Genomic DNA, 121896 nt, shown 5'->3' with positions numbered 1-121896 from the left:
ATTGACACCCACAATGGAATATATCCTCAAAATAGCAAATCCATGTTTATTAAAGGCCAAAAACGACATTCTAACAATAACTTTGACAAAATTACCAAATAATACACATTTTATTTAGAATTTTTATTTTCACCTTTTGTTATACTGTATTAGGTTATAGTTAACACAATATTTCTAAAGCCTAAATGTCAAACTCAGATGACTTATTGAATGAAAAAGAATGCTGCTGATGACGTACACATCTACTTCAGCCTGTGCTAATAGCCTAATAAGGATAAAGGACATTATTACAATTAAATAATCATACACATTGTTATTGTATGTGTTATGTTTGTTCCTTATATAATGACAAACTGGGGCGTAGGTTTAACTACTACTAATGAACATATACTTCATCTAGAAAACTCCATGTTTACCCATGCAAGGCATTCCTTTACCATCCACCTCCCACGTAGCCTGCTGGGTAACGTAGTCTAAATGTTATTAACGCATAAAAACACATCTTCTTTCTTTTAAAAGAAAACTACTTTTCTATGTAACTACACATCACATTTGTTTACTCAACCTTCATAACATGCAATATTCAATAACACACATTTCTTTCCCAAAATGTTTTTCCTTAAAAGAAATTATATATTTTTTCAACTAAATATAGTCTGTCCAACAATACTCTATTGTGGCCCTATTTCTTTTCACATAAACCAAACATTCAGTCCCGGTGCCCCTTTTTTCAATTTTTAGCAATTCTCAATAAGCTCTGACAGTCCTTTTTGGTCGTTCTGCTGAAGTGCTTCCTGAAACAGTTGGACAGCGTTCATTGTCAGGGTGTTCTGACTGAATTGTCCATTTCTAAAAGCATTTGACGCTTCAGCAGTATCCTCCTGATGATCCTCAGTCCCTTGAGTGAATGGCTGCAGCCTTAGATCCACTCTGTTTCGTCTCAGTTGTGATCCATGCTCTGTTTGGATCTCAAAGGATCATGGTGCAACTTCTCTCTGCACACACCCTTGCTGCATCCAGGTTCCTGTAGTGATGTCTCGGAGTCGTACATGATCTCCAGGTTTCAGTTCAGGTAAGTGTCTTGCACTTTTGTCGTGTCGCTCTTTTTGTTTGTCTTTCTGTTTTTCCTTTGCGAGTTTGACTTTCTGAGCACCTCTGGGTGTTAGCAAGTCCTCATGAATGGGTGGGTTGGTTCTGAAGTGACGTCCCATCAACATTTGTGCAGGTGAAAGTCCGTTCTGCAGCGGTGCGCTGCGGTAGATCATCAGATTTTTTAGGAAATCCTCCTTTCCATCGTGTGCCTTTTTCATCAGACCTTTGACAATTTTGACTGAACTCTGCTAAGCCGTTGGACCCTGGGTAGTTGGGGCTGGAGGTGTTGTGTCGAAATCCCCAGTAGTCAGCGAACGATCGGAATTCGGAACTTGAAAACTGCGGGCCATTGTCCGAGTACAGTTCAGACACAACCCCATGTCTTGCAAAGACTGATTTCAGGTAGGTGATTACAGCTTTGCTGGAAGTAGTTGGCAGTGTTGCTACTTCAGGGTAATTTGAGTAGTAGTCGGTAACAACAATGTGACTTTTGCCATTGCAGTCAAAAAGGTCAACTTCCGTCATTGTTTGGTCAGCTGCGGTCTCTCTTTTGATCTGTCCATTCTCTCAGAAGACACAGGAAGTGATGCTACGATCGTGTCGACGTAGGCCTAAATCTGTGTTTTTCTGTGTGTCGACTGCTCGAGAGAGTGTCGGTGGCGAACATGAACTTTCCTGGGGTATAGATCATCTTCACATCATACTTTTGCAGTCTGATCAACATTCTCTGGATTCTCATTGGACAATCATTCAGTGGCTTAGACATGATTGACACCAATGGTTTGTGGTCGGTTTCTACTTCGAAGTCTCGCCCGTAGACGTATTGGTGAAACCTTTCACAAGCATATGTGCTTGCCAGTAGTTTTTTCTCTATTTGTGCATACCTTGTCTCTGTGCCTGTCAAGGCTCTGGACGCATAAGCGACGGGTTGCCATGTGTCATGCTGTTGCAGAAGAACTGCTCCCAGGCCAAACTGTGACGCGTCTGCAGAAATCCTTGTGCTTTTCTCTGGATCATAGAACCTGAGCACTGGCTCTTCTGTGATTGACTTCTTCAGGTTTTTGAAGCAGTTTTCCTTTTCATGGGACCATTCCCATTCATTTTTCTGTTCCAGAAGACATCTGAGTGGAGCGAACTGTGCTGACAGTTGAGGTATGAACTTTGCAAGGTAGGTGATCATGCCCATGAAGCGTCTCACATCGTCCTTGTTTTTCGGGCGCTCCATGTTGTTGATGGCTCATGTTGTTGATAGATGATGTTGTCCTCTGGTCTGGTTTGACTCCGTCCTCTGAAAGTACGTCTCCCACAAAGGTAAGTGTTTTCACACCAAACTCGCATTTGTCCTTGTTTAGTTTTAGGTTAACTTTCCGTGTCCGATCCAGCACTTGTCTCACTCTCGCATCGTGTTCTTCTTTTCTGGATCCCCAAACGATGATGTCATCCATCATAGTCTCCACTCCAGGAATGTGCTCGAAGATCATGTGGATTGTCTTGTGGTAGACCTCTGGCGCTGAGAGAATCCCATATGGTAGACGAAGAAATCTGTACCTGCCCTCAGGTGTGTTGACTGTGCATAGCCTTGAGCTTGCATCATCTAGCTTCATTTGCCAGAATCCTGATGAGGCATCAAGCTTACTGAACCACTTTGCTCCAGCAAACTGCGACATTATCTCTTCTCTGGTTGGCAACTTGAAATGATCTCTCTTGATTGCTTTGTTGAGATCTCTCGGGTCTAGACATATCCTGACATCGCCGTTATTTTTCACCACAATAACCAGTGAGCTTACCCAGTCTGTAGGTTCATCCATTTTTGTGATGACGTCCATCTTTTCCATGCGTCCGGGTTCATCTTTGAGCTTTTTCCTCAGTGCAAATGGAACTTTTCTGCATGCATGCACAACTGGAGTAATTTTGTCAACAGTACATTTTGTGTTCTCCTGGTAAACATCCAAGACCCTCAAACACATCCTCATACTCAGCCAGTATTGATTCTTGGTCATTTTCAGTCTGTGATGTCACTACATACACTCTTTTTAACAAATTGAGCTTTTCACATGCATTGATTCCTAGAATAGGCTGTACACTCTTTTCTACAATCAGCAGCTGTGCTCTGAACTGTTTTCCTTTGTGCTGTAAAGTTACTATGCAGCTACCTTTGACTGGTACGTTCTCCCCAGTATAACCAGTAACCTTCATTTTCACCGGGTGTATTTTGCTCTTCACCTTCAGCATTTTGTAGTCATCCAGCGACAACAGGTTTACCTGTGCTCCAGTATCAAGCTTGAATTTTATTATAGTTTCATTCACAGTCAATGGCACAATCCATTCAGCATTTACTGCATTGCATATTTCCACATAATCAACAAAGAATTCTTCAATCTCCTCCTTGACTGTGTGAACCTTTTTCTTTGTAGCCTCAGCTTTGCAGCATTTCGAGAAATTATTATTTTTCCCCACAGTTGTTGCATGATTTGCCATATGCAGGGCATTTTTTTTGGCTTGTGGATACATCCACATTTAACACATGTAGTGTTTTGATTTCTCTCTTTTGCTTGTTTTTGTTTTTTAAGGCGGTGTATATTGCTCCTCTCTTTTTATTGCATGGACTGACGTCTCATCCCTGCACAGCTCTTTAGCTTGTGCTCTGGTGGTTTCAGCTGCTCGACACATTCACTGCTTTATCCAAAGTTAAATCTTGCTCACGCAGCAATCTCCCCTTGAGTCCATTATCAAGTATGCCACAGACTATTCGGTCTTTCACTAGTGAGTCTTTCAGATTTTCAAATTCACACGTTTTGCTCAGTATGTGTTCAGCTCAGCCAAATATTGGTCAAAACGGACTCCCAGAGAAAAACTTGTATCTCTCAAACGTGACGTTCTGGCTTGTTACAAAGTACTCCTCAAATTTAGCCATTAGCACAGTCAAATGTCAAGTTTGCCTCGTATGGCTGAAAGCTATTGTAAATGTCCAATGCATCCTCTCCAATAACATGCAGAAAAACGGAAGCTTTCAATTTATCATCTCCCCCTGCACCACTGGCTGCTAGGTAGATATTGAATCTCTGCTTGAAACGTTTCCAATTGTCAGCTAAATTGCCTGTTAACTGCATAGGAGTAGGAGGACTAAGCCTTTCCATGACGGAGAACAGGAACAGTCAATTTCTCTTACTTCAGCATGTTGCTCATCAACTTGCTCGTCAACAGATTCCAATGCAGCCTCGCTCTCGCTGCTGCGGCTCGTTGTCCTCGCTCTTGCAAGCTAGCATCTTCGACTACTCACGTCACTTGACTTGTGGTAGAATGTTCCATTTTCGTCGCGGAAATGTGTAGAGTTACTCCTTTTATCTCTGTCTCTTCATAGCGACTACCAATCTGACACCATGTTATGTTTGTTCCTTATATAATGACAAACTGGGGCGTAGGTTTAACTACTTTTAAATTAATGAACATATACTTTAGATAGAACATTCCGTGTTTAGCCATGCAAGGCATTCCTTAACCATCTGCCTAGCCCACATAGCCTGCTGGGTAACGTAGTCTAAATGTTATTAACACATAACACCGTATGTTTAATATATAGCCTATGCCTACTCTTACGTCAATTATTTAAACATTTCAAATCAAGTGTTAATTCACATGCGCCGAATACAACAGGTATTGCAGTGAAATGCTTACTTACACACCCATAACCAACAATGCAGTTTTAATAAAAGTGTCAAAAAAATAAAGGGAACACTTAAACAACACAATGTAATTCCAAGTCAATCACACTTCTGTGAAATCAAACTGTCCACTTAGGAAGCAACACTGATTGACAAATTTCACATGCTGTTGTGCAAATGGAATAGACAACAGGTGGAAATTATAGGCAATTAGCAAGACACCCCCAATAAAGGTGTGGTTCTGCAGGTGGTGACCACAGACCACTTCTCAGTTCCTATGCTTCCTAGCTGATGTTTTGGTCACTTTTGAATGCTGGCGGTGCTTTCACTCTAGTGGTAGCATGAGACGGAGTCTACAACCCACACAAGTGGCTCAGGTAGTGCAGCTCATCCAGGATGGCACATCAATGCGAGCTGTGGCTACAACGTTTGCTGTGTCTGTCAGCGTAGTGTCCAGAGCATGGAGGCGCTACCAGGAGACAGGCCAGTACATCAGGAGACGTGGAGGAGGCCGTAGGAGGGCAACAACCCAGCAGCAGGACCGCTACCTCCACCTTTGTGCAAGGAGGAGCAGGAGGAACACTGCCAGAGCCCTGCAAAATGACCTCCAGCAGGCCACAAATGTGCATGTGTCTGCTCAAACGGTCAGAAACAGACTCCATGAGGGTGGTATGACGGCCCGACGTCCACAGATGGGGGTTGTGCTTACAGCCCAAATGTTTGGCATTTGCCAGAGAACACCAAGATTGGCAAATTCGCCACTGGCACCCCGTGCTCTTCACAGATGAAAGCAGGTTCACACTGAGCACGTGACAGACGTGACAGAGTCTGGAGACGCCGTGGAGAACGTTCTGCTGCCTGCAACATCCTCCAGCATGACCGGTTTGGCGGTGGGTCAGTCATGGTGTGGGGTGGCATTTCTTTGGGGGGGGGGGGGTGGGGGGGTCGCACAGCCCTCCATGTGCTCGCCAGAGGTAGCCTGACTGCCATTAGGTACCGAGATGAGATCCTCAGACCCCTTGTGAGACCATATGCTGGTGCGGTTGGCCCTGAGTTCCTCCTAATGCAAGACAATGCTAGACCTCATGTGGCTGGAGTGTGTCAGAAGTTCCTGCAAGAGGAAGGCATTGATGCTATGGACTGGCCCGCCCGTTCCCCAGACCTGAATCCAATTGAGCACATCTGGGACCTCATGTCTCGCTCCATCCACCAACGCCACGTTGCACCACAGACTGTCCAGGAGTTGGCGGATGCTTTAGTCCAGGTCTGGGAGGAGATCCCTCAGGAGACCATCCTCATCAGGAGCATGCCCAGGCGTTGTAGGGAGGTCACACAGGCACGTGGAGGCCACACACACTACTGAGCCTCATTTTGACTTGTTTTAAGGACATTACATCAAAGTTGGATCAGCCTGTAGTGTGGTTTTCCACTTTAATTTTGAGTGTGACTCCATGGGTTGATAAATTTGATTTCCATTGATAATTTGTGTGATTTTGTTGTCAGCACATTCAACTATGTAAAGAAAAAAGTATTTAATAAGAATATTTAATTCATTCAAATCTAGGATGTGTTATTTTAGTGTTCCCTTTATGTTTTTGAGCAGTGTGTGTTGACATGAGTACCCTGATATCGGGGAATTTGTGCCATTCTGAAAAAATTGTCTCCAGTTGGTCAGTGTGGTCTGGGTCGTTTGTAAATCCAGCACCTTATAAGATTGTGACCCAAGCGACCTGACAGCTTGGGTGCTTGTCTGCGGTTAACTGGTTAAAGTTGGCTAGCTTGCAAGTTACTTCTAGACACAAATGAGAGAACACCTCAGTCTGATAATTGTACTCGACCTGGCAGAGCTGGTTAGGCTGTTTTCATGTCATCTAGAGCATTAGTACTGTAACTGTGCTTCTGGCAACAATTTCATTAATAATAAAAAAGGAATAAAGAGCATAATTAAATTGTTGCCAGCAGCAGTTAGTCACCAATGCTCTGGATAACATTAAAACAGTCTAACCAGCTCTGCTAGGTCTAGTAAAATGGTCAGAGTGGGGTGTTCTCTCATTGTGTCTGGATGTAGCTTGCCAACGTTAGCCAGTTAGCTTGGGTGCTTGACTGACGTTGTGAAGTCACAATGCTCAGAATTTACGAATGTTTAGCGCGCACTCTTGCAATCCAGAGTGAATTTACGATGGGCTTCTAAAATATGTTTCACGCCACGCCAATCACGTTCTACTAGAAGTAGCGTTTAACCAATCAGGGATGCAGTAGCTTTTAAATGACTGGAAGTCCATGTCTTGTTATTATGGCGTGGTGGTGGCGTTTCTATTCGGTTTCTAGCGATACAGATGTTCGCTAGCAAAATACAACGAAGCACATTACATTGCAAAACTTTTAGTTGTGGGAGTGTTGACATGGCAAAAGGTAGCCAAAGGAAAATAAACCAGAAATGAATGGGGTAACTTATTAAATGGGTTGGAAATTGGTTATCAATACTTTTCAGTTAGCGAAGTTATTCAAGTGGGTGTTGTACTCCCGAGTGGCGCAGTGGTCTAACGCACTGCTTCTCAGTGCTAGAGGAGTCACTACTGGTTCGATTCCAGGCAGTATCACAACTCTTATAGGGCTGCGCACAATTGGCCCAGCATTGCTAGAGTTTGGCGGCCATTGAAAATAAGTATTTGTTCTTCAGGATCCGCCCCTCTTCAATTTTCGCCTAAAATGACACCCAATATATTACCAGTAGCTTTGGCCCTGAAGGAAGGATATGCATATTCTTGGTACCATTCGAAAAGAAACACTTTGAAGTTTGTGGAAATGTGACAGGAATGTAGGAGAATAAAACAATAGACCTGGTACAAGATAATGAAAAGAGAAAAAACAACCACAGTTTTGTATTTTTTTGTACCATCTTTGAAATGTATGAATTATTCTAGCCCAGGTGCAATTCAGATTTTGCCCACTAGATGGCAGAGTATGTGCAAAGTTTTAGACTTAAGTTTTGTATCAAGACTGCCCAAATGTGCAATATTTGTTTACCTGTTAAATTGTGCACTCTCCTCAAACAATAGCATGGTATTTCAGTATAATAGCTACTGTAAATTGGACAGTGTAGTTAAATTGACATGAATTTAAGCTTTCTGGCAATTTCAGATATGTCTGTCCTGGGAAATGTTCTTATTACTTTCAACCTCTTGCTCAATCCCAAATAAGTTTTAATTAACTGACTTGTCTAGTTAAATAAAGGTGAAAAATAAATACAAAAAAATCAATTTAACAAAAAAAAAAAATCTGCAGGATGCATATAATGGTCAGCCACAAGTGCATGTCGCATATGTTACTGTTGCAGGATGCAGGTAATTGTCAGCCTACTATACAAAGTCTTCAGAGTCCCAGCATACCCAGATCTTCTCTGTGTGACTACTCAAGTTCTGTCATCCAAGAGGAAAATGTGCCTGGGAAATGTACTCTTCAAACTGAGCCATCAAAGAAAGGGAAAGGTAACCCACCATTTGTCCTTCGAACCACCACCAATAGTGACAATTCAACTACCTGCTCTTTTTCATCATACGATATTGGTCTGAATAAGACCATGGCGATGCTTGCACTCCATATCACACTATCACTAGTGTATAATACTATCACTATCACTAGAGTGAAAGCACCGCCAGCATTCAAAAGTGACCAAAACATCAGCCAGGAAGCATAGGAACTGAGAAGTGGTCTGTGGTCACCACCTGCAGAACCACTCCTTTATTGGGGGTGTCTTGCTAATTGCCTATAATTTCCACCTGTTGTCTATTCCATTTGCACAACAGCATGTGAAATTTGTCAAACAGTGTTGCTTCCTAAGTGGACAGTTTGATTTCACAGAAGTGTGATTGACTTGGAGTTACATTGTGTTGTTTAAGTGTTCCCTTTTTTTTTGAGCAGTGTATATATTTTGAACCTCTAATTCCTTTGAGTCAGATCGGAGTTAAGTGGCCCCCCCAGAATAATCTCCTGTGAGTGGCAGTAATGTCCACTGACCAATGTCTTATGACACCGCTAATTGTTTGTTTATTTAGGCATCCATAGCATTCCTCTCCTGAAGCCATATGTTTTGCTTATACAACAAAGTCTGATGTACACTGCTTCTCTCCCCACTATATTCAGGGAGACTGGTACCCAGAGAGACAACTACCCTGCATGTCCAGGAGGAGGATCTAAAATCACACCCCAACCCAACTGCACTAGATGGCAATATCACCAAGCTCAAAACTGAGAAGGGGGCTAGTCAAAGTAAAAAAAGTAAGTCATGTTGACAAACATGTCAGTAAAATATTTGTTCAAATTAAGCACAGTATTTGATCAAGCCAGCACTGCATCACCAGATCATCTGGCCATGGAATACTGTGTTCTCTTTTCATCCAGAGCAGAAAGCAATGCTGCCCAAAACAGGAAGGTCACAGATTATTATCCTATTAGACAAGAGTTCCAGAAAAAGCAAAGCTGAATTGAAGGTCAGTTTATAATACCAGAGTGAGTTGTGCTTTAAGATCAACAGTGCCATGCAAGAACAAGTAAAAAAACATGTTCTTGCTCAGAATTTAATGTAATCAATGACACCTTGATTACATGATAAAAATTGAGTTGAAGGACTACAGGTTAGTTTAGAAATTAAAGTAACATTGTACTGAAATGGATAATTTAACCTGTAATTTGATTTGACCTGTACTTGAACCCCAATAGGCCAAACATATAGAGGGGAAGGGAAGAGGAGTATTTGCTGTCAGATATTTCAAGAAGGGAAAGTTTGTAATTGAGTATCATGGAGACTTGATGCATCTGGCTGATGCCAAGGAGAGAGGCGCTCTGTATGCCCAAGACCCTGGGACTGGCTGCTACATGTACTATTTCAGCAAAACATACTGTTAAGGTATCTACTCAAACTTTATTTAAAATTTGTATTAATTAACTATGACTTATACATTGCCACAATGTTGTTATCAGCTTGCTCATTGATGTTTTCAAACATTTAATTAGATTTTTAAAGGTGTGGATGCTACATAAGAATCAACTCGCCTGGGAAGGCTGCTAAACCACAGTAAAACTGGCAACTGCCAGACCAAACTCCATGACATAGATGGAATAACACATCTCATACTGGTGGCTTCCAGGGAGACTGAGTCAGAGGAAGAGCTGCTTTATGACTATGGTGACCGCAGCAAGGAATCCATCTCGGCTTACACTTTGCTCAAATACTGATGTGCTGTTTTTACACCAACAGAGTATTCAAGAGAATTACGAAGTGCATTTGATTAAAGCTTTTTTTTCTTATTCTTGGCCCTGAATATTCCCTTGGCACTAAACTGCCAACTTGGCATTCCAGGTCAGACAAATTAAGTGGCCGTTTTGTTTATTTTTAATCTGCCCTTTCAAGCAATGTATTTGGGCAAAACTGTGGCAGTATGAACAATATTGAAGACAACCTTCAAGATGACACATGGATCAATTTGTTAAAACTGTATATCAATATATTGCTGGATTTGGGGGTAGTTTTTATACATATTTAGGCCTGTGCTTCCAAGAAGATATGAATAATATTTGTAACATTAGCTATTTTTTTTATGCCGTTTTTATATTTGTTCTAATTTATAATGCTAGGTATGGTTCTAGTTGAAGCAACAATTTTCATATGATCGTCAATGCTCTCCAGGCTTCTGGGACACCAGCTTATTCTTGATTTTAAATGTAGATATTTTGCAATGGGTGAAATCCTAATACATTAACAATTTACAAAGTAAGTTGCTCTTTGAGAGTAAATTAAATGTACATAGACAAATCTGTTCAGATATCTGGCTAGCATGGAAGCTCCTTTTGCAATGAATAGAAAAGCTAGCTTGGCCTTTTGACAATGTACCACTTAATATTCACAGACATGTAACAGTCCAACATCCTCCCTGTAGGTCAGTGTATTACAAAATGTGTAACAAATGAAGTGATTTGTAACTTTATCATTCTAAACAGCTTTCTTTTACAGCTGCTCTATTATTTGAAAGGTAAAATGGACTTTAAAAGCCCTTGTGTGAACTAGTGTAAAATAGTTATGCTCAGTCACTCCGAGCCTACAATGTACATTTTTATGCAATTTCTGGACAAGGAACAATTTTGGTAACACTTTTATATTTGCTACAAGAGCTTATATATTTATCTAATCGACAAATCATTTTGGGAAGGATTCATTACCATGATCTGTGCTACTCAACCCCAAGGTAGAGGCAGATTATGCTGATGGGATTCAGGTGTATGAGTTAGGTATAGTGAATCTGGGGCAGTATAGTGGTCATGGGCTCGATTCCATCAGTATCGCTGAAGTTCAGAATTAAAAAGCCATTTCAAATTGAACTGACATGCAGCGTTTGCCTTAATGTTGATTGCATCTCTTTAGCACTGTAGATAGAATCAAGCCCTTGGAGGTCCTGTCTTTGTCTCTACTAGGGCTACTGTTGCAACCAGTCTTGAATGTTGGTCTTTGAACAGTTCCATCGTCACAATGTTCAACCACGTGTCCAAAGGAACTGTTACAGTTCCTTTGTTTGAGGACACAGGTGTGAGTCTGTACCAATGATGTATATAAACCCTGGATCGCTAATGCTATATTTTGACCATTGAGAGGTTTTGAAGACATCAGCATTTCAATTAAAATGTTAAGGAAAAACATTTAAGTCATCTCAATAGTTTATTTTTGTTTTGCTCATAATTTAAAAGTTTACATTGGTGTTTAATAGAATAAATGTGGCAAACTAACCTGGACAAACGCATTTCTATAGAGTACCACAGTATGAGTCATAATACCCATTAAGCCTAATGGTCAAACCAGGAAATGGTTCCAATTGATTTTCCACCATTCATTTTTCTCATGGGGGATTTTAGAAGAGCTGTGTGTCATGAAGGCTTACCCTGGCGTGACATTTTGATAACCATGTGAATCTCTCATTAGACAAGATGATTTATCAAAATATTTACCCCCAACAAATGAAACGCTAATTAGTTGCTAATCAGTAAGAACTACAAATGCCATGAGATGGATGAGTGACAAATTATAGTAAAAATCTCTGGATTAACCATTAGCTAAATGTAATAATAAATAAAATTGGTAATTCTGTGAATGGTCTGGAGTTAAAAATGTACACTACCTGTTAGCAAAGGCGTTAACTAGAGTTGACGTGCAGGGATTTGTAGTCTTGCATGATGTCTACTTTGATGCTAATTAGCATTTGAGTCAGTAAATAGCACAAAATATATTTCAGTCACCTTGCCTGAAAGCAATTTAGATGGTTAACAAAAATGTCACGCCAGGGTAAGCCTTCATGACACACCCTTCAACTGTTTCTATAATCCCCTATGAGAAAAATGAATGGTGGAAAAACAATTGGAACCATTTCCCCGTTTGACCGCTAGACTTTATGGGTATTATGACACCACTGTGGGGCAATTAATTTTTTGTTTTTACAATTGTGTAGGATTGCCAAAATGGGCACGCGGTGGCTTCTACACCCCCCGGAAAGATGAATGGAGCTAAGTACAGAGATCCTTGATAAAACCCTGCTCCAGAACACTCAGGGCCTCAGACTGGGGTGAAGGTTCACCTTCCAACAGGACAATGACCCTAAGCACACAGCCAAGACAACACAGAAGTGGCTTAGGGATGTGTCTCTGAATATCTTTGAGTGGCCCAGCCAGAGCCCAGACTTGAACATCTCTGAAGAGACCTCAAAATAGCTGTGCAGCAACACTCCCCATCCAACCTAACAGCTTGAGAGGATCTGCAGAGAAGAATGGGAGAAACTCCCCAAATACAGGTGTGCCAAGCTTGTAGCATCATACCCAGGGAGACTCGAGGCTGCAATCCCTGCCAAAGGTGCTTCAACAAAGTACTGAGTAACGAGTCTCTAAATACTTATGTAAATTATATCCCATTTGAATACATTTGAAAACATTTCTAAAAATCCACTTTGTCATTATGGGGTATTGTGTGTAGATTGGAGAGACAATTTAATCAATTTTAGAATAAGGCTGTAAGGGGTCTGAATACTTTCTGAATGCACTGGATAAATCATTGGTCTGTACCATGTTATATGACCTTAATGAGCATAGTTATTTTCCCATACTTGTATTAATGACTAACAGTTAAATCTATAAAAAGACAACTGGGTTAGTTTCAAAAGCAAAATTATTCCAGTTAAAAACATTTCCATTCATTACTGAAAACTGATCTAATACAATGCATTGATAGAAATGTGCATAAAAATGTTTGGTTTATCATTAGTAATGTCTTAGGTCCTTGTTCTCATAGGTTGTCCTTATTTCCGTCTGAATGAAAACCTACAAAAAGAAATAAGAATTAGTTTATTTTAGAGAACTTGCTCTGCAAATAGTTTGACAACACAATGTACATGCCTGGACGTTACTAGTCTTAGAGGAGGCGACGGGGGATTGAGTGAATTTGCAGTGTCAGCCGAGGCTTGACTGAGTCACGTAAGTCCGACAATAACAATACTGACAACTGCAGCGGAGCTGGCTTGGTGAAGTGGTATCAGCTCTCGCTTTCCCCCTCTTCAGTCAGATTCTCCCAATCACACAGCATCAGCACAAACACAGCCAGCTGGTCACAAGCAGGTCATTACGAGGGCAGAGACAGACCGTGAGAACAAACCACCTGGTTGTCTCCTGTGTGATACTATGGTTGTCTCTGAAATACTTGTTTTCAGGGTGTAAATAAACCATGTCATACTGCATGCTCTTCTTGCAATTCACTATGATTATGCAAAGTTGAGTGGTGAAAAAAAGCTAATTGCTCACAGCTTTCTGATGGTGGTCATTCCTTCGTTAGGTTCCTCTTCTTTAGACTCATCTGTTGTGTCAGGAACAGGTTTTGAAGGGGATGGAGATACTAAGTCAACCTCTACCATGGCTTGCTCACCCGGTGGCAGCATCCCACTGCAAGTACAAAGCACTACATTACATTTTTGTGTGGGTTGGGGTGAGGTGGTGCGGTTTGCATGGGAAATTAACTGGTCAAGTCTGGTTGTGTATTCTACCTCTTGTAGAGTTGCAACTCTTCTTGCGCCACCAGTAGCTGGGCCTTGAGCTGGTTCCTCTCCTGAAGCACCTCCTTCAGCTCCTGCATTGTGAAGCGTGGTCTATTGGGATCTTTCAGGTCCACCACCAGTTTGTTTGGTCCTAGTGTTTGCTGAGAACATATTGATTAAAGGGCTAAACGTAGAACAAAAAGGAGTCCACAACTGTATGTTGCACAGTAGTGTATAGCAACCCTGTGAAACGTTACAATATTCTTGAACATACCCTGATAGACGTTAGTTAGTTTCCCGGTTTGAAAAGATCAAACTTACCGCTTCCTGCCCGGCAGAACTTTCTCTCACGATTCTATCCAGTTCACTCTTCAAGTTGTCTCGTTCCATTTTCAGCTCCTCCAATGACAGGTTATACTTATTCACTAACGTTTCAAACATCTCCAAAACCCGGACAATTTTGAATTGCAAATCGGAGACTTCCTCACCTGTAGTACTTATTTTCAGCAAATCTCTGCCAATCACGTATGAAATGTCATAAACATCTTCCACCGTCAGCTCAAATGCTTCCTTCTCGAACGCCAAAGCGGGTGAAGACTCGCTCAATTCTTCCATTGCTCGTACTCCAAAGACGCACTGAATTCAACAAAAGTTTGTTTTCTCAAACGGTGGGACCGATTTCTCAAATCGAGCGTTGTGACATTTAACATACAAAATACTTGTGAACTTTAAGTTTAGTTCCATGCATGCTACAGTAGCCACTTCAAGTTACCGGTAGTAGGCTAACTGAATAAACCCTCCTCTTTCTAAATTTGAATGGTTGACTTGCTGTATCCAGTCTATAAGTGGCATACATATAAACCAATAGCAATGGCCTGTTCCCCGCCGCTTGTAACAAGATGAAAGTTTCCCTGGCGACAGGTGAAGCCATGCGCATTATCCAGTAGGGACACACTAATCAGGTGAAACAGCACGTGATATTTCCCCGGTATTTTCAACACTATACTATCAATTTCGAAGTTTGATTGACATTCCGTCAACCCGGGGGCTTTGGGGGTCTCAAAGTTTGCAGAGGCACCTGAAAAATCAGGGATAAAACTATCAAATTGAACAAGGCCAAAATATCTCACATTTTAATGCAAGAACTGACAGGCATTAAAACATGTGTAACTCTGTGTTGTTGTCTGTTCACACTGCTATGCTTGATCTTGGCCAGGTCGCAGTTGTAAATGAGAACTTGTTCTCAACTAGCCTACCTGGTTAAATAAAGGTGAAAAAAAAAAAAAACAATTGTGCCATTTCATATTTTTAGGTGTCTACAATTAATATTGAGCATACATTGAAAACGGGTGAACATATTCACATCACAGATAGTCAACAATATGCCAGCGTTTTATTCAGACACTAGGAAACTCAAGTGCAGCATAGTCAAAATAAAATCTTCACATAAATACAATTTAAATATGGCGGATAGTTATATCACGTCAAAATGCCTTCAATATATTTTCTCTTACTTGGGGCCTCAGACTTGGTATAAGTTTGCTTTAATAGTTAAAATAAACATGTGAGCAATCTCTGAAGTTACACTAATACTTATTGCTAGTATAAAGCACCATAGTCTGCACAACTAAAAATGAATTCAAAAGGCACAGGATCTCTCTCAGATTGCACATTATTCTCTCCTGAATCCATCTCTCCATTGTCCCCACAAGACAACTTTGTCCTGACAATCCCTCTTGGCATGAAGCTCTTCATGTTTTTACTTGGAGACCACCAGCATGGTACATTATACACTCAGTGTATAAAACATTAGGAACACCTTCCTAATATTGAGTTGTACCCCCTTATTGCCCTCTGAATAACTTCAATGGACTGCAGGGTGTCAAGCATTCACAGGGATTTTGCCCATGTTGACTCCAGTGCTTCCCACAGTTGTAAAGTTGTCTGGATGTTCTTTGGGGCAGTGGACCATTCTTGATACACACAGGAAACTGTTGAGCATGGTAAAACCCAGCAGCGTTGCAGTTCTTGACACACTCAAACTGATGCACCTGACACCAACTACCCTACCCCGTTCAAAAGGCAAATAAATATTTTGTCTTGTCAATTCACCCTCTGAATGGCACACATACACAATTCATGTCTCAATTGTCTCAAGGCTTAAAAATCCTTCTTTAATGTGTCTCCTCCCCTTCATCTACACTGATTGAAGTGGATTTAACAGGTGACATCAATAAGGGATTATAGATTTCAATTGGATTCACCTGGTCAGTCTGTCATGAAAGAGCAGGTGTTCCTAATGTTTTGTGCATTCAGTGTAGGTCCCTGGTTATGGATGCTTCCGTGCCTCCTGAGCCTGCTCTGCGTGCAAATAACAAATCACTTCCTCTGGTCGCCTCTTTTCTCCAGAGAAGATGCTAAACCTGGATAGGTACAATGAGAGAAATTAAGAATTTAGGTTACACCATGCAAAAAAAAAGAAAAAAAAGCCATGACAATGCTACTACTAAAATACATCAATAAAATACATTGGTTACACTTCAGATTATTCATGAAGAGTGAGTGAGAACATTGAGTTCTCAGAATGAGGACAAAAGCAGAATGAGAGCATGCATGAGGAAAACTGCTAAACAAAAGGTTGGGGAAGTGCATAAGGTTTGCCCTGTCAGAGGGTAACATAGTTAGTCACTCCACTTTATTCAACAAATGAAGAGCTGTCAACCGTGAATATCCATGCTATGAAAAAATCCTAACTCAGACAACATGCATATGTGGATTTGTACATGTAATAGTGAGTTGCTGGATTAGTATATTGGCAAAAGAGGTGACCATTTTTAATGATTGTGGCATCTTCTATGATGAGCTGGTTCAAGGTCTACACATGATCAGCCAATAAGAATACTCCCACATCATGCACACATGATCACAAGGAAGTATTGCATTTGAGATGACAGGCGTGGAGGGGCTTTGGCACAGTGACGGTGCTTGGCTCACCAACAATGACATCACAAAAAGAGATGAAATAAATGTAAAAGTTCATACACAGGACATAAGTCGTCTGATCGGCTGTAACGTTGGATCGTCTGCAATCAACCCTGCTGCTACCATCGGCATTACTGCAGTGAATATCCTGTCCAAAGAAGTACAGATGAAGAGACATAAGCGGGAAAAAAAGTAGTCCGAGTTTTGGTGCAAAGTGACTTCTTCGCAGCACCCAGATTGGCAAAGGAGGCAAGCCACATCTAGACGAAGTAAGCTACTTAAATAATTAATAATAAACAATTTATTTATGGAGTGGTCATTTTTCTTCTCTTCACAATTATTTGTAAATTACCTTAAATACATTATTATGGTAGTTGGAAAAAGTCACAGAATGGTGCGGAAACTTTATCCGTTCAACCTGGTCCTTCTACAAATATAACATTCCCAAACAAGCATTGTGGAAATTAATTTGTCATTATTTGTTTTAGTGCTCACGCAAGCATATTGGTCAGAGACATACATATATAAAGTTAGGTTTCCATCCAATTGTCATGCGAATATTCTAAAATCCGCATAAAAACAATTTTCCCACCAGACATGTATTTCCATCAAATGTACTTGTTGGTGAAAAAAGTATTTACGTGACGATGTAGTGCACATAAATACCTTTTGCGTTTAAATTCCCATGTACCGAATAAAAAATAAAAGTTAAATGGGTTTCCATCGCATTTTCAACTGTACTGATGGTTTCTCAAACAAAATGTGTTATTTAGCGAGTCTGTGTGTACTCTGGTATTGGCACGTGCGCTCTAGCCAACAGCTCGCAGATAGTGCTCGTATTTCCTACATGAGGAGATTATCATGGACAAAAGACCAAGATTTGACAAAAGGCAGCCAAGCATCGATGATCATGTCACCAGAGTAAGACCCTCAATATTTATTGTAAAGGAGCATCAAGCTCATCACCTTGCACTTTCACTACCCTGTGAAGTTCATAATAATTTAATAACTCATCTGTATCCTAATAAACGGACTGCTCATAGTGGGAGGACCACACGTCATCGCTTGACTCCAAGTTTACTTTGATATGATAGTTATTATACCAATATTGGCGCATAAAAGCGTTTACCGACACAAAAAGATCCCACCTTGTCTATTGTATTTTGTTTTGTCGAGATTTTGGAAGTTTACAGACAATTTGTGACCATCAGGCCTGTCATAAACATTTTCTATCCAACATGTACTTCACTTACATTAAAAAGGTTGGATCAAAACCTGGTTAATAGCTAGGTTTCCACCCAATTAGAAATATTTTTATGTGAATATTCTAGAGTCCGCATGAAGATAATATGCACATTTTCCCAACAGTGGTGTTACCACCAAACTAACTTGAGGATAAAATGTACCGAATACAAATCTAAAGTTCAATATGTTTCCATTGCAATTTTCAACTCTACCGATAGTTTTGTCACAAAAACTGTTGTGTTAAATTGCAAATGTTCCTACTCTGGTCTTGGCACGTGCATTCTAGCCAACAGCTCACAGATATAGTGCAGGTAGGCTTGTCTACATGATGAGATTATTATGGATAAGAGCAAGAATATTCTTATGAACCGTTTTTCTGGGTGATTTGTGTTGTTTTATTTGTGCTTACCATGACTGTGTGTTTGTATTCTAATGTGTGTGTATATATTTACACAATATATACAAAAGTATTTTGACACTAGAGGTCGACCATTCTGATTTTAACGCAGATACCGATACCGATTATTGGAGGACAAAAAGGCAGATTTTTAAAAATGTATTTGTAATAATGACAATTACAATAATAAGTGAACACCTATTTCTACTTAATATAATACATCAATAAAAATCAATTTAGCCTCAAATAATGAAACATGTTCTATTTGGTTTAAATAATTCAAAAACACAGTGTTGGAGAAGAAAGTAAAAGTGCAATATGTGCCATGTAAAAAAGCTAACGTTTAAGTTCCTTGCTCAGAACATATGAAAGCTGGTGGTTCCTTTTAACATGAGTCTTCAATATTCCCAGGTAAGAAGTTTTAGGTTGTAGTTATTATAGGAATTATAGGACTTTTTCTCTCTATACCATTTGTATTCCATATACCTTTGACTATTGGATGTTCGTATAGGCACTTTAGTATTGCCAGTGTGACAGTATAGCTTCCGTCCCTCTCCTCACTCCTACCTGGGCTCGAACCAGGAACACATCGACAACAGCCACCCTCGAAGCAGTGTTACCCATGCAGAGCAAGGGGAACAACTACTCCAAGTCTCAGAGCAAGTGGCGTTTGAAACGCTATTAGCGCGCACCCCGCTAACAAGCTAACCATTTCACATCAGTTACACCAGCCTAATTTTGGGAGATGATAGGCTTGAAGTCATAAACAGCTCAATGCTTGAAGCATTGCGAAGAGCTGCTGGCAAAACGCACAAAGGTGCTGTTTGAATGAATGCTTACGAGCCGGCTGCTGCCTATCATCGCTCAGTCAGACTGCTCTATCAAATATCAAATCATAGACTTAATTATAACATAATAACACACAGAAATACGAGCCTTTGGTCATTAACCTCTCTGAACCACCCATCCCGGATCCGGTATAATTGTCATCATAAAAATAGTGCCCCCTAGCTTCAAGAGGTTTTAATATGGTCGAATCCGGAAACTACAGTTTCGAAAACAAAACGTTTATTATTATCGCATATACCCACCCTGACACTGCGTGCAATGAATGCAAGAGAAGTGACACAATTTCACCTGGTTAATATTGCCTGCTAACCTGGATTTATTTTAGCTAAATACGCAGGTTTAAAAATATATACTTCTGTGTTTTGATTTTAAGAAAGGCATTGATGTTTATGGTTAGGTACACGTTGGTGCAACGACAGTCCTTTTTCCGCGAATGCGCACCGCATCAATTATATGCAACGCAGGACATGCTAGATAAACTAGTAATATCATCAACCATGTGTAGTTAACTAGTGATTATGATTGATTGTTTTTTATAAGATAAGTTTAATGCTAGCTAACAACTTACCTTGGCTTCTTACTGCATTCGCGTAACAGGTAAACTCCTCGTGGAGTGCAATGAGAGGCAGGTGGTTAGAGTGTTGGACTAACGTTAGTTAACTGTAAGGTTGTAAGATTGAATCCCTGAGCTGACAAGGTAAAAATCTGTTGTTTTGTCCCTGAACAAGGCAGTTAACACACTGTTCCTGGGCAGTCATTGAAAATAAGAATGTGTTCTTAACTGACTTGCCAAGTTAAAAAAAAAGAAAAATCGTCCAAATCGGTGTCCAAAAATACAGATTTCCAATTGTTATGAAAACTTGAAATCGGCCCTAATTAATCGGCCATTACGATTAATCGGTCGACCTCTAATTGACACCCCTTCAAATGAGTGAATTCGGCCATTTCAGCCACACCCATTGCTGACAGGTGTGTAAAATCGAGCACACAGCCATGCAAACGTATGTAGACAAACGTTGGCAGTTGAATGGCCCGTACTAAAGAGCTCAGTGACTTTCAACGAGGCACCGTCATAAGATGCCACCTTTCCAACAAGTCAGTTCGTCAAATTTCTGCTAGAGCGTTCCGTCAACTGTAAGTGTTGTTATTGTCAAGTGGAAATGTCTCGGAGCAACAAAGGCTCAGCCGCAAAGTGGTTAAACCACACAAGTGAAGCCCGTAGCATGAGAAAATAATCTGTCCTCGGTTGCAACACTCACTACAGAGTTCCAAACTGCCTCTGGAAGCAACATCAGCAAAATAATTGAGTCGGGAGCTTCCTGAAATGGGTTTCCATGACCGAGCAGCCGGACACAAGTCTAAGAACACCATGCGCAATGCCAAGTGTCGGCTGGAGTGGTGTAAAGCTTGACACCATTGAACTATGGAGCAGTGGAAACGCATTCTCAGGAGTGATGAATCACGGTTCACGATGAGAGGAGAACACTACCTGCCCCAATGCATAGTGCCAACTGTACATTTTTGTGCTTTTGGTCATGTAGTGTGTATATTTTGTGTTTAATGTGTATTTTATATTGTATTATACAGGGTACATTTGGAAAATAGACCTAGGTCTCAATATGTCTTCCCTGTCAAAATAAAGGTTAAATAAAAATACCAAAAAATTGTCAAAAACGGTAGTCAAGCATCAATCATGTCACCAGAATAAGAACCTTTGATATTTACTGGAAAGGAGCATCAAGATCACCTTGCACTTTCACCACCCTGTGAAGTTAATTTATTTAATCTGCCTGGTTTCTCGAGTTGTAGTGGGAGAACCAAAGGCATTTCCAACGCCATTTCTTGCATAATTAATTTTACAGACACAAAAAGATCCCACCATTTCGAAAGAAACAAATTATTTGTCTACATTACCATTATTTATTATGACCGAAAAGTCCTGTTTCAATCACAGCTGTCATGATGACTTTACTTGCATAAAAACTAGATGGAAACGTGGTTAGTGACAACCTTGTTTGAAAATGTCAGAGATTGTGGGAATGATAGGCTGTGCACCTATATGTGTGTGGCCTGAGCACATACCATCAAGAGAGATGGAGTGGGGTAGCTGAGGAGTTTTGGCGTAGGTCTAGTGGGCCTCAGTACTTACAGACGTTTGATTCCTGAGTCAGGCTGTTCAGTGGCTGCAGGCTGTGACTGAAGTGATGGATCCAAGTTGATACCGTATATCTCATTCTCCAACTCCTCACTGAGGCAGGGAGAAGGGATTCATTTAAAGAATGTGGACTTGTATTATGAGCAAATGCAAAAAATGAAAAGGATAAAGTGGGATGCAACATCATTAGTAAATATACAGTTGAAGTCAAGAGTTTACATACTCCTTAGCCAAATACATTTAAACTACAATTCCTGACATTTAATCCTTGTAAAGATTCCCTGTCTTAGGTCAGTTAGGATCACCACTTTATTTTAAGAATGTGAAATGTCAGAATAATAGTAGAGAGAATGATTTATTTCAGTTTTTATTTCTTTCATCACATTCCCAATGGGTCAGAAGTTTACATACACTCAATTAGTATTTGGTAGCATTGCCTTTAAATTGTTTAACTTGGGTCAAATGTTTCAGGTAGCCTTCCACAAGCTTCCCACAATAAGTTGGGTGAGTTTTGGCCCATTCCTCCTGACAGAGCTGGTGTAACTGAGTCAGGTTTGTAGGCCTCCTTGCTCGCAAACGCTTTTTCAGTTCTGCCCACAAATTTTCTATGGGATTGAGGTCAGGGCTTTGTGATGGCCACTCCAGTACCGTGACTTTGTTGTTCTTAAGCCATTTTGCCACAACTTTGGAAGTATGCCTGGGGTCATTGTCCATTTGCAAGACCCATTTGCGACCAAGCTTTAACTTCCTGACTAACGTCTTGAGATGTTGCTTCAATATATCCACTTAATTTTCTGTCCTCATGATGCCATCTATTTTGTAAAGTGCACCCGTCCCTCCTGCAGCAAAGCACCACCACAACATGATGCTGCCACCCCTGTGCTTCACGGTTGGGATGGTGTTCTTCGGCTTGCAAGCCTCCCCCTTTTTCCTCCAAACATAACAATGGTCATTATGGCCAAACATTTCTATATTTGTTTCATCAGACCAGAGAACATTTCTCCAAAAAGTACGATCTTTGTCCCCATATGCAGTGGCAAACCAGAGTCTGGCCTTTTTATGGTGGTTTTGGAGCAGCGGCTTCTTCCTTGCTGAGCGGCCTTTCAGGTTATGTCGATATAGGACTTGTTTTACAGTGGATATAGATACTTTTGTAACTGTTTCCTCCAGCATCTTCACACGGTCCTTTGCTGTTGTTCTGGGATTGATTTGCACTTTTCGCACCAAAGTACGTTCATCTCTAGGAGACAGAACGCGTCTCCTTCCTGAGCGGTATGACGGCTGTGTGGTCCCATGGTGTTTATACTTGCGTACTATTGTCTGTACAGATGAACGTGGTACCTTCAGGTATTTGGAAATTGCTCCCATGGATGAACCAGACTTGTGGAGGTCTACAATTTTTTTGCTGAGATCTTGGCTGATTTCTTTAGATTTTCCCATGATGTCAAGCAAAGAGGCACTGAGTTTGAAGGTTGGCCTTGAAATACATCCACAGGTACACCTCCAATTGAGTCATATGATGTCAATTAGCCTATCAGAAGCTTCTAAAGCCATGACATCATTTTCTGTCATTTTCCAAGCTGTTTAAAGGCAGAGTCAACTTAGTGTATGTGAACTTCAGACCCACTGGAATTGTGATACAGTGAATTATAAGTGAAATAGTCTGTCTGTAAACAATTGTTGAAAAAATGACTTGTGTCATGCACAAAGTAGATGTCCTAACCGACTTTCCAAAACTATAGTTTGTTAACAAGAAATTTGTGGAGAGGTTGAAACTTCCGACTTCAACTGTACATGTGCACTGAACAAAAATATAAATGCGAAAAATATATATTGAACAAAAATATGAATGCAACATGTAAAGTGTTGTTACCATGTTTTATGAGCTGAAATAAAAGATCCCAGAAATGTTCCATATGCACAATAAGCTTTTTTCTCAAATTTTGTGCACAAATGTGTTTTTTTCCGGTTAGTGAGCATTTATCCTTTGTTAAGATAATCCATCCACCTGACAGGTGTGGCATATCAAGAAGCTGATTAAACAGAATAACCATTACACAGGTGCACCACTGCACCTTGTGCTGGGGACAATAAAAGGCCACTTTAAATTGTGCAGTTTTGTCACATAACACAATGCCACAGATGTCTCAAGTTCAGGGATTGTGCAATTGGCATGCTGACTCTAGGAATGTTGCCAGAGAATTCAATGTTAATTTCTCTACCATAAGCCAACTCCAACGTCATTTTAAAGAATTTGGCAGTACGTCCAACCAGCCTCACAACCGCAGATCACATGTATGGTATCGTGTTGGCGAGCAGATTGCCGATGTCAAAGTTGTGAACAGAGTGCTCCATGGTGGCGGGGGGGTTATGGTTTGGGCAGGCATAAACGTTGGACAATGAACACAATTGCATTTAATCGATTGCCAATTTCAATCAACAGAGATACCGTGACGAGATACTGAGGCCCATTGTCGTACCATTCATCTACTGCCATCACCTCATGTTTCAGCATGATAGTGCATGGCCCCGTGTTGCAAGGACTTGTACACAATTCCTGGAAGCTGAAAATGATCCAGTTCTTCCATGGCCTGCATACTCAGACTGTCACCCGTTGAGCGTTTTTGGGATGCTCTGGATCGACATGTATGACAGCATGTTCCAGGTCCGGCCAATATCCAGCAACTTCGCACAGCCATTGAAGAGGAGTGGGACAACAGTCCACAATCAACAGCCTGCTCAAATCAATGCGAAGGAGATCACACTGCATGAGGCAAATGGCAGTCACACCAGATAGTGACTGGTTTTCTGATCCACGCCCCTACCTTTTTTTAAGGTATCTGTGACCAACAGATGCATATCTCTATTCCCAGTCATGTGAAATCCATAGATTAGGGTCTAATTCATTTATTTCAATTGACTGATTTCCTTATATGAACCGTAACTCAGTAAAATCTTTTAAATTATTGCATGTTGCGCTTATATTTTTGTTCAGTATAGTAATAACATAAGATTCAGTTGAAGGGGTATTAAAAAGTGATGATAAATCCCTAGTCCCTCAACTCCAGGTTATTATTTTTTTTAAATGTTTTTATTCACTTTGTTTTTTCACATAGCAGATTTCATATCATGTAACCTTTTGTAATAGATGAGCTCCTCTCTCAGCATGAACACTTGAGCTTTGAGTTCGTTCCTCTCCTTCAGGACGTCCCGTAGCTCCTCGAGGGTGAAGTGGGGCCTGTCGGACTCCTTCTGGTCCAGGACATCAGGTTCCTCCTCCTGGTCCTTGTCACACAGCGAGAGGACAGGAGGGCTCTCTTCTGACTCAAAGCACTGTGCCAGGAATTCATGGTCACTTCTGCATTCCGCCCAAAAAGAATTGTGTACGATGGAGGCTGCTGATGCTAGTACCAAGGACTGGATTTGGGAAATAGCACGGTCACTTACAGTGCTATGACAGGCTTTGTGAGCAGTGGCAATGATACTCAATGGCTAATCTACAAGGTTGACTGACCCTCCTTGGGTGGATGTCATGTTATTGTGTTCTTGTCAATAGGGAACTTAAAACCCTGTCATTTGGGTATAATCTTAACTCTATAAGGTGAAGCGTACAGATATGTAATGGTGTCTTAAAGAGAAATGTAATGGACTTGATCAGGTAGGGGGTTGTAGCTGTGGTTACCTTGGCCGATACTGGTGTAAGCACTGTCATCACAGACTTTGAGGGGGATGGTTCCTCCTCGGCTGACCTCTTCATGTCCAGCTCCCACTCTTTGCGCTCCTCCTTCAGCCTTGCCACCTCCCGACGCAGGGCCCCGAGCTCCTGCTGGCGCGCTTGGGACATAGCCTCCAGCTCAGCCTTCTGTTGGATCACTGCCTTGCCCTGTGCCTCTACCACACTGATCCTGTGTCGCAGGTCCAGGTTGATCTTCATCAGATGGTGCTGCTGCAGCTGAAGCTATAAGGGGAGGAAGGAGTCCGTTTAATCCTACCCATTTATCTGTAATGAACTGATGGAAACAGTGTCCAGATTGTTGGTGGAAGTGGTTGTCCTCCTCAGGCAAGACGAGACATCTATGTGCTGAAGCATTAGGCTACAGACAGTAGGAAGCCTAGGAGGGATGTGTTATGTAGTTCAGGGAGTGTGGAATGCTACTAGATGAAAAGAGACAAGCCTCACCGCCTCCAGGTCCTCGTTCTTGAGGTTCAGCTCATGGTCCTTATCCCGGATCTCATCCCTCTGTTTGTCTACCACCTCCTTTAGCTTCTTCATCACCTGACACTCTCTCTCTGACACATCTGTCCAAGATATACACACATACAGCCCACACAGGCATTAATACATAAACATACACTACCGTTCAGAAGTTTGGGGTCACTTTGAAATGTCCTTGTTTATGAAAGAAAAGCACATTTTTGTCCAATAAAATAACATCAAATTGATCAGAAATACAGTGTAGACATGGTTAATGAAAATGTGAAATTACCATTGTAGCTGGAAACTGCTGATTTTTAATAGAATATCTACATGGGGTACAGAGACCCATTATCAGCAACCATCACTTCTGTGTTCCAATGGCACGTTGTGTTAGCTAATCCAAGTTTATCATTTTAAAAGGCATATTGATCATTAGAAAACCCTTTTGCAGTTATGTTAGCACAGCTGACAACTGTTGTTCTAATTAAAGAAGCAATACAACTGGCCTTCTTTAGACTAGTTGAGCATCAGCATTTGTGGGTTCGATTACAGGCTCAAAATGGCCAGAAACAAATAACTTTCTTCTGAAACTCATCAGTCTGTTCCTGTTCTGAGAAATGAAGGCTATTCCATGCGAAACTGAAGATCTTGTACAACGCTGGGTACTACTCCCTTCACAGAACATAGCAAACGGGCTGTAACTAGAATAGAAAGAGGATTGGGAGGCCCCGGTGCACAACTGAGCAAGGGGACAAGTACATTAGTGTCTAGTTTGAGAAAGAGACGCCTCAAGTCCTCAACTGGCAGCTTCATTAAATAGTACCAGCAAAACACAGTTCTCAACAGTGAAGAGGTGACTCCGGGATGCTGACCTTCTAGGCAGAGATCCTCTGTCCAGTGTCTGTGTTCTTTTGCCCATCTTAATCTTTTATTTTTATTGACCAGTCTGAGAAATGGCTTTTTCTTTGCAACTCTGCCTAGAAGGTCAGCATCCCGGGGTTGCTTCTTCACTATTGACTGTCACGTCTGCTCCTCCCCTCCGACGTACGACGTCGCTAGAGTACTAAATCAAATCAAATTCAAGTTACATTTATTTGTCACATACACATGGTTAGCAGATGTTAACCTCTTAGAGCTCTAGGGGCGCTATTTCATTTTTGGATAAAAAACGTTCCCGTTTTAAGCGCGATATTTTGTCACGAAAAGATGCTCGACTATGCATATTCTTGACAGTTTTGGAAAGAAAACACTCTGAAGTTTCAGAATCTGCAAAGATTTTGTCTGTAAGTGCCCCAGAACTCATTCTACAGGCGAAACCAAGATGATGCATCACCCAGGAATTAGCAGAATTTCTGAAGCTCTGTTTTCCATTCTCTCCTTATATGGCTGTGATTGCGCAACGAATGAGCCTACACTTTCTGTCGTTCGCCCAAGGTCTTAGCAGCATTGTGACGTATTTGTAGGCATATCATTGGAAGATTGGCCATAAGAGACTACATTTTCCAGAGGTCCGCCCGGTGTCCTTTGTCTAAATTTGTGCGTAATCTTCAGGTGCAGGCATTTTCTCCTGGGATTCAGGAGAGAAAGCATGTTTCCAAGAACGATGTATCAATGAAGAGATATGTGAAAAACACCTTGAGGATTGATTCTAAACAACGTTTGCCATGTTTTCAGTCGATATTATGGAGTTAATTTGGAAAAAAGTTTGCGTTTTGAGGACTGAATTTATGGATTTTTTTTGGTAGCCAAATGTGATGTATAAAACGGAGCTATTTCTAATACACAAGGAATCTTTTTGGAAAAACTGAGCATCTGCTATCTAACTGAGAGTATCCTCATTGAAAACATCAGAAGTTCTTCAAAGGTAAATGATTTTATTTGAAGGCTTTTATGTTTTTGTTAATGTTGCGTGCTGGATGCTAACGCTAATGCTAACGCTAAATGCTAACGCGAAATGCTAACTCTAGCTAGCTACTTTTACACAAATGATTGTTTTCCTATGGTTGAGAAGCATATTTTGAAAATCTGAGATGACAGTGTTGTTTACAAAAGGCTAAGCTTGAGAGATGGCATATTTATTTCATTTCATTTGCGATTTTCATAAATAGTTAACGTTGTGTTATGCTAATGAGCTTGCTGATAGATTTACACAATCCTGGATACAGGGGTTTTTTCATAGCTAAACGTGACGCAGAAAACGGAGCGATTTGTCCTAAACAAATAATCTTTCAGGAAAAACTGAACATTTGCTATCTGAGAGTCTCCTCAATGAAAACATCTGAAGTTCTTCAAAGGTAAATGATTTTTTTGAATGCTTTTCTGTTTTTTTGTGTAAATGTTGCCAGCTGAATGCTAATGCTAAATGCTACGTTAGCCATCAATACTGTTACACAAATGATTGTTTTGCAATGGTTGAGAAGCATATTTTGAAAATCTGAGATGACAGTGTTGTTAACAAAAGGCTAAGCTTGAGAGCTAGCATATTTATTTCATTTCATTTGCGATTTTCATGAATAGTTAACGTTGCGTTATGGTAATGAGCTTGAGTCTGTATTCACGAACCCGGATCCGGGATGGGGAGATCAGAAAGGTTAATGCAAGTGTAGCGAAATGCTTGTGCTTCTAGTTCCGACAATGCAGTAATAACCAACGAGTAATCTAACCTAACAATTCCAAAACTACTACCTTATACACACAAGTGTAAAGGGATAAAGAATATGTACATAAAGATATATGAATGAGTGATGGTACAGAACGGCATAGGCAAGATGCAGTAGATGGTATCGAGTACAGTATATACATATGAGATGAGTAATGTAGGGTATGTAAACAAAGTGCCATAGTTTAAAGTGGCTAGTGATACATGTATTACATAAAGATGCAGTAGATGATATAGAGTACAGTATATACATATACATATGAGATGAGTAATGTAGGGTATGTAAACATTATATTAAGTATCATTGCAGAAGTGGCTAGTGATATATTTTACATCAATTTCCATCAATTCCCATTATTAAAGTGGCTGGAGTTCTGATGGCCTTGAGATAGAAGCTGTTTTTCAGTCTCTCGGTCCCTGCTTTGATGCACCTGTACTGACCTCGCCTTTTGGATGATAGCGGGGTGAACAGGCAGTGGCTCGGGTGGTTGTTGTCCTTGATGATCTTTATGGCCTTCCTGTGACATCGGGTGGTGTAGGTGTCCTGGAGGGCAGGTAGTTTGCCCCCGGTGATGCGTTGTGCAGACCTCACTACCCTCTGGAGAGCCTTACGGTTGTGGGCGGAGCAGCTTTCCTGAAGTCCATAATCATCTCCTTAGTTTTGTTGACGTTGAGTGTGAGGTTATTTTCCTGACACCACACTCCGAGGGCCCTCACCTCCTCCCTGTAGGCCGTCTCATCGTTGTTGGTAATCAAGCCTACCACTGTAGTGTCGTCCGCAAACTTTATGATTGAGTTGGAGGCGTGTATGGCCACGCAGTGGTGGGTGAACAGGGAGTACAGGAGAGGGCTCAGAACGCACCCTTGTGGGGCCCCAGTGTTGAGGGTCAGCGGGGTGAAGATGTTGCTACCTACCCTCACCACCTGGGGGCGGCCCGTCAGGAAGTCCAGTACCCAGTTGCACAGGGCGGGGTCGAGACCCAGGGTCTCGAGCTTGATGACGAGTTTGGAGGGTACTATGGTGTTAAATGCTGAGCTGTAGTCGATGAACAGCATTCTCACATAGGTATTCCTCTTGTCCAGATGGATTAGGGCAATGTGCAGTGTGGTTGAGATTGCATCGTCTGTGGACCTATTTGGGCGGTAAGCAAATTGGAGTGGGTCTAGGGTGTCAGGTAGGGTGGAGGTGATATGGTGCTTGACTAGTCTCTCAAAGCACTTCATGATGACGGAAGTGAGTGCTACGGGGCGGTAGTCGTTTAGCTCAGTTACCTTAGCTTTCTTGGGAACAGGGACAATGGTGGCCCTCTTGAAGCATGTGGGAACAGCAGACTGGGATAAAGATTGATTGAATATGTCCGTAAACACACCAGCCAGCTGGTCTGCGCCTGGTCTGCGCATGCTCTGAGGACGCGGCTGGGGATGCCGTCTGGGCCTGCAGCCTTGCGAGGGTTAACATGTTTAAATGTTTTACTCACGTTGACTGCAGTGAAGGAGAGTCCGCATGTTTTGGTTGCGGGCCGTGTCAGTGGCACTGTATTGTCCTCAAAGCGGGCAAAAAAGTTATTTAGTCTGCCTGGGAGCAAGACATCCTGGTCCGTGACGGGGCTGGTTTTCTTTTTGTAATCCGTGATTGACTGTAGACCCTGCCACATACCTCGTGTCTGAGCCGTTGAATTGCGACTCTACTTTGTCTCTATACTGACGCTTAGCTTGTTTGATTGCCTTGCGGAGGGAATAGCTACACTGTTTGTATTCGGTCATGTTTCCGGTCACCTTGCCCTGGTTAAAAGCAGTGGTTCGCGCTTTCAGTTTCACGCTTGGGAATGTTTTAATCGTTGCTATGGGAACGACATCTTCAATGCACTTTCTAATGAACTCGCTCACCGAATCAGCGTATTCGTCAATGTTGTTGTTGGACGCAGTGCGGAACATATCCCAGTCCACGTGATGGAAGCAGTCTTGAAGTGTGGAATCAGATTGGTCGGACCAGCGTTGAACAGACCTGAGCGCGGGAGCTTCTTGTTTTAGCTTCTGTCTGTAGGCAGGGAGCAACAAAATGGAGTCGTGGTCAGCTTTTCTGAAAGGAGGGCGGGGGAGGGCCTTATATGCGTCGCTGAAGTTAGAATAGCAATGATCCAAGGTTTTACCAGCCCTGGTTGTGCAATCGATATGCTGATACAATTTAGGGAGTCTTGTTTTCAGATTAGCCTTGTTAAAATCCCCAGCTACAATGAATGCAGCCTCAGGATATGTGGTTTCCAGTTTGCAAAGAGTCAAATAAAGTTCGTTCAGAGCCATCGATGTGTCTGCTTGGGGGGGAATATATACGGCTGTGATTATAATCGAAGAGAATTCCCTTGGTAGATAATGTGGTCGACATTTGATTGTGAGGAATTCTAAATCAGGTGAACAGAAGGACTTGAGTTCCTGTATGTTGTTGTGACCACACCACGTCTCGTTAACCATAAGGCATACGCCCCCGCCCTTCTTACCAGAAAGATGTTTGTTTCTGTCGGCGCGATGCGTGAAGAAACCAGCTGGCTGCACCGATTCCATTAGCGTCTCTCGAGTGAGCCATGTTTCCGTGAAGCAAAGAACGTTACAGTCTCTGATGTCCCTCTGGAATGCTACCCTTGCTCTGATTTCATCAACCTTGTTGTCAAGAGACTGGACATTGGCGAGAAGTATGCTAGGGAGTGGTGCGCGATGTGCCCGTCTCCGGAGCCTGACCAGAAGACCGCTTCATTTCCCTCTTTTACGACATCTTTGTTTTGGGTCACAGGCTGGGATCCATTCCGTTGTCCTGGGTGAAAGGCAGAACACAGGATCCGCTTCGGGAAAGTCATATTCCTGGTCGTACTGATGGTGAGTTGACGTTGCTCTTATATTCAGTAGTTCTTCCCGACTGTATGTAATGAAACCTACGATTACCTGGGGTACCAATGTAAGAAATAACACGTAATAAAAAAATCTCTGTCGGTGCCGGAAGTAACTAACCCCCGGTCCTGGGATTCATCATTACGCACACCTGCCACTCATCACTACGCACACCTGTGATTCATTATGATTCAAACCTGGACTCCATTACCTATATAATTTCCTCCTCTTTATATGTCACTCTCCCAGGTTCACTCACCAGTTGGTATTGTTATTGCGTTTTGGTCTCCTGCCCAACATCCCGGAGGAATATCAGGATCTAAGGGAGGTATTCTCCAAGACCCTCACCACCTGTTGCCTTCCTCATCGCCCCTGGGACTATGCCATTGACCTGTTTTCCGGTGATACACCTCCGCAGACGCATCTACCCTCTCTCAGAGGCTGAGACCCAGGCCATGGAGGACTACATTCAAGAGGTGCTCCAGCAGGGTTTCATCCGCAGGTCCACATCCCCTGCATCAGCTGGTTTCTTCTTCGTGGCCAAGAAAGAGGGTGGATTACGCCCTTGTATCGATTACCAATCGTGGTGATGTCATTGGACTCAATGACATCACCACGAAGTATCGTTACCCTCTTCCGCTGGTGCCGTCAGCCATCGAGCAGCTCCGCGTGGCCCTGTTCTTCACCAAACTGGACCTGCGGAGTGCCTATAATCTCATTCGCATCCAGGAGGGGATGAGTGGTAGACTGCGTTCAGCACGATGTCTGGTCACTACAATTACTTGGTTATGCCCTTTGGCTTAGCCAACGCTCTGTCAGTGTTCCAGGAATTTGTCAACGAGGTGTTCAGGGACATGCTCGGACGTCAGGTGTTTGTACATCGATGACATCCTGATCTTCTTGACCAACCTGGAGGATCACATCACTCACGTTCGAGCAGTCCTGGAATGCCTCTTGGCTAACCACCTGTTCGTCAAGGCAGAGAAGTACCAATTCCACCAGAGGGCTGTCTCCTTCTTGGGCTACCAAATCAGCCTGCAGGGAGTGAGGATGGAGGACAAGAAGGTAGATGTGGTAAGGTCATGGCCAGTCCCAACCACTATCAAGAGGTTACAACGGTTTTTGGGGTTTGCCAACTTTTACCGCTGCTTCATCAGGAACTTTAGTGTTGTCGCCGCCCCTCTCTCCTCAAGGGTGGGCCTCATAGGTTGGTTTGGTCTCCAGCAGCCGACAAGGCCTTTTGTCTCCTCAAGGGGCGTTTCACCTTCGCCCCCTTGCTAAAACACCCAGATACCTTTTGTGGTTGAGGTAGATGCATCGGATGTGGGTGTGGGGGCAGTTTTGTCACAAAGACAGGGGGACCCACTAAAATTGTATCCTTGTGCTTCCTAATCCAATTAACTGTCCCCCGCAGAGAGGAATTACGACGTCGGCGATCGGGAGCTCGTGGCGGTGAAGTTGGCATTAGGAGTGGAGACACTGGCTGGAGGGTGCCAAGGAACCATTCGTCATCCTCACCAACCATCGGAACCTTGAGTACATACGCGCCAAACCAGGTGGGGCCCTCTTCTTCACCAGATTCGACTTCATGCTGACCTATCGCCCAGGTTTTAAGAACATCAAGGCCGATGCCCTGTCCCGTATCTAAAATTCGGGAGAGACTCCTGGCCAGAAGGCACCCATAATCCCCTCCTCCAGAGTCGTGGGTCCAGTGGTTTGGGATGTTGATGTGGACATCTGCCAGGCTCTAGAGAGGGAGCCCGCATCCCGGAATTGTCCTCCCGCACGCATCTACGTTCCCACAGGGATAAGGGATCGGCTGCTGACCTGGGCACACACAGCTGTCGTTGCTGGACATCCAAATAGTTTTGCACCATCCATTCCATCACCGAGAAATACTGGTGGCCCACCTTGGTGCAGGATGTTAGGCGGTATATCAACTCCTGTTCCGAGTGTGCTCAAACTAAGTTCCCCCGGAATGCTTCAACAGAGAAGCTCCTGCCACTTCCCGTGCCTCTGCGACCTTGGTCCCATCTATCCATTGACTTTGTTACTGATCTTCCCCTTCTGATGGTTTCACCACTATTCTGGTGGTAGTGGATAGATTCTCCAAGTCATGTCATTTAATATTTCTTCCCGGTCTTCCCACTGCTCTCCAGGTTGCTGAGGTACACGCATCTTCCAGAGGCACCTGGTAGCATGTAGGTCAAATGACACTTCAATGTATAAATCAGTCCCAATTATGGTGCATCACCTGACCACGTCTTCCTACTGGATTTAGATGCAGCTGGAAATTCAGGTGTTCTTGCCACTGACATGGTGATCAGAGACCCTGTGTTGCCAGCAATGCTATACTTTCTGTAGTGTATGTTCTTCGGCTCTGTCTGTTACACACCAATAACACACCTCAGATCTTCTGCACTCAAAACATATACCTTGTTATGAGGCATTTGAGTTTAATTGTAGGAGTGCACAATTAAATCACCCTAAATGACATTGACTTGTCAAGTTGCTAATCACTATGACTACTGTTAAAATATCATAAGTGGTCCTCTGTGGATCAGTAGAGCCACTATCCGAGTGGCTACTCCTGGCTAACATCTCTGTCCCAAAGCAAGAAACAGTTAGCCTAGAGCTAGCCTCGAGCTAGGCCCATCTCTCGGCTAGCCGAAGAGGTCCTTAGGCCAATTCTTGGGCTACAATACCGATTTTGCCAATTGGCCTGGACCCTTTTACTGCCGACACGGAGCCCCGCCGATCCATCACAACTGGTATACAGAGGAATCAACAAGCGAACATGTTAGGATGTCGCCGAAGAACCATCTACTTGCCCCGGCCCACTAGCTTTTCTGAACGCTGTGTCCCCTGCTCGCCTAGCGTAGTAGTGACTACCAAACGCCACCCTGACTCACCTATTGCTGCTCTTTTGACCCTATGATCACTCAGCTACACAGCTGACGCCCCCTGGACTGTTTCAATAACACAGTACATTTTGTTTACCCGTCAGCCCCAGCCTCAAACTCAGGTCCTGTATGTACCTAACTAACCCGCTCTGCCCATTCATCGACATTTACCCGTTGTTGGCTTAGCTCTCCTGATCAACCTGTGTTTGCTTTATGCCTCTCTCTAATGCCAATATGCCTTGTCTACTGCTGTCTTGGCTAGATCTTACTGTTTTATTTCACTGTAGAGCCCTCAGGCCCGCTCAAAATGCCTTAGATAGCTCTTTTGTCCCACCCCACACACATGCGGATACCTCACCTGGCTTAACTGGTGCCTCCAGAGACAAAACTGCTCTCATTGTCACTCAACGCCAAGGTTTACCTCCACTGTACTCACATCCTACCATACCCTTGTCTGTACGTTATGCCCTGAATCTATTCAACCATGCCCAGAAATCTGCTCCTTTTATTCTCTGTCCCCAACGCACTAGACGACCAGTTCTTAAAGCCTTTAGCTGTACCCTTTTCCCCACTCCTCCTCTGTTCCTCTGGTGATGTAGAGGTTAACCCAGGCCCTGTAGCCCCCAGTTCCACACCTATTCCCCAGGCGCTATCTTTTGTTGACTTCTGTAACCGTAAAATAATTGCTTTCATGCATGTTAACATCAGAAGCCGCCTCCCTAAGTTTGATTTGTTGTGCCCTGGACACCATATGTGAATTAATTGCCCCCCATTTATCTTCAGAATTTGTACTGTTAGGTGACCTAAACTGTGATATGCTTAACACCCCAGCCATCCTACAATCTAAGCTAGATGCCCTCAATCTCACACAAATTATCAAGGAACCTACCAGATACAACCCTAAATGTGTAAACACGGGAGACCTCATAGATATCATCCTGATCAACTTGCCCTCTGAATACACCTCTGCGGTCTTCATTGCCTGTGTCCGTAATGGGTCCGCGGTCAAACGACCACCCCTCATTACTGTCAAACGCTCCCTAAAACACTTCAGCGAGCAGGCCTTTCTAAATCGACCTGGCCCGGGTACCCTGGAAGGATTTTTACCTCATTCCGTCTGTAGAGGATGCCTGGTTATTCTCTAAAAGTGCTTCCTCACCATCTTAAATAAGCATGCCCCATTCAAACAATGTAAAAATAAGAACAAATATAGCCCTTGATTCACTCCACACTTGCCTGCCCATGACCAGCACAAAAACATCCTGTGGGGCATTCTGCATTAGCATCGAATAGCCCCCACAATATGCAACTTTTCAGGGAAGTTAGGAACCATTGTACACAAGCAGTTAGGAAAGCAAAGGCTAGCTTTTTCAAACAGAAATTTGCATCCTGTAGCACAAACTCCAAAAGGTTCTGGGAACTGTAAAGTCCATGGAGAATAACAGCACCTCCTCCCAGCTGCCCACTGCACTGAAGCTAGGAAACACTGTCACCACCGATAAATCTACGATAATCAAGAATGTCAATAATCATTTTTCTACGGCTGGCCATGCTTTCCACCTGGCTACCCCTACCCCGGTCAACAGCTCTGCACCCCCCACAGCAACTTGCCCAAGCCTCCCCATTTCTCCTTCACCCAAAACCAGATAGCTGATGTTCTGAAAGAGTTGCAAAATCTGGACCCCTACAAATCAGCTGGGCAAGACTAGTCCATCTCTTTCTAAAATGATCCGCCACAATTGTTGCAACCCCTATTACTAGCCTGTTCAACCTCTGTTTCGTATCGTCTGAGATCCCTAAAGATTGAAAAGCGGCCGCGGTCATCCCCCTCTTCAAAGGGGGAGACACTCTAGATCCAAACTGTTAGACCTATATCCATACTGCCCTGCCTTTCTAAAGTCTTAGAATGCCAAATTAACAAAACAGATCACCGACCATTTCGAATCCCACCGTACCTTCTCCACTATGCAATCTGGTTTCTGAGCTGGTCATGGGTTCACCTAAGCCACGCTCAAGGTCCTAAACGACATCATAACCGCCATAGATAAAAGACAGTACTGTGCACCCGTCTTCATCGATCTGGACAAAGCTTTCGACTCTGTCAATCAACGCAATCTTATAGGCAGACTCAATAGCCTTAGTTTATCTAATGACTGCCTCGCCTGGTTCACCAACTACTTCTCAGAGTTCAGTGTGTCAAATTGGAGTGTCAAACTGTGTCAAACTGTTATCTGGACCTCTGGCAGTCTCTATGGGGGTGCCACAAGGTTCAATTCTCAGGCCTACTCTTTTCTCTGTATACATCAATGATGTCGCTCTTTCTGCTGGTGATTCTCTGATCCACCTATATGCAGACGACACCATTCTGTATACTTCTGGCCCTTCTTTGGACATTGTGTTAACAAACTTCCAGATGAGCTTCAATGCCATACAACACTCCTTCCATGGCCTCCAACTGCTCTTAAATGCAAGTAAAACTAAATGCATGCTCTTCAACCGATCGCTGCTCGCACCCGTCTGCCCGTCTAGCATCACTACTCTGGACGGATCTGATTTTGAATATGTGGACAACTACAAATATCTAGGTGTCTGGTTAGACTGTAAACTCTCCTTCCAGACTCACATTAAGCATCTTCAATCCAAAATTAAATCTAGAATCGGCTCCTATTCTGCAACAAAGCATCCTTCACTCATGCTGCCAAGCATACCCTGGTAAAACTGACTATCCTACCGATCCTTGACTTCGGTGATGTCATTTACAAAGTAGCCTCCAACACTCTACTCAGCAAATTGGATGTAGTCTATCACAGTGGCATCTGTTTTGTCACCAAAGCCCCATATACTACCCACCACTGCGACCTGTATGCTCTCGTTGGCTGGCCCTCACTTCATATTCATCCCCAAACCCACTGGCTCCAGGTCATCTATAAGTCTTTGCTAGGTAAAGCCCTGCCCTTTGTCAGCTCACTGGTCACCATAGCAGCACCCACCCGTAGCACGTGCTCCAGCAGGTATATCTCACTGGTCATCCCCAAAGCCAACTCGTCCTTTGGCCGCCTTTCCTTCCAGTTCTCTGCTGCCAATGACTGGAACGAATTGCAAAAATCCCTGAAGCTGGAGACTTACATCTCCCTCACTAACTATCATTAGTGGTCAGAGCAGCTTACCGATCATTGCACCTGTACACAGCCCATCTGTAAATAGCCCACCCAACTACCTCATCCCCATATTGTTTTTTTTTTTTTTTTGCTCCTTTGCACCCCAGTATCTCAACTTGCACATTCATCTCCTGCACATCTATCACTATATTGTTTAATTGCTAAATTGTAATTATTTTGCCACTATGGCCTATTTAATCTTAATCTTATTACATTTGCACACACTGAATATAGATTTTTCTATTGTGTTATTGACTGTACATTTGTTTATTCCATGTGTAACTCTGTGTTGTTGTTTGTGTCACACTGATTTGCTTTATCTTGGCCAGGTCGCAATTGTAAATGAGAACTTGTTCTCAACTGGCCAACCTGATTAAATAAAGGTGAAAAAATAAAAAAATTAAATGGATGATCGAGAAATGTGACATATCATACTAAATTCTGCCCCTGAGCAAGGCAGTTAACCTACTGTTCCCCGGGCGCCTAAGACGTGGATGTCGATTAAGGCAGCCCCCAGCACCTCTCTGATTCAGAGGGTTAAATGCGGAAGACACATTTCAGTTGAATGCATTCAGTTGTACAACTGACTAGGAGTCTCAGATTTACTTAAAGAATAATACGAAATGCTCTGAGACCACGTTGCTGCTAAATACCACTCTGTGCTGCACATACCCTCCTGTCTCTGTAGGTCCTCAGTCACAGGTGAGTCTTTTAGGGACAGGCTCTTCCGAAGGCTCTTATTCTCCACCTGCAGTTGTGTGATCTGAGACAGCAGGTCTTGGGCCTCCCCTCTCCACACGTCTTCCACCAGCTCCAACTCCTGGGGGATGCGTCAACCGCACGCACGCACACACACACAGACACAGTTGAAGTTGGAAGTTTACATAAACCTTAGCCAAATACATTTAAACTCAGTTATTCACAATTCCTGACATTTAATCCTAGTAAAAATTCCCCGTCTTAGTTAGGATCACTACTTTATTTTAAGAAATGTCAGAATAATAGTAGAGAGTGATTTATTTCAGATTTGATTTCTTTCATCACATTCCCAGTGGGTCAGAGGTTTACATACACTCAATTAGTATTTGGTAGCATTGCCTTTAAAATTTTTAACTTGGGTCAACGTGTCGGGTAGCCTTCCACAAGCTTCCCACAATAAATTGGGTGAATTTTGGCCCATTCCTCCTGACAGAGCTGGTCTACCTGAGTGTACCTGGGGTCATTGTCCATTTGGAAGACCCATTTGCGACCAAGCTTTAACTTCCTGATTGATGTCTTGAGATGCTGCTTCAATATATCCACATCATTTTCCATCATGATGCCATCTATTTTGTGAAGTGCACCAGTCCCTCCTGCAGCAAAGCACCCCCACAACATGATGCTGCCACCCCCGTGCTTCACGGTTGGGATGGGTGTTCTTCGGGTTGCAAGCCTCCCCCTTTTTCCTCCAAACATAACGATGGCCATTATGGCCAAACAGTTCTATTTTTGTTTCATCAGACCAGAGAACATTTCTCCAAAAAGTACGATCTTTGTCCCCATGTGCAGTTGCAAACGAGTCTGGCTTTTTTTATGGCGGTTTTGGTGTAGTGGCTTCTTCCTTGCTGAGCGGCCTTTCAGGTTATGTCGATATAGGACTCGTTTTACTGTGGATATAGATACTTTTGTACCTGTTTCCTCCAGCATCTTCACACGGTCCTTTGCTGTTGTTCTGGGATTGATTTGCACTTTTCGCACCTAAGTTTGTTTGTCTCTAGGAGACAGAACGAGTCTCCTTCCTTAGCGGTCCCATGGTGTTTATACTTGCGTACTATTGTTTGTACAGATGAAAGTGGTACCTTCAGGCATTTGGAAATTGCTCCCAAGGATGAACTAGACATGTGGAGGTCTACAATTATTTTCTGAGGTCTTGCCTATTTCTTTTGATTTTCCCATGATGTCAAGCAAAGAGGCACTGAGTTTGAAGGTAGGCCTTGAAATACATCCACAGGTACACCTCCAATTGACTCAAATGATGTCAATTAGCTTATGAGAAGCTTTTAAAGCCATGACATAATTTTCTGGAATTTTCCAAGCTGTTTAAAGGCACAGTCAACTTAGTGTATGTAAAATTCTGACCCACTGGAATTGTGATACAGTGAATTATAAGTGAAATAATCTGTCTGTAAACAATAGTTGGAAAAATGACGTGTGTCATGCACAAAGTAGATGTCCTAACCGACTTGCCAAAACTATAGTTTGTTAACAAGAAATTTGTGGAGTGGTTGAAAAACGAGTTTTAATGACTCCAAGCTAAGTGTATATAAACTTCTGACTTCAACTGTCCATACATAAATGCATACACAAAGGTATAGCATCTTTAACTTTTTAATTCTGCATAATTGCACATAAAACAAAGGTGTCGTTGATTAAATGCCAAGCTAAAAAGACTGGTTGAAAAAGATGGCGGACAAATGAAGAGGTCTTACTCAGGCCGTTTACCATTGAAAAAAATTGTTAACAGTTGTGGTCAACTTAAGTGGTGGCTCTCCCATAGACGCCAATGCGTCTCTTCGTGCAAGGAAACGATGCATCACCAAACAAGAGCATGGATTCATGGCCAGGCTAAATCAAATGGCGGACTACAACATGGTGGCTTATATGAATGAAAGGCTGATGACACAAGTAGCTCAACTATCCAACAGCAGCAGCTACAACAGAGTGCTTCAACGCCTGCACTGGAACGAGCGATGGGCGTTATCCAGCAAGACAGAATGAGCTATCCGTAAATTGTATGGAAGTTATCTTAGCATTCTCATATATGTTACATGAAATAGGTGTGAATATCATGCATAAACTTAATTTAATGTTTTTTCTTTGTCATGGCTCAGGAAGTCTGCACAACGCCTGTGTACTGGGTCTCCTGATCAGTCAGCTGAGATTAAGGTGCATAGATGAAGAGTGGAGCAGATTTTGAAGGTGAGTAGTCTCATAAAGACATAGATGGACTGACTGTAACATAATTCTACATCTTACAATTTTCTCAAGGATTTTGATGCATATAACCATTGCTAATACACCACTCTCCTTCCGCCTCTCCTTCCAGTTCTCTGCTGCCAATGACTGGAACGAACTACAAATATCTCTGAAACTGGAAACACTTATCTTCCTCACTAGCTTTAAGCACCAGCTGTCAGAGCAGCTCACAGATTACTGCACCTGTACATAGCCCATCTATAATTTAGCCCAAACAACTACCTCTTTCCCTACTGTATTTATTTTGCTCCTATTCACCCTATTATTTTTATTTCTACTTTGCATTCTTCCACTGAAAATCTACCATTCCTGTGTTTTACTTGCTATATTGTATTTACTTTGCCACCATGGCCTTTTTTTTTTGCCTTTACCTCCCTTATCTCACCTTATTTGCTCACATCGTATATAGACTTGTTTCTACTGTATTATTGACTGTATGTTTGTTTTACTCCATGTGTAACTCTGTGTTGTTGTATGTGTTCAACTGCTTTGCTTTATCTTGGCCATGTCGCAATTGTAAATGAGAACTTGTTCTCAACTTGCCTACCTGGTTAATTAAAGGTGAAATATATATATATTTTTAAACACTGACTCCTCAGATGCAAGTTGAGACTGGTTCCACAGCTTTTAGTGATTGCTTCTTCAGCTTTTTGCTGTTGTTGAGATTCCAGGGTTCAAGACTGTTTCTTTATTGAGTAGAATAACTTATTGTCTTCTGTAATTTCATAGGCTCTGGCCAGTCGGTCAAAAGAACTCTCTGCTAAAGAGGAGCAGCGATTTGTGGGGGCAGCTGAAGACATGATGTCTGATGTGGAGACAGACCCAGATCTTTTCAAACTTCTCCACCCTGACACTACCCTGAGTTTGAGGACCTGATTGCATCAGCAGACCAGAGAAGGGCCAAGCGTGCTTATGGGGACAAAAAATCTCCATCAGAATGAAAACCGGAGCAACAGTCCACGTCCACCGCAGCCCTACCCAAAACATCTGATTGTACAATAAACCGTAATCAACTGCAAATCAAATTCTATTTGCCACATGCGCTGAATACAACAGGTATTGCATCATCACCTTACAGTGAAATGCTTACTTACAAATCCTTAACTAACAATGCTTTAAATATGATTTTAGGGCCTTCCTCTGACACTGCCTGGTATAGAGGTCCTGGATGGCAGGAAGCTTGGCCCCAGTGATGTACTGGTCCGTACATACTACCTACCCTCTGTAGTGCACCTCGGCCCCCTCAGGAGGCTGAAAAGATTTGTCTCTGGCCCTCAGTTCTACAGCTGCACCGTTGAGAGCATTTTGACTGGCTGCATCACCGCTTGACAGGCAACTACAAGGCACCCGACCACAAGGCGCTACAAAGGGTGGCGAGTATGGCCCAGTACTTTACTGGAGCCGAGCTCCATGCCATCCAGGACCTCTATACCAGGCGGTGTTAGAGGAAAGCCCCAAAATAATTCTGACTGCAGCCACCCAAGCCATAGACTGTACTCTCTGCTACTGCACATAAAGTGGTACCAGTGCACCAAGACTAGAACCAACAGGACCCTGAACAGCTTCTAGCCCCAAGCCTTAAGTCTACTAAACAAGGCTGCTAAATAGCTAATCAAATGGCTACGCGGACTACCTGCAACTCTCTTGTTCTGACTCCATGCACACACACACACTTAACACGCACACACATGCATATGTAACAGTACAAATTTAGACCGTCCCTCGCCCATACCCGGGCGCGAACCAGGGACCTTCTGCACACATCAACAGTCACCCTCGAAGCATCGTTACCCATCGCTCCACAAAAGCCGCGGCCCTTGCAGAGCAAGGGGAACTACTACTTCAAGGTCTCAGAGCAAGTGACGTCACTGATTGAAACGCTATTTAGCGCCCACGCTAACTAAGCTAGCCGTTTCACATCCGTTACACATACTGACGCCACTCACACGCACAAGCTTTCAATTACCACATATACTGCTGCTGTTAATCTATCCTTTTGCATTGTCACGTCACCCCTACTACATGTACATACTAGCTACCTCAATTACCTCGTACCCCTGCATCGACTTGATACTGGTACTCCCTGTATATAGCCATGTTATTTCTACTCATTATTGTTATTCGTGTCACTATTTCTTTTTTTAACTCTGCATTTTTGGTAAAGGACCAGTAAGCATTTAACTGTTAGTCTACACCAGTTGTTTACGAAGTATGTGACAAATCAAACTTATTTTATTTGACCAGACTTTAAGAACTCTTTACACCTGTTTCTCAAAACTTTTTGCACCGACCCACCGTTACATAAACACACACGGAACATTACCCCCTTATCCTTTCTTCCCTTTATATCGTTTATGGTGATACATGTATTGATATTGTGTATTTGTTTTTTATAAAATGTGTATTGCACTGTTAGTGCTTGCAATTTATTCGGTGTATATTTTCTTTTTTACTTTTGTCTTATGTTGTACACTTTATGTATGGAGTCTGACAAGAGGGTGGGGGCTGTAACAACCTTACCCAACTGTCGGTGGAGAAAAAAGCTTTTGAGTGTTCAGATTAAACATCTACATTCTCCCGACTGGCATGGAAGTGGTTAGTCTTTAGAGTAGTAAGGATAATTAAGAGTCTGAAACCAGGGTATTTGGTGCAGTGTGGCTCCAGCATGTGTAAAACATTTATTACGTAACTTTTGTCAACATGCTCTTGCGCAATGTGACACCGAGTGTCAGATAGCAGAGGAATGTCATGAAAAGACCATACTTGGTGTAGTAGGCTACTCTTCGTGTTGCACACGTGAGCTAAATATTTCGGTAAACACACCTTTTGATGTAGCTGCTCTTTCTTCAATCTGTCATTCCGTTCCATTCGCAACCTGTCCAGCTCACGCCGTAGCTCCTCCGTCTCTGGGTTGATATTGTTTCGGGTGACCAGCACCTCTAGAACTTCCAGAATCCGGACCACTTTGGGCATTAGCCGCAGTGAAGCCTCGCACCCAAACTGATCGATAATGCGTTCAAACTCTTGTCCCACAACCGCGGCAATGTCATAGACGTCCATAACGGTTAACTCCGTAGCGTTTTTGTCCAGGGGTGTTCCGAAGTCTTCCATGTCTGTTTCTCCCCTCCGAAATCAACAAGGACAGTTATTGTGTAACGTTTGTAGTACGATCTAGGCCTACTTCTTATAGCTATTCTTTCCGATATTTTTACAACTCTTTGAATGTAGGCCTAATTCTCAACTTCCAGATTCCCCAGAGTGCAATCCAATACCTATCACGAACTACGAACGTTCTGTGTAGCCCACTGCGCATGTCAAGTTATTCTTGGTTCTCCTGCTGAAGTGTACTTGTGTGACTGGCACTTTCAGGTCATTAAGTTGTTCTTCTTTCTATCCTCTCTGAATTAATCGTTCTTGTCCAATGTTAATATGAAAAAAATATAAACGCAACATGCAACAATTTCAAAGATTTTATTGAGTTACAGTTCATATAAGGAAATTAGTCAATTGAAATAAATGCATTAGGCCCTTATCTATGAATTTTACATGACTGGGAATACAGATATGCATCTGTTGGTGACAGATACCTTTTAAAAAAAGGTAGGGCGTGGATCAGAAAACCAGTCAGTATCTGGTGTAACCACCTTTTGCCTCATGCAGGACAACACATCTCTTTCGCATAGTTGATCAGACTGTTGATTGGGGCCTGTGGAATGTTGTCACGCTCCTCTTCAATGGCTGTGCAAAGTTGCTGGATATTAGCAGGAACTGGAACAAGTTGTCATATGTCGATCCAGAGCATCCCAAACATGCTCAACGGGTGACATTTATGGTGAGTATGCAGGCCTTGGAAGAACTGATACATTTTCAGCTTCCAGGAATTGTGTATAGATCCTTGCGACACGGGGCCGTGCATTATCATGCTGAAATATGAAGGTGTGGCGGTGGATGAACGGCACAACAATGTGCCTCAGGATCTCGTCACAGTATCTCTGTGCATTCAAATGCAATTGTGTTCGTTGTCCATAGCTTATATCTGCCCATACCATAACCCCACCACGACCATGGGGCACTCGGTTCACAACGTTGACATCAATAAACTGCTCGACCTTATGACACCTTGCACGCTACACTGTCTGCCATCTGCCCGGTACAGTTGAAACCGGGATTCATCCGTGAAGAGCGCTCTTCTCCAGCGTGCCAGTGGCCATCGAAGGTGAGCATTTGGCAACTGAAGTCGGTCACGACTTTGAACTGCAGTCAGATCAAGACCCTGGTGAGGACGACAAGCACGCAGATGAGCTTCCCTGAGATGGCAAACCCAGTTTTATCAGCTGTCCGGATGGTTGGTCTCAGACAATCCTGCAGGTGAAGAAGCTGGATGTGGAGGTCCTGGGCTGGCGTGGTCTGCGGTTGTGTAGCTGGTCAAACATACTGGCAAATTCTCTAAAATGACATTGGAGGCAGCAGATGGTAGAGAAATACAATTGGTGAACATTTCTGCAGTCAGCATGTCAATTTCAAACTCTCAAAACTAGAGAGGTCTGTGGCATTGGGTTGTATAACAAAACTGCAAATTTTAGAGTTGCCTTTTCTTGTCCCCAGCACATGGTGCACCTGTGTAATGATCATGTCATTTAATCAGCTTCTTGATATACCACACTTGTCAGGTGAATAAATGCTCACTAACAGGGATGTAAACAAATGTATGCATACAATGAGAGATAAGCTTTGTGCTTATGGAACATTTCTGGGATCTTTTATTTCAGCTAATGAAACATAGGACCAAGACTTTACATGTTGCATTCATATTTTTGTTCAATATATATTTTTTCTGTTTACCATTTTCAAACATCCTCAAAGGCTGTGTCAGTGTTTTAGACTATATGATGCCCCCCCCCCCCCCCCCCCGCCCCCCTCCCCCTCCCCCTCCCTATATATGCCTAGTCCCAGTAAACAATTCCAGGGTCAATAACAGCCATAATCCAGATATTTAGTTGTTTTAAAAACCTGCTGACAACTACCATTTTACCTTCCAAAATACAGAAGAACAAACAGATGACCATAAACATTTATTGCTCATTTGACATACACTTATTACATGGAGGAACCACAGTAATCTTTACTAAAATATATTAATAGATTTGAATGTATAAATGTGTTTATTACAAATGAAAGCACAGAAGTAATCATAAGAAAAGCTCCCAGAAGCAAAAGAAGAGTTCCACATACTGTATACTGTACAGCCCCCTGTCCATTTTCAGCTTTGGAAAGTAGCCTTCCTCTAAAAATTCAAGGTGATAATTATTTGTCAAGTACAGAGATTCCGTTTGTGTACCAGCATCTTCACCAACATCCTTTGACTGCATAGCCAGTTTTATATAACCAGTGAGAGAGACATTCAGTGGCTAGGGAGCACGTAGAAGAGATGCAAAGAATAATTTGTGATGTGCAGATTGCTAATCCCCATTGAGTGAATTTTAAATTGTACATAGATATATTTTTTTAAATGCATAATTATACTTCCTTATGACCATGTGTATAGCTAAACTAGTGCATGCTTTAATGATGGGAGCTGTTCCTGTACCAGGGGTTAAATTGATCAAATCTAGAATCAAACACTAACCTAAACAGGGTTGCCTGAAAATTCTCACCCCCTGGTCTTACTGATGATCATTTGGTGATATGAAAAGAGTTGAGCACAGGACCACAGTCCCACTTAGAAATAAATCAAGCTATAGAAGGAATGACAACCTGGAACTAATACAGAGACATTGAGCAGGACTTAATGTGTGGAAATATGTTCTTATCCGCATAATCTGTGTGCCAATGTCTCCTTCCTTTCTTACACACCAACCAACATAGAAAATTACAGCAACATGAGGCTGTCCCAGATATGGGCTAGTTCAATATGTTGCTGTCATTTTGTGATGTTGCAGTGATCCTGTCCATACTAATACAATTAGTATTTTTAATATACAGTAGGCTATAAGTAAAAAGTTCAGACAAAATGGCATTGCTGCAATAACAAAAAGTTTTGCATGATTTCCTCATATTTTCCCTTTCAGTTTTTAATACCATTATGTCCACGAAAACAAAGAATCCCACCTTGGTGGCATATGATGTTTAATCTATAAAAGAAGAATAGAGCATGTCTCCTTCAGAGGCAGAAAGCACTGAGGGATCAAATCAGGCTGAAGAAGAGAGGAGCACAAGTTCCAGTTTGGCAAAAGAAAAGAGGGACAGAGGTACGGTTGGGGTTGGGAAAGTGGATTGTCTGGTTGGAGGCAGCTTAAAAGGACCCTGTGTTCACTTCATATGATGGCAGTTTGTCTCAGATCAACCCGACCATCCAGCATGGAGATGTCCTTCTTTAGCCTGCATCAATCTACCTGAACTGCAATGATAAGACAGACAACACACATATTTGAAATAGCATAAGAGTATTTTGTATTTGGTGAAGCATAAGAGTTAGTTGAGATTTTTTTAAATGTGTCATTATGTGGCAGTTTCTTTAGCAAGTACTACCCTAAACATGAACACAAATCCAGCCATTTTGGCTCTTACCATATTTTTAGGTGGTAAGTTGGGTTTCTGAGCCAAGGCAGGTTTCCTCATGATGCTAGGCTTGGAGGGTTTGGGTGAGGAGGGCTCAGAGGCAGATGAAGGGGCCAGGCCATTGCCCTCTGAGAGGCCTGCTGCTGGAACACCTGCTATATCATAGTGCTTCTTCCTGAGCTCTCCCAGACGCAGACGCTCATTACCCAGCTGATTCTCTAGCTCCAACACCTTCACCTGAGACAAACATACAGTTGAGAAAGGTTATTTTCACATAGAACACACACATGGCATGCAGACAGGCTCAAAAAGACACACACAGGCCTGGTGACTCACCTGCGACTCCATTTCCTCCATTTTTAACTTGATGAGGGACATTCCAGAGAAGTCCATGGTATCTGCAGAAAAAAGGGAAACGCATCAAACAGCCATTTGACTCATAAGGCCTGAGAAGATTCACATCTGTTTGTTAAGACACACAACCAACCACACTAACCCTTGTCCTCTAGGTTCTCCTGGCCTGTCTTGGTGGAGGCCACCACGTTGGCCGCCATCTCGTTCACACGGCGAGATGCCTGCTGGAGAGCTGTCAGTTTCGTACTGTTGCGGTCTGCCTTTACCTAAATGCAGAAGGAGAGAGGGAGAATGAAGAAAACAGTGATAGGGACACACTTTGAATATGAGGAAAATAGAATAAACAGATATTGGCAAGGGAACAGAGTTAAAAAGGTTGTGTGTTTGTTTCTCACCTTGGAGGAAGCAACCAGCTGTGCTGTACTAGCAGCGATCTCGTGTGAACAGACGATGAGCTCCTCATATTTACCAGTGTGCAGCACCACTTTATCAGCAGACTCACTGTGGGAGAAACCAGACAAACATCACACCATCATCCCGTCCTATAACATGAGGGATCTCTAGGTCACACACACAAATAACCACACTCGGATAAAAAGTTAAGGCGACCCCCTATAATGCACTTACACCATCTGTGTGGCTCCCCATCCCACAGCTTTGGAGGCAGAGATGAGTCCCTCAGTCCAACGGGAGTTCCTGGCGTAGAATTCCTTAATAGTGGCTGCACCCTAGAAAGAGAAGACCAAGTCTAGCAGTGATCAGGACACTACTTTAATTTTTTTTTAAATAAAGTAGTAATGCGCCAAATTCAACAGCTAAAAATGCTTACTTAACCAACAATGCAGTTAAAAATATGTATATTTTTAAATATATTTTTTTAAAGAGTTAAAGAAAATATTTACTAAACAAAAAATAAAGGAACATAAAAACATATACAGGGGGTACCGGTACAGAGTCAATGTGCGGGGCTACAGGTTAGTCCAGGTAATATATACAGTACCAGTCAAAAGTTTGGACACACATACTCATTCAAGGGTTTTTCTTTATTTTATAATTTTCTAAATTGTAAAATAATAGTGAAGACATCAAAACTATGAAATAACACATGGAATCATGTAGTAACCAAAAAAAAAAGTGTTATTTTATGTTTGAGATTCTTCAAAGTAGGCACCCTTTGTCTTGAAGACAGCTTCGCACACTCAACCAGCTTCATGAGGTTGTCACCTGAAATACATTTCAATTAACAGGTGTGCCTTGTTAAAAGTTAATTTGTGGAATTTCTTTCCTTCTTATTAATGCGTTTGAGCCAATCAGTTGTGATGTGACAAGGTAGGGGGGTATATAGAAGATAACCCTTATTGGTAAAAGACAAAGTCCATATTATGGCAAGAACGACTCAATTTAGCAAAGAGAAACAACAGTCCATCATTACTTTAACCCTTGTGTTAGTCTTAACATTCTGTACACCCCCTTGTCCTAAGGGTCAAAAATGACTTGCCTTCACAAAACCCTTAAATTAAGCAGCTTAATTGAATTTTAAACCCCAACTCTATTTTGCATGAAGAAACAACCTGTCATTCATCAAACTTTGTGAATATCTGGGTTTTCCCTCTTCACAATGCAGTAAGACTGCATTTAAATCAGTGGACACCACTCGTTTTTATTACCACACACCTGTCATAATTGTTTTCTTTACTAATGTAGAGGATTATTATTATTATTGCTAAAGGTACTGCATAGGTGAACACTTTTTTTTAGAAAGAGATAGGCTATATAAGTGCTAAGAAAGTAGCAGAAACGTGCAGAAAGTAGTTTTGAATGCATTTTATTGAAAGGAAAAAATATGTCTTGAACCTTTTTGGCAACATAGTGATATATTCTTATATACTCTACAATGAGGAATTCAACTACAAAATACTATACTTCTCCCATTTTTTAACAATTGCCCACACCCACAAGGTGTATAAAACAACAATAAATAAAATAAGATAGATTCAAAACAAAAACATAAAGAACATAAATCAACTCTAATTAGCACATGTATGACAGTTTGCAAGTGTCTGTGCATGGACTTTGCAGATTTAATTCTCACATGTCCAGCACATAGTATTTGTTTTACAGTCCTTTGGGGGGCAGATTTGGAATATCCTCCTCTTGCCTGCCCCAGCTGGATCTGGATGAGATTCAGCCCCCTGAACAGCTTTCACAAGCGCTGCAAAGGCTGCTGTGCGGGGGAGGTGCTCCCTTCTTTGAATGTGTGGGGTTACAAGTGCCTTTCCCAACTGCTCCAGGAACACCCTCCTCTTGTTCTGCTTATCAGGCATCCACGTAGGGTTGATCTTGTTCCATATCACAAAGGCATTGTATGAGGACATATCAATTATGTTACAGAAGATGGCCAGTGGGCAGCTGTAAGTTCCAATCACCTTGTCATCCACACCTCCTTTGTGGTTGTAGGAGGACCACATTCTTGTTCCTCTTTGGGAGTCAAGAAAATAGAGTGGTGGTGGGGGTGAAGGCAAACTTTGATGAGAGGGCCTCTCTCCCCCTTGTTGCAAGCAGTGCAGGGGGAAGCTCAGGCTTGTTCTTTCTAACTGTGCCAACCATGGTGATCTTCTTCAGGAGCTGCCACTAGCTGTTAGCCAGCCTGCCAGCATAGTGGAGTCTGCCACTAGCACAGTCAGTGTAGTCAGCTCAGCTATCCCCATTGAGACCGTGTCTGTGCCTCGACCTAGGTTGGACAAAACTAAACATGGCGGTGTTCGCCTTAGCAATCTCACTAGGATAAAGACCTCCTCCATTCCTGTCATTATTGAAAGAGATCATGATACCTCACATCTCAAAATAGGGCTACTTAATGTTAGATCCCTTACTTCAAAGGCAATTATAGTCAATTAACTAATCACTGATCATAATCTTGATGTGATTGGCCTGACTGAAACATGGCTTAAGCCTGATGAATTTACTGTGTTAAATGAGGCCTCACCTCCTGGCTACACTAGTGACCATATCCCTCATGCATCCCGCAAAGGCGGAGGTGTTGCTAACATTTACGATAGCAAATTTCAATTTACAAAAAAAAGAAAAAAAAGAAGAAAAAATACATTTGTCTTTTGAGCTTCTAGTCATGAAATCTATGCAGCCTACTCAATCACTTTTTATAGCTACTGTTTACAGGCCTCCTGGGCCATATACAGCGTTCCTCATTGAGTTCCCTGAATTCCTATCGGACCTTGTAGCCATAGCAGATAATATTCTAATCTTTGGTGACTAATATTCACGTGGAAAAGTCCACAGACCCACTCCAAAAGGCTCTCGGAGCCATCATTGACTCAGTGGGTTTTGTCCAACATGTCGCTGGACCCACTCATTGTCACAGTCATACTCTGGACCTAGTTTTGTCCCATGGAATAAATGTTGTGGATCTTAATGTTTTTCCTCATAATCCTGGACTATCGGACCACCATTTTATTACCTTTGCAATTGCAGCAAATAATCTGCTCAGACCCCAACCAAGGAACATCAAAAGTTGTGCTATAAATTCAGACAACACAAAGATTCCTTGATGTCCTTCCAGATTCCCTCTGTCTACCCAAGGACGCCAGAGGACAAAAATCAGTTAACCACCTAACTGAGGAACTCAATTTAACCTTGCAATACCCTAGATGCAGTTGCACCCCTAAAAACATTTCTCATAAGAAACTAGCTCCCTGGTACACAGAAAATACCCGAGCTCTGAAGCCAGCTTCCAGAAAATTGGAACGGAAATGGTGCCACACCAAACAAAGTCTTCCGACTAGCTTGGAAAGACAGTACCGTGCAGTATCGAAGAGCCCTCACTGCTGCTCGATCATCCTATTTTTCTAACTTAATTGAGGAAAATAAGAACAATCCGAAATTCCTTTTTGATACGTTGCAAAGCTAACTAAAAAGCAGCATTCCCCAAGAGAGGATGGCTTTCACTTCAGCAGTGATAAATTCATGAACTTCTTTGAGGAAAAGATCATGATTATTAGAAAGCAAATTACGGACTCCTCTTTAAATCTGCGTATTCCTTCAAAGCTCAGTTGTCCTGAGTCTGTACAACTCTGCCAGGACCTATGATCAAGAGAGACACTCAAGTGTTTTAGTACTATATCTCTTGACACAATGATGAAAATAATCATGGCCTCTAAACCTTCAAGCTGCATAATGGACCCTATTCCAACTAAACTACTGAAAGAGCTGCTTCCTGTGCTTGGCCCTCCTATGTTGAACATAATAAACGGCTCTCTATCCACCGGATGTGTACCAAACTCACTAAAAGTGGCAGTAATAAAGCCTCTCTTGAAAAAGCCAAACCTTGACCCAGAAAATATTTAAAAAACTAAATAGGCTTATATCGAATCTTCCATTCCTCTCAATTTTTAGAAAAGGCTGTTGCGCAGCAACTCACTGCCTTCCTGAAGACAAACAATGTATACGAAATGCTTCAGTCTGGTTTTAGGCCCCATCATAGCACGGAGACTGCACTTGTGAAGGTGGTAAATGACCTTTTAATGGCATCAGACCGAGGCTCTGCATCTGTGCTCCTAGACCTTAGTGCTGCTTTTGATACCATCGATCACCACATTCTTTTGGAGAGATTGGAAACCCAAACTGGTCTACACGGACAAGTTCTGGCCTAGTTTAGATCTTATCTGTCGGAAAGATATCAGTTTGTCTCTGTGAATGGTTTGTCCTCTGACAAATCAACTGTAAATTTCGGTGTTCCTCAAGGTTCCGTTTTAGGACCACTATTGTTTTCACTATATATTTTACCTCTTGGGGATGTCATTCGAAAACATAATGTTCACTTTCACTGCTATGCGGATGACACAGAGCTGTACATTTCAATGAAACATGGTGAAGCCCCAAAATTGCCCTCGCTAGAAGCATGTGTTTCAGACATAAGGAAGTGGATGGCTGCAAACTTTCTACTTTTAAACTCGGACAAAACAGAGATGCTTGTTCTAGGTCCCAAGAAACAAAGATCTTCTGTTGAATCTGACAATTAATCTTAATGGTTGTACAGTCGTCTCAAATAAAACTGTGAAGGACCTCGGCGTTACTCTGGACCCTGATCTCTCTTTTGAAGAACATATCAAGACTGTTTCAAGGACAGCTTTTTTCCATCTACGTAACATTGCAAAAATCAGAAACTTTGTCCAAAAATGATGCAGAAAAATTAATCCATGCTTTTGTCACTTCTAGGTTAGACTACTGCAATGCTCTACTTTCCGGCTACCCGGATAAAGCACAAAATAAACTTCAGTTAGTGCTAAATACGGCTGCTAGAATCCTGACTAGAACCAAAATAATTTAGCATATTACTCCAGTGCTAGCCTCCCTACACTGGCTTCCTGTCAAGGCAAGGGCTGATTTCATGGTTTTACTGCTAACCTACAAAGCATTACATGGGTTTGCTCCTACCTATCGCTCTGATTTGGTACTGCCGTACATACTTACACGTACGCTACGGTCACAAGACGCAGGCCTCCTAATTGTCCCTAGAATTTCAAAGAAAACAGCTGCAGGCAGGGCTTTCTTCTATAGAGCTCCATTTTTATGGAATGGTCTGCCTACCCATGTGAGAGACGCAAACTCTGTCTCAACCTTTAAGTCTTTACTGAAGACTCATCTCTTCAGTGGGTCATATGATTGAGTGTAGTCTGGCCCAGGAGTGTGAACGGAAAGGCTCTGGAGCAACGAACCGCCCTTGCTGTCTCTGCCTGGCCGGTTCCCCTCTTTCCACTGGGATTCTCTGCCTCTAACCCTATTACAGGGGCTGAGTCACTGGCTTACTAGGGCTCTTTCATACCGTCCCTAGGAGGGGTGCGTCACTTGAGTGGGTTGAGTCACTGATGTGATCTTCCTGTCTGGGTTGGCGCCCCCCCTTGGGTTGTGCCGTGGCGGAGATCTTTGTGGGCTATACTCGGCCTTGTTTCAGGATGGTAAGTTGGTGGGTGAAGATATCCCTCTAGTGGTGTGTTAGCTGTGCTTTGGCAAAGTGGGTGGGGTTATATCCTTCCTGTTTGGCCCTGTCCGGGGGTGTCCTCGGATGGGGCCACAGTGTCTCCTGACCCCTCCTGTCTCAGCCTCCAGTATTTATGCTGCAGTAGTTTGTGTCGGGGGCTAGGGTCAGTTTGTTATATCTGGAGTACTTCTCCTGTCCTATCCGGTGTCCTGTGTGAATTTAATGCTGTATGCTCTCTCCAATTCTCTTTCTTTCTCTCGGAGGACCTGAGCCCTAGGACCATGCCTCAGGACTACCTGACATGATGACTCCTTGCTGTCCCCCAGTCCACCTGACCGTGCTGCTGCTCCTGTTCTGTCTGTGATTATTATTATTATTATTATTATTATTATTATTATTATTATTATTATTATTATTATTATTATTATTATTATTATTATTATTATTATTATTAGACCATGCTGGTCATTTATGAACATTTGAGCATCTTGGCCATGTTCTGTTATAATCTCCACCCGGCACAGCCAGAAGAGGACTGGCCACCCCACATAGCCTGGTTCCTCTCTAGGTTTCTTCCTAGGTTTTGGCCTTTCTAGGGAGTTGTTCCTAGCCACCGTGCTTCTACACCTGCATTGCTTGCTGTTTGGGGTTTTAGGCTGGGTTTCTGTACAGCACTTTGAGATATCAGCTGATATACGAAGGGCTATATAAATAAATTGATTTGAGCTGCTGGCTGATTTCAAATCAGTAGAACACCTATCAATTTCTCAGTGTGTGTGTGTGTGTGTGTGTGTGTGTGTGTGTGTGTGTGTGTGTCTTTGTGTTGTGTCAATTACTGTATAACTGCTGGGTCAAAAAATGAACCTAAGACAATCTTTGTACCCTGGTGGTGTACAGTTTTCATGGAAATATGAACAAAGGCAATGTTCCACATTTTCTAATGTTGGAAATATGAACAAAGGCGATATTCATAGATATACATATACTAAAGTCAGTAAAATTTCAAGTAAAAATAATATAATTTAGGGGGTTCTCTGCTGTTAAACATAGTGGCGGCTCAATTTTTACCCTTAAGACAACACAAGGGTTAAGACGTGAAGGTCAGAACTTTGAAACTTTATTCAAGTGCAGCTGCAAAAACCATAAAGCGCTATGATGAAACTGGCTCTCATGAGGACTGCCACAGGAAAGGAAGACGCAGAGTTACCTCTGCTGTAAAATATATGTTCATCTGCAATTAACTGCGCCTCAGATTGCATCCAAATAAATGCTTAACAGTTCAAGTAATAGTCATCTCAACATCAACTGTTCAGAGGAGACTGCATGAATCAGGCCTTCATGGTCGAATTGCTGCAAAGAAACCATTACTAAAAGGACACCAATACGAAGAAGAGACTTGCTTGGCCTAAGAAACACGAGCATTGGACATTCACCCAGTAGAAATATGTCCTTTGGTCTGATGAGTCCAAATTTGAGATTTTTGGTTCTAACTGCCGTGTCTTTGTGAGAAACAGAGTAGGTGGAAGGATGATCTCCACGTGTAGTTCCCAGCATGAAGCATGGAAGTGGTGATGTCATGGTGTGGGGGTGCTTTGCTGATGACACTGTCAGTGATTTATTTAGAATTCAAGGCACACTTAACCAACATGGCTACAACAGCATTCTGCAGCGATACACCATCCCATCTGGTTAGCACTTAGTGGGACTATCATTTGTTTTTCAACAGGACAATGACCCAACACACCTCCAGGCTGTGTAGGGGCTATTTTACCAAGAAGGAGAGTGATGGAGTGATGCAATCACCCAACCTCAACCCAATTGAGATGGTTTGGGATGAGTTGGACCGCAGAGTGAACGAAAAGCAGCCAACAAGTGCTCAGCATATGTGGGAACTCCACGCCCCTCTCCCCACAGGTGTGATTACTACCTCTGAGGGTTTAGAGCTTGAGGTAGTCATAACCATCATGCTAGATTACGGAGACGTAATTTATAGATCGGCGGGTAAGGGTGCTCTTGAGCGGCAAGATGTCCTCTACCATTCGTCCAGAAGATTTACCACCAATTCTCCTTATAGGACACATCACTGCACTCTATACTCCTCTGTAAACCTGTTGCAAGACCCACTGGTTTATGTTCATTTATGAAACCGTCTTAGGCCTCACTCCCCCCTATCTGATATATCTACTGCAGCCTTCATTCTGCACATTCAAACACCCGTTCTGCCAGTCACATAATGTTAAAGGTCACCAAAGCACACACATCCTTGAGTCGCTCGTCTTTTCAGTTTGCTGCAGCTAGCGACTAGAACGAGCTGCAACAAACCCTCCAACTGGACATCTCTTCATTCAAAGACACAATCATGAACACTCTTACGGACAGTTGTGGCTGCTTTGTGTGATGCATTGTTCTCTCTACCTTCTTGCCCTTTGTGCTGTTGTCACTGCCCAATAATGTTTGTACCATGTTTTGTGCTGCTACCATGTTGTTATGTTGTGTTGCTGCCATGCTATGTTGTCGTCTGTGTGTTTTGTCCTATATTTTCCATTTAATTAATTTTTACTTTAATTCCCCGCAGGAGGCCTTTCACCTTTTGGTAGGCCGTCATTGTAAATAAGAATTTGTTCTTAACTGACTTGTCTAGTTAAATAAAAAGGCAAAGGTTGGATACTTTGAAGAATTTAACATACATTTGGATTTGTTTTAACACTTTTTGGGTTACTACATGATTCCATATGTGTTATATCATGGTTTTGACGTCTTCACTATTATTCTACAATGTATTCTACAATTATCCTACGATGTAAAAATAGTAAAAATAAAAGAAACCCTTGAATGTGTCCAAACTTTTGACTGGTACTGAACATCTAGGTAAAGTAAAGTGACTATGCATAAACAAACAGCAAGAATTTCTTAGTTAAATAAAGGTTAAATAAATGAACAAAAAGAGTAGCTGCAGAGTAAAAAAAAGGGGGGGGGGGGTTCACTGCAAATAGTTCCGGTAGCCATTTCATTTACTGTTCAGCAGTCTCATCATGGCTTGGGTGTAGAAGCGGTTAAGGAGCCTTTTGGACCTAGACTTGGCACACCGGTACCACTTGCCGTGCGGCAGCAGAGAGAATAGTCTATGAGAATAGGTCGGCTTGAGTCTGACAATTTTTAGGCAGGAAGCTTGGCCCCAGTGATGTACCGGGCCGTACGCACTACCCTCTGTAAGCCCTTGCGGTCGGATCCCGAGCAGTTGCCATACCAGGCTATGATGCAACCAGTCAGGATGCTCTTGATGGTGCAGCTGTAGAACCTTTTGAGGATCTGAGGACCCATGCCAAATCTTTTCAGTCTCCTGAGGGGGAAAAGGTGTTGTCGTGCCCTCTTCACGACTGTCTTGGTGTGTTTGGACCATGATAGTTTGTTGGTGATGTGGACACCAAGGAATTGAAGCTTTCGACCTGCTCCACTACAGCCCCATCAATGTGAATGGGGGCGTACTCGGCCCTCCTTTTCCTGTCGTCCACGATCATCTCCTTTGTCTTGATCATGTTGCGGGAGAGGTTGTTGTCCTGGCACCACTCTGACCTCCTCGCCGTTGTCGGTGATCAGGCCTACCACCGTTGTCGGTGATCAGGCCTACCACCATTTTCACAAAGTTTTCAACGTTAAATTCTAAATGTCAAGACTCACCCTCCCTCCCTCAACAATCTCCTTCTGTAGGTCGGTTGATGTCAGGACCAGTAGATGGATGGCCTGAAGGAGAGAGGAAAGGAGGGAACGCAGTATTTAGGATTTCGATCAGACCTTTTGAGTAAGTCAATCAAAACAGTAAGTAGAATAGCAGCCATCTTACCTTCATCAGGTCTGTGCAGCTGTAGAGGATTCTATGAAACAAGGAGTAATATCATGATGAGTTAAAGGGGAAAAATGCATTAAGTATTTCAACTAAAATACAGAGTAAGTCAAACATACTACTGACCGTTCATTGACCTCAAGTTTGACGCCAGAGGTGTCCTTTCGTGCCTGATTCATCATTTCCTTTAGATATAGAAAAACAGCAATTGAGAAATGTGGATAAAACCTGGGTATGAATACAGATATATTGTGTAGACAGTGTTGAGCTTGTGATGTCATTCCCCTCTACAGTGGGATGTTCTACATGGTTGTGATCCTCACATCGATTCTGCGCACTGCCTCCTCAATGGCTGCTGATGTTGCTGCCATCTCCTTGTCCACCAGATCTCCCAGCTCATCCTGTCGCACATCCACGCCTTTAGGTCGCAGCTCCTAAACATTGGAAGAGGAGATGAGATTAAGAAAAACAGTAAAAGGACAGGGATAAAAATTGAGAAGACTGCCCAGTAGTCCATTACCTCCCCCAGCCTCAGGATCTTTTGGACCACAATGCGAATGGAGGCCGGATCTGCCCTCTGGAGAGAGGCCTTGGACTTGAGGTCCTTCAGGAACTGCAGACTATGAGTGGCACAGCCCCTGCAATTCTCAGTCAGACCTGCAGGGTGCAAAAGTGCAAGATACACACTGACACTAATCACATACCAAATGGATTCAATATCATATTTCAGTAAAATTCCAATACGATACAAGATCCATTTCTAACAGGAAACCGTTCTATTTGAAGAGAACATCCTTACGGTCGGCGTGGTCGGTGGGAGCCATGTGCGCTGTGGCACTGCCGTTGATGATGGTGTCAGCAGCCAGGTGGGAGAACTGGGTCAGGGCCCTCAGCAGCCCACCAACATCTGGTAAACAGAGGAAAGGATGCATCACTGCCAGTAACACAGCCAAGCTCTGTCACTAACGAGCACTCATGACCATTATCACTGGGTTTGCTCAAAGACGACTAATTATATAAAAAACACTGAGCACAAAGTAATGAGCAACTCACCTCCCATGTTTGTCAGGTAGTCTGAGTGACCCCTTTTCACTTTGTCAATGGAGCCTAAAGTGGCATCAGCCCGACTGACAAGGTAATCTGTTGTGGTGGAGAGAAAGATAAAAGCTTGAAAAGCATTATTTTTATAAATTTACACACATGCATGGATGAGTCATCTTTCACTTTATATTCTAAGTGATATGAACAGCATCTCTCTGTGTGTATGTGTACATTCACTCATTTTAACCTGGGGAGCTGGTGCAGCGGATGTGCAGGGGGTCATCCAGTTTGGCCACAGCATCCTGGATGATGCTCTCAGCCTCAGAGACCGTTCCCTGCAGCAGAGAGAACTGCTCCTCCAGCAGCTTCTGCTGCAGCTGCTCCTCACGGCTAGACTACACAGATGCAATGAGACAGTCAGACATACGGTCAGAGGGAAAAATAGATGGGCACAGACATACTAATGGTTTATCTTATATTGTGCAGACAGCCAAATTGTTCAATGATTAAAGAAAATCTGTCACTTTGCAATGCACAGTCTGAGTAATAGGGGATTTGAACAGCAGTATAGCTTTTGTCTATTTTCTTTTTTGCAATCAACAAATGACAGACAAGACAAAGCAGCTGACTGAACTCTGTGCGGTGCTGTCCTGACTGACCTTCTCCTGCAGCCTGCCCTGCAGCTCTCCCAGCTCCCTGGTGCTCCTCTCCCTCTCCTGCTGCAGGGATGACTGCTGCAGCTGTGCAGCATGGCGCAGGGCTGACAGTGCTGCCTCCTTCTCACTCACAGAGTGCATCAGACGTTCCTTCTCCGCCTGCAGGGCGGACATGGATCTGGTCTGCTGTTCCCCCACCTGGGAGAGAGGGAGGAGGAAGAGAGAGAGGGTAGAGAAGAGACAGGAAGAAGGCAGATAACAGAATAATGGGTACAGAAAATACTTTTTTGATGTTTGTGAGACTTTCATGTGATCACTTCCTCACACAGTGCAGGTTCCTAAAGCCTTCACAGACAATCCTGATTTGCAAGTCTGGAAAGTGGGGCGATTCTTTTGCATCTAGTTTTGCATGATGGTGAATCACATGAGTCCCCTGTGTAGTGGAGGGAACCCACTTTATTCAGTATTTACTGCATCATCACCACACACCTTCTCGTTGCTCTGCAGAGTGCCTTTGACACGTTCCACTTCTGCCTTCTTCTCCTCAAACTCTCTTTTAAGCTTCTCCATCTCAAACTTCTGCTCCTCAAGCTGCAATGATAAAACAATAACATTATTCAGTCATTTAGATAAAAGGTTAATACAGTACTGGATCACCAATTCTAATACTCAATAACATTAACCTTCATGTCAGCATCCTGTTTGATGCGATCCACCTCAAAAGCCAACTGCTGCTTAGTCCTCTCCACCTCCTCCTGAGTCTGCTGGGTGGCTGACAGCATCTTCACTGTGTCTGCACTCTGCCAACACAATGTCACATATACATTGTTAAACATTCTCTTCACACTATACAGAAAAATAATGCTCAGTTGAGTCTGAGTCTATATGGATTGGCTCCCCCTTGGGTTGTGCCGTGGCGGAGATCTTTGTGGGCTATACTCGGCCTTGTTTCAGGATGGTAAGTTGGTGGTTGAAGATATCCCTCTAGTGGTGTGGGGGCTGTGCTTTGGCAAAGTGGGTGGGGTTATATCCTTCCTGTTTGGCCCTGTCCGAGGGTGTCCTCGGATGGGGCCACAGTGTCTCCTGACCCCTCCTGTCTCAGCCTCCAGTATTTATGCTGCAGTAGTTTATGTGTCGGGGGGCTAGGGTCAGTTTGTTATATCTGGAGTACTTCTTCTGTCCTATCCGGTGTCCTGTGTGAATTTAAGTATGCTCTTTCTCTCTTTCTTTCTCTCTCTCTCTCTCTCTCTCTCTCGGAGGACCTGAGCCCTAGGACCATGCCTCAGGACTACCTGACATGATGACTCCTTGCTGTCCCCAGTCCACCTGGCCGTGCTGCTGCTCCATTTTCAACTGTTCTGCCTGTGATTATTATTATTTGACCATGCTGGTCATTTATGAACATTTGAACATCTTGGCCATGTTCTGTTATAATCTCCACCCGGCACAGCCAGAAGAGGACTGGCCACCCCACATAGCCTGGTTCCTCTCTAGGTTTCTTCCTAGGTTTTGGCCTTTCTAGGGAGTTGTTCCTAGCCACCGTGCTTTTACACAGGCATTGCTTGCTGTTTGGGGTTTTAGGCTGGGTTTCTGTACAGCACTTTGAGATATCAGCTGATGTACGAAGGGCTATATAAATACATTTGATTTGATATGAGCATATGTGGAGAAAACCACAATGAAAACAAAGGTGAGTGAGGTTCCTCATAAAGGTGTACCTTCCTGAGCAGTTCCGCATGGCTAGACACTAGCTCAGTGTGCTTCTCCTTCAGCTTGTTATAGCGCTGCTCTGTGGCCTGGGCTCTTGCTGGGTAGCAAAGTGGGGGTCAGAGACAAGAGGGAGACGTCAGTGTGTGTTCAATACAATGTGATTGAACATGTATGCCAGACTTAGTGAGTGGCTTCTCTTACTCTCGGCCTCTCCGAAGGTGGCCTGCACACTCTCATGCTCAGCATTGCGGCGGCGTGTGGCCTCCAGCTCCATGCGCAGCTGCTCGTTCTCCACCAAGGCACGCTGTTTCTGTACCCGCTGCTCCTCCAGCTCCGCCTCCAGACTGTTGATCTGGGACTTAAGCTGAGTGATGTAGCGCTGGGCCTGCAGGAGGGAGGAGGTAGGTAGTCAGTCAGTCACCATAGTAAACCTCCCCTAGGTAGATGATCACTACCACCACAGGACACCATGACATGGCACTAGTGGATGAGGGCCTCAGACGGGGGAAACAAGTGTTGAGTGGTACAAATTATTTTTTACAAAATGTATACAATTTCAGGTTAGGGTGGCTCAATTCAATATCACAGGCGTAAACTTTTAGCAACAGTTAAGAAACAGGCCACATTAGGAGCCAGCCATTTGCAGAAATTGGGGTCAACAGTACATTTCACACTGTGTCCCAGACACATCTTCTGGTCTTCTCTGACCAGACAGACATCATTTCCCATTCTGAGACAAGCTGCCACATTCCACATGTCACGATTCATCTTTGCATCCACCCAACACATGACCTAAATTCCTCTCTCCTTTACAAATCAACCATGTCTACCACTGTCAAAACTTGGTTATCAGTGTTTCCCTTAAGTACACGGAGTAGCCAGCCAAATAGAAAAAGTAGCCAGCCAGGTGTCCCCAGGCTTTTCATAATTTATCTGCAGATAATTGCCAAAAGGTATACCAGTACGCAAATTAGGGAGATCAACTTTATGCAGTCATTTTGACACCTTTTATAAACGAAACACTTGCTGTTCGGTCGTCAACCAAAGGACAGTCAATAGCCTACACGCCATGACTCCGTGGCTGGCTATAGGAAACACACAAAAGAAAATAAATAAACAATAATTAGGCTATGTGGATTTTCGACTCACCCCTTACATTAAATGGGATGGGCAGATTTCTCTTGTGCTCTCCAGCCATGTAATTTTTTTTGACTGCAACCTACCACAGCGCACACCAATCATAAAGGTACAGGAAGGTGGGACAGACAGCAGACTGTAAACCAGCAGTGTTTCCCGGTCATTGATCGCTTTGTGACTGACAGGTGCCTGTCCTATCAATAGATAGCTAGAAGATGTATAGCGTTCATTTTGGCAGGAGAGGGCTTGACAGACTTTTCTGACTAGTGAATAGAAACTTAAATGAAAAGTAGTAGTTATTTTTTGAAGTGGGGAAAAGTAGCTTGGTGTTTAGGGAAAACAATGTGCTGGTTGCTCTTCCATGCCGTCCCTAGGAGGGGTGCGTCACTTGAGTGGGTTGATGTGATCTTCCTGTCCAGTTTGGCACCCCCCTCGGGTTCGTGCCGTGCCATGGGGGAGATCTTCGTGGGCTATACTCAGCCTTGTCTCAGGGTAGTAAGTTGGTGGTCTGTTGTTATCCCTCTAGTGGTGTGGGGGCTGTGCTTTGGCAAAGTGGCTGGGGTTATATCCTGCCTGGTTGGCCCTGTCCAGGGGTATCGTCGGACGGGGCCAGTGTCTCCCGACCCCTCCTGTCTCAGCATCCAGTATTTATGCTGCAATAGTTTGTGTCGGGGGCTAGGATCAGTCTGTTATATCTGGAGTATTTCTCCGGTCTTATCCTGTGTGAATTTAAGTATGCTCCCTCTAACTCTCTCTTTTCTCTCTTCTCTCAGAGGACCTGAGCCCTAGGACAATGCCTCAGAACTATCTGGCCTGATGACTCCTTGCTTGTCCCCAGTCCACCTGGTCGTGCTGCTGCTCCAGTTTCAACTGTCCTGCTTGCGGCTATGGAACCCTGACCTGTTCACCGGATGTGCTACCTTGTCCCAGACCTTCTGTTTTCAACGATCTCTACCGCACCTGCTGTCTCTAACTCTGAATGATCAGCTATGAAAAGCTACCTGACATTTACTTCTGAAGTGCTGACCTGTTGCACCCTCTACAACCACTGACTATTATTATTTGACCCTGCTGGTAATCTATGAACGTTTGAACATCTTAGCCATGTACTGTTATAATCTCCACCCGGCACAGCCAGAAGAGGACTGGCCACCCCTCAGAGCCTGGTTCCTCTAGGTTTCTTCCTAGGTTTTGGCCTTTCTAGGGAGTTTTTCCTAGCCACCGTGCTTCTACACCTGCATTGCTTGCTGTTTGGGGTTTTAGGCTGGGTTTCTGTATAGCACTTTGTGACATTGGATGAGGTATAAAGCCCTTTTGTTAACAGGAATAATGAACCCTTAAATAGTATTATCTGAGGTACAAGTCATTTGTTTTTAGCTAGGTATGACATCTGTAAATTCTGTTTAAAGGAGTTAAAACTCATGTCTACTTACCTCTCCTTTGACCCTTTCCAGATCTGTCCTCAATAGCTCCAAGTCCCGCTTGAGGTTCTCAATCTGGATATCCCTGTGGACCAGAAGACATACAGCCACTAACCTTTAAGATAGACACACACACAGGCACACTACTAACTCAATTCACAAGAAGATATCTAGACATGTCAGTTCAAAAAACATCACCAGTTTACATATCCTTCCGTTTCAAACACACCAATGCTAAAATACCAATGACTAACCTGTCATCAAAACCACCATTGGCAGGTCCAAAGGTTTGATCAAATATGTCGAACTGCTAAAGGAAAAGTCAGAGAAGACGCATGAATGCTTATACAATCTACAGCCAAAATTAGTGCTACTTTAAAAATATAAAAAATAAGACATACACATTCAATGGGCCATAGCCGTTGCCCTCAGAGGTCATGACCCTGTGCCCTATAAGTCGTACCTGTGGCACCGCCATGCTGGGCACGGTGACGTCACTGACATTGATCAGCGGTTCAGGGTCGTCATCTTCATCATCCACCTGCTCGGGCTCATCCTCGTCTGGGATGACCACCACTGGCCTTGCATGCTTGGCCAGGGAAGCCGCATGCAGGAAATTAGGAGGGGACTGGGGATGAACACACACACAAATAAATAAGACAGGACTATAAAACACAGATGGCTCCACAATCTAGGAAGTGTGGTTGAGTCCCAATACAGTATCTTTCCCCTACTATGTCAGTCTATGCTCTTACTTCTGGCAGCTTGGGGATCTGGATGAGTCTCTTGAAGTACATCATGTCTCTGGCTTTGTTGAAGAAGGTCTTGAGGCTGTAAGGCAAATATTTCAATCCCCGATTTGAATGATACCACTAATCTACAAGAACATAACATTTTCTAAACTGTGTTGTATTATTGCATCCCTAAAATAGAGGGGGATGTGTATAGGACAGAATGAAATAAAACAAATAGAACCAAGTTTCACTTACTTAGCTAGCAAATGCAGCTAGAAAGTTTTGCCTACTCAGAGCGGTGCCATGTTACCTAGCTGATCAGGGGCGTATTCACTCCACCGATTCTATTGAAAAATGTTTCTTAAAATGGAAGCAAATGGAACGAAACGGGGATAAACACACCTGAAATTGTCCAGTATAAAAACTCTTGTTTGGACTGTTGGACAAATGACTACACCCTAGATCAGCTAGATGCAGGCAAGAGTGTTCAAGGTGGTATTGAATGTGTGCAGCCAACGGATTTCTCCACACATCGCGCTGACAGAAACAAACATCTTTCTGGTAAGAAGAGGGGCGGGGGCGTATGCCTTATGGCCAACGTGACATGGTGTGATGAAAGAAACATACAGGAACTCAAATCCTTCTGTTCACCTGATTTAGAATTCCTCACAATCAAATGTAGACCGCATTATCTACCAAGAGAATTCTCTTCGATTATAATCACAGCCGTATATATCCCCCCCCAAGCAGACACATCGATGGCTCTGAACGAACTTTATTTAACTCTCTGCAAACTGGAAACGATTTATCCGGAGGCTGCATTCATTGTAGCTGGGGATTTTAACAAGGCTAATCTGAAAACAAGACTCAAGACATATCGATTGCAAGACATATCGATTGCGCAACCAGGGGAGGAAAGACCTTGGATCATTGTTACTCTAACTTCCGCGACGCATATAAGGCCCTGCCCCGCCCCCCTTTCGGAAAAGCTGACCACGACTCCATTTTGTTGATCCCTGCCTACAGACAGAAACTAAAACAAGAGGCTCCCACGCTGAGGTCTGTCCAACGCTGGTCCGACCAAGCTGACTCCACACTCCAAGACTGCTTCCATCACGTGGACAGGGAGATGTTTCGTATTGCGTCAGATAACAACATTGACGAATACGCTGATTCGGTGTGCGAGTTCATTAGAACGTGCGTTGAAGATGTCGTTCCCATAGCAACGATTAAAACATTCCCTAACCAGAAACCGTGGATTGATGGCAGCATTCGTGTGAAACTGAAAGCGCGAACCACTGCTTTTAATCAGGGCAAGGTGTCTGGTAACATGACCGAATAAAAACAGTGCAGCTATTCCCTCCGCAAGGCTATCAAACAAGCTAAGCGCCAGTACAGAGACAAAGTAGAAACTCAATTCAACGGCTCAGACACAAGAGGCATGTGGCAGGGTCTACAGTCAATCACGGACTACAGGAAGAAATCCAGCCCAGTCACGGACCAGGATGTCTTGCTCCCAGGCAGACTAAATAACTTTTTTGCCCGCTTTGAGGACAATACAGTGCCACTGACAGGGCCTGCAACGAAAACATGCGGTCTTTCCTTCACTGCAGCCGAGGTGAGTAAGACATTTAAACGTGTTACCCCTCGCAAGGCTGCAGGCCCAGACGGCATCCCCAGCCGCGCCCTCAGAGCATGCGCAGACCAGGCACAGACCAGCTGGCCGGTGTGTTTACGGACATATTCAATCAATCCCTATACCAGTCTGCTGTTCCCACATGCTTCAAGAGGGCCACCATTGTTCCTGTTCCCAAGAAAGCTAAGGTAACTGAGCTAAACGACTACCGCCCCGTAGCACTCACATCCGTCATCATGAAGTGCTTTGAGAGACTAGTCAAGGACCATATCACCTCCACCCTACCTGACACCCTAGACCCACTCCAATTTGCTTACCGCCCAAATAGGTCCACAGACGATGCAATCTCAACCACACTGCACACTGCCCTAACCCATCTGGACAAGAGGAATACCTATGTGAGAATGCTGTTCATCGACTACAGCTCGGCATTCAACACCATAGTACCCTCCAAGCTCGTCATCAAGCTCGAGACCCTGGGTCTCGACCCCGCCCTGTGCAACTGGGTACTAGACTTCCTGACGGGCCGCCCCCAGGTGGTGAGGGTAGGCAACAACATCTCCTCCCCGCTGATCCTCAACACTGGGGCCCCACAAGGGTGCGTTCTGAGCCCTCTCCTGTACTCCCTGTTCACCCACGACTGCGTGGCCACGCACGCCTCCAACTCAATCATCAAGTTTGCGGACGACACAACAGTGGTAGGCTTGATTACCAACAACGACGAGACGGCCTACAGGGAGGAGGTGAGGGCCCTCGGAGTGTGGTGTCAGGAAAATAACCTCACACTCAACGTCAACAAAACTAAGGAGATGATTGTGGACTTCAGGAAACAGCAGAGGGAACACCCCCCTATCCACATCGATGGAACAGTAGTGGAGAGGGTAGCAAGTTAAGTTCCTCGGCATACACATCACAGACAAACTGAATTGGTCCACTCACACAGACAGCATCGTGAAGAAGGCGCAGCAGCGCCTCTTCAACCTCAGGAAGCTGAAGAAATTCAGCTTGTCACCAAAAGCACTCACAAACTTCTACAGATGCACAATCGAGAGCATCCTGGCGGGCTGTATCACCGCCTGGTATGGCAACTGCACCGCCCTCAACCGTAAGGCTCTCCAGAGGGTAGTGAGGTCCGCACAACGCATCACCGGGGGCAAACTACCTGCCCTCCAGGACACCTACACCACCCGATGTCACAGGAAGGCCATAAAGATCATCAAGGACATCAACCACCCGAGCCACTGCCTGTTCACCCCGCTATCATCCAGAAGGCGAGGTCAGTACAGGTGCATCAAAGCTGGGACCGAGAGACTGAAAAACAGCTTCTATCTCAAGGCCATCAGACTGTTAAACAGCCACCACTAACACTGAGTGGCTGCTGCCAACACACTGACACTGACTCAACTCCAGCCACTTTAATAATGGGAATTGATGGGAAATGTAAATATATCACTAGCCACTTTAAACAATGCTACCTTATATAAATGTTACTTACCCTACATTATTCATCTCATATGCATACGTATATACTGTACTCTATATCATCGACGGTATCCTTATGTAATACATGTATCACTAGCCACTTTATACTATGCCACTTTGTTTACATACTCATCTCATTTGTACATACTGTACTCGATACCATCTACTGTATCTTGCCTATGCTGCTCTGTACCATCACTCATTCATATATCCTTATGTACATATTCTTTATCCCCTTACACTGTGTACAAGACAGTAGTTTTGGAATTGTTAGTTAGATTACTTGTTATTACTGCATTGTTGGAACTAGAAGCACAAGCATTTCGCTACACTCGCATTAACATCTGCTAACCATGTGTATGTGACAAATAAAATTTGATTTGATTTGATGTGTCACTATTCATAGGCTAGGTTGTAGCAACCTCATGATGGGTACAGGGAAAATGTGAGTATCACGTAGTAGCCTAAACCTATTGATGTTACATTGAACTGGGTAAATGGAATATGAATGACAGTCATCCAATATGTTGTAATAGAAATAAGGTCATGCTCATAAACAGCACCGACCGCCACTGATGCCAAGGTATCCACTAACAAGTCAAGCTCCCTCTCTGCTCTCTTTCTGGGCTGATTGTTGTGCAGGCTCCCTTCCTCCCTCACGTTCCTACCCCCTCATTTACTAGCAGCCCGAGCTCCTGGGTGACTTACCTGTGGAACTGGTCATGGAAACGATCACGATGTCCTTGCAGGGTGTCTGCTGGGAGACCTGAAATCCAGGACATGCAATAGACAAAGTCACAAAAAAATACTTTGAAACAAGTTGAGTCTAATCATGTTAGCAAAGCGTAGTTTAGAGCAAGTAGACACATGGAACTACTATTAATAATACTTTGCATCACATTTGTGATCTCCAGTTATTTTCCTTTCATTGATTAGACTACCAAAGGGACCTTAAATGTAAATCTTATGCTTCACGGAGTCTTGGCTGAAAGACAACATAGACAACATACAGCTGGCTGGTTATACAATGTACCAGCAAGATAGAAAAGCGGCGTCGGGTTAGACAAGGGGTGGCAGTCTATGTATTTTTGTAAACAACAGCTGGTGCACGATATCTAAGGATGTCTCGAGCTATTGCTTGCCTGAGGTAGAGTCTCTCATGATAAGCTGTAGACCACACTACCTACCGAGAGAGTTTATAATCTGTATTCTTTGTAACTGTTTACATACCACCACAGTCAGAGGCTGGCACTAAGACAGAATTGAATGAGCTGTATTCCACCATAAGCAAACAAGAAAACACTCACCCAGAGGCGGCACTCCTAGGAGCCGGGGACTTTAATGCAGGGAAACTTAAATCAGTTTTACCAAATTTCTATTAGCATGTTAAATGTGCAACCAGAAGAAAAAGAACTCTGGACCACCTATACTCCACACACAGACGCATACAAAGCTCTCCCTCGCCCTCCATTTGGCAAATCTGACCACAATGCTATTCTCCTGATTCCTGCTTACAAGCAAATATTAAAGCAGGAAGCACCAGTGACTAGATCAATAAAAATAAAAAAAGGTCAGAGAAAGCAGATGCTAAGCTACAGGACTGTTTTGCTAGCACAGACTGGAATATGTTCCGGGATTCCTCCGATGGCATTGAGGAGTACACTACAGTTATTGGCTTCATCAATAAGTGCATCAATGACGTCGTCCCCACAGTGACTGTACGTACATACCCCAACCAGAAGCCATGGATTACAGGCAGCATCCGCACTGAGCTAAAGGTTAGAGCTGCCGCTGTCAAGGAGCGGGACTCTAACCCGGAAGCTTTTAAGAAATCCCGCTATGCCCTCCGACGAACCTTCAAACGGGCAAAGCGCCAATACAGTACTAAGATCGAATCGTACTACACCGGCTCTGACGCTCGTTGGATGTGGCAGGGCTTGCAAACTATTACAGACTACAAAGGGAAGCACAGCCGAGAGCTATATGCTCACTTCGAGGCAAATAACACTGAAACATGCATGAGAGCACCAGCTGTTCCGGAAGAATGAGATCACGACTTCCGCAGCCGATGTGAGTAAGACCTTTAAACAGGTCAACATTCACAAGGCCGCAGGGCCAGACGGATTACCAGGACGTGTACTGCGAGCATGCGCTGACCAACTGGCAAGCGTCTTTACTGACATTTTCAACCACTCCCTGTCTGAGTCTGTAATACCAACATGTTCTAAGCAGACCACCATAGTCCCTGTGCCCAAGAACGCTAAGGTAACCTGCCTAAAGACTACCAACCCGTGGCACTCGTCTGTAGCCATGAAGTGCTTTGAAAGGCTGGTCATGGCTCACAACAACCACCATCACAGAAACCCACTCCAATTTGCATACTGCCCCAACAGATCCACAGATGAGTGCAATAGAGATTGCATCCACACTGACCTTTCCCACCTGAACAAAAGGAACACCTATGTGAGAATGCTATTCATTGACTACAGCCCAGCATTCAACACCATAATGCCCTCAAATAAGCTAAGGTTCCTGGGACTAAACACCTCCCTCTGCAACTGGATGCTGGACTTCCTGATGGGCCGGCCCCAGGTGGTAAGGGTAGGTAACAACAAATCCGCCACGCTATTCCTCAACACAGGTGCCCCTCAGGGGTGCTTGCTCAGTACCCTCCTGTACTCCCTGTTCACTCATGACTGCATGGCCAGGCACAACTCCAACACCATCATTAAATTTGCCAATGACACAACAATGGTAGGCCTGATCACCGACGAGACAGCCTATAGGAAGGTCAGAGACCTGGCCGTGTGGTGCCAGGACAACAACCTCTCTCTCTCTCAACGTGATCAAGACAAAAGGAGATGATTGTGGACTACATGAAAAAGAGGACCGAGCATGCCCCCATTCTCATCAACAGGGCTGCAGTGGAGCAGGTTGAGAGCTTCAAGTTCCTTGGTGTCCACATCAACAAACTAACATGGTCTAAGCACACCAAGACAGTTGTGAAGAGGGCAAGACAAAATATATTCCCCCTCAGGAGACTGAAAAGATTTGGCATGGGTCCTCAGATTCTCAAAAGGTTCTACAGCTGCACCATTGAGAGCATCCTGACTGGTTGCAACACTGCCTGGTATAGCAACTGCTCAGCATCCGACCGCAAGGCACTACAGAGGGTAGTGTGAATGGCCCAGTACATCACTGGGGCCAAGATTCCTGCCATCCAGGACCTCTATACCAGGCAGTGTCAGAGGAAGGCCCTAAAAATTGTCAAAGACTCCAGCCACCCTAGTCATAGACTGTTCTCTCTGCTACCGCACGGCAAGCAGTACCAGGAAGTCTAGGTCCAAGAGGCTTCTAAACAGCTTCTACCCCCAAGCCATAAGACTCCTGAGCATCTAGTCAAATGCATACCCAGACTATTTGCAGTGCACCCCCCCCCCTTTTTATACCACTGCTACTCTGTTGTCATCTATGCAGTCACTATAATAACTCTACCTACATGTACATACTACCTCATAACCGGTGCCCCCCCACATTGACTCTATCGGTACCCCCCTGTATATAGTCTCACCATTGTTATTTCACTGCTGCTCTTTAATTACTTGCTACTTTTATCTTTTATTCTTATCTGTATTTTATTTTTCAACTGCATTGTTGGTTAGGGGCTTGTAAGTAAGCATTTCACTGTCAGGTCCACACCTGTTGTATTCGGCGCAAATACAATTTGATGTTACAGTACATGTTGAAAAATATGTCATGCAGTTGAGATTAAAGATGCCAACGTACAAGCGTGCAGCTTGAAGAGCAGCTTGACGGTGAAGTGGTAGAGGTGACTGCAGTCCTGAATGACCTGGATGAGGGGGGACAGGCGACACTGGCCTGACGTCAGCGTAGAGATGGCAATGGACGTGTTGAGCTGCCGGATCACTGCAGATCACACGCCAATGTATAACACATAACAAACACCACAATAAACAAACAATCTTAAAAATGGGGAGGATTTGGTATCGCTGTCACTAGTTCAGAAATACAGCACTTTGACAATGGCTCACACATTTATGAATCACCCACTCTGTGGGTGGAAAACAGTTATCAGCAGATCTAGCAGTTGGGTGGGTAGATGTGTGAAAGCACAAGGCAGTTAGGAGCTCCCATGTTTCCTGAGTACAAGATGCCCAGTTAGTCACGGAGGCAGGCAGGGTTGTTTACAGTTGTAGGGTTTGTTTATAGTTGTTCAGGATCACAGGCTGTGACAACATCCTGCAGGGCAGGGAGGTGCATGATGCAATTACAGCCAATCAGAAGAAAAACAATTAATGTCCTCTAATAGCAAACATTTATAACCTATTTATAGGGTTTGTGAAATTACATGAGGGGCCTAATCATACTAAACAAACAAAGTGGTTTAGAAATGCGTTTCCCTTAACTTTTGGGGGGATTAACTCACTCCCTCAACAGCATTACAAGTGTGTGCTCACAAGCCACTATCCTGTCCCTATTCCATTTCAGGCACACAAACAGTTAATGGAAGCCGACCACAGCCCTGTACCTCAGGTTACCCATCCTTTGAGAGGTGGGGGTAGGTAGGTAGGGGCGAAGCGGAGGATTCTCACCTGTCTCGGCTAGCCTCAGCTCTGTATCCAGGTAATCAAACACTTCCACAGTGAGCTGGAACCTGCAGGAGTGAAGTCAATACCCCCTTAGTAACACAAGGCTAATGGCTTCCCTAAGAAAAGAGCAGCAGGTTCTCTCCCTTGTCTCCACAGTTGTCCATCTCTACTTAAAATGGCAACAAAATGGTATGTTGGCCTTCTTTGAATCAGAAAGAATGTTAAGTTTATATTTTATATCAAGAATTTACTTCACTTGATCTATGCCAATTAAATGTATACACATTTGTTTGATGTCCCTGTATAATATTCTGATAACTCCTTAACAGGAGAGGGAGTGCACGTGAGAGTGCCAGGGATGTGTGGAGACTGGAGAGGGAGGAGTAGAGGAGTAGAGAACACACTCACACATTATTGATGTCTGTTCCTGCAACGCGCTCCAGAACCTCATCTGTTACCTCTAGGTTGGCTCGGATTTCAGAATGCTGCACAGAAGACAAAAGGATTGCAAAAATGATCCAACAATTCTTGTACATCATTTCTCAAGGATGGTACAACATTAGAAATATCTAATGACCTCACATGTACAGTGGGGCAAAAAAGTATTTAGTCAGCCACCAATTGTGCAAGTTCTCCCACTTAAAAAGATGAGGCCTGTAATTTATCATAGGTACACTTCAACTATGACAGACAAAATGAGAAAAAAATCCAGAAAATCACATTGTAGGATTTAGAAATTAATTAATTTGCAAATTATGGTGGAAAATAAGTATTTGGTCAATAACAAAAGTTTCTCAATACTATATATGTTATATACCCTTTGTTGGCAATGACAGGTCAAACGTCTTCACAAAGTCTTCACAAGGTTCTCACACACTGTTGCTGGTATTTTGGCACATTCCTCCATGCAGATCTCCTCTAGAGCAGTGATGTTTTGGGGCTGTTGCTGGGCAACACGGACTTTCAACTCCCTCCAAAGATTTTCTATGGGGTTGAGTTCTGGAGACTGGCTAGGCCACTCCAGGACCTTGAAATGCTTCTTACGAAGCCACTCCTTCGTTGCCCGGGCGGTGTGTTTGGGATCATTGTCATGCTGAAAGACCCAGCCACGTTTCATCTTCAATGCCCTTGCTGATGGAAGGAGGTTTTCACTCAAAATCTCACGATACATGGCCCCATTCATTCTTTCCTTTACACGGATCAGTCATCCTGGTCCCTTTGCAGAAAAACAGCCCCAAAGCATGATGTTTCCACCCCCATGCTTCACAGTAGGCATGGTGTTCTTTGGATGCAACTCAGCATTCTTTGTCCTCCAAACACGACGAGTTGAGTTTACCAAAAAGTTATATTTTGGTTTCATCTGACATTCTCCCAAACTTCTTCTGGATCATCCAAATGCTCTCTAGCAAACTTCAGACGGGCCTGGACATGTACTGGCTTAAGCAGGGGGACACGTCTGGAACTGCAGGATTTGAGTCCCTGGCGGCGTAGTGTGTTTCTGATGGTAGGCTTTGTTACTTTGGTCCCAGCTCTCTGCAGGTCATTCACTAGGTCCCCCCGTGTGGTTCTGGGATTTTTGCTCACCGTTCTTGTGATCATTTTGACCCCAACGAGGTGAAATCTTGCGTGGAGCCCCAGATCGAGGGAGATTATCAGTGGTCTTGTATGTCTCCCATTTCCTAATAGTTGCTCCCACAGTTGATTTCTTCAAACCAAGCTGCTTACCTATTGCAGATTCAGTCTTCCCAGCCTGGTTCAGGTCTACAATTTTGTTTCTGGTGTCCTTTGACAGCTCTTTGGTCTTGGCCATAGTGGAGTTTGGAGTGTGACAGTTTGGAGGTTGTGGACAGGTGTCTTTTATACTGATAACAAGTTCAAACAGGTGCCATTAATACAGGTAACGAGTGAGGACGACAGAGGAGCCTCTTAAAGAAGAAGTTACATGTCTGTGAGAGCCAGAAATCTTGCTTGTTTGTAGGTGACCAAATACTTATTTTCCACCATCATTTGTAAATTAATTCAATACAAATCCTACAATGTGGGCCTCCCGGGTGGCGCAGTGGTTAAGGGTGCAGTACTGCAGCGCCAGCTGCGCCACCAGAGACTCTGGGTTCACGCCCAAGCTCTGTCGTAACTGGCCGCGACCGGGAGGTCCGTGGGGTGACGCACAATTGGCCTAGCGTCCGGGTTAGGGAGGGTTTGGCCGGTAGGGAAATCCTTGTCTCATCACGCACCAGCGACTCCCGTGGCGGGCCAGGCGCAGTGCTACCTGACTGTCTAGCTTTCTTTTTGATTACTTTTAGCAAGTTGGACAGAGTGAAGAGACAATAAAGGTCCATTATCATCTATAGACCGTTTTGATTTGGTTTTAGTCATTCCAAAGTGGATTGAGATTGTTGTTTCCCGGAATTTTAATATACATTTTTTTAATACATTTGACACGTGCTATAGAGCAGGGGTATTTAACTATTACTCAACGAGGACAGGAGCCTGCTGGTTTTCGGTTTGATCTGATAATTCATTGCACCCACCTGGTGTCCCAGTTCTAAATCAGTCCCTGATTTGAGGGAACAATGAAAAAACACAGTGGAACTGGCTTTGAGGTCCAGAGTTCAGTTTGAGGGCTAAAGAGGGTAGGCTTACCTTCACGTGGAACTCCATCTTTGTGCAGAGGAGCTTAGCGTACAGAGCCACCAGCTGGCCATATCTGTCATGAAGGTTGCCCTGGAAACAAAAGTGAGCGAGCAACAAGCATTGAGCTGTGCTTTTCTTCAACACAGCAAGAAACATCTCCCATTCTAGCCTTTCCTCTAATCTGCAGCAGACAGATTAACTCTGCCTGCACAGGAAGCACAATTACGGTATGAGCAGGAAGATGTTTGGAAAAAAGAATTTCAAAACATGTCCTGCATTTTTGCCTAAACTAAATCATTAAAGGGATTTTCCCACATTTCAAGCCATCTGAAATTAAATTTGTTCGCCCAAAACTTATTCAACCACCCCACAAAAAAACACAGCACAATCTCCAGACTCACCCATAGTTGCCCTGTTTCAACTATGTTACTGTGATGTCTCATGCAGTCCTGAAGGCTCTGAAAGGCAAAAAGGGGATAGATAAGGTTAATTCAATAATAATATTGAAACAGTCACTCAATAATGTTCAATTATACAATTAACATTTCACCATTAAGCTAATTTGGACTAATTACGGCCTGAGGTCTGCATAAAAACCTCCATGCTTGGGTCTCCCAAGTGGTGCAGCGGTCTAAGGCACCGCATTGCAGTGCTAGAAGCGTTACTACACACCCGGGTTCATTCCCAGGCTGTGCCCCAACCCAGCCCCATAGGACGGTGCACAATTGGCCCAGTATCGTCCGGGTTAGAGGAGGGTTTGGCCGGTGGGGCTTTACTTGGCTCATCGCACTCTAGCGAGTCCTTTTGGCGGGCCAGGTACCTGCAGGCTGACCCCAGTTGAATGGTGTTTCCTCTGACACATTGATGCGGCTGGCTTCTGGGTTAAGCTAGCGGGTGTTAAGGAGCGAGGTTTGGCAGGTCATGTTTCGGAGGACGCATGACTCCACCTTGGCCTCTCCCGAACCCGTTAGGGAGTTGCAGCGATGAGTGAGTTTGTGAGCTATGCTCAAAGAAATATTGCATGGTTTTTTAAATATACTATAGGCTACCAATTATGCAGTATTTTCATCTAAGATCTGTGCCAAATTTTCCACCTAAAACCTGCATGTGTATTTTCCTAGTCTCTACATTTTTCTTTAACCCACACACACATACATACATACATATATACATATATACATACATATATATATATATATATACATATATACATATATATATATATATATATATATATAAAAAAACAGAACCGCAGTTGTACTAGAGTGTATAGAGCAGAGAGCAGGTCTTACGTTATGGTGGCCATCCCGCAACACTTTGTGCACCACGTGGCAGAACTTCCAGCTGAGGATGGAGTTGCTGGACAAAGGGAGGCCCAAGGCATAGGACCAGAAGGTAAAGGCTCCCTTCTCTCTGTGGGTCCCCAGAATGATCCCTGTAGGGCCGTCAAGGAAGAGCCAAGAAGCAAAACACAAAGCCAAAATAATACTCTTGTTCCCTCACATATATATTCTTTCATTTTCTCTTGCTCATGTATGGTGATAAAAATCACAGTATTTTCAATCTAAGGAGATTAAAATAAGCAATGTTTCCATCGATGCCTGCAACAGTAAAATATACTAGGTGGCTGTATAGACTACATGATGGCAAATGTCAACTCTAAAAAGCAATTACCTTCTACAGTACATTAATTCAACAACTCGAGTGGTTAAAAACAGCCCAGTTGGAAGACAGTGGGTTATCAGGCGTACAAAGTTTGGAGCAAATAATAGCAAAAAGGTTTGCTGTTTCCAGTTTGGGGTTATATTGAAGGATACGGCGTGCATGTTTCTCTTTCACAGGCGCCTCGTTGGAGTTGATGGCTTTGCTGATGCTGCTGAGCTGGAGGAGAGAGTAGAGAGAACAGGTTCAGGTCATAAGTCACTATGGCTACCGACCTACCACTCAGTGACAAAACAAAAACATTTTAATGGGAGCTAGATTCAACTTGAGTACAAGACAATCCAAAATGTGAAATTTGGAATTAATAAAAAAGAGCACCATTTCTATAAACAAAATCAAATGTCAAAACAAGACACTTTAATGAACTGGCACCTTATACAAACAAAAGCCATACTGATCATCTCTTTACTTGGTTTTATTTTAGGGCCACACCACCATGCCAATCTTTATGTCCCATGTTTGTGTACAGTATATTCATGTACAGTATAGTCAGATGACCCAGGAGAGAGGGAGTGATAGGTTGTGTTCACTAGACGTGTGATCAGCAAGTCTCCACACACCCATACTATCAGGTGGAGTGGTAGCAGTTGACAAGGCAACCCTTGTTTCAACAGCACAGAGGGAGGGAGTAGTCTTTCAACAGCACGGAGGGAGTAGTCTTTTAAACACAACAAAGGCTACTGATAAGCCATACTGTGTTTTGAAATACAAGGCCAGAGAGGAGTTGTACTAGAGATGCTGAGAATACAGCAGATTGCACTGTGACAGAATCAGAAAAATGATTGTGTATGTTTACATGCAGAGGCTCATGTAATAAGGGTTCAATAACCCCTCTGTTTTTCCTTCATCAGGCTACTGTGAGTAAAGAATACTGAACAAGCCCATAGGCTTCTGTTCCATTTACTTTGGTGTGTCCATTCATTTTAAAACATATGACATGCTTACAGCATTCCAAACGTAATTGCCGGATCCCTGCATTAGAGGGATTACAATACCTGTCAAAATGAGCATTCCTATCAGTTGAAACCCTACATGCTACCAAAACACTACATGCATCAGGGCATCCTCTCTACATGTTTTGTTGTCGATAATGACAATGGAGGAAAGAGACATGTCGTCACCAGCAACACAGCGCAAGCGTCCTGGCACTCAGGCAACTAGGCTAACAGGTAGATCAAGTCCAAGTGAATGGAGGGAGGAAGGGAGAGAAGCAGATAGTCAGAACTAGGTCTCAACACTTTCCTCAACGTGGTTGTGTACACTACATAGGCTTGGCCCGTCACTGATAAAGGCATAGTTAGTAACGCTAGAGGATAAGGGAACGCTCTGAATCCAAAACATTACAAGCATATTGTGACCTCTGATACAAATAACAGTGTGTTTTAAGCCAGTCTTGTCATTACATAAGATCTGCATTGAATCAACAGTTCTGAACAGTGAGAACAAGCTATATTTTGACTGGCCCATACAGACCCACTGAAGACTAGCGCTACCGATTGTAATTAATAAATGAGGGAAATAAGTGTAAAATATCACATTTCTCTAGCCGACTAGTTCAGATAAACCTGTCACATATCTCCAGACTCGACGGAGGGTAGGAGCAAGAGCACCAAACAATGGACTACCATAGCATTCCTCACAACACAAGAACACAGAAACATTGGCCAATAGCTCCTCATTCGGAGATCACCACCCACTCTCCCTGTGGCCCAGGATTGGCAGACATATTATACATGTGTAGACCACAGCAGGTGAAAAAGATGGAGGAAGTTAAAAGCTCTGGAACCCCTGTTCACTCACAACCCTGCTGTTCCATTTCAGTTCAACTAATTACATAACTGACTAATCCAGCTTGCAGTAACACGCATGAGCTGTTATGGTTCATTTATACAGATTATCTGGTACTATCCCAGCCTCTCTCTCGCCCCACTTCCCCCTCAATAACCCACAGAAAGAGACAATGGTATGCTACACTGAGCAGGGGCAAATGTACATCTGTATGTTCAGTAGTAGTCAAAAGTTAGGACATCCCTACTCATTTAAGGGTTTATTTATTTATTTAGACTACTTTCTACATTGTAGAACAATCGTGAAGACATCAACACTATGAATTAACACATATGGAATCATGTAGTAACCAAAATAAAAAAGAAAAGTTAAACAAATCTAAATAGATTTTAGATTCTTTAAAGCAGCCAACCTTTTCCTTGATGACAGCTTTGCACACTTCGCATTTTCTCAACCAGCTTCACCTGGAATGCTTTTCCAATTGTCTTGAAGGAGTTCCCAAATATGCTGAGCACTTGTTGGCTGCTTTTTCTTCTCTGCGGTCCAACTCATCCGAAACAATCTCAATTGGGTTGAGGTCAGGTCATCTGATTCAGCACTCCATCACTCTCCTTCTTGGTTAAATAGCCCTTACACAGCCTGGTGGTGTGTTTAGGGTCATTGTCCTGTTGAAAAACAAATGATAGACCCACTAAGAGATGGCGTATTGCTGCAGAATGCTGTGGTAGCCATGCGGTTTAAGTGTGACAGTGTCACTATGAAAGCACCCCCACACCATCACACCTCCTCCATGCTTTACGGTGGGAACAACACATGCAGAGATCATCCGTTCACACAAAGACACGGCAGCTGGAACCAAAAATCAAAAATTTGGACTCATCAGACCAACGGACAGATTCCACCAGTCTAATGTCCATTGCTCGTGTTTCTTGGCCCAAGCAAGTCTCTTCTTCTTATTGGTGTCTTTTAGTAGTGGTTTCTTTGCAGCAATTTGACCATGAAGGCCTGATTCACGAGAACAGTTGAGATGTGTCTGAAGCATTTATTTGGGCTGCAATTTGAGGCAATGAACATAGCCTCTGCGGTCTTCCTTCCTTTCCTGTGGTGGACCGCATGGACCGTCACAACAACGGATTGGCTCAAACGCATTGAGGAAAGAAATTCCACAAATTAACTTTTAACAAGGCACACCTGTTAATTGAAATGCATTCCAGGTGACTACCTCATGAAGCTGGTTGAGACAATGCCAAGAGTGTATAAAGCTGTCATCAAGGCAAAGGGTGGCTACTTTGAAGAACCTCAAATATATTTTGATTTGTTTAACACTTTTTTGGTTACTACATGATTCCATGTGTTATTTCATAGTTTTGATATCTTCACGATTGTTCTACAATGTAGAAAAAAGTAAAAAATAAAGAAAACCCCTTGAATGAGAACGTGTGTCCAAACTTTTGACTGGTACTGCACACACACACACAGACAGTCACTCAATCGCAAAATAATCCCACAAACACAGGCTCATACAGACCAACACACATTTTTACTTCACCCTCTGGCTGTATATACACAGTGATATAAATTCACTCACTCTGGTATTTACATGACATTTCTTCCTAGAATACACACATCTTATCGTAAACACAGGGAAGGAGAAATATAATCCTCACATTTATCGGATATCCGAGGCAGGCCTGGCAAAATTGGCCAGCAATCCCACAAAAGCATAAAGACTTCATTTAGTTAGTGAAACTCTGGAGCTACCACAACCTACCAACCTCCCCCTCTACCAAAACACGCAGTTACTAAACAAAGCACAGAGGGGCTACTGTGCGCTTAAGGGGACCACTCAGAGCGAGAGGAGAGATGGAGAAAAAAAAGAGGGGTGTCCTGGTTAACCGTTCTTGAGAGGCTACTGCTAGTGCTAGCCCCCTTGGCTTAGGGGACCAGAGCAAGTGATGGTTTGGATTAGGGATGGACAAGGTTATTTGAATATCTGAACAGACGTTAGTATTAGATTACTTGGGAGAGTATACTTAGCTTTGTCTAAAATGAAATAAAATGATCTATGTGACATTGCTACATAGCCTACAAGGATAGACCATTACACTTAACATTTTTATAAAACAGTTTTATGACAGTTAGGAGTGCGCCACATAAAAAAAGATGCACCGGTTGCCTACACACGTGTAGCTTGTTGTTATTGTCGTCAATCAAAGTGGTGCTATAGTCAGAGGTTCCATGTGTAGCAAGTGAAGTGCAGTGGTGGAAAAAGTACCCAACAGTTATACTTAAAGATACCCTAATAGAAAAATCACTCAAGTAAATGTGAGTCACCCAGTAAAATAGTACTTGAGTAAGTCTAAAAGTTATTGGTTTTAAATATACTTAAAAGTAAATGTCATTTCTAAAATATGTTTAAGAACCTACAGTATAAAATCCTTACACATTACTTATATTAAGCAAACCAGATGGCACCATTCTTGTTTTTATATTTACGAATATAACTACACGATAACACTCAGACATAATTTACAAACAAAACATTTGTGTTTAGTGAGTCCGCCAGGTCAGAGGCGGTAGGGATGTTCCCTTGATAAGTGTGAGAATTTGACAATTTTCCTGTCCTGCTAAGCAATCGAAATGTAAGTACTTTCGGGTGTCAGAGAAAATGTATGGAGTAAAAAGTACATTATTTTCTTTAGGAATGTAGTGGAGTAAAAGTTGTCAAAAAATTCAAAAAAAAAAATTGTGAAGTCCAGATACCTCAAAATTACTTAAGTACTTCACACCACTGGTGAATTGGAAGATTTCTTATCAATGCCAAATGGAATTAAAACGCCAGAATTTGCTAACTGAGAAGGAGTAGGCTACAATGATCAACCATGAATGGAGTCGTTTTAGACATTGGACAGGGAAGCATAGCAAAATAGCCTCAATTAGCCTTGCTACTTTAGCTAGCTAGCTTCACAATGATTTGATGCAGTCAAGACAGGTACTACCAGATGGTATGATAGCTAACATATGGCAGCAACAAATTTGTCTAACTAGAGCAGGTCATTTTGGCTACTTTCTTCCTCCCCCCCATGCCAGACTGTCACATCGCCCCCTGCTCCTTTCACCCCTCCTGCTGAAACAAAATGAAGTAGAATTTTGTTTTACATTTTTTTAAATAAATGTATTTCGATAATCCGGATATCCAAAACAATATCAGAACTTGAATATTGAAATAATTTCAAAATGCCCATCCCTAGGTTAGAGGTGTGCTAGACAATGAGGGGTTTGTGGGAGGAGGAAGGCCTGTCAGCTGGGGTAGAAGATTAGTTTGATGGGGGACACATTCTGGCACACAGCGCCTGGCACAGAGGCCTCAACAGATGGCCATAGAGCAGCATGGCTGCAGGGAGGCTCCATAATACATTCAAACTGACTGTCACTCAGAGGAGAGATCGAGACGGGGGGGGGGGGGGGGGGGGGGGGGGGGGGAAATCATTGTTACACTAACCTGATCAGAGACTGCATACAGTGTATAGTCCAGTGAAGTGTGAGCAATACAATTTACAGAACTGCTTGAAGTCTAGAATTGAAGGTTGGCAATGTCACAAACCAACAAAAGACCTAGCTCGTCTCCCACTGGCACGCTCCCTCAATTTACTCCCTCATTCATACAAAGAAACAAAAAACATTAAACAGTAGTGTAAAGTACTTAAAGGACAATTCTATCCCAAAACAATGTTCTGGAATTTGTTTCATTAGTCCATTGTTGACATAGTCCCAAAATGTTTTACTTGTCAGCAATCAAGTTTTCAATATATGTAACTTACAAAATACAGACATTTTCCACTTATGATGCATGCTTAATATAAGGATTGTGAAATTATTACTACTTTTTATTTTGATACCTAACTATAGTTTAGCAATTACACTTACTTCCAATACTTAAGTATATTTAAAAACAAATACTTTTAGACTTTTGCTCAAGTAGTATTTTACTGGGTGACTTTCACTCTAGTAATTTTCTATTAAAAAGGGTATCTTTACTTTAACTCAAGTATGACTTTTTCCCACCACTTCCATTGAAACTTTCCAACAGCAATGCTTTAAGAAGGTCAGGAAGGTGTACATTCATCTGGTTGGCCACAGGAGAAACTGGGCTTAACTATGATCTAAGTGGGCTACAGACAGTCTGACGCTATTTAGCTGTTCGACAGATACAACATTGAACCTGGACCCAAAACATAAGTCTTAATCCCCCAATTGAGGGAGAGGTAGTTGTAGGGAGAGAGCGGGAGTGATGAGCCCAGCCTAATCCCTGAACTCACGCCACACACACTGTTCATCCCTCCCATCCCTGTTCCCTCCTTTCTTACCTTGTCATCTTCTCCCTTCTTGCCTTTCAACAGCGTGTCTATGTGCTTGGACATCACTGCCAGGAAGACTATAGCTGCCAGAGACACTGCAGCAACACGTCTAATGTACTCCACACTGGGCAGTCAGTCAGGTGCCCTGCAGTGACTAGTTATTGCAGTTCTTTATCAGCTTAATTCAACAGACTGTTGCTGCCGCTCTGGTTGTCAAGGTCAGACACATACCCAAGCACCGCACAGCTGCCACTATTAATGCTGTTAAACTTGTGTAAACACACTGCTAATGAGGCTGAATGCATTGTCTGGTTTTGTTAGCATTAACTAGTCTAGCACTAATTCACTGGGAGTGGTGACAAGCAGAGTAAGACAGTAAGGTGCTGATGATAGCAAGAGGCCAACTCGGTCACCAACAAATTGCAGTTCAAATGCATCAAGGAATACATTGAATTTCTCATTTTTCCAACACTACATTGTTTGGAGGCAAACAGGAAACTGGATAGAGGAGTTTGGGGTGTCAGATAAGTCGTTATATCAAACCACTGATTTTGAAAACAGACTTCACTGTTATCACTTGGAAAGATTACCAACATAAAAAAAGTGACATTTCAACAAGTTTCAATTATCATCCTCACAACATCAAATACTGGCTGTTTTCATAGAACACCCTTTTAATGGCTATTCTGAAAACCCACTGGAAATGTCCCCATTGTGTTAAATTTCTCCTCGCCTCCTGCTTTGCCTCCCAGGCAGCACAACAATAGCTGGCTCAGTCACTTACAGTGTTGATACAGACAGAAACCTGAGCCGCAACTGGACTAGCCCTTCCTGCCTTTGATGAAACGACTTTGTCCTCGCCCCTGCTGCTTCTTCTCCTTAGCCTGACATCCTACACGGATATCTAGGTGACAAAATTGAAGATTAACAGTAGACACAATGACTTGCCATTGCTTCAAACCCTCCTACAATAGTTGGATATTAAGGGGAGTGCTCTGTGCTGTAGAGACACTTCCTCTCTCAGACAACAAGTCTGAGATTGAGAGGTGGTTTGGGTTAGGTCTTGCACATACCCACTCAAGGGAGGCAGAAGTCTAATACTGCTCTGTCATCCTCAGACAGTACTACAGTCATTCCAGTCACCTCTTTATCATCTCCAAAGTAGTCACATCAACCTTGCGTGTCAGCACTATGACCATGCTAGCTGATGTTTGTGCACTCACTCTATGCTGTGCCTCCCAAAGTGGATGTCAGCTGTAAATAATAACAACCCTCACCATGGTTCCCCTGGTTTCCTAATTTTCCTGTAGATGCTTGGTTTCCATGGACACCGCAGGGAACTGTACACTGGCAACAAGGAGTCACACGCCACACCACTTGGTAGGGTGGGTCAATTGTTCCAAATGGACATTCACTTGCAAGTACACACAGGTGACAAAATAAATAATGACCATAAACAAAATGTTTGAATGCTTTGCTGTTCTCAGAGGCCTAGAGAGAGGCTGTGTTTACACTCAGCCGCTCCCTTCCCCCAGCCCTCTCTCATGGGCACTGAGGCATCCGAAATGATGGAGAGCAAACTCTCACACACACACCCACACACAGTGAGTGTGTGAACAACAGGTGCTTTGTGGGACATCAGACCTTGGTAGAGAGGTCAACACAGATAAAACTAGAGGGGGAGGGGGAAAAAAACAGAGGAATGGGGTGCAACATTACACCTACAGTAGACCCCAGAATCAGCAGAATTCTACAGGTCAATGGCAAGAACTAGATCCATCATGTAATGCAGTATTGAATGAATAGCAAGTATAGCAGTGCTTCTTATATCTTTCCAGTTACGTACCTTTGATGACTGGGATAGAGCTACACTATTGTGCTGTACATTAGGCTAGACTTGTTAACTGTCAAAGTAGCATACAGAAACCAAATTTGGGAGGGGGGGGGGGGGGGGGGTCAGTAAGCCAAGCGCACAGACTTTGGGCAGCTTTATATGGATGGTAAAGTACTGCAGCACAGCGACTCTGCAGCACCCTCTATGGAAAGACAATATGATGGAGCTGCCTGTCCTTGGAATTGAGTTGAGTACCTGGACATTGTAGCATGTTACATAACGGTCTCTACATTTCCACTGTCATATCAGGAGTTGACTGTCACAAGCTGACAGTTAACTGAGACATGTCAAGTAGACCATAGATTGGGAAGGAAAAACAGGGCTCCCTCAGGACAGCAGTACAAAGGGCCTGACTAATGGCTGGACATAATGCCAGTCACTGTTTGGGTGTAACATCTGTCAGGTTCACATGTCTATGGCAGCGCTGACCAGCGCATGCGCCAAGGGCATCTGACTGCGCCTCTGATATGATCTGATGTGCTTATCTTTGCCGGATTTAAACATCCAGTTTACAATGCAGTCAAAGGGACCACACAATCTCTCTCTCCCACTCCTTCCTCCATCCAGCCAGCCAAAATAATTGGTTTCCTCTTTCTCTTTCTCATTGATTCAGTTTAGTATCATCACTGCCTAACTTTGTCTGGCTGACCTTGTGTGAATATAATAGGCTCTGTATTTTTGCATCAATCGAAGGCACAAGGAGATGGCAGAGAATTCTCTTGCCAGGGTCACACTGTGTTGACAGTTTGCTTTCTGCTGGTTGTCCAGTCATTTCCGATGGAGGAGACCAGCAGGTTACAATGTTATTTCAACTTCGGATCTGCATTTGCCATTTGTTGATCCAGCCACAGGAAGTTCATTTCAAAGCTACTTCATACTATTTCAATACACTAAGAGCAAGGAAGTCAGGACAAGGTAGCCAAACAAGACCTTCTAGTTGAACATAGGCTTTATATTAAGAGCCAGGACTTCACTGAGGGGCAGACACTCATCTAAAGGATTCAATGCATTGCCAATTAGCTCCCCGGTAGTAAGTAAATTACACTTAATCAGAAAAATAAAATCAAGGTAAAAATACAAATTATTTTCTAAAATGTTTCAACAAAAGAGGTCTACCAATGATGTCATAAACATGACCTATAGCTCCCAGACTGTGTGAAGGAGTGTCCTTTTCTAAGAAATTATTTGGAAATAGATGATTATTAATTGTTGGATGATGGTAATGGTGATGCTACAGTTAAAAGTTCTGGACAATAAGACATCTCTATCCAAAAATACATACATGGCTGATCAATGTAAAGTTATTAGGCCTAAATCTCAAGGGAGGTCATTCATTCTCCGGGTTTCAATCAAATATTTAGCACAGACAACCACAGGGACTAACAGCTGATTCAATGGCATACAGGACTTTCCATTAGCCTCTAAATTAAAATTGTCAACATGTTTACTGTGAGTAATGTTTCGACCATCCGGGGTCCCATAGGCCTATCAAACTAGGAACTCAGGTGATGGGCCAGGTGCGGAATTTGCATCAAAACGTTTTCAATAAGAGCAGCATTACAGTTCACAAGCTAACTTTCTTATTTTCGTGTGCGCAAATAACAAATACGTTCGATAAATTAAAGGCCTCACATGCTATTTGAAACACTTTATCATAAAGGCGCAAAACAAACAGCTATGAACCGCAAAGTCTACCACCACCACCACCCGGGTATTCATATTTACCTGCTGTTTATCAAAATGTTCCCTCTCAGCACCTAAATTCGTTTCGGTCCTTTTGGTTTTCACCCTTGAAGGCACCTGTCGTATGGAATTCATCCTCACGTCTTGGCACCCGGCGGAAACCTTACTGGATCTTCGACGATATCGAATGCTTGTAACAAATACCCACTATTGAGGAAAATTATCGATTATAAAGCAGTCAAAGTAAGACACTCCTTGTCGTTTTTAGTAGAAGCAACGCGCGAACAATCGGTTCGGCGTCCACGAGTGGCATTTGTATGTAGACTGCGAACTCACAGGCAGAGGAGGAAAACGCGAAATGAATGCTATGTTTGCTGTACGTGGAGCCTCGTCTACCGAAGGATATAACGGTAGTTCACACATAGCAACGCGGGGGGAGCCCATGCGTCAGGGAAGCTGTTGACGTCACTCATGCGGTATTGAAAGGACAGGATTATTTTCTACCCCACCTGAAACGTTATCAGGCTATAGAGTTTTTGTTATGGTATAGCAGGCTACCTACCGTTCAGAACCAGCAATTTCCCATATAGAAAATATTTTTAAATAGTTTAATGCATTATTTGTTGCATGCTTGGTAATATCATATTTTATTATGATAATAAAGAAAACAATCTGGATGATGTGAAATTTATGTATTTTCTCCACCACTACAGTGCAATCCATTATCCATCTGATTTTGTGCTTTTGCCTATATTATAATTGTGGTTACTAAGGAAGGGTCACTGGCTAGATAATGGCGCATATGGCCTAATAAAAATGCTTTTTGGCCTTACAAGGTGCAATGGGCTAATTGAGGTGCTTGGAACAGAGCAATGTATGCTTGCCATGTAGCCAACAACTCTCTTCAGGCACAGCCACATCAATGCAAAAGCCAATTCTACCCATCTAACACAGCTACATACATTGACTTAATTTGCTTATCATAGCCTACCCTTATGGGCCTGTCCTGTGAGTACACAGCAGCATATGTGGGTAGGCCACCACTCATCCCATTGTTTTGGAAACAGCCCGTCTGCTCTTTTCATTGTGGGATGACATTTAACAAAACCCTCATCACTGGAAGCAGGGAATGACCTGCAACTACTATACCCAAGAAGCTAAGTTAGATCAAGTCAGCATAAAAGTTAAAGTGAAAAGTGTCAATATGCAGATTTTGTACTACTTTTGTCAAACTTCAGTACCACAACACTTAAACTAAGAGTGCTATTCTGTGTGCAAATAAAAGGGGAGGCACTTGTAAAATCATTGCCTGCTTTTAGGTCGACGGGATTAAAACAGAGAATGGGATGTATCAGAAAATGAATCTTAGCTTAAACCCAGAGAGAAGCCGAGGTAAAGGATTACAATAGGACAGTGCACTCAATGACACTTGAGAAAATTAATATAGAATATGGATAACAGTAGGCCTAAATGCAGCTCTTACAGTTCACCAGGTAATTTAAAGAAGAAAAAAAACAATAATAGAAAACAACACCCATCAAATGTAGATGAAAAAAAACAGCTTTATATAAAAAAAAAAGAGGCTTACAAAGACTACGAGATCAGTTTGATCAAGACAGCCAAACACCAGAGAATGTACGGTCACTGTTTGTAGTGAGGGATATATTGTAATAACAGGGGAAACAGAAGGAAATAAAAAATGATTTGATGGACGCCATAGGAGAAGCGAGTACAATGTTGAATTCTGTAAACTATGATTGTGACAAAATTATAATTTCCTGTTATAGTAGACACCACACCTTTTTGGGAGGAATTAGAGGACTGAATGATTACACCTCTGAAAGGCGATAACTTTTTTTTTGTGTAGTTAGGGGATTTATAGTGACAGTTTATCAGTGTTTAACCGACTCTGTTAATCCTTGGTATGTGATGCAAAAGTGCATTGATCCAGCTGCCACTGCTTTAACAGTGGCAACTAATAGTGAGTGACTAGATTTGGAGCATCATGAAAGTATCATCAGTGTATGTGAAAGCTAAGTGAGATGCTAATAGATAATTTCTTGCTTCACTTCTCGACTCAATTGAAATGTTGTATTACCAGGCAGGTGCACCTGGAGATTTCCCTAACCCTACTTGATATGGTGGAAAAAAATGCTAATAATCACTTTAGGCATGCTGAGATACCGGATTGGGGAACTGACTAAGTACTTTTTTCCTTCACGTCACACTGAACAGCCTTTAAATATTGTTTATATAACATCTTATTCAAGTCTGTCACTAAGCAATCACAGATCCTCCCTGGTATGAGCACTGTCTGCAATTATGTTTATTTAATTTACCAGTGGATAAGGACCTTGATGAGGAGATTGAGATGTTTCAGGGTGAAGGTGACAGATACTATAATAATTTATTTCTGTTGTTTTCCATTCCATTAGAGCCTGTCTGCTAATTAAACATTTCATGGTCGCAGGACAGGACTTTCATGTTCATTGCATCGGGTGGAGCGGGAACTATAACACTTCGGAGTAGAGTATGCAGTTGTGGGAAACAGGAAAGATCACATGACTTCAGGAGAACAAAAAAGCCAGCAGAGGTCTGCTTGCACCACAGGAAAAACTGGCTCCCTCACATTCCTCCTCTGGCCTGGTAAGCTATGGCTACAAATAATTATTTGGTGAGAATAGGGCAGCTCAAGACTTCAAAAAATGAGAGCAGATGGTCCTTCCCACTTCCTTGATTTCACTCCACCCACCCTCCTGTGAACAAGCATGTCTACAAATCCTTATGTATAACCCTCCAGTAGATTATGCAGCCTTAGATGATGTAAGAACTATTTTATTAATGTCCTTAACTTAAGAGTCCAGAGTCTGTCTCATTGCAGTTCACATGAATGAGTGGAGATATGCATTTGTTTCTCCAAGTTATGAATACTAGAATACAATTGTGAAATGCTTTAATTTTTAATAAATGTACAAAAAAGAAAAGTACACATGGACAGAAAAACAATTGACATGACAAACAGTGGTTGGAGTTTCTTGATGAAATTGATATGTTGGAACAAACTCTGGTCCAACTTGTCACAGTACTACATACGGAAAGGTCTTTTTTCCATGATGCATGGGAAGGGATTGGTTTATGAGTCATTTAACTAGCAGAGAATGTGATTTAGAGACCAGTCCCTGTGTACTATGAATAAATAATTTGTGGATAGGATGGATAGACTATTCGTGCCAAGGGACTCCATATGCACACAATGCAGAACAGAGTTGTAAGTAAAATAATAAGGAAGTGCCAGGTAAGTTAAATAGCTTCTTGAAATTGCCTTGAACTGCACAAAGACAGTAGCCTTCAGTGATATCTGAGAGGGATTCATACTTTCAGACCATTGATACAAAGAGAGAGGACAACCTCCTATAGATGGAGTGTGTGGTTGTGAAATAAAGGAAGCTGAGGATGGTATTTGAGAGAGGTAAACACACCAAAACCAAACGGGCACCAGACTGAAAAAAGTTGTGAGCTGATAGGGGCAAATTATGAGTTTGCAATGTTTGAGCAGGATATCAGAATGGATAAGGTCTTGGAGGCTGAGGAGCAACTAGGAACAAGGTAGGGGTGGTATACAGTAGATAGCCCTGTTTGGTAAAAAGACCAAGTCCATATTATGGCAAGAATAGCTCAAATAAGCAAAGAGAAATAACAGTCCACCATTCTTAAGAAATTAAGTTAAGTCAATATGGAACATTTCAAGAACTTTTAAAGTTTCTTCAAGAGTTGTCGCAAAAACCATCAAGCTCTATGAAACTGGCTCTCATGAGGACCGCCACAGGAAAGGAAGACCCAGAGTTACCTCTACTGCACAGGATTAGTTCATTAGGAGTTACCAGCCTCAGAAATTGCAGCCCAAATAAATGCTTCACAGAGTTCAAGTAACGGACATCTCAACATCAACTGTTCAAAGGCAACTGCGTGAATCAGGCTTTCATTTTTACGATTTTCTACATTCTTGAAAGGAGTTCCCATATATGCTTTACATTTATTGGCTGCTTTTCCTTCACCCTGCAGTCCAACTCATCCAAAACCATCTCAATTGGGTTTGAGGTCAGGTGATTACAGAGGCCAGGTCATCTGATGCAGCACTCAATAGCCCTTACACAGCCTGGAGGTATGTTTTGGGTCATTGTCCTGTTGAAAAACAAATGATAGTCCCACTAAGCACAACCCAGGTGCGTTTGGCGTATGGCTGCAGAATGCTGTGGTAGCCATGCTGGTTAAGTGTGCCTTGAATTTGAAAATAATTAACCGACAGTGTCATCAGCAAAGCAAACCCCCATACAGTCACACCTACTCCTCCATGCTTCATGGTGGGAACCACACATGCGGAGAACACCCACTCATCTATTCTGCGTCTCACAAAGACAGGGTCTGTTGGAACCAAAAATCTCAAATTTAGACTCAGACCAAAAGGACAGATTTCCACCGGTCTAATGTCCATTGCTCATGATTCTTATTGGTGTCCTTTAGTAGTGGTTTCTTTGCAACAATTCAACCATGAAGGCCTGATTCACGCAGTCTCCTCTGAACAGTTGATGATCCGACATATATAATTAGAATTTAGTCTAATGTTTAGTCTAACTACTTTAAAATAGTAAATTAATCAAAAACAGATTGTGATTTATCATCAATTGACGTTTTTGCTAGGTCTTCGTCGTGCAATTTTACATCTAACAGATGTTTTGTGCAGTATTTTTGCAAAGAAAAAAAATTGTGCATGAAAACTAGTCTCGTTGAATGACAAAAACATTTAACTGAAGAACCCCTACTGTTGACCAATCACTGACGAAGGGGCGTAGACGTTGGCTACCGAACTTCAACTAGACTCAAGAAGAAAATTTGTGTGCTCGAACAGGCGAACACAAAAACGTCATAATATATGCAAACAGTTGACTGGGAAGCACACACTAAGCTTAAGCATGATGGGATATTAATTACTTAACTGCGAAACCACCAGTAGCGGTGCGTGGGTAAAATCACTGGGGAAGCCATAAATAAAAATAAAGCTATATCACAACTTGTGTTGCGATAATTGTTGTTGCTTGCTCGATAACCGGTTAGTTCATATGCCTTGAGACCGTGATATATAGGCTTAAAGGCCAAGACAATAAGCCGACAGTGGCAGAATAAATTCTAAAATGCTTACTCACTAACCCACTTTCATTTAAAAAAATTTAACTAGGCACAAATTCTTATTTACAATGATAGCCTAGGAACAGTAGGTTAACTGCCTTGTTCAGGGGCAGAACGACAGATTTGTACCTTGTCAGCTCAGGGATTCGATCTAGCAACCTCTCGGTTACTAGTCCAATGCTCTAACCACTGGGCTACCATGGGCAATGATGTGCCAGGCAAGCTAGTCAACATTACCATAATACATTTTTGGGGGACCAAGTGGTGCAGCAGTCTAAGGCTCTGGATTGCAGTGATAGAGGCGTCACTACAGACCTGGGTTCGATCCCGGGCTGTATCACACCCAGCCGTGATTGGGAGTCCCATAGGGCGGCACACAATTGTCCAGGTTAGGGGATGGTTTGGCCATCATTGTAAATAAGAATTTGTTCTTAACTGACTTGCCTGGTTAAAGCTTCTTTGGGATCGGTGTCACGTCCCCAGAACGGTTGAGCTAACGTAGGCTAATGCAATTAGCATGAGGTTGTAAGTAACAAGAACATTTCCCAGGACATCAACATACCTGATATTGGCAGAAAGACAGAAATGTAAGCTAACTGCACTGTCCAACTTACAGTAGCTATTACAGTGAAATAATACCATGCTATTGTTTGAGGAGAGAGAACAGTTTTGAACATGAAAAGTTATTAATAAACAAATTAGGCACATTTGGGCAGTATTGATACAACATTTTGAACAGAAATGCAATGGTTCATTGGATCAGTCTAAAATGTTGCACATACACTGATGCCAACTAGTGGAAAAGTTTAAATTGCGCCTGGGCTGGAATAATACATTGTGGCCTCTCTCTTGCATTTCAAAGATGGTACAAAAAAAATAAAATAAATAATGGTTGTTTGCTGGAAGGGCAGGGCTGTGTTTCGAATTATCTTTTACCAGATATATTGTGTTATATTCGCATACATTACTTTAACATTTCCGCAAACTTAAGTGTTTCCTTTCAAATTGTACCAAGAATATCCAAATCCTTGCTTCAGGGCCTGAGTTACAGGCAGTTAGATTTGGGTGTGTCATTTTGGGTGAAAATAGAAAAATTAAAAAAGGGGCGGATCCTTAAGAGGTTAAAAAATATATATCTAGCTACATGTTGAACTTTATCCTCTCAGGCCAGGGGCACAATGTATGAATTTGTGGTTGGATCAGTAAATCGGCATTATAATTATTGGCCAGTACAGAGAATTAAGTAAAACAACAAGTCCAAAACCCTATCTCCATCCATGGCTAATTTAGAAAAGGGACATTTTTAGTTATCTACCAGAGGACAACGACACAAAACAAGAAACTTTTTTTCCCCAGAGTGCAACTGTTTTGTTCACTCCGATGCTTTCGCCGGTGAGATCCATTCAGCCTTTTGCGACTTGAAGGAAATTTATGAAACACAGAGACAAAAGCTAAATTATTTGGTATGTTTTTTTTGTAAATTTTTTGGGGAAGCCCGACTTTCCTTGGCATCCATGAATACACGTCACTGGAAACCACACCTGTGTGGAAGCACCTTCTTTCAATATACTTTGTCGCTCGATTACTAAAAAGTATTTACATTGGCAGTTATGTGTAGGTCTGTCTCTGAAATATGAGCAACTCCTATAAACCTACACTAAAATTCCTAATTCAGTGGCCTTTTGGTTAGTGTCTGCCCTGAGTTTGGAAGGTTGGGAGTTCGATCACCAGCCAAGTCATACCAAAGACTGTAAAAATGGGACCCGATGAGTCTCTGCTTGGCACTCCGCCAAAGGAGATAAATGGGGGTAAGGACCTGTGTCTTATCCAGGTGGTGTACTTGAACATCAAGCTTCCTCACGCCACAGAAACAGAAGATAAGCTCCTACTTCTATGAGCCGTTAAACACCATGGGACCACCCAGCCATCATAACGCTCAGGAAGGAGACGCATTCCGTCTCCTAGAGATGAACGTACTTTAGTGCGAATAGTGCAAATCAATCCCAGAACAACAGCAAAGGACCTTGTGAAGATTCTGGAGGAAACAGGTACAAAATAATATTTCTCCACAGTAAAACGAGTCCTATATTGACATAATCTGAAAGGCTGCTCAGCAAGGAAGAAGCCACTGCTCAAAAACCGCCATAAAAAAGCCAGACTACGGTTTGCAACTGCACATGAGGACAAAGATTGTACTTTTTGGAGAAATGTCCTCTGGTCTGATGAAACAAAAATGGAACTGTTTGGCCATAATGACCATCGTTATGTTTGGAGGATAAAGGGGGAGGCTTGCAAGCCGAAGAATACCATCCCAACCGTGACGCACGGGGGTGGCAGCATCATGCGGTGGAGGTGCTTTGCTGCAGGAGGGACTGTTGCACTTCACAAAATAGATAGCTCCATGAGGAAGGATAATTATGTGGATATATTGCAGCAACATCTCAAGAAATCAGTCAGGAAGATAAAGCTTGGTCACAAATGGGTCTTCCAAATGGACAATGATCCCAAGCATACTTCCAAAGTTGTGGCAAACTGGCTTAAGGACAAAAGTCCAGGTATTGGAGTGGCCATCACAAAACACTGACCTCTATCCCATAGAAAATGTGTGGGCAGAACTGAAAAAGCGTGTGCGAGCAAGGAGGCCTACAAACCTGACTCAGTTACACCAGCTCTGTCAGGAGGAATGGGCCTAATCTCAATCAACTTATTGTGGGAAGCTTGTGGAAGGCTACCCGAAACATTTGACCCAAGTTAAACAATTTAAAGGCAATGCTACCAAATACATACATAGTGTATGTAAACTTCTGACCCACTTGGCTAAGGTGTATAAACTTAGACTTCAAACTGTATATCAGATAGTAAATGCTAAATGACTAATGTAAATGTAATAGAATTTCCTTTAAATGATGATCATACCAGTGGACCATTTACTTCTGAACATGCCATTGGTATTTGGTTTTCCATTTGAGATGGTAAAATACATTTCATACTGTGGTTCACAGCGCAATGCTGTATAATTCCTATGCGACAGGAACATCATAACATATAAATCAGAGCCTGAAAATATTATTTCGGTAACACTTTATTTGGATAGTACCAAGTAGATGGTTTGTAATGTTCAAATACAGACATGTCAAGTAACAAAAATATCTCAAACAAGAATTTTGCTAGGACTGTCTATGAGTGGCATGAGTGGGGAGAGAAAAAATAATAACTAGCAGAGGTTTTGAACTTTTCTTATTGATCTAATAACTAATTTACAGCCTGGTGATGGCTGATCAAATTGTTTCACACTTTGAGTGTGTGTGAAGTGAAGTGTTGAATAATGTGATACAAAACACAGGAAAAACTCATTTTGACTGCACTGGGCCTTCACTTCCTTTATTTTTTACTACAGAATGAAGAAAATCAATGTTTTCACACATGTAGGCAAGACAGAGACTGGTATGGTGTAGGACAGGAAATTGAAGGTAAAAAGCAAGTCTCTCTGGATATGAGCGTCTGCTAAATGACTAAAATGTAAATGTTAATTGCTGCTTTAACTAAAATAACTGTAGACAACTTTTTATATTGCTTGATAACTGTATGTTGTAATAAAAAGGTCATTAGTCATTCCACTATAACGTTTCCCTTGTCTTGAAAATTAAGCATTTCACCAGAAACAAATGTTTAGTGTGTAGTTCATAGAAAATAGATACAGTGAATATTACATGTGAATAGATTGAGTAAGGAGACAGTAAGTGCAAACATTGCATTTCTAGTCCAAAGAGACACACATTTGAATAAACATACTGTGAATACATTTTATGTCTCATATGTGTTCTTCATCCTGTTCATATCCACACCATTTACTTATCTATATCGATGCTGAGAAACCTCTGCAAAACAAGCCCAAAAAATACAAATTAAAAGTGAAATGACATATTAGTGGTCCTGTGTGGCTCAGTTGGTAGAGCACGGCACTTACTATGCCTAGATCTTAGGTTTGGTTCCCTCTGGGGCCTCCCATACAAAACAAATGTGTGCGCACATGACTAAGTTGCTTTGCATAAAAGTGTCTGCTAAATGGCATATATTTATTTAATTTCACATTAGTAACAATTTATGTTATATAGGATTGCCGACTATAGTTACCTTCAGGGCACTGGATGCAGGGGACATGTCTGGTATTAGTTTCACTTTACGCTCCCTGTGTTTCAGATACTCATGGGCCAGGGAGTTGGCATCCTCCTCACTGAACACCAGAGGTCAAAGGGTAAGGATTAAAGTAATTACGTATATTAGAAACAAACATTTCTCTGCTCATACCTGCCTGGAGTGTGATGTTAACATTTTCATTCAATTATACATAAAATTATGCTTGTAAAATTACTGCTTTGAGGACTTACCAGCTGTGGGAGATCAAATAATCTACCAGGTTCTTCACCTGGTTGGAGTCACCACTTGAAACAATGTGTTGCTTGAGAAGATTAAAGTGCTTGGTCTTCCACAGCTTCTGATACTGCCTGTTTTGGCAAATGAACATCAAGACTGTGTCCCTTATCTGGGGTGGAGAAGAAATTAGTTAATGACACATTCTGAATTCCATACAACATTTCTCAACAACTAAACAAAATAATCCAATGTGTAAAAGATTATGGAGAACAGATGGAATCACAAATACAGTAGAGCCAAGAGTGGTTAACTAATGAAGGCAATAAGAGAACGTGGTTGCAGCTCACCTGTGAGGGAACCCCTGCCAACTCCCCAGTGTTCATATGCTCATCCAATTGCTCCAGGATGGTGATGGGGTTACATGCTGACAGGAGGCCCTGGGAGGGAGCAATTATATACACTACACAGTAAGCACATCAAACAAGGGGAAGAGACTCCTGCATAGACACTCCCAATACCTTTAATAGTTTTATTCAGAGTCTTGGACAGTTTGTGGCTATTGTTAAACCAAAACAATTGAATGTAATTCTATCTAAAGATGCAGAGAACAATTTGGTAAAAGGCAGATATGTTAGGAGGCTGGTGGTGTGCCACTACCACCACTATCCTTATGGAACCCCCAGACCCAGCTGCATCACCTGAATCTGCTGTCCCTTCCTCTTGGCACAGGGGATGAGCAGGAGGGCACCTAGGGCAAAGCCTGGCAGACTGAACTGGGCAAAGCGATTGGCGATGCCTATCAGGTCCAGATTCAACAGGAACGGGCACCTGCCAGAGACCAGGGAAGATGCTGGGATGAGTGGGACATGGAGAATAAAGGATGAATCAGCACTTTGTCAAAGATTTGAGGAATTGTGTAGTAATGTTACCATGGTAATGCCATGACACCATTCTTGATCCCTATGAGACAGTTCTAGAAATTGTTATCAACCTATTCTATAAAGCAACAGAACGTACTTAAGGAGGAGAACAAAGGTCCTGTAGAGGGTTGCCTGCTGTTGGGGGCTCAGAGGAAGAGACGCTGTGTGACAGAGAACATAACCAGTGATTTTGCTGACTTTCTCCACCTCACCCTCATGTTTTTGAGTTGTGGTCTAATAGATTAATTTACCTGATACGAATGGGGCCAGGATCATACTTCTCCAGGTCCTGGAAAAACTGGATACCTGGATGAAAAAAACAAATACAGCTTTAACAAGAACTGTCCAAGCCAAAAGAGTAGGTGGTGGCTGTGAATTTTCTCTCCCTAAAATGTACACAATGGGCTCCTTGAGACATGTTGAACCTGGTGGTAATTACCTGCCATAGAGAGGGGACAGCTCCCAGTGCCTCCAATACCTTTTGCAAGTCGCTTATCTGAAGAGCAGATGGGAACACCAAATTTGGTGCCACCACAACATATCCTGTCTTAATGCCATATAACTTCATTGACATGACAGACTGCAGAATCTAATATTTCTAGCAGTAGTATTGTTCTTGAAACTGTGTGGACTGCCTCTTCTCACCATGTTGAAGCCCAGTAGTTTCTGCAGTAACCCATTCCACAGCTGAGGGTCAAACACCTGGTACTCCAGGCTAAGGTCTGCCACCAGACGCACAGCCTGCAGAGACAGGAGGAAACTTCAGCTCAATACAAACCTGACTACCTCGTCTTGGTTGCATCACATTGAATGAAACCGACTGAAATCATCTAAAGCATCCAGTACATTGATCAAGTCGGCCTACCTGTGGCTCATGACTGTGATTCTTCCACAGTCCCTTGACCATGCCCTCTTTGGGACTGTTGAGGAACGACTCCACAGTGTAAGGGATGTTTAGGTCCTCCAGCTGAGACAGGTAGATGTAGCACTTCAGGTAATACCTGCAGAAGGAAAAACAGCAACAGAACAGCAGCAGTCAGGTACAGACAATCAGTCATGGCTACTGGCCTTTATCAGAGCGAGGATCGCTTACTGGACTTGTGTCTTGGGGATGTGTAACTGTGTTTCCAGGGTGGTGGGGTCAGCGATGTGGATGAGACAAAGCAGGGCCCGACTCCGGTGGCAGAAAGTAAGACGTGGCCCAGAACTGCTGAGGGGCTAGGAAGATATCAACAATGGGAATTCAACACTTTGACATACACACTTCTGGGTAACACTTTACGCGACACCGAGCATTATAACAGTCATAACCTGTTATATGGTCATAACACTGTTGTAACATAGTTAATTTATTGCTGTTGTGACACCTACAAGTGTCAAAACCCACAAAAGGCAAAACATTCCATTACATCATAGCCTATGTGTCAGTGTATTTATAATATATATATCTATGGAGCATATATATATATATATATGCTCCATAGATAGATAGATATATATATACACACACACATACATATACACATACATATATATACACACACACACACACACACAGCTCGAAAAAATAAAGGGAACACTTAAACAACACAATGGAACTCACACTTCTGTGAAATCAAACTGTCCACTTAGGAAGCAACACTGATTGACAATAAATTTCACATGCTCTTGTGCAAATGGAATAGACAACAGGTGGAAATTTTAGGCAATTAGCAAGACACCCCCAATAAAGGTGTGGTTCTGCAGGTGGTGACCACAGACCACTTCTCAGTTCCTATGCTTCCTAGCTGATGTTTTGTCACTTTTGAATGCTGGCGGTGCTTTCACTCTAGTGGTAGCATGAGACGGAGTCTACAACCCACACAAGTGGCTCAGGTAGTGCAGCTCATCCAGGATGGCACATCAATGCGAGCTGTGGCTACAACGTTTGCTGTGTCTGTCAGCGTAGTGTCCAGAGCATGGAGGCGCTACCAGGAGACAGGCCAGTACATCAGGAGACGTGGAGGAGGCCAACAACCCAGCAGCAGGACCGCTACCTCCGCCTTTGTGCAAGGAGGAGCAGGAGGAGCACTGCCAGAACCCTGCAAAATGACCTCCAGCAGGCCACAAATGTGCATGTGTCTGCTCAAACGGTCAGAAACAGACTCCGTGAGGGTGGTATGAGGGCCCGACGTCCACAGGTGGGGGTTGTGCTTACAGCCCAACACCGTGCAGGACGTTTGGCATTTGCCAGAGAACACCGAGATTGGCAAATTCGCCACTGGCGCCCTGTGCTCTTCACAGATGAAAGCAGGTTCACACTGAGCACGTGACAGACGTGACAGAGTCTGGAGACGCCGTGGAGAACGTTCTGCTGCCTGCAACATCCTCCAGCATGACCGGTTTGGCGGTGGGTCAGTCATGGTGTGGGCATTTCTTTGGGGGGCCGAACAGCCCTCCATGTGCTCGCCAGAGGTAGCCTGACTGCCATTAGGTACCGAGATGAGATCCTCAGACCGCTTGTGAGACCATATGCTGGTGCGGTTGGCCCTGGGTTCCTCCTAATGCAAGACAATGCTAGACCTCATGTGGCTGGAGTGTGTCAGCAGTTCCTGCAAGAGGAAGGCATTGATGCTATGGACTCGCCCGCCTGTTCCCCAGACCTGAATCCAATTGAGCACATCTGGGACATCATGTCTCACTCCATCCACCACAGACTGTCCAGGAGTTGGCGGATGCTTTAGTCCAGGTCCAGGTCAGGAGACCATCAGCCACCTCATCAGGAGCATGCCCAGGCGTTGTAGGGAGGTCATACAGGCACGTGGAGGCCACACACACTACTGAGCCTCATTTTGACTTGTTTTAAGGACATTACATCAAAGTTGGATCAGCCTGTAGTGTGGTTTTCCACTTTAATTTTGAGTGTGACTCCAAATCCAGACCTCCATGGGTTGATAAATTTGATTTCCATTGATCATTTTTGTGTGATTTTGTTGTCAGCACATTCAACTATGTAAAGAAAAAAGTATTTAATAAGAATATTTCATTCATTCAGATCTAGGATGTGTTATTTTAGTGTTCCCTTTATTTTTTCGAGCAGTGTGTGTATATATATATATATTTTTTTTTATGTACCATGTTAAATTGTCATTGTAATTGCACACACATTGATGTCAGACATGCATCTACCCCAATGCTCTGTTGCTGATGACTGAGATGAATGCAGGAGCAGGACAAGACACCCTCTTTTTGACTGATGACTGATATAAGGTCATGTACGTGATAGGCCTATCTGGCTTATATGATTACGATGGTCATAATGCTTCGTGACACTGTCATAGTGTATTTTCTACAAATTATTTAAAATATGATGAAAAAAAAACATGACTAAAGAATTCATTACAACAAAAGGATTTAAGAAACAAACTTTCCATGAAAGGAAAATTCTTGGCAGGGAAAAAAAACAACACTTATTTGAATAAATGTGGGTTGACACTTATGTAAGTGTCATAACCAGCCATAAAATAACGCAACATATGTCACAACAGGTGTAAAAATATGGGTTAAGTGTTAGCCAATTCTGTAAAGCCCCCCTAATGTTTCCCACCAGCCCACCAATTCCAAACTAAATGTGGAACATGTAATGATTAATATAGTAACTTATAGATCAATCCTGACCTATCCCATCTACCAACTCACCCATGTTTCTGCTGAGAGGATAGGGCTCAACAGACAGACTCCCACATCCATGGAATAGATCTGCAGTAGGTACACCACCCTGAGAGAGGGGGACATGGGAGACATCCCTTGTTAATGGTCTATAGTGAACTGTAAGGCTATGATAGTCAAGTGATGAATGCAGGGAGCTACCTCATAAGATCTGAATCCTCCTGAATGTCATTGACACAATCCTGGTTGTTGATGTCCTTCAAAATAAAGAGCCTTCGGTTAGGATGTATCACATACTCCAAAATGTCGTGCAAAATGACTATTTCCCCCCCTAGTGTAGAGCTCATCCAGTCTACCTGTGGCAGATCAGAGACAGTGTAAGGTTCGACTTACCTTGGCTACAGCTGGGCCGGTTTTGCAGATCCATTTCTCCAGCAGCATGCTTCGGATCTTCAGAAAATCCACACTATTGATGGCTGCTATTTCTTTGCATACAGCGTGAATGTCTAGTCATACAAAAAAATAAACGTTAAAAAAATGTTTAATCTGGTTCCATTTTGCTCTAAAAGGACTATAGTACATATCATCAATACAGTGATTCTGTAGCTCCACTTAGCCCTCCAGACAGGTACATGGAGCCATATGGCAATAAGAGTGGGCCTGCATGTGGTTGGTCTGGTTATGGTGGAGGGCTCACCAGGGTGGGTTTGGCCAGCAGAGCCCCTGAAGCGTTGCTCTACACTGCTGTGTTCGTAAAGGATGACGATGAGGCGGGCGGGCTGCCCTGTCAGCTTTAGGTGCTCTGGGCTGTTCAACTGGCTGGACATCAGGACGTTCTCTGTGGCCGAGCGCTGGAACTGCAGCTTCAGCTTGGACAGGAAGGTCTCCACCCTGGTCCGCGCTGCCTCCTGCTCAGGGGAAAAGACAGAGGGGAGAGAATTTTTATTCTACAACAATGGACTAGATATACGAAGAAAAAAAAGCATGAAAGGGAAGACAAGACCGGGTATCCTGAATTCAAGCAGCTGACGCAGACATAACAGATATAACTACATCTATAATAGTTCAACATTGAGGACCGCAGAGCATCAACACAATCTAAACACAAAACATGTGGTCTAACCTCAAGTTTTGGGTCCTTCAGCCATGCGTCACCAAGAGCTAGGCAGAACTTTAATGACTGGGTCTTCTCAGTGCCTACAGCAGAGAAAAAAAGTGAATAGGATGAACATTGATGCAGAGGCTGGCTCCTCCATGAACAGCGGCATGGCAGTTTGACTGGCTAACGGTCTGACCTGGCGGCAACTCCTGAGCGATTTTATGGGCTGTGGCAGCGGCCCACTCTGGGTTCTGGATGCAGTGAATGTACCCCATGATGGTCTTAGCCACCTTGAAGGTCTCCTTGCTGGAGGTGTGCTTTTGCCTCCTCTTATGTTGCTCGAGGAGTAAGGGCTTCATACTCCTCTCAAACACATGGTTCACTGCTGACATGTACAGCTTGTCAACGCTCACCTGACAGAGGGCAGGAAGAAGTAGGGTCAAATTCACAGGTGACCAAATTAAAGTCAATAGAAACAACTAATAATACATCGCCAATATTAGTTCAAATTCTGGTAAGCTTACCACTCATATCTAAAAACAAACATAACAGTAATGTACAGTATAAACCACAGCCACCAGTGGAGCAGAGTACTGTACCTTCATCAGCTTGCTTATCAGAAGCAGAGTAGGAAAGGTCTCCTCACTGAGCTCTGGAGCTAAACACAGAAAGAGAATCCGTCAAATCCTTATACGAGCTAGAGTATGCAAAAGGTCCACTCAATCATTTATTTATGAACTCTTATTGACCACATGAACATTGTAAGCTTAAACTGAGTATCGTACTCACAGAGGATCTTCCAGTAGCTGGTGGTCTGCATGAGCAGGTGGAAGGGCAGTCTGATGTTAGCCAGGGCCGAGGGTTCCAGGCCATTCTCCAGAAGGTGGCTGCTCTCCAGGTCTGTAGGGGGAGAGATGCGCTTGTAGGACTTCAGGTGCTGGAGCAGACCTATTGCCTGGAGATGAGGGAAATGTATTGCGTGTGGATGAGACTTGATCGTAATGCCAAAGAAAATATGACATTGAGGATTACACTTATTTAGCAGAGGTATGTAGCACAAAGACACAGTAGAAATCAAGATGCCACACCTGACTGATTGAGATGCTGGTGATCTGCTCATCAGCTGTCTGTATGATCCTGAGCACCCCCTCAATCCTCTCATAGTTATATGGACTTAGCTGAGAAGGAAAGGGAACACAAGAGCTAGTTAAACACTCCATTTCCTCTACACATCATTACATCCTACCATCAACCCCTAAACCTAGGCTGAGAGTTGTGTATGCTCAGACCTTGAGTATGGCAGCACTGAGGCTGATGGTGAGGTTTCTGGTGCTGTGCAGCATAGGGATGATCTGCAGAGCTCTCTCCAGGGCGTCTGCATGCCCTAGCGGCTGCTCCCCCTGGCCCGCCCCAGGGTCTCCTGCCCCTCCCCCCTCCTCCTCCTCCTCCAGCAGCAGGGTGGTGATGTACTGGTTTATCACTTCGTCTCTGTTCAGATCAAAGGTGCTGCAGGTAGGAGGAACACACAGGACATACATACACTCATTAATTACAGCATAACGTCACATGACAGCAATAGGCAACTACAAAGCATGCAGTAGTATCAGACCCAAAAACTAAAGATTGAAGTAGCATGTTGACTTCCTATAACAGCTCACCTGCAGTACTGGAGGATAATCTCAGGGGTGGTGTTCTTGTTCTTCACCAGGGTAGGGATGAGGTTACTCTTCATCTCCGGACACTGACGAAACACAGACTGGATGGATATCTGGAGAGAGAGAGACAAGGCTTTTAAACCGAGTCCTTTCGCAAGGCAGGGAGGGTAGATTACGTTAAGAATGCACCTAATTAGCAGGTATTAACACAAAGTTTAACATCGTGATTTCTTCAAAAAAACAGCCATGTCTGAAAGACTGCAAATGTTAAATAGATAGGGGGAAAAAAACATTGAAGATCAACACACCCCTAATTTGCCCAGCTCGATCCCCCACTCTGCGTCGGTGATGACCGAGAGAAACTTCTTCCGCTCCTCCTGCTCGGTGAACAAGTTACAGAGATGGGCCCCCACCATAGCCACAGCCTGAAAATCATGGACATATCGACGGTCACATACAACATGAATCAAAACAATGACAAACAATTCAAGATGGAACAGATAATGACAGTATATAAGTATAATGATCTTACCAAGATCTTATCATAGTTTTGCCAAGTGTTGTCGATCACCTTCCACAGTATCTTAAACACCTCGGTTTTGGACAGGAGAGTGCAGAGTCCAATAGCCAGGTCACAATCCACCACTCTCCAGTTAAACACCTTTTGCACAGAGTAAAAACACCAGTTGTTATAGTAATCATGTTAGGTCTATTGTAAATTACACATACAGCATGGCCGGAATACAATGTCATTTTATTGAAGAGACGAATGTCAGACATCCTCCCCTGAAATCCAGGACAATAGTCTCACATCACCTTGTGCAGGAGGGCAACTGCAACAGCATTGATAGAGGACAGAGTAGTTGTTCTCAAATCACTCAAGCACGCCTTATATTTTTGCAGGGCCTGCGGACCATAGAGCTGAAAAGGGAACACGTAAAATGTAAATACTTCCCTTCACAATATAGAATAGTGGTCCAGAGAACAGACACAGCTACAGTGAGACAAGTGTAAATCTAGACAGCGATATGTAGCAACATCAACAGAAATGCAAAGACTGATCAAGGGACTGCTTGCTCATGGTTCCAGGTGAGACACTACACTACACCCCTGACTGATGTCAATTTCCTCAGTTTCATGTGTTAGTGAAGTAGACTATCTGTACAAAACACCTGGAAAACACCAGGTGGGGAGGCATACAGGGGTACATGAACCACACTGGGTTTTTTCCTGTTTTCGAGTCTGGTTTTTCCCTTTAATTTTTTTATATTGTTTGTTTTCTATTTTGTTCAAATGTGGTACAACTCTTGCACTGATATCCTACTGTTATACTTCAGGTGTAATATTTTGTATGTTTGTCATTTACGCTACAAAAAATTGCTCACTCAACAAATGTACATTAGTATACCTCTGCTATAGAAAACACTTAAAAACACCTGAAAAAGATAATCTTGACATTGATACTGTACTGTAGTCATCATACCTGAATGCCGAGCTTGATGTTCATGATGTTGGAGGTGACGTGCTGCAGACAGCTGCCAAAGGAGTTGACCAGAAGTCTGAGGGCCAGCTCCAATTGACTACACTCCTGCAGCATCTGAAGCATGGAGGCCAGGGGCACCAGTAGCGGGTTCAGGAAGTTGGCATCTGCACATGGACAAGGACACATGAGGCTAAGGGTGCATAAAAACTGTATTTATATCCATCTATTAATTGGAGGAAACTGCAGTAGCTACCTTGTTGGAAAGAGCAGTGAGAAAGACAGGAGCAGTCCAGTGGGTAAAGCTTTCTATCTGCAACATGAATTAACATGAGTTAAATGCAATTCAAATCAATAACAATGCTTGGGCATTATAAAGTAGTATAACATCACACGTGATACAATGTTAAAAAGATACCAGATACGAGACACTTAGTCTGCAGGATTTTAGGTACCTGAGGAGAAGGGCAGCAGACAGTTGGTGATCTCATACTGGACTGGCAGGACAGACACGGGGTCCAGGATGATGCAGTCCTCTTTAAAGACATCCTGGAAGCTCCACTGGGAGTAAGGGTCCCTTTCAGCCGCCAGGGACAAATCCTGAACACATGGCAGTGACATTAAAGCCTGATGACCTAACATGAACAAAGACTAAGTGAATGTCTAATATTATAATCTATTGATTAGGGTTGTCATTGAAGACTCTGGTAGGAATCTGGTAGACTGATGGGGAAAAGTGAAGTGTCGTACTGGCACTCACCTTTGCTATGAAGCCATAGTTGTCTGACAGCTGACACTGGTGGTAGACATCCATGGCAGCCCGTGTGCTCTTACACAGCTCCACACAGTCCAGGAGCAGGTCTGAGAGAAACAAGAAAGAATAGGGAGCACATACTCAAGTCAGAGGTATCACTTACTAGGGTGCTGAAGTCGTACAGTGTCACTTTATGTGAACTACTTACACTTAAACCATTGGAGGATAAGCTCCTTCTAAAATGAAATGTGTGAGTTCCCATAAAGACTTGGGTTAACCTCCAGGCTCAGGGTGTTAGTGCTGTACAGTACCTGAGTGGCAGACAGTGACGGCCTGGCAGGCCAGCTTGTGGATGACTGCTGGGAGGTCCACGCCTTCAGGGAGGATCATGGGCACGTCTGCCTCCAGCATCTGGCACAGCTTCTGGGCAGCACTGAAAAGCACCTTCCCTGTGCTGGTGGTACCATGGTGCTTATACAGCTCACTATGGGGACAGGGTCATGGGTTTGAAAGGAGTGAGAGACACAGTTAGGGAGGTACCCAGAGTTAATTTAGTGCAAAGGCCCACACTACCATCAAACACTTCAATGTTGTGGATGAGATATTCAGATTATGACAAGCCTTCATTAAACATTTTAAAAAGTGAGGAACATGGACATTGCTTTCCTTTACTACCCCCCTAAACTTGGTTCCCCTTCCCCCTGACCTGAGGATCTTGAGGGCCTTGTCGACCTTGCCGACCCCCAGGGCACGCAGGGCCAAGTCAGCCCACAGCTCCTGCTCCGTACGCTGGAGCTGCCGTGCCAAGCGGCGGAGGCCAGCCTCAGTGGAGATGTTCTTGGTCTTGCCGTCAGGGTCGTTGGCCACCATGGGGGTGGCTGTGACCTTGCTCTTGGAGGGACCTCGAGCACGGGTGTTCTCATAGGCTGTGATGTGATACTCCTGGAACTGCTTTCGCACCTTGGGGTCCTCATAGTTGTTAGGGGTGAGGAAGATGTCAAAGTCCTCCTGTAAATGTAGTAGATTAGGATCCTTTCAGCACAGGAGGTCAAAGACCAGAAACAGTGAGTCAGGTGAGGCCTTCATCTCACATTCTGCAAAATCATTCCATGATTGAACCTTACCTGTAGGTGAGCAATCGCCTTAAACATCATCAGATTGTTCTCGCAATCCACACTTTTAAAGGCATCCCCTAAACGGGAGAGAATTAACATTAACGCGTAAAGGTTTCTTAGCACATCCACACAAACTCTGGTACACTCACAGTTTATCAAGACCTCAGACACTGAATGTTCAATTCTTCGAGAGATGATGTCAATATTGGGAGGTTTAGCAATCAGTCTTTTCAAGTATTACATTGATAGAGTTTAAAAGCTGCCACAACCTTTCTGGATCCGCTGTAAGAACGTCAGTGCCTCCACCATCACTTGTGCTACGACCATCTGGTGCTTCTTGTGCTGTTAGAAATTGGCCACAATAAGAACCCAAGTGACTCTGCATGAAGAGTATACTCCTATTGAGAAATGGCATGTACAGAACCTCACTACTTAACACTATTTCTAAATGATATCAAACCTATTAAAAGAAGATGTCAATGCAAATATAAACGTATGATAGACCTGGAATAGTCTTAAATCTGCAGAATGCAAATACACCCCTACTGCTCCTGAAAGAGGCTCACCTCCTCAGACACATGGTCTTTGTCCTGCAGCTCCAGTCGTGCCCAGTTAGCCAGCCTCTCGATCACACACTCTGCCTCCTCGGGGGCGAGCTTTTTCAGGAGTGTCACACATGGCTCGCTCTGCAATTTCGATGCAACACACAGACATTACACACATGAAACACACAGAACAAAAGAGATTCCCCATCAGAAAGCAACAGCCACCATGGGAAGAGCTATAGGCTGGGCTCAGTACCTTGCTCTGGCTAATCAGCTGGATGAGGTATAAGATGTGTATCTGGGAGGTGGGGAGTTTGTAGGCCCCAGCCAGCTTCAGAGAGTCCTCCAGGGAGGTGGGGAGGTCCTGCTTGAGGATGTACCTCACCAGTGTCTACAAAGGGAGAATCAGCATGGATCAGAAATTACATAAATATACACATCTACATACTGTACACACCCTGAAAGTCCTACCATGATTTGAGTGTTGTTGGAGAGGTTGAAGTTGCGGATCCCGTAGCCTCTGAGCAGCTTCCTCATCTCCATCAGACGGTAGCTTTCCTTCAGAAGCTCCTGCCTGTGGGATGGGTTATGGAAGATTAGAACCCAAGCAGTCCACAAGCCTGCAACAAGTGAGAGTTAGGGCTCTCTGTTACCAGAGGAGGATCAGATCAGTAAGTCTTACTTGGGTCCCACCATCTCCAAGTGCTGTTGGACCAGCCTCTCCACTACCTCAGTCCAGGGCACCACGGCCTTCTGCATGATCTCCAGCACAGCGTCTACCACCAGCTGTACATGGTACAGCACAGTTGAATACTATGTCAATCAAGGCGTGTACATAAATCTACAATCCCATTTGGTGGCCAAGCCTTGAAGGGCAGGAAGTGGTTAATTAGTGTATAAACTCACGTCAGTGTCCGTGATGCAGCCAAGCACAGCCACAGCTTTGGCCTCCCACTCTGTGAACAACGTAGTGGTCTGTGAGCTGCAGCGCTCCAGCAGATCCTAGTGGGATAGAGAGAAAAATAAGACAAAAATGACACGCAATGACTCAAACCAGATTATGTCTGACAATCAACAATGCAGAGTGACAATCAACAATGCAGAGTGACAACCATTTACAATATGAGCAGCTAAGTTAATTTGCAGCCAAGTAGAAAGCATAGTAAAGTGTGTCTCCTGGTAGATAGGTAGACACCTTGATGTACTGAAGCAGCAGCTCATCCAGGGGCAGCTGGTGCTCCAGGCTGTAGGGCCTGACACTGCCCTCCACCGTGGCAGAGATCAGCTCTGGGGCAGGCACCTTATCCAGCATGAGGAATGCTACGCTGCGGATACTTGCCTAAACATACCCACAGTGCAGATAAAGAGAGATACCATGTACAATAACATACAGAATTTCAACAAGATTTAAAACGACAAGATAAGAATCCAAATCAGACAATCCCCAGATGGCTGTCACACACAGACCTTCTCAAAGACTGACAGGGAGAGCCTGCAGTTGTACTTGTTGTAGAGGTCCAGCAGCTGGCGGAGGTTAGAGACCAGGGACTTGAGGTGCTCCACTTCCTCTGAACCATAGTCATCCTCCTGAGACCACCAATCACAAGATAGGTTACTTCCTGCTAATCAATGACTAAGCATATAACATTTTGACATCCAGTGTTTGAAAGTGAGCATGAATTGAGAGCGCATAGGGTAATAGGAGGTGAGGGGGATGACAGTGAAAGTAACCAAAGGAAAGAGGTGATAAAATGCAGTTTACAGAAGGTATCCACATCCATAACGACGGCAACCCAAGTTCCGCCAAGTTCAGTCCATTCTGGGGCCAGTCTCCCTATAGGAACAGAATAGTGTGAAGGGGCAGAAGAAATGTGGAAATGTTTAAGTGTGTGATCACCTACATCAGTCAAGTTATTGACTAGAGCACTAGAATTAATTCTAGAGACTAGAATTATTCCTCAAGTCTAGCAATGAAAAGGTGTTGGCTTTACCTTTTCTGTTAACTCCAGAATCCTGGCCCTCTGCTCCAACCACCTCGCAACGATTTTCTACGAACACATCATTCAAAAGCCTTGTCAACAAAACACTGGAAATACAAACTGATCAAAACATATGTCATCATGATCTGTTTTCTGCCCTGACATAATATGGTGAGTGCCCACTGTACCTGTCCTCTAGGTACCACTCTCCTAACAAAGGGCACAATGACACTCCTAAGCCAGAGACAAAGGTCCTGGGATGGAAGGTCTTCTGGAAAGGAGCTGAGCAGAGCATCAAGACCTCTCTCATCAAACTGCACTGCAATCTCTCCCTACAGGACAACCACAGAAACAGCAGACAAATATCAATTATCTTCCAGTAAAATCCACATATTACAAGAAAAAAATATGAAACTCCATTAGATAGTCTTACAGTTGATTGTGTGAATTTGTGTTACCTCGTGTCTAAGCCAAAGGTGCTGGGCCCCCTTCAGGTCTCCCTCTCTCAAGTGGGACAGCATGTCCCCAACGTAGTCTGTGATGTTCAGAAACTCAATCCAGGAGATTCCACTGGAGGGAAACAACCAGGAGGAAATTAAACAGTGTATTAGGAAAGTATTCAGACCCCTCAACTTTTCCATTTTTTTTCTCTTTTCATTACAGCCTTATTCTAAAATTGAATAAATTGCTTTTTTTTATTACTTAATCTACACACAATACACCATAATAACAAAGCAAAAACAGGTTTTCAGAAAATTTTGCAAAACGTATTCAAAATAAACTGCAATATCACATTAGCATAACTAAGTACTCAGACCCTTTACTCAGTAATTTGTTGATGCACCTTTGGCAGCGATTACAGCCTCGAGTCTTCTTGGGTATGACGCTACATGTTTGGCACATCTGAATTTGGGGAATTTCTCCCATTCTTCTCTGTAGAGCCTCTAAAGCTCTGTCAAGTTCGATGGGGAGTGTCGCTGCACAGATATTTTCAGGTCTCTCCAGAGATGTTAGATCGGGTTCAAGTCCGGGCTCTGGCTGGGCCACTCGAGGACATTCCTGCTGAAACATTAACCTTTGCCCCAGTCGGATGTCCTGAGCACTCTGGAACAGGTTTTCATCAAGGATCTCTCTGTACTTTGCTCCGTTCATCTTTCCCTCAATCCTGACTAGACTCCTCTTCATCAGACCAGAGAACCTTGTTTCTCATGGTCTGAGTCCTTTAGGCAAACTCCAAGCAGGCTTTCATGTGCCTTTTACTGAGGAGCAGCTTCCATCTAGCCACTCTACCATAAAAGGCCTGATTGGTGGAGTGCTGTAAAGATGGGAGAACCTTCCAGAAGGACAACCATCTCCACAGAGGAACTCTGGAGCTCTGTCAGAGTGACCATTGGGTTCTTAGTCACCTCCCTGACCAAGTCCCTTTTCAACCGATTGTGCAGTTTGGCCGGGCGACCAGCTCATGGAAGAGTCTTGTTGGTTCCAAACCTCTTCAATTTAAGAATGATGGAGGCCACTATGTTCTTGCTGCAGAAATATTTTGGTACCCTTCCCCAGATCTGACGCTCGACACAATCCTGTCTCAGAGCTCTAAAGACAATTCCTTCAAACTGATCTGACATCCACTGTCAACTGTGGGACCTTCTTTAGACAGGTGTGTGCTTTTCCAAATCATGTCCAATCAATTGAATTTACCACAGGTGGACTCCAATCAAGTTGTAGAAACATCTCAAGGTCAATCAATGGAAACAGGATGCATCAGAGCTCAATTTCGAGTATCATAGCAAAGGTTCTGAATACTTATGTAAATAAGGTATCAGTTTTTTTAACACATTTGCAAAACGTATAAAAACTAGTTTTCACTTTGTCATTGTGAGGTATTGTGTGTAGATTTGATTAAATTGTTTTTTTCGCTCTGAGACCTTGAAGTTGTTGTTCCCTTGCTCTGCAAGAGTCACGTTTTTTTTTGAGGCGATGGGCAACGATGCTTCGTGGGAGGCAGTTGTTGATGTGTGAAGAAGGTTCCTGGTTCGAGCCCAGGTAGAGGCGAGGAGAGGGACGGAAGCTAAACTGTTACAATAGCAAAGGGTCTTAATACTTGGGTATGACGCTACATGTTTGGCACATTTGGGGAGTTTCTCCCATTCTTCTCTGTAGAGCCTCTAAAGCTCTGTCAAGTTCGATGGGGAGTGTCACTGCACAGATATTTTCAGGTAAATAAGGTATGTTGTTTTTTTATACATTTGGTACAATTTCTAAAAACCTGTTTTCACTTTGTCATTATGGTTTTTTTTTTTTAAATGTACCTTTATTTAACCAGGCAAGTCAGTTAAGAACAAATTCTTATTTTCAATGACGGCCTAGGAACAGTGGGTTAACTGCCTGTTCAGGGGCAGAACGACAGATTTGTACCTTGTCAGCTCGGGGGTTTTGAACTTGCAACCTTCCGGTTACTAGTCCAACGCTCTAACCACTAGGCTACCCTGCCGCCCCGATTGTGTGTAGATTGATGCGGAATTGTTTTTATTTAATCAATTTTAGAATAAGGCTGTAATGTAACAAAATGTGGAAAAAGTCAATGTGTCTGAATACTTTCCGAATGCAAGTACAGGCATGGCACTAATTTACACAGTTACAATACATATACTCAATACCCTTTAGCAAGCCAGGCATGGAATTACAGTCAAATTGAACATACTTGAACTTGTCCAGGCTGTGGAGACAGCAGAAGGTGGCGAGTCTAGCCAGAGCCTCCTGGATCTGTGAGGAGGGGCAGCGGGAGGCGGCATGGTTCAGCATCTTCTCTGCAGTGTCAAAGGTCGGCCACGGAGCCTTGAGGCAGTACTCCACCACATACTGCTCATCCTGACACACAAACACACTCGTCAATGAGCACAGTGTACTTATTTAATCTCAACCTTTCAAGGAATTTTTACATTTGAAAATGTAGATGGCTTGTTTAAGAACACTGGTATGGAACAAGAAGGCCTGCACACTGCTAAATAGCACATCATTACACTGTGGCCCTATCTACTGTAGGTTTGCCAACTTGTGATTCAAACGTATACCCTTCTCTGACACCAGTCAAAGTTTGAGAATTATACCATCCCCATTTTCAAGTCTATTTGTTTATAGATTAAATGTTTATATTCCAGAATATTAAGGAAAGTTAGATGGCTGACTGATCTTGCTTTGTTATATACACCCCCCCCCCCCCCCTCCCGATAAAACTCACCATGATCTTCATCAGGTTGGTCTTTGCCTCCTCCACCAGGTCAGACCATACGTCCTGCCCATTGCCACCTACAGAGGCTGACGCCAGCTGCTCCAGCACAAAATCCAGCTTCACCTTATAGACAAGCTGGGTGGTCAAGGAGGCAGGTCAGTCAAGTACATTTATTATTCATTTTAGTTAGAATAAATGTTCAACCCCCGAAAAATTACACCAACCTCAACATCAAGCTCAAATGCTATGGCAAACTTTTCTGCCTCCTCAAATTTGTGTTTGTAGAGAAGTCTGCTGAGTCTGGGGACAAAAAAAGTGTGTTTACTGATACTGACATCTTGTATGTAACTAGTGCAAGGATATGGAAATATGCAGTGTGCGTGATGACACTACTATACCTGTTCTCAGGCAAAGCCTCTGTGAAGCATCTCATGACGACAGAGGATATATGCTCCTCAGAGCTAGTTGTCAGAAAAAAAAAAGAGAATTGCATTTACACATCAATTCACTGTTATTTGTGAAACTCCACCACCTGAGTATTTACTCAGGGAAACTCTAGTGTCATTAAACAACCAAAGAAACACTTACTTTTGTGAATTCTCATAAATCCCCTCTAGCAAATATATAGTGTCCTGAAATTCAGAAGGATAAAAACAATGTACTGAGATTGGGTAGGATGCTGAAGCTCTGACAGACTTTCATAATCTAAAGTAAAATAACAATGACTTATTGTTCCATTATCCTTCGCTACGTGGGTATTGTAATATGGTGTGATATGACAGGGTTGGGAAAGTCAATTCCATTTAAATTCAGGAAGTACACTGAAATTCCATTCCAATGCGTTACAATCAGGCACATTTTGAATTTGGTGTCATTTCTGAACCTGATATCTGATGCAGAGTGGATTATAATTGTTTATGGTTTACCGTGCTTATTCTTGTCTGTACCAGGCAGGCTGTAGAGGAGACCTCCAGAGAATAGAGGACAGTCATGGAGGGAAGAGAACGCACCTGCAGGCTCCTCATCTAAGGATAACAAAACAGGGCGCTGCCATCAACAAACACAGTCAGAGAGGACCTCAGATGATTCTTACAACTATTTATACCAGAGGAGCATTAATGTATGTACATGATGGGACTATTACTAACAAGTAGCTGTCTAGAAACCATAGAGACAGACTGGAGTTACCTGGCTTTTGTCTTGCATGGTCAATGTAATGATTTTTGTGCTGGCACTTTCTTGCCTATGAAGAGGAGAGGTTTTGTTTTCAAAATCATTACAGCACAAGCATTTAAAAATTAAACATTACATCATGTTAATAGAAATAGTATAGGTCTAACAATAGTATAGCATTGAAGTGAACACATACGTGGCTATTGAAGCAGAGTCACACTCTGTGATGAGTAGGAAGTCATGGATGGAGAGGTCAGGCCAGCAGCACACCATCACCAGGAAATGCAGGTCCCAAAGACTCAGAATGTTCTAAGACCAATTGAAAGGTAGAGAAAGATTAATGTCCAACTTTAAAATGTTCTAATGACCAAAACAGATAAAGAATTAAATTATAAACTGATTGATGGAGATTCATACAGCTGGACTCACCTCTGTGCTAAGAACATACATGAGATTGTCCACCACCAGAATCTTTCTCACCCCTACAATACAGATAAGGGCAAAATTTGACTGCAACATTAATACACAACAATTCAAAATAATGTTATAGCCTAACTATTGATAACATACATAAGCAATTCAGGGGGAAAAGTAGTGTAGCTTTAACCAAAGCCAGACAGTTAAATGTTATTAAAACTACCTGGTATTAGGCTGGAGTCCAGGGACTGACAGAGAGACATCGTGCCCTGACTATGATCCAATCTCCAGTGGGTTAGAACAGCTTCCCCGTCCGCCTACGCAAAAAGAACGCATAACCACATCAGTTATGCGAGAAGCTATAAAGTTAAAATGTTACAATTGAATAAATACTGTATGAATAGTCTACTTGATGAATAAAAGTCTAACTTCCTATTATCGGCAGCAGTTCTCGCATTATGTTTTCAAGGATTTATCTTTGCATTTTACATACAAATATTTTGTAACAAAGCAGTGCAGTTACTTGCGCACAACCATACCCCAATCATGAGGTGGATTTCATTGCCAAGGTTGCACATCACTGCTGTGTTACATCCCCCTCCATGGATCTCCTTGGTGGAACAGAAGTCTGTCTTAATTAGAGACTGGAGCTGGAGAGAAACAATGTGATGGTTAGGGGTTAATTATTTGATTATTCTGACTTCATATGGTTTTAAATCTTTATTTTACCATCTCCAACATAGTTAAAGCCAAACCTCTTGCAAAGCCCCAATGTCCATTTTCTCAATAGCTACAGAGATGAGAGAATATGGTTTAAAATAATTGAAAGTTAAATATAACAGGTCTCAAGTAAAAGAAAACTCTGAAAACCTAATTAAAATGAAATACCTATTTGAATCTTCTCCAGGGCAAGGTTTGTGATGTGAAAAAATCCATCTTGAGTAAGAAGGAACAGGTGGTACATCCCTGGCAACAAAGATACGGTTTAACCTTTCACCTCAACACACTGATACATGATACTGTATAATTTTATTCCAAAGAAATGGCAAACTATGAACAACTCACCGAAAGATGTCTTATCCTCCTGTAGGATAAGACGTCGATATGTTTTCTCTTTTCCAGAGGGGACATTCTTCAGCAAAGCCTAGAAGAGTAAAAAAAAAAAAATGTATACAAAAAAATATATTGCACTCAGCATGCAAGCACTTTTGGCACACGTATGACACTGACACATTTAATCGCTGAAATATCATGGGGCATATGAGATCAGCCCCATCTCTTACTATGGTGAGAAGAGTGCTCTTTTGAGGCACATAGATAAGATGGAGGTTTCCGTTTCTCTGGCAAACCACCAGAAAATGTCCGTCCAGACAATCATCCACAGTATCCACATCAGAGTCTGAAATAAACATGCTTTTAATTATCATCATTCACCATAATGAAACATCATTTGATTAGACATCTACACACAGAACACAAAAGAGATACTAACCAAAGTCAAGATGCAGCAACATAGTCTGATAGCTGAGGTCGAACAGGATAACAGTTGAATCAGCAACAACAATGCTGCAGTTTGAACTGCTGGAGGAGTAAAGCTGAGGATCTGACAACACCTGCAGGAAAACAATCATGTGAACAACTTGTACTGAAGAGTCAAGAGCATTCATGAATTTAATTAACACCTGTGTTGTGGCGATGGAAGAATCCCCGGTACAACACCGGCACTGTATACTGTGTTCACGTAGAAGGTGATTCATAACTGTATAGGTAATCAATCATGTGGTTAGAGTCGTTAACTTTTCGTCTAGACAATTAAACTCAACTCCCTACATACGATGGAGTTGAGCGACGACTACTGTGGGTGGAGGTGGACTGGCAACATGTAAAATTAAGTTTTTAATAAAAAAAACTATTGATTTCAGCACCCTACAAAATATCGCGCACGGTAGTTTCTGTGTGACGTCTGAGCTCCAACGTAAATCGCGGAGTTGAGTTTATCGACTACTTTTGGTCTTACCTTTTCAGTTGAGGCAATTTTGACCAAAGTATCCACTTGGTACAGACCACTATTCTCCTCTCGAACATTGCAAAGGCGACCTGTGTTGGTATCCTCATTGATTAGAAGTTCAACGTCGTTCCACATTGTTTTTCCGTCCACCTACCTATATAAAAAAAAACGGGACACTAACAGGTCAGTTATAACTAGGAAGCTAGCTAGATAGTTAGTTACTTAGCATATACCTATTTACGTGGTATGCTAGTACTGCAGAGCTGTCACCACTCTTTGCTGTCATGTCAGTTAACTACGGAGTACCGTAGTTAACATTAGCTAGGTAAAACATATGTATATACAAAATGTACTACATACAGGTATAGATAGACATGTTATAAAACAATTTGGACTATATCGAGGTAACAAACTCACCGGTTACAGGTACCCTGACAACGGTTTACTAGTAAACTAAGCACAACACCACCCTACTATGCGGGTTCAGAATTTGGCGGTTTAAAACAAAGACCATAACGAGAGAAACACAACTGTACTTACTTCCTGTGTAGTTACAGGCGCATACTTGAACTCAAACTGATAAAGTTCATTTGAATCATTCAATTCAAATAATAAAAGGCTATTATAAAATAATAGTGAACTGATATGGTGTTCTTTGTATATTTATTTGCACTCCCCAGATTGAGTTGGCGGAATGGAAGTCGTTCTCAAACCAAGAGGAAGCTGATTCAAATAGCCATCTTGTTCATTTCCAACTATCTTTAGTAGGCGTGCGCAATCAGTGATTGGTCATCCGGGTTCTCACTTGTAACCAAATATTGTCTATTAGGTGTGCGTTCCTAAATTCACACTGGAATGCCAGAGTGCGCTCTGTGCGTTCGTAAATTCAGAGTGTCAAATTGTCCGTTTGTAAATTCGTAGTGTTCCAAGCTCACACTGGGCACTCTGGCAGAGAAGTATGGTTGATCCGAGCGTTCCGTCCTCACCATCACAATCAAGCACCCAAACTAACTGGATAGCTACTACCAGACACACATTAGAGAACACCTCACTCCGACCAATTTACCTGCCCTAGTAGAGCTGGTTAGGCTGTTTTCATGTTATATTGAGCATTGGTGACTGTAATTGTGCAGCTGGCAACAATTTTATAACATTTTTTCCCCGACTTTACTTACGCCGGTCATATTCAAAAGGTGTTGCGAGTTCTAAAAATCATTAGTTATTCTGCGCTCTAGCAAGCTAGCCAATTTTAGCCAGTTGGCTTGAGTTCCTTTGAGGTCAGAACTCGGATTAACCCTACTGGCCAGAGCGCCCAGTGACAGTGTACACTCTGAATTTAGGAAAGACACAAAGCGATCTCTGACACTGGAGGCAATTTATGAACACACCCTTAATGTTCTGGTCTGTGGATACCTAGCACTCACTCACTCAGTGACTGCTAGCATTGTCATGAAAAAGGGCATGAGGGAAGCCCTAAAATGTAGTTTTTCTAAGTTGTGCGAACGATAGGGAGTAAGGCAGTGTTGGCTTGTGTGCTTAGGGTTGTTGTCCTGTTGGAAGGTGAACCTTCACCACAGTATGAGGTCCTGAGTTCTCTGGAGCAGATCTTTCTGTACTTTGCTCCGTACATCTTTCCCTCGATCCTGATTAGTGTCACAGTCCCTGCCGCTGAAAAACATCTCCACAGCATAATGCTGCCAGATGTGACGCTTGGAATTCAGGCCAAAGAGTTCAATCTTGGTTTCATCAGACCAGAGAATCTGTTTTCTCATGGTATGAGAGTCCTTTAGGTGCCTTTTGGCAAACTCCAAGCGGGCTGTCATGTGCCTTTTACTGAGGAGTCGCTTCCGTCTGGCCACTACCATAAAGGCCTGATTGGTGGAGTGCTGCAGAGATGGTTGTCCTTCTGGAAGATTCTCCCATCTCCACAGAGGAACTCTGGAGCTCTGTCAGAGTGACCGTTGGGTTCTTAGTCACCTCCCTGACCAAGGCCCTTCTCCACCGATTGCTCAGTTTTGCCGGGTGACCAGCTCTAGGAAGAGTCTTTGTGGTTCCAAACTTCTTGCATTAAGGAATGATGGAGGTCACTGTGTTATTTGGGACCTTCAATGCTGCAGACATTTTTTGGTACCCTTCCCCAGATCTGTACCTTGACATAATCGTGTCTCGGAGCTCTACGGACAATTCCTTCGACCTCATGGCTTGGTTTTTGCTCTGACATCCACTGTCAACTGTGGAACCTTATATAGACAGGTGTGTGCCTTTCCAAATCATGCCCAATCAATTGAATATACCACAAGTGGACTCCAATCACGTTGTAGAAACATCTGAAGGATGATGGATGCACCTGAGCTCAATTTCAAATCTCAGAGTGTAACTGGTGTGAAATGGTTTGCGGGGTGGAATTTGTGGAGCGATGGGTAACGATACTTTGTGGGAGGCAGTTGTTGATGTGTTTAGAGGGTCCCTGGTTCAAGCCCAGGTAGGGGTGAGGAGAGGGACGGAAGCTATACTGTTACATTGATGCTGTGGAACCGGATCACTGGTTGCTGCGGAAAGGGAGGAGGTCAAAAGGGGGGTGAGTGTAACCGGTGTGAAATGGATTGCGGGGTGCGCGCTAATAGCGTTTCAATCAGTGACGTCACTCGCTCTGAGACCTTGAAGTAGTTGTTCCCCTTGCTCTGCAAGAGCCGTGGCTTTTTTGGGGCGATGGGTAACGATGCTTCGAGGGTGGCTGTTGTCGATGTATGCAGCGGGTCCCTGGTTCGAGCCCAAGTAGAGGCGAGGAGAGGGACGGAAGCTAAACTGTTACAATAGCAAAGGGTTTTAATACTTAAGTAAATAAGGTATTTCTGTTGTGTTTTTATACATTTGGTACAATTTCTAAAAACCTGTTTTCGCTTTGTCAATATTGGGTGTTGTGTGTAGATTGATGAGGATTTGTTTTTATTTAATCATTTTTAGAATAAGGCTGTAATGTAACAAAATGTGGAAAAGGTCAAGGGGTCTGAATACTTTCCGAATACTTTCACTGTATGTGCATATTATGTGTGAGTGAACAAACAATGGAGTGGGTGTTTGTGTGTGTGTTGGAGTGACAGTGCATAGAGACAGTGCAAATATTGAAATAAAAGATCAATAAAGATACAAGGTAAACAGTCCGTGTATCTATTTTGTTAGCTATTTATCAGTCATATTGCTTGGGGATAGAAGCTGTTCAAGAGCCTGTTGGTTTCAGACTTGATGCACAGGTACCTCTTGCTGTGTGGCAGCCAAGAAAATAGTCTATGACTTGGGTAGTTGACGACCAACCTGGCACCACACTGCTAGCACAACGCATCACCGGGGGCAAACTACCTGCCCTCCAGGACACCTACACCACCCGATGTCACAGGAAGGCCATAAAGATCATCAAGGACATCAACCACCCGAGCCACTGCCTGTTCACCCCGCTATCATCCAGAAGGCGAGGTCAGTACAGGTGCATCAAAGCTGGGACCGAGAGACTGAAAAACAGCTTCTATCTCAAGGCCATCAGACTGTTAAACAGCCACCACTAACACTGACACTGACTCAACTCCAGCCACTTTAATAATGGGAATTGATGGGAAAGGACGTAAATATATCACTAGCCACTTTAAACAATGCTACCTTATATAAATGTTACTTACCCTACATTATTCATCTCATATGCATACGTATATACTGTACTCTATATCATTGACGGTATCCTTATGTAATACATGTATCACTAGCCACTTTATACTATACTATGCCACTTTGTTTACATACTCATCTCATTTGTACATACTGTACTCGATACCATCTACTGTATCTTGCCTATGCTGCTCTGTACCATCACTCATTCATATATCCTTATGTACATATTCTTTATCCCCTTACACTGTGTACAAGACAGTAGTTTTGGAATTGTTAGTTAGATTACTTGTTATTACTGCATTGTCGGAACTAGAAGCACAAGCATTTCGCTACACTCGCACTAACATCTGCTAACCATGTGTATGTGACAAATAAAATTTGATTTGATTTGATTTGATTTTAGGTCACTGACCTCCTCGCTGTAGGCTGACTCATCATCGCCGGTGATCAAGCCTAACACCATCGTGTCGTTAGCGAACTTGATAATGGTGGTGGCTTAATGATGGTGGTGGATAATGATAATGGTGATAGTCATGTGTGGCCACACAGTCGTGGGTGAACAGAGAGTACAGGAGGGGACTAAGAACACACCCCGGTGGGGACCCTATGTTAAGGGTCAGCGTGGTGGAGGTGATGTGGCCTACCCTCACCACCTGGAGTTTGATCGTCAGGAAATCCAGTATCCAGTTGCAGAGGGAGGTGTTCAGACCCAGAGTCTTAAGCTTGGTGATGAGCTTGGAGGGGATAATGGTGATGAACAGCATTCTCACATAAGTATTCCTTTTATCTGGGTGGGTGAGGGCCATGTGGAGAGCAGGAATGATTGTGGTCATCATAAAATATGTGGAGATTACAGAGAGGTTGAAAATTACCATGAATATGCCTGCCAACTGATCTGCACATGTGCTGAGATTGGCCTTGGAATACTGTCAGGGCCCCAGGCCTTGGTGGTGTTGACCTGATTAACACCAATATAAAATCGTTTTTCAAGTGCGTCCACTTATATCAGTGCATTCGTAACAAACTAAACATTACGAAATGTATATTCTATAAAATAAGATTAATCCAGAAAATTAGCAATTATTGTTTGTTAACCAAATTCGACACTCATTGACCACCATACAAAAATTCCTCACTTCATTGGTTTATTGTCGTGGACAAATTGTGTTCGGATTAAAACCTCTTACTCCGCCACTTCCGCTCTCTGTTGTAACAGAACGGCCTGGAAGTGGGAGGAATTTGCTGGAACACCGAACGAAGCTCAACGACAGCACAGAAAGAACAACTCACGTTTATTTTTTTTACGGGGATTCTTCAAGTGACTCATGGCGGTAAGTGTTCACCAAATACATTACCATCGAGTTTATATCATCATTTATGCTAGCTGTTTCTATTTTAAAGATGTTTTGTTTAATCAAGATGGCGTCTTTGCCGTGGCAGCCATGTCGACAACCTAGCGAGTTAACGTCAGTAGCTGACGGTTAGTTGCTGTAGTAGTTGGTAGCTTTGTCGTGTTGATTTTGGAAATACATGGAAATTCTACTTTATCGGATTATGTTAGTGTTAACTAGTTACCTAACTAGCTATATAACATAACGTTCGCTAGTTAACTATGTACCTTGAGTTGCGCAGTCTTTTGCAAGCAAGCAACGTCATTAGGTAGCAAACGTTAATGTGGGTGTTTTTACACTCGGTCCCTTTCAGCCAATTTTTGTGAACTCAGTGTGGTTCTCTTAATTGTTTGTGCAGTGAGAACACTCCAATTGAACTCAGACCCCTCGATTCCCCGAACCAATCTGAAACCATCTTGAGAGGTATCCTGAGTTCGGTTCCCTTTTTTTTAGGGCAATGGAAACACTCAACGCCCTAGGTTCGCTTGTCATTATTCCCCACCACACACTAGATTACTGCAACATCGTTCCCCTGCCATAGCCCCTCACATTGATACTAAAAACAATTATGATGTGCAGGGTCGCGGAAAAAGCGTTTGCTGTTTTGGATATTTCTTAGGGATTGTCAGCAATTCCCCAACAATTTTAGAATGTGTTTGCAATTTTGTGATCTAAAGGCTGAGAGCTTCGTAAAATGTTTATTTGATTGTGGGGTTTGAATAGAAGACAACGTATTTTAAGAATCACAACAGGGTACAAAATCTATTCTAGCTCTTTATTTTTTTTAAATGTCACCTTTATTTAACCAGGTAGGCTAGTTGAGAACAAGATCTCATTTACAACTGCGACATGGCCAAGATAAAGCAAAGCAGTGTGAGACAGACAACACAGTTACACATGGAGCAAACCATAAACAAGCCAATAACACAAACAAGTCAATGACAGTAGAAAAAGTCTAAATACAGTGTGTGCAAAAGGCATGAGGAGGTAGGCAATAAATAGGCCATAGGAGCGAATAATTACAATTTAGCAGATTAACACTGGAGTGATAAATGAGTAGATGATGATGTGCAAGTAGAGAAACTGGTGTGCAAAAGAGCAGAAAAGTACATTAAAACAGTATGGGGGTGAAGTAGGTAGATTGGGTGGGCTATTTACAGATGGACTAAGTACAGCTGCAGCGATTGGTTAGCTGCTCAGATGACTGATGTTTAAAGTTGGTGAGGGAAATAAAAGTCTCCAACTTCAGCGATTTTTTTTTATTTTTTTTTTTATTTTTTTTTATTTATTTTTTTTATTTTTTTTTGCAATTCGCTCCATTCACTCCATTCACTGGCAGCAGAGAACTGGAAGGAAAGGCGGCCAAATGAGGTGTTGGCTTTGGGGATGATCAGTGAGATATACCTGCTGGAACGTGTGCTATCGTGTTGTTATCGTGAACTGAGATAAGGCGGAGCTTTACCTAGCATAGACTTATAGATGACCTGGAGCCAGTGGGTCTGGCAACAAATATGTAGCGAGGGCCAGCCGACTAGAGCATAGTGGGTGGTATATGGGGCTTTGGTAACAAAACGGATGGCACTGTGATAGACTGCATCCAGTTTGCTGAGTAGAGTATTGGAAGCTATTTTGTAGATGACATCGCCAAAGTCGAGGATCGGTAGGATAGTCAGTTTTACTAGGGTATGTTTGGCGGCGTGAGTGAAGGAGGCTTTGTTGCAAAATAGAAAGCTGACTAGATTTGATTTTGGTTTGGA

General features: G+C 43.1%; 5 protein-coding genes and 1 long non-coding RNA gene across 12 annotated transcripts in view; 2 read left to right on the top strand and 4 right to left on the bottom strand.

Moving 5' to 3' along the window:
* Window positions 1-8898: 8898 nt before the first annotated feature.
* On the top strand, window positions 8899-12663 carry LOC118937371. The gene is made up of 4 exons (XR_005034687.1): window positions 8899-9032; window positions 9156-9244; window positions 9474-9660; window positions 9768-12663. It is a non-coding gene; the product is annotated as an uncharacterized LOC118937371 (long non-coding RNA).
* Window positions 12664-12887: 224 nt separating this feature from the next.
* rilpl2 (Rab interacting lysosomal protein-like 2) lies at window positions 12888-14735 on the bottom strand. The gene is made up of 4 exons (XM_021621601.2): window positions 14138-14735; window positions 13826-13977; window positions 13587-13724; window positions 12888-13109 (listed from the first exon to the last, which is right to left on the bottom strand). Exons 1-4 carry the CDS (start codon window positions 14429-14431, stop codon window positions 13088-13090), a joined length of 606 nt encoding a protein of 201 aa, XP_021477276.1. The 5' UTR covers window positions 14432-14735; the 3' UTR covers window positions 12888-13087.
* A 455-nt stretch (window positions 14736-15190) lies between these two features.
* LOC110536067 (RILP-like protein 1) lies at window positions 15191-43582 on the bottom strand. Of its 3 annotated transcripts, XM_021621598.2 has the most exons (8): window positions 43081-43582; window positions 37915-38062; window positions 25625-25743; window positions 25127-25402; window positions 24581-24861; window positions 21439-21537; window positions 16859-16946; window positions 15191-16239 (listed from the first exon to the last, which is right to left on the bottom strand). In XM_021621598.2, exons 1-8 carry the CDS (start codon window positions 43366-43368, stop codon window positions 16234-16236), a joined length of 1305 nt encoding a protein of 434 aa, XP_021477273.2. In that variant the 5' UTR covers window positions 43369-43582; the 3' UTR covers window positions 15191-16233. The 3 variants fall into 3 exon arrangements, with proteins under 3 accessions (XP_021477273.2, XP_021477275.2, XP_021477274.2); XM_021621600.2 differs by lacking the exon at window positions 16859-16946; XM_021621599.2 differs by lacking the exon at window positions 15191-16239 and having other exon boundaries at window positions 16853-16946.
* A 1734-nt stretch (window positions 43583-45316) lies between these two features.
* Window positions 45317-85922, bottom strand: hip1rb (huntingtin interacting protein 1 related b). 3 transcript variants are annotated; one of them, XM_021621596.2, is made up of 32 exons: window positions 85554-85922; window positions 75884-75947; window positions 75359-75501; window positions 74468-74524; window positions 74076-74156; window positions 71841-71917; window positions 71436-71497; window positions 70609-70749; window positions 67531-67588; window positions 63726-63801; window positions 63434-63598; window positions 63225-63277; window positions 62983-63055; window positions 60614-60797; window positions 60421-60509; window positions 59386-59502; window positions 59192-59293; window positions 58706-58900; window positions 58294-58441; window positions 58059-58145; window positions 57805-57912; window positions 57526-57662; window positions 57329-57439; window positions 57132-57190; window positions 57006-57036; window positions 56843-56905; window positions 47797-47897; window positions 47565-47670; window positions 47312-47435; window positions 47152-47213; window positions 46825-47052; window positions 45317-46654 (listed from the first exon to the last, which is right to left on the bottom strand). In XM_021621596.2, exons 1-32 carry the CDS (start codon window positions 85644-85646, stop codon window positions 46646-46648), a joined length of 3204 nt encoding a protein of 1067 aa, XP_021477271.1. In that variant the 5' UTR covers window positions 85647-85922; the 3' UTR covers window positions 45317-46645. The 3 variants fall into 3 exon arrangements, with proteins under 3 accessions (XP_021477271.1, XP_021477270.1, XP_021477272.1); XM_021621595.2 differs by having other exon boundaries at window positions 63225-63280; window positions 85554-85921; XM_021621597.2 differs by lacking the exon at window positions 85554-85922 and adding an exon at window positions 81944-82029 and having other exon boundaries at window positions 63225-63280.
* Window positions 85923-93770: 7848 nt separating this feature from the next.
* On the bottom strand, window positions 93771-115828 carry kntc1 (kinetochore associated 1). 3 transcript variants are annotated; one of them, XM_036935916.1, is made up of 62 exons: window positions 115629-115828; window positions 115098-115242; window positions 114573-114693; window positions 114364-114479; window positions 114146-114224; window positions 113969-114046; window positions 113836-113870; window positions 113620-113730; window positions 113304-113397; window positions 113093-113145; window positions 112860-112972; window positions 112679-112733; window positions 112417-112515; window positions 112079-112122; window positions 111889-111951; window positions 111715-111790; window positions 111500-111625; window positions 110963-111129; window positions 108723-108834; window positions 108453-108596; window positions 108277-108333; window positions 108048-108119; window positions 107753-107872; window positions 107481-107624; window positions 107192-107287; window positions 106968-107071; window positions 106757-106859; window positions 106542-106676; window positions 106307-106426; window positions 106010-106082; window positions 105750-105817; window positions 105332-105633; window positions 104937-105109; window positions 104632-104732; window positions 104327-104471; window positions 104128-104184; window positions 103875-104038; window positions 103208-103312; window positions 102924-103052; window positions 102700-102816; window positions 102395-102504; window positions 102026-102242; window positions 101825-101914; window positions 101526-101691; window positions 101336-101394; window positions 100933-101149; window positions 100761-100834; window positions 100335-100548; window positions 100031-100143; window positions 99839-99894; window positions 99668-99746; window positions 97083-97207; window positions 96855-96990; window positions 96635-96730; window positions 96429-96485; window positions 96241-96295; window positions 96087-96150; window positions 95768-95897; window positions 95417-95506; window positions 95084-95238; window positions 94830-94929; window positions 93771-94573 (listed from the first exon to the last, which is right to left on the bottom strand). In XM_036935916.1, the coding sequence occupies exons 2-62, from the start codon at window positions 115221-115223 to the stop codon at window positions 94544-94546; spliced, it is 6630 nt and encodes a 2209-aa protein (XP_036791811.1). In that variant the 5' UTR covers window positions 115224-115242; window positions 115629-115828; the 3' UTR covers window positions 93771-94543. The 3 variants fall into 3 exon arrangements, with proteins under 3 accessions (XP_036791811.1, XP_036791810.1, XP_036791812.1); XM_036935915.1 differs by lacking the exon at window positions 115629-115828 and adding an exon at window positions 115506-115600; XM_036935917.1 differs by lacking the exon at window positions 115629-115828 and adding an exon at window positions 115506-115600 and having other exon boundaries at window positions 100335-100545.
* Window positions 115829-119923: 4095 nt separating this feature from the next.
* Window positions 119924-121896, top strand: part of rsrc2 (arginine/serine-rich coiled-coil 2) — a 15648-nt gene continuing 13675 nt past the window's right edge. The window contains exon 1 of the mRNA XM_021621593.2: window positions 119924-120079. Within this exon, the coding sequence (XP_021477268.1) occupies window positions 120074-120079 (6 nt within the window). The 5' untranslated portion in view covers window positions 119924-120073. The remainder of the gene's footprint in view (window positions 120080-121896) is intronic.

This window comes from Oncorhynchus mykiss, chromosome 11, assembly GCF_013265735.2.
Source record: "Oncorhynchus mykiss isolate Arlee chromosome 11, USDA_OmykA_1.1, whole genome shotgun sequence".
NCBI lineage: Eukaryota > Metazoa > Chordata > Actinopteri > Salmoniformes > Salmonidae > Oncorhynchus > Oncorhynchus mykiss.
This window is presented reverse-complemented; position numbering and strand designations above follow the sequence as displayed.

Bases quoted from the DNA above. Each gene is read 5' to 3' on its own strand.
- rilpl2 (XM_021621601.2), bottom strand. From the start codon at position 14,431: ATGGAAGAATTGAGCGAGTCTTCACCCGCTTTGGCGTTCGAGAAGGAA. The intron at 13,978-14,137 runs GTAAGTTTGATC...ATATGTTCTCAG, and splicing joins GTTCTGCCGGGCAGGAAGCG to CAAACACTAGGACCAAACAA. The intron at 13,725-13,825 runs GTAGAATACACA...TTGTACTTGCAG, and splicing joins GAGTTGCAACTCTACAAGAG to TGGGATGCTGCCACCGGGTG.
- hip1rb (XM_021621595.2), bottom strand. From the start codon at position 85,646: ATGAATTCCATACGACAGGTGCCTTCAAGGGTGAAAACCAAAAGGACC. The intron at 70,750-71,435 runs GTGAGAATCCTC...TGTGATCTGCAG, and splicing joins GCTGAGGCTAGCCGAGACAG to TGATCCGGCAGCTCAACACG. The intron at 63,056-63,224 runs GTTAGTCATTGG...TCTGGTCCACAG, and splicing joins AATGGTGGTTTTGATGACAG to GGATATCCAGATTGAGAACC.
- kntc1 (XM_036935916.1), bottom strand. From the start codon at position 115,223: ATGTGGAACGACGTTGAACTTCTAATCAATGAGGATACCAACACAGGT. The intron at 101,395-101,525 runs GTGAGTACGATA...TTCTGTGTTTAG, and splicing joins CAGCTACTGGAAGATCCTCT to CTCCAGAGCTCAGTGAGGAG. The intron at 95,507-95,767 runs GTGATGCAGCTG...GCTCCCTCCCAG, and splicing joins GGAAGGGACAGCAGATTCAG to GGCCTCCTGTCAGCATGTAA.
- LOC110536067 (XM_021621598.2), bottom strand. From the start codon at position 43,368: ATGGAAGACTTCGGAACACCCCTGGACAAAAACGCTACGGAGTTAACC. The intron at 24,862-25,126 runs GTAACCACAGCT...TCCCAAATCCAG, and splicing joins TTACACCAGTATCGGCCAAG to TCCTTGGTACTAGCATCAGC. The intron at 21,538-24,580 runs GTTACATGATAT...TCCCTGCCTCAG, and splicing joins GAGCTCATCTATTACAAAAG to TGAGGAGTTGGAGAATGAGA.